Source organism: Lingula anatina, chromosome 6, assembly GCF_051362555.1.
Source record: "Lingula anatina isolate TDL-2025a chromosome 6, LinAna3.0, whole genome shotgun sequence".
NCBI lineage: Eukaryota > Metazoa > Brachiopoda > Lingulata > Lingulida > Lingulidae > Lingula > Lingula anatina.
The window spans coordinates 11,612,576-11,755,693 of record NC_141772.1 but is presented as its reverse complement, the minus strand read 5'-3'; the positions used below and the strand labels follow the sequence as shown (position 1 = coordinate 11,755,693).

General features: G+C 37.5%; 5 protein-coding genes across 12 annotated transcripts; 2 read left to right on the top strand and 3 right to left on the bottom strand.

Annotated features, from left to right (window-relative positions):
* Nucleotides 1-53,789: 53,789 nt before the first annotated feature.
* Nucleotides 53,790-57,535, bottom strand: LOC106172036 (uncharacterized). The gene is made up of 2 exons (XM_013552614.2): nt 57,085-57,535; nt 53,790-55,094 (listed from the first exon to the last, which is right to left on the bottom strand). The coding sequence occupies exons 1-2, from the start codon at nt 57,385-57,387 to the stop codon at nt 54,108-54,110; spliced, it is 1,290 nt and encodes a 429-aa protein (XP_013408068.2). The 5' UTR covers nt 57,388-57,535; the 3' UTR covers nt 53,790-54,107.
* A 1,201-nt stretch (nt 57,536-58,736) lies between these two features.
* LOC106173576 (kelch-like protein 24) lies at nt 58,737-64,165 on the top strand. The gene is made up of 9 exons (XM_013554743.2): nt 58,737-59,094; nt 59,742-59,785; nt 60,042-60,903; nt 61,212-61,444; nt 61,625-61,741; nt 62,117-62,300; nt 62,596-62,799; nt 63,132-63,355; nt 63,656-64,165. Exons 1-9 carry the CDS (start codon nt 58,823-58,825, stop codon nt 63,814-63,816), a joined length of 2,301 nt encoding a protein of 766 aa, XP_013410197.1. The 5' UTR covers nt 58,737-58,822; the 3' UTR covers nt 63,817-64,165.
* Nucleotides 64,166-64,520: 355 nt separating this feature from the next.
* LOC106173609 (protein rolling stone-like) lies at nt 64,521-72,532 on the bottom strand. Of its 4 annotated transcripts, none has more exons than XM_087014685.1 (3): nt 72,458-72,532; nt 71,359-71,437; nt 64,521-66,633 (listed from the first exon to the last, which is right to left on the bottom strand). In XM_087014685.1, the coding sequence occupies exons 2-3, from the start codon at nt 71,434-71,436 to the stop codon at nt 65,761-65,763; spliced, it is 951 nt and encodes a 316-aa protein (XP_086870811.1). In that variant the 5' UTR covers nt 71,437; nt 72,458-72,532; the 3' UTR covers nt 64,521-65,760. The 4 variants fall into 4 exon arrangements, with proteins under 4 accessions (XP_086870811.1, XP_086870814.1, XP_013410235.2 ...); XM_013554781.2 differs by lacking the exon at nt 64,521-66,633 and adding an exon at nt 67,359-70,469; XM_087014688.1 differs by lacking the exon at nt 71,359-71,437 and having other exon boundaries at nt 72,458-72,515.
* Nucleotides 72,533-72,735: 203 nt separating this feature from the next.
* Nucleotides 72,736-98,740, top strand: LOC106173574 (tubulin tyrosine ligase 3). Of its 3 annotated transcripts, XM_087014683.1 has the most exons (20): nt 72,736-73,348; nt 74,467-74,562; nt 74,905-75,106; nt 77,010-77,111; nt 77,526-77,686; nt 78,820-79,021; nt 79,613-79,677; nt 80,008-80,133; nt 80,367-80,481; nt 81,146-81,448; nt 81,854-81,993; nt 82,374-82,435; nt 82,862-83,106; nt 83,506-83,650; nt 89,609-89,725; nt 90,919-91,027; nt 91,337-91,484; nt 91,795-92,328; nt 94,088-94,142; nt 95,999-96,199. In XM_087014683.1, the coding sequence occupies exons 1-20, from the start codon at nt 72,863-72,865 to the stop codon at nt 96,024-96,026; spliced, it is 3,441 nt and encodes a 1,146-aa protein (XP_086870809.1). In that variant the 5' UTR covers nt 72,736-72,862; the 3' UTR covers nt 96,027-96,199. The 3 variants fall into 3 exon arrangements, with proteins under 3 accessions (XP_086870809.1, XP_086870810.1, XP_086870808.1); XM_087014684.1 differs by lacking the exon at nt 95,999-96,199 and having other exon boundaries at nt 94,088-95,789; XM_087014682.1 differs by lacking the exon at nt 94,088-94,142 and having other exon boundaries at nt 72,737-73,348; nt 95,999-98,740.
* Nucleotides 98,741-108,313: 9,573 nt separating this feature from the next.
* LOC106172027 (potassium voltage-gated channel protein Shaker) lies at nt 108,314-135,709 on the bottom strand. Of its 3 annotated transcripts, none has more exons than XM_013552603.2 (2): nt 135,097-135,709; nt 108,314-113,645 (listed from the first exon to the last, which is right to left on the bottom strand). In XM_013552603.2, the coding sequence occupies exon 2, from the start codon at nt 112,740-112,742 to the stop codon at nt 111,438-111,440; it is 1,305 nt and encodes a 434-aa protein (XP_013408057.1). In that variant the 5' UTR covers nt 112,743-113,645; nt 135,097-135,709; the 3' UTR covers nt 108,314-111,437. The 3 variants fall into 3 exon arrangements, with proteins under 3 accessions (XP_013408057.1, XP_086871836.1, XP_086871835.1); XM_087015710.1 differs by lacking the exon at nt 135,097-135,709 and adding an exon at nt 123,932-124,427; XM_087015709.1 differs by lacking the exon at nt 135,097-135,709 and adding an exon at nt 123,325-123,925.
* Nucleotides 135,710-143,118: the final 7,409 nt, after the last annotated feature.

Below are 143,118 nucleotides of genomic sequence, written 5' to 3'. Positions count from 1 at the left end.
AGCGAAGTGATACCCAAGGGAAATTTATAGACTGACCCTCTCAAAGGTCTTTCAGGCCCATAAGTCACAACTTAAGAAGAGCACAAAACAATAATGCACAAAATAGGAGACTACCACTTCTGATGCAATAATACATTATGTTTAACTGCACAGTCAACATCAAATTTTAATTTTGCACAACAGGTAACAACGACGAAAGTAAAAGCATAAGGCTTCAGGCCCATCAGAGTTCAAGTTTATACTTAGAAAGTGCCAGAATGAGAAAAATGAAATTTCACACAAAATTGCATTAAATTCAATAATAAATGATAACCCAATTGACCTGGCTTTCTAATTTGAACTGCATGCCAATCCTAAAAATCATACTCTTAAGTTAAATATAATAATAAATAACACAGTTTTCTTTTCATAATGTTTGCAGTAGCAGTGCAAAAAGATTATTGTCAATTTTGATGTAACATTACATAATAAATTATAGAATAATTATCACCAATTTTTGATTATTGACTATAAATAGCATGAACATGTAGAAAATTTGATTACCATCTGGCTTCATGTCCATGGGAGCTCCGAGTCCCACAATGAATATGCCAAAAAGATAATGAATATTTCACTAAAATGTATAACTTCCAGAAAAAGAAGCCCATTAGACTGCTTTTCCAACTTGGGCTGCATTTTAGTCCTGTGTTTCTTTTTTGAAAGTTTGACAATCATGAGTAACACGGTTTTCCCATCATGGTCATCATGGCAGATGTGGATGATTGAATCTGACAAACTGCAATGATATGAGTTTATTTCCGTTTTGGACACTTGATTACACAATACATGATAACAAGTTTACCATCATTTTTACATAATCAACTAACAATGTTGTAAAGATGCAGGAAATATCAAACAAACACTTTTACGTATCTTATTAGTTCAATAATGAGACTGTTAACATGCCTAAGAATTGAATCTGAGGAAATTTGAAAAAAACAGTACAACTTCTAAAATAATGGCCCGATAACGCTGATTTTCGAACTCAACCTGCATTTTTGTAAGATTGACCACTCCTGTGAGTATAATGACAATTGGCTAAGCTGTTTTTCTTATATTGTGTTATTAATGTTGCATATATGTTGAAAAAAGTGAAAAAACAGCATAAAAAAATTAAAAGAAAATGTAAAATAAAACATAACAAAAAATACCAATAAAGCTGCTATTCAAACTTTTAATCTAGCTGTACAATTACTAACATGATATGAATAACCCTATTGAGTTTGAGAATAATAAGGCACTGTTATTCATCTTTAGCATTAATGTAAGCGTTACACAAATTTTTTTTTGTAAACTTATTTTCCATATTAAATAACATTTACCTGCATAATAATCATCGATTCCTAATTATGTGACACAGTTAAGAAAGCTAAACCGATGGGACTTTACAATGAAATCTCAATGTGTGTTTATGTAATCTCATTTAATACCCACTTGAAAATTAATTAAGCAAATTATTTTATAACCCTGAAATAACTTGAAAATCAATTAAGCAAATTATTTTATAACCCTGAATTAACTGCCTACTATCCATATACATTTATTGCACCAAATAGCACTGTACTGCATTGCTTTCAAAACAGAAAACAATTACGATGGTTTTCCAACACAAGCTGCACTTCAGTCTTTTCAGTAAGGTTGATTATCATAAGTAACATGGTTTTCCCTTAATCGCTATCCTGGCAGCAGTGTCCAAAATAGGGTTTTCTTTAACTTTCATGCAATATAACATAATACTTTACAGCATAATGACCATCAAATTTTTTATAAAAAAATAAAAGTATCATGGATATTCAGAAAATGTGATATGGAAAGGTCTCCAAGGACATGGAAGTTAGGGTCACACTTTCAAAATGCCAAAATGTTAACAAGAGATAACTGTACTGAAATGATTTTCTTTCCATTTTCAACACCTTTTTTACATAAAACCATCATCAATTAACTGTCATTTTTAAATGATCAACTAGGAAAATTGTTGACATAGGAAAAATATCAATAGAACAATTTATAATGTCCAATTAGCTCCATTTGGAGATTCTGAACATAGTAAATGATTGAATCTGACGAACTGCAATGATGAGTTCCTTTCCATTTTTGATACTTTATTACACAATGCAGGATAATAGGTTTACCGTCATTTTTATATAATCAACTAACAATATTGTTAAGAAGCAGAAAATGTTAAAACAACACTTTAACATATCCAATTAGTACTGTTATGAGACTGTTAACATGCTTAAGAATTAAATCTGAAGAAAAACCACTTATATACAAAAAGGCTAATAACTTCATCAAAACTTAACTGATCAAGCTTATTTTCAAACTTGATCTGTATACTGGTCAGATTGATCACTCCTGTGAGTTGCAAGACAAAAGGCTGATTTGTTTTCCTTAAAATGCGTTATCAGTGTTGCATGTATGCTAAATAAAGGGAAAAAAACAGCATTACTTTTGTAAAAATAGTCCAATCATGCCAATTTTCAAACTTGACCTGCGTATTATAAATATTCACCAGTTCTGTAAATTTCAATCCAAGGAAAGGAAAAACATTTTTACACTTATCATGTTATCGGTGTTATAAAAGTGCTGAAAAAATTGGAAAAAAAAAAAAACAGGATAACTTCCATAAAAATTGCCCGATCTTGCTGATTTTCAAACTTGACCTGCGTATTATGAATATTCATTAATTCTGTAAGTTTCAAGCCAAATGAAAAAAAACAGTTTTCCACTTATTGTGTTATCAGTGCTGCATATATGCAGAAAAAAAGTGAAAAAACAGCATAAATTCCCTAAAAATGACCCAATCATGCTGATTTTCGAACTTGACCTGTGTATTATGAATATTAATCAGTTCTGTAAGTTTCAAGCCAAAAGGTAACACGGTTTTTCAATTATCGTGTTTACGGTGTTGCATATATGCTGAAAAAGTGAAAAAAACAGCATAAATTCCCTAAAAATGGCCCAATCATGCTGATTTTCGAACTTAACCGGCGTATTATGAATATTCATCAGTTCTGTAAGTTTCAAGTCAAAAGGTACAATGGTTTTCCTCTTATCGTGTTATCAGTGCTGCATATATGTTGAAAAAAGTGAAAAAACAGCATAAATTCCCTAAGAGTGTCCCGATCATGCTGATTTTCGAACTTGACCTGCGTATTATGAATATTCATCAGTTCTGCAAGTTTCAAATGAAAAGGCAAAATGGTTTTCCACTTATCGTGTTATCGGTAAAAGTGCACGGCGACGGCGACGACGGCGACGACGGCGACGACAGACGCAGATGATGGCTATATGTACAGACACATCTGTGTCTGTACATAAAAAAACTTTAATGTACGGGTGTCTGTCAAGCGACCAGCGCGTAAAAGCTTTAAATTTCTGTATTATTGTGGCTAAACAATTCATAAACAAAAATTCAGAAAATCCATCAGACTATGATTTTGAACTGTTTCTGTATTTTCTTAGCCAGAAGAAGAAAATAGAAAAATACATTGCTTTAAAGACAGGAAAAGAAGATAGGTTTAATACAAAATGGAAACGCATTCCTACCATAACGTGTTAAAATTTTCACCTTTAGTACGCTATAGTTGCCGTTATGTAGTTCACAACAAGCATGTATACGTGTATAATGTATGGATGGAAGAGTGAGTGAAAGTATGTCTATATATTTATGTTCTTATTTATTTATCAGTATTTAATTACCGTAATTATTATCAGTATTATATGCATTTAATCTTTGATTATCTGTCTAAATATTTCATTATATATGTTATAGTTGCCGATATGTAGCTCACAACAAGCATGTATACGCGTAGTATGCGTGGATGGATGAGTGAGTGAGAGTATTTCTATATATTTACGCTCTTTTTATTTATCTATTAGTATTTAATTACCGTAATTATCATCAGCATTGTTTTACATGCATTCAATCTTTGATTATCTGTTTAAATATTTCATTATATATGTATATTTTCTTTTTTTTCTTTGAGTGAATAAACGCATAAAAAAAACGTCGTTATTGAATAGGCCGGAAAATGAGCTTTCTGCGCATGCGTATTATCGCCACGTGGAAATATGTCCGCTTTGCCGTCAAATTCATCTCTAGGATTACTTTCAATAAAAGACAAAAAGAGAACGGCGGCCGACGTTTTGGATTGGTATGCCATTGATATCGATCACCTTTTTACAATTGCACGAAAGGCTGCCAATGGCCAGCGATTGTCGCCAGGAACATTTCAGTGACATTCTGTCCAAAGCAGCACTTTGTAGCGCTTTTTTTTTTTTTTTTTTTGGGAGAGCGTAATAGTCACCTACCAGACGAGGGCTCGAACCCGGGACCTCTCGCTCACAGGGTTAGTGCTCTATCGCCTGAGCTATCCGGCCGTTCTGCCTTGCGCCTGGTACAACATACTGGTATCAGGTTTTTTTGTAGCGAAAAAAAAAAGACGACATGGGCGTCGAGGTATTTGGTGGGCTGATTGAAGGTGAGACGGACCACCCGACAGTTTGGCTGCTTTGTGTGGGTCGAAGTAGACAAAAGGGCATCGCACGAAATGACCTTTAATATATTTGGTAGAATTAAGCATATCTTTGCATCATTTTTAAACATTTCTGTGAAGTGTTCATAGTGCTTCAATATTCTGAGAGTACAAATAAAGACACACTGTTTGTTTGATATGTGTTTTAGTGATTGCTATACCAACAAAATGCACGAAATAACCTTAAATAGATTTGGTAATATGCAGCATATCTATTCATGACTTTTTTTACCTTTCTACGAAGTATTCACAATGCTTTAATATTTTGAGAGCATGGATAAAGACATATTGTTTGTTTGATACTTGTTTCTGTGGTAAATTTGTGTTTCCAGCTGTGTACTGACAGCATTCTTTTACTTAAGCAGTATTCTTTTTTTTTGGACTGTTTTTTTTTTCGCCCTCTCGCACCAATTTCGGGGTTACCAGAGGATGACATCCATAAAAATAAAAAAGTGTGGCCTTATGAATAAAGGAAGGAATTGTTTTAAAACTCGACATTGAGACAGAATACACAAAATTCCAGGCTTGTCTTGGAATGACTGTAGGACAAGGAAGGAAGGGAAGAGAGCTGGTAAAGAAAAACTAAATTCACAGAGAAATATCACAATGTGAATGGTAAAAGTACGTGAGTTGGTCCATGGACATAGGAAGCACATAACGATGACTAAATAAGTGATATAGAAATCACAGAAGGCATTTTTTTCACCAATAAGTCTATTAGAATAGAGGCAAATGTGGGCATGAGTAGTGAGTACTTGTCACTAAAAAGTGAATTAGCATACACACCAGAAGAAATCAATTAACCGTAACTGATACTATAGGGTGAGCAATTTAGAACAATGGCAACAGCTAGTAAGAACAAGAATAAGCCCACAGGAGAAAAGGCTGTAGGCAGTATGACCAGCTTTCTGACTAGCACTCTAACCAGTAAATCTGACATTCAGTCAGCTAAGAGACCACATTCTGAGGTTGCTAACTGTAGTGCAGAGGAAAAAAATAACGATGGACCAAATAGCAGAAATAAGATCAGAAATAAAAAAAAAACAATTAAAAAAACACCTTTACATTTTTATTACAGTACCAGCTCAGATTGTCATGGCCGGCTCTGAGCAGCCAGTTGGCAGCGGAAAAAACGAGTATGGATTTTGTTTAAGTGTAAGTGTTTAAAATTAAAATATAAATAATTAGTGAAGTAAACTTACACGTAGGCCTATGTAAAAATCGATTTTTTTTGTCAAGATCACATGATTTAAGTTATTTAGTATATTTAATTTATTTATCACAATATTTTACTGTATTGTTATTATTATTTTTTCTTCTTCTTTTCTTTTTATAGTTTTCACCAGTTTCTGTTCAGATTCTGTTCAGTTCTGTTCACACTGCGTGAATAAACAGCAGTCTTATCCAACGGTGTTTCTTCATTTACTCGTGGTCCGCTACAGCCATCTGGATTAGGTAATCCAGAGAAGCGGAAAGACATTTTAAATTATTATAATGGGAGAAAATATTCAGCGATATGCCTTCAGGATACGCACTTTACAACAAAACTACAGCCCTACATTGAAACATAATTGGGCTATACTTGTATCTTTAATTCATACTGCTCAAATTGTAGAGGAGTTGCAATTCTTTTTAACAACAATTTTGAGTTAGCTGTGCATAAAAAAACACAAGATGATAAGGGTAACTTACTCGCAGTAGACCTAACTATTAATGGCTGTCGAGTCACACTATTTAACATTTATGGTCCGAATGAGGAATATCCTGAATTCTTTGATAAGGTTAGGGAATCCATACTTGATTTTGCAAATACAAACATTATAGTGTGCGGAGATCTTAATATCACAATGGATCCAATTTTAGATACTTTTATCTACAATAGGAATAATAACCCAAGAGCTAGAAAAAAAAACTAATTGAAACTGTGGATGAATTGGATCTGGTAGATTACTCAAAAGTTATTAATCCTTCCAAAAGAGCATACACATGGCACAAAAAGAACCCAGTTAAACATGGTTGGCTTGATTATATCCTAATATCAGATAACCTATCAAATCTGGTCACGGACATCTCAATAAAAGCGGGTTACAAATCAGATCACTCGTCAGTGGTCTTTGAACTAAAATTTAATGACTTCGTTAGGGGACCCGGTCTATGAAAATTTAATTGTACTCTGCTAACCGACAGAGAGTTTGTTGACAAAGTAAAACTAACCATTAAAATAATAAAAAACAATATGTCAATATCTTGTATAAAGTATCCATAATTGACTGTATTCCAGAAGAAGACCTGCAATTATCCATATCCGATAGTCTATTTTTGGAAGTACTAATAATGGAAATAAGGGGAGTACATGTAACTATATCACATGCAAGTGCTAAGAAAAAGGATAAGAATAAGAAGGAAAAGGAACTTATTGATGATATACAAAAACTTAAAGACGACAATGACGCAGGAAATCTGGTACATAATGGCATCTTGGAAGAAAAAATACAATCACTAGAAACATTAAGGAAAGAGAAACTACGGGGAAGCATGATAAGATCACGCGCACAATGGGTTGACGAGGGGGAGAAACCGACGCAATATTTTTTTGTGGTTTATAGTCCAGAAACGTTCTGAACAAAACTATTCAGGTGCTAGATATAGATGGAAAAGGAACACTTTATGAACAGTCAGAAATCCTTCATGAGGTGAAACTTTTCTATGAAAATTTGTATTCAAGCAAAGAAAATGAAATAGATGTAGACCTCAATAATATACTAGAACCGTTTTCCTTTAATAAATTGGACAATGTTACTGCTCAGGAATTAGATCAACAATTTACATTAACTGAAATCCTAAGTGTTATTAAATCAATGAAGAATAACAGGTCCCCAGGAAGTGGTGACTTTACAGCCGAGTTCTACAATTTTTTTTTGGAATGATCTCAAGTACTTTATTAAAAGTGCTATAAATGATATTTTTATTAAAAACAAGGCAGCAAAGCTGTCAAATGTACAGACAAAAACCAGAAAATAAAAACGCAGGAAATAGGATACTGTCAATTCTGATGAACTAATGTATTATGCTTACTGTAACTGCATAGCCAACATTGGCAATTCTGCATAACATTGGATTAGGATGAAAGTAAAATGTGTATCAAGAATTAGACTGAGTTCCCATACCTAGATCAATCTAACAGGATCAATCCAACTCCAAGGGGTTTCTCACTAAATTGCTTTCAGCTTGAGAGTCTTAGGATTCTGGCATGCCAGTTTCAGTAGGCGTGACAGACAGCTAAGCCACTTATATTGATTGCAATTTAGCGAGAATTCCCATGGAGATAAATCGATCTCCACAGTTAGCGTGATAGGGTCTGGACATAGTCCCTAAGGTGTCAGGCTGATAAGAGTTAAACTTTGGAAATGCCAGAATGAGGTACAGTGAAAATTACACAAAAAAATTGCTTAAACTCATTAAAAAAATCTATCTATCTATCTATCTATCTATCTATATATATATATATATATATAATTTATTATTTTTTTGGGCTGTATGTCAATCCTAAGAATCATTCTTGTAACTTAACAAAGTACAGAAAATGTTTCAAAGTAAGAGTACAGGGTTCCTGGCAGATGGGAGTGATAAGTCACAACTTGAAAATGCCATAGTATAGCACTCTATAAACCTGCATTGCTTCCAAAACAGAAAACAACCACACTGGTTTTCAAACACAAGCTACACTTCTGTCTTATGAAACTTTTCAGTAAGTTTTGGTATATTAAGTAACATGGTTTTCCCTTAATCGCTATCCTGGCAGCAGTGTCCAAAATAGGGTTTTCTTCAACTTTCATGCAATATAACATAATACTTAACAGCATAATGACCATTAAATTTTTTATAAAAAAATAAAAGTATCATGAATATTCAGAAAATGTGATTTGGGAAGGTCTTCAAGGCCATGGAAGTTCAGAGACACACTTTCAAAATGCCAAAATGTAAACGAGATAAATGTACTGAAATGATTTTCTTTCCATTTTCAACACCTTTTTTAAAACAAAATAATCAATAAACTGTCATTTTTAAATGTTCAACTAGGAAAATTGTTGACATAGGAAAAACATTAATAGAACAATTTTCAATGTCCAATTTGCTCCATTTGCAGATGCTTAACATAGTGAATGATTAAATCTGACAAACTGCAATGATATGAGTTTATTTCCATTTTTGACACTTTATAACATAATACACAATAACAAGTTTACCATCATTTTTACATAATCAACTAACAATGTTATAAAGATACAGGAAATGTCAAACAAACACTTTTACGTATCTTATTAGTTCAATAATGAGACTGTTAACATGCCTAACAATGCATTGAATCTGAGGAAATGTAAAAAAACAGCATAACTTCTAAAATAATGGCCCGATTATGCTGATTTTCATCCTACGTTTTAGTAAGCTTGATCAGTCCTGTGAGTATAATGACAATTTACCCATCTGTTGTTCTTATATTGTGTTATCAGTGCTGCATATATGCTGAAAAAAGTGAATAAAACAGCATAACTTCCCTAAAAATGGCCCGATCATGCTGATTTTCGAACTTGACCTGCGTATTATAAATATTCATCAATTCTGTAAGTTTCAAGCCAAAAGGTAAAACGGTATTTCACTTATCGTGTTATCGGTGTTGCATATATGCTGAAAAAGTGAAAAAATAGCGTAACTTCCCTAAAAATGACCCGATCATGCTGATTTTCGAACTTGACCTGCAGATTATGAATATTCATCAGTTTTGTAAGTTTCAAGCCAAAAGGTAAAATGGTTTTCCACTTATCGTGTTATCGGTGCTGCATATATGCTGAAAAAAGTGAAAAAAACAGCATAACTTCTCTAAAAATGACTCGATCATGCTGATTTTCGAACTTGACAGGCGTATTATGAATATTCATCAGTTCTGTAAGTTTCAAGCCAAAAGGTAAAACGTTTTTTCACTTATCGTGTTTACGGTGTTGCATATCTGCTGAAAAAAGGTGAAAAAAAAGCATAACTTCCCTAAAAATGTCCTGATCGTGCTGATTTTCAAACTTGACCGGGGTATTATGAATATTCATCAGTTCTGTAAGTTTCAAGCCAAAAGGTAACACGGTTTTTCAATTATCGTGTTTACGGTGTTGCATATCTGCTGAAAAAAGTGAAAAAAAACATAACTTCCCTAAAAATGACCCGATCATGCTGATTTTCGAACTTAACCGGCGTATTATGAATATTCATCAGTTCTGTAAGTTTCAAGCCAAAAGGTAAAACATTTTTTCACTTATCGTGTTTACGGTTAAAGTGCACGCCAACGGCGACGGCGACGGCGACGACAGACGCAGATGACGGCTATATGTAAAGACACATCTGTGTCTGTACATAAAAATCTCACAAATACTCGGAATCATTGTTTGTCTCCCAAAAGGAGACAAATCAAGTAAAGACATGAAAAAATTGAAGGCCGATTACACTCCTGAATGTATTTTATAAGATTATTTCCGGATGTATCTGTGGAAGAATAAAACACACTTTGAATTCTCTCATACTTCCATCGCAGTCGGGCTTTATACCAGGTAGATACTTGGGTGATAACATACGAGCAATATATAACCTGATGGGCTATACTGAGAATAGACAGATCCCTGGCCTTCTGATGTTGATTGGCTTCGAAAAAGCCTTTGATTCCTAAGCTTGGTCTTTCATCCATAAAGTTCTTTTAAGAACTGTTAAAACATCTTCAGTTTTGGAAGAAATCTAATAACATGGGTAAACATACTAAACACTAGTATTACAGCATTCGTTTTCAATGTGGTTTCCTGTCGAAACAGTTTTCTATCCAAAGGGGTTGTCGCCAAGGTGACCCAGTAGCCCCTTTATTTATTTATTTATTTATATTGGGTGTTGAGATCCTGTCAATACTGATAAAGAACAATAAATTTGCAAAAGGAATAACAATAAATGGAACTGAGAATAAGATTTCACAATATGCAGATGATACTTCACTTACACTAGATGGATCGAAAGAATCTTTATTCAATTCCCTGGAAACCCTTGAATATTTTGCAAAAATATCTGGAGTACGCATCAATGCCTCAAAAACTAAAGTAATATGGATAGGTTCCAAAAAATATAGTAAAGATGTGTACCATCATCCCAGATGGAAACTTTTTTTGGGGGTACAAATATTTGACTTGTTAGGCATAACTTTTTCAGTTGATTTAAGTGACTTGATTGATCTGAATTGTCAAAAGCAAATGACAAAAGTACAAAGTCAGATAAAACAATGGAAAAAGCGCATCCTTAGCCCAATAGGCAAAACCATGATTGTAAAATCGTTATTAATTTCCAAGCTTACCCATCTATTTATCTCCCTACCCAACTCAACGGATTTCATAAATTGCTTGAGACTGAATTTTGTAATTTTGTATGGGGGTCAAAATGTGATAGGATTAAAAGGGGCGTAGCCTCTCAAAATCACAACGCTGGTGGTCTTAAAATGATTGACATAAAATGTTTTATTACATCATTAAAAATCTCTTGGTTGAAAAGACCAATTACTAGGAAAGAGCTTTGGACTAATATATTAGAATCCATATTGGGAAAAAAGTTAATCCAGAACTTGCTCGACTTTGGTGATGACTATGTCAGGAAGTTAGCAGAAAGTATCCAAATCAAATTTTGGCAGGATACTCTGATAGCTTGCTCTAACTTTATGAAAATCCAAATGTTAAAGGTACATACGAACCGAGCATCGGTGGACCGTGGATTCATAGTCACACATATAAACCACTTCTACTAGTTTCTTATACGCCTCAAATAAATTCAACATGCCAAGGGATAAACTGAAAAGATCACTCGATCAGACATAAAAGAGCTTTAGACTGCTCCTTTCTTTAATTTTTTGGTTGGAAATTTAACCTACTTTCGTGACCTACTTTTCTGCCCCATTGACATACAGCATAGAATGCTTGCAGAAAAATCTGTTCAAACATCATTTTCGGGTAAAATTAAACAATGCCTTTTGGTAATTCTCTTAGTTATACTACTTGAAACTATATGCTGGCATTTGGTCGGCTTTTGAGACAAAAAATTGACTTTGTATGCATCTTTAAGGGAATGGGCAAGTGACCCGGGCACACTACCTCTTTGGTGTAAATCTGACATTAAGATTAACAACGCTTCGGTGTTTATTCCTTCCTGGTACAGACAACATACATATAAGCAGTGAACAAGTATGAGTGTTGTGCGCACGTGGGCATGTGTGCGTGTATGAAAGGAACATATATATACATTTTTGTGTTTATTTATTTACTTATTTTTCCCATAATATTACAAAAAAAAAAAGAAGAATGGCTGAAAGGCGACGAAGTTTAAAAAACGTGAATAACCAGACATTTATTATTTGCTGCAGAGCTGCCACTCTCGGCAATGTTTTAAATAGCAGATCATATCAAGCCTCAGAAGGACATAAAAACAAGCCTACTGGGAAGAAATCAAGCGAGGAATGTATGTCGCCTTGGGGATACTATCGTGCCGAAAAAATGTTTTTCTGTCGACCAGGGCCGGCTTTCACGAAACGTTTCGCAGTTTGCGCATTCGCTATGGTTTGCGCAATTGCGCTAATTTTTTTAGCGTAGCTTTCTCGAAACCTTTCGCAATTTTTTTCGCTATTAGCGCACGACGTCGTGCCCGGAAGTAAATATTGTAATCTCAAAACCCAACTCTTTTGGCGGCGGAGGCAAGAAATATGACAACAAATGCTCGTGCTCCGGACCCCTGGATGTATAGAACGCCGCTTGTAGGCCTACAAAAATGATGAAAGTATCATTTTGATAAGATTTTTTTTTTTTTGGGGGGGGGGGGGAGATGCTAACATTATTTTGAGATCGTCACTTTCATCATTTTGACAAGAAAAAAAAAATTTTGCGAGGTGCTAACATCATTTCGAGATTGTCACTTTCAACATTTGAGAGAAAAATATTTTTTACAAAGTCGTTTTATCATTTTGCTTGTCGAGTCGTATCGTTTTGAGATACCGACATACTCTGTATAGAAACCAACATAATGCTCAATATATGAAAAATATTTCAAAAATACATTAAAAGTAAAGGCGTCTTATTAAACATAAAAATTAGTGATGGTTGACGTGGATGCATATGTCGTCTAAATTCACCTGGGGCTGGCAAATGGCCGTCCCGCAACCGCCTGATATGAGAGTCTCCATAGAGGAGAATAATCGGTCCACCTTGCTTTCCAGACATGGTTAGAGTGATGGATACACTTGCACTTGCTTTTATTCGGAAACTTGGGTTGCAAACATTATAATTATCCCATTATCTTTGATCTTATGAACACCTGTGCCCATCTTTTCATTTAAATACTGATATTGTTATTACTAATTTCTTCCTTCATCAAGATAACACTGCCATATATGAGCACTGCTATAAATTCCAACACTACATTTGGATATATAAATAGCATAAGTGATGCTAGAGTTATTAAATAAAACATCTTACAAAATTTCTGGTTATATTTTGGCTAATAAACAACATTTCAACAAGATATTTACTCCCGTCCCAAAGTTTTCACATATTAGAAAATTAACCAGGTTTTGACAGAAAAGTAACGCCGACTAATGCTATTGGTATGCATAGTCGGGCGTGAATTGTCAATAAACAATTGTTTTATTTCACATCTGATTTTTCTGTATGATTATGGTCGCCCTTCATTCGATTATTCTAAAAACGGAGTAGGGTAAAACCATGGACTTTGATAGACAAAAATAACTGATAGTTATATAAACTTTATTTATAGAAATAACCGCATTCAGTGCAGAGTCCGTTTTCCGCACGCTCGGCTGTACCGTTGAACGCTTGTTGAATCTAAAGGCAACCTGGCTATATCGATGTTTACTGTATACTTATGAACGTTTTTTTTCCTTTTTTTCATTTTGGAAGACTAGTATACAATAGTAAACATCGCTTTACGTGGTTTTCAATGCAACAAATGAGACAATCGAGTCTGGTTCACCGTCTTGAAAACGTCTACAGACCCGCGTTCATTACATTTTTTTTTCCAATAAAGCATCATCTTATGTTACATTTCTAACTATTATCTGATTTTACACTTCTTTCATATGGGAGGACGCTTGTGGACGGTATTTATTGCTTGTGGACTGTTGTGCGGACGGTAATATTAGTGCTTGTGGACGGTAGTGGTCGGTTGTGCTCGGTTGTACACGGTAATTAGGTACACCGGGTACATGTAAATTCGCCTATTTTCGTTTCGAACGACAAGAAAAGCAACGCAAACGCCAAAGTACGCTTGCGAAAAGTCTTAGCGACAGGGTCCGACCTGTACCAAATATTTTGCGCAAATAGCGCAATATTTTGCGCAAAATTACATTGCGAAACGTTCGTGAAAGGGTATGTTCGCAAAAAGGGACTTTGCGCAATTGCGCAAACTGCGAAACGTTTCGTGAAAGCCGGCCCAGGGCCGGCTTTCACGAAACGTTTCGCAATTTGGGCATTCGCTATGGTTTGCGCACTTGCGCTAATTTTTTTGCGTAGCTTTCTCGAAACCATTCGCAATTTCTTTCGCTATTAGCACACGACGTCGTGCCCGGAAGTAAATATTGTAATCTCAAAACCCAACTCTTTTGGCCGCGGAGGCAAGAAATATAACAACAAATGCTCGTGCTCCGGACCCCTGGATGTAGCCTATAGAACGCCGTTTGTAGGCCTACAAAAACGATGAAAGTATCATTTTGATAAGATTTTTTTTTTTTTTTTGGGGGGGGGGGGAGGAGGTGCTAACATCATTTTGAGATCGTCACTTTCATCGTTTTGACAAGAAAAAAAATTGCGAGGTGCTAACATCATTTTGAGATCGTCACTTTCATCATTTTGACAAGAAAAAACATTTTTGCGAGGTGCTAACATCATTTCGAGATCGTCACTTTCAACATTTGAGAGAAAATTATTTTTTACAAAGTCGTTTTATCATTTTGCATGTAGAGTCTTATCGCTTTGAGATACCGACATACTCTGTATAGAAACCAACATAATGCTCTGCTGGGTCAATATATAAAAATATTTCAAAAATACATAAAAAGTAAAGGCGTCTTATTAAACATAAAAATTAGCGATGGTTGACGTGGATGCATATGTCGTCTAAATTCACCTGGGGCCCGCAAATGGCCGTCCCGCAACCGCCTTATATGAGAGTTTCCATAGAGGAGAATAATCGGTCCACCTTGCTTTCCAGACATGGCTAGAGTGTTGGATACACTTGCACTTGCTTTTAATATTCGGACACTTGGGTTGCAAACATTATAATTATCCCATTATCTTTGATTTTATGAACACCTGTCCCCATCTTTTCATTTAAATACTTACACTGATGCTCATAAGTTAAGCAACACTTTCTTATTTCTCGAATTTCTCAGCAACCAAAATTTTTATTGAGGCAAAATTTGTACAATAGCTAGATATTTCTCTTGTTTTTACTTTGACTTACTGGACCGTGACATTAGAGTACTATTTACTGTTGGACACGATAGAATATGCAGTGGGGGTGCCACTTGCGAAACACACAGTATGGCCATGCCATGAGGAGCTTCCGGTTTGGCTAGTTTCATGGGCACAATTTGTTATTTTGGACCAACCAATGGTTAGAAGAGGACTCAACGAGGTAATCAGATGACAAATAATGGGAAGCCATCGTGCTGGGGTGCCAAAGAGACAGATTGCAATGCAACAAAAAAGCAGCACCAAGTCAAGTGTACAAGCTGGTAGCAAAATGGCGCCAAACTCAGCATGTATTGAACAAGCCTCTTTCTGGTAGCCCAATATTAACCGAAGCAAGAGATTAAGATACCTGGTTCGATTATGCCACCAGGACCAGTTCATTTCAGCCAAACAATGAAAAATTGCCACCATACGTCATTCAAGGGAGGCGCCCTGATCAACAATACAGAGACGAAATACCATTTGGGTGCATACAATCACACATTCAAGCAAACCCAGAAAGAAAAATCATTTTGGTGCAGGACAATGCGCCCATCCAGAAAGCATGGTCCGTGCCAGACGCGCTGCAAGAGCGCGGTATCCCACATTTGGATTGGCCTGCATATTTACCTATTCTCATTGTAATCGAGCATGCTTAGGATATGATTGACAGGGCAATAAATGAGAGACAACCTTCAGTTAGAAACATTAGAGAGGTCCAACAGGCAGTAAATAAAGAATGGAACCGGCTCTCAAAGCAAGATTGGCAGAATTTGGTGGCAAGTTGCAGGAGACAATGTGAAGCTGTTGTTCAAAACCAGGGAAAGCACACCCGATATTTATTGCATAATAGACGATTAATCATCTATTATCTACAGTTTTCTTTTATTAAAACTAATTCTTAGATGATCGAACTTTATTTTTTCATAATAAGCTGTTTTTATCAGCACGTACTTTTTGCTGTGTGAGCATACTTTTTTGACGCATGGTTTGGCATATTTTAGTACCGTTTGGTTAATAAAGTCATTTTGATTATTACAATAAGCTGTGTGGTGTATTTCTTTGACCGAAATATTCAACTTGAATAAGTTATTTATAAAATATGAAAAAAATATGCATAATCCCACCAACAAATGAAATAATGATCATGATAGAAGAAACTTTTGAAAAAATCGGGGTGTTGCTTAACTTATGAGCATCAGTGTATATTGTTATTACTAATTTCTTCCTTTCATCAAGATCACAATGACATATGAGAGCACTGCTATTTAATCAAATTCCAACACTACATTTGGATCTATAAATAACATAAGTGATGCTAGAGTTATTAAATGAAACATCTTACAAAATTCCTGGTTATATTTTGGCTAATAAACAACATTTCAACATGATGTTTACTCCCGTCCCAAAGTTTTTACATATTAGAAAATTAACCAGGTTTTGACAGAAAAGTAACACCGATTAATGCTATTGGTATGCATAGTCGGGCGTAAATTGTCAATAAACAATTGTTTTACTTTACATCTCAATTTTCTGTATGCTTATGTCCGTCCTTCATTCAATTATTCTAAAAACGGAGTAGGGTAAAACCATGGATTTTGACAGACAAAAATGACTGATAGTTATATATACTTTATTTATTGAAATAACCGTATTCAGTGCAGAGTCCGTTCTCCGCACGCTCGGCTGTACCGTTGAACGCTTGTTGAATCTAAAGGCATCCTAGCTATATCGATAATTATTACTGTATACTTTTGAACGTTTTTTCCTTTTTTTCCTTTTTTTTTTCATTTTGGAAGACTAGTATACAATAGTAAACATCGTTTTACGTGGTTTTCAATGCAACAAATGAGACAATCGTGTCTGGTTCACCGTCTTGAAAACGTCTACAGACCCGCGTTCATTACGTTTTTTTTTTCCAATAAAGCACCATCTTATGTTACATTTCTAACTATCATCTGGTTTTACACTTCTTTAATATGGGAGGACGCTTGTGGACGATGTTTATTGCTTGTGGACTGTTGTTTGGAGGGTAATTAGTGCTTGTGGACGGTAGTGGTCGGTTGTGCTCGGTTGTAGAAGGTAATTAGGTACACCGGGTACATGTAAATTCGCCTATTTTCGTTTCGAACGACAAGAAAAGCTACGCGAACGCCAAAGTACGCTTGCCAAAAGTCTTAGCGACAGGGTCCGACCTGAACCAGATATCTTCGTGAAAGGGTCTGTTCGCAAAAGGGGACTTTGTGCAATTGCACAAATTGCGAAACGTTTCGTGAAAGCCGGCCCAGGACAACTCTGGGCCACGTGTATATGGAAATCTTCCCGTCATGGTGAATCAGCATCTAAAAATATCATAGGCAAGCATTGCCCTTAACTGAGGACCTGGGGCGGCTTTCACGTTTCGCAATTTGCGCAATTGCGCATGCGTAACTTGGCGTTCACCTAGCGCAATGGCTGCAGCTTTTCTTGTCGTGCGAAACGAAAGTAGGAGGATTTACATGCCGCGGCGTGATTAGAAGAGCAGACAGAGAGGGGAGTACTGAGGAGGTACAGGCTGTCGAAGAGGGGCATCAGGTTGCTCACGGAGAAGATTGAAGGTCAGCTGCGGCGTAAAACAGCAAGGTCACAAGCACTCTCCCCCACCACACAAGTTCTTGCCTGCCTTGGCGTGCTTGCGACCGGTAGTTTTCAGGCTGTGATAGGGACAGCCTAGGGATCTCTGCTGCCTCTGTGTCCTGTTCAGTCCACAATGTGGTGGGAGCCATCTTAGAGAGCGGAGACCCTGCCCTCACCATCAGATTCCCCACAACACAAGCCGAGGTCAGAGCCGTGAAGGGTGGCTCTCACCTCATCGACGGCTTCCCAAATGTCATTGGGGCGATAGACGGAACATTAGTTCCCATAGCAGCGCCACATAGAGATGAAAATTTATATGTTTGCCGCAAGGGCTATCATGCTCTGAATGTACAAGCCGTGTGTGATTCTACACTAAGGTAAGTGCGCTACTTTCGTTATATTGTTTACATTTTACACATACGCTACTATCGCAATCACAACTGTCGCAATCACTTTATCTAGTTACAACGTCGATAACTTATTATGCAAAATAAAGGAGAATGTTAGATATTATTCTTGAACATTTAGTAGGTGGGGTAGATTATTTTAAGGGAGGTCCTCGGATGCAAAGCTGACCCCCCCCCCCTCCCCACACACACACACTTAGCGTGCTGTTCGGGGCTCAGTGCAGGTGCCATAAAATGTTTGATATTTCATATGGCAAACGATGCCATTGATTTGCTACAACTATGAATCATCTAGTCAAAATTTTAATTTCAACAGGGGGAAGGGGGGGGACCCCTGACCCCCCTCTAAATCCGCCACTGCAGTACCATCATTGGGTATAAGAACAAAGTGGTATTAATTACTTATTTTGTTTTTATTATAGAAGGCTGAGAAATTGATCAAGAGAAAATGATTTATGGATGTTATAAAAATAATTAATTTTATTTTAATTTAGCATTTCAACATGTCATGCGATTAGCACATACCAAGTACTTTTCAGTGTTGTGATTTTTTTTCCAATTATTTCAGATTTACCAATGTTGTAGCAAGATGGCCTGGGAGTGCCCATGACTCATTTGTTTTCAACAACAGCATGCTGTTTGAAAAGCTGTTAAGTGGTGATATGCCGCAGGGCTATTTGCTGGGGGATAGTGGCTATGCCCTATCTCCCTTTTTGATGACACCAAAGGGCAACCCAGCAAGTAGGGCAGAGGAAAGATACAATGCTTCCCATATGAAGACCAGAAGCTGTATAGAGCAGTGTTTTGGTGTTACAAAATCTCGCTTCAGGTACTTAATATTTAATAGAATTGTTTATTTAAAATATTTAAAAATTGTTTGATTTTAACATTTATTGTTAATGTTTGGAGCATATACTTTAATATATGATGGTTATTAAATGTGCAGAGATTTAAGAATATTTAAATAAAAAATAATAGAATGCAGAATAATTAGAATACTGCTGATGACATAAAAATATTACTTTTAAATTAAGGAATAAGCCCAGCAAATTTGTAGCAAATTGATACACCTTTGTATGCTTTATTATAATTGCTATAATTTCACCTATTGCAAACACCAATTCCTTTAGGTGTCTTCACAGAAGAATATTACCAGTGCTTGTTCTCTTCTTGCCTGTAAAAAAAAAAACTAAAAATTTAATACAATGTAACATTATACATTTTCCGTGACACTAGTATTGGATCTTTCTCAATTATATCTTGTTCTATTCATGACTTAGGGATAATTAACAAATTTAAAGGTTGACTAAAATGTAAAAAGATTGTTGAAAGCTAAATGTAAGTTAGGATACCCCTTTTTTTAAAAAAAAGTAAATATTTACAATATTAACTTACTTTGCACTGTTCTTCTGGATGGTCTGCATGGCGATCTGGATGATGCCTCAACTCTTTCTGCAAACAAAGAAATCAAAATTGAAAATTGTTTTAGATTTTACTGAAAAGTTTCCTTACAATTTTTACACTTTCTAGAAGTTTTTATTTGCAACAAGTAATAAAAGCAGATTTAATTAAGGACACAAATACATTTCATAAAGGAAAAAGAAATAGAATTATATTATATTAGAATACCAAAAATTGGACTTGATGTCTCAAAGCTTGTGCCTTCTTCTGAATTAAAAAAAAAAAAAAAAAACATTAGAAAACAGTAGAAAACATACAAAATAGATATGGCTTATAAATTCATTATTTCTCCTTTATATGACATAATCATTCATATTCAAGACAAAATCATTCCCTTCATATCATTTATATTCAAAACATGCAATTTTAAACAATAAATGGTATTTATCTTATTATTACCTGGGTCACATGGAATTTCTGTGCTCAACTCACACTGATCTTGAATAAAAAAAAACATATCAATTATTAAAACATTTACTCAAATTTTATTAATATCAAACTCTATGATATACACGTACTACTTCATAAAAATGCAAATTAATAGTTACGTGGATATAAATCTAATAAATCATAATCAGTAGTACCAGATTCAATCAAAGAGAATCATTGTGTTCCAACCCCTGCACACCTTCCACTGCAACTTCTCCGATGATCTCTATGACCTAGACAAAATAGAATAAAAAAATTATATAATAATAATAATAATAATAGAAACAGGACACACTTTAAAAAAATAATTTGAAAATAATTTTTTTATAAACTTACTTTTTGTTCTCTAGCTGTAAGCTGGGGAGGTTCTGGCCCTCCCCCAGTCCTCCTCATCTGCTTCCTTCTCTCAACTTCTTTCCTTTTGGTACGACTACAGTAGTCGTACCATTTTTTCCGCACTTCGGAAAATTTCCTCACATGCAAGGAAACACTGTTGATCCTGATTTAAATAACAAAACAATTTGACCTGTATAAATCATAGTAATTAATTTAATTTTATGTAATTTAATTTAATTAAAATTACTTCTTAATACTTTCACCGGTTTTCATGGAAAAAATAACATATTTTCAGAAATAAAAATTTCAACTTTTAAAGCTGTATTATTATTAATATTACTAGTATGGGATTTGCTGTTACGAAATTACACAAGCAACACGGGGTACAACGCAAGACGCCCCCCCCCCCTTTTTTACTAACTAAAAGGGGCAGGGGGTACTATTAAGGGGTTTTGCTTAAGTATGAAAATGAAAGTGTCTACTTACTTTTGAGTTATCCTCTTCCAAATTTCCTCTTTCGATTTTTGAGTAACTGAGTTCGATAGCTGATAAAAAAGTGAAGGATTGGAGGACACCTCCTCCACGATGATGTCTATTTCCTCGTCTGAAAAACGACAGCGCTTTCTCGGAAAACCTACCGGCTCCTCCATTGTGTCAGCTGAGCAGACGTTCACGGAGCACGAGCATTTGTTGTTATATTTCTTGCCTCCGCGGCCCGAAGAGCAGTGTTTCGAGATTACAATATTTACTTCCAGGCACGACGTCGTGCGCTAACAGCGAAAAAAAGTGCGAATGGTTTCGAGAAAGCTACGCAAAAAAAATTAGCGCAATTGCGCAAACCATAGCGAATGCGCAAACTGCGAAACGTTTCGTGAAAGCCGGCCCTGATGTGCAGCCTGGGGTGGGGTGGGGTGGGGGTGGGGGTTAATTCAATATGATAGACTAGGTAGACACTTAATACCAAACCAAACTGGCCGTAAAAAAGTTAAAAGGGACTTGCGCTCGGCATAAACTAGGGTGTTACTTCAAATGTGCCTACCGTTCAGCATTAATTAGTTCAGCTTCGGGCTATATCCACGCAACAATGAAGACAAGAGACCTACAAGGACTTTCAGCTTTTCTAGACATGTGCTTGCTAGAGGTACCAAGTTGTAGAAAGACACTCGGGAATTATTTTAATGCTTGGACAAGAAGGTCTGCAGCGTCATCCAGACAAGTGAACATTCGCCACAACCAAAGTAGTCCGACTTAATAAAGATAAGGAATCACCAAGAGACCAAAAAACGGACGCAACGATTTTAATCTAAAAAAAATGCCACCGCATTCGGACGATCATTTGCGTAGTTTTTTTTTTCAAGAAGTTCTTGCCAAACCTGTCCACGCTGACAACCATTTCCTCCTGTTTCCAACTTCTAATATCATCACCAGCTGTTAATCTGACTGTATTCAGAATTACTTCGAACTAAATTAAGTTACATAGTACGAAAGTTACATTGTGAACGCACCCTAATTAACTACATTATTTCCATCCCGTCTGCAAACATAAAAGGTAGACAGGTTAATATATAATATCATGTCAGGCGCTGGGATGGGAAAGATGACTTGGCTCGATTTGATGTCTACGACGTTTTTATGCGGTGTGTGTATTGAGGGGAGTTGGAAGAGTATTGTCGTGTCATCCCCTAGGTCCCCATTGTTTACTCACGGCCAGCCCAGCATTCTGCACACCACAGCAGCGTCATTGTCATCCCAGTCAACATCGCACACGGTACCCCAGTTGAGTCCGTCTAGTTGCACCTCCACTCGCCCCCTGCACGTTCTCGGCCCATCAACCAATCGCACGGCCAATTGACCTGAATCAATTTGAACACCAAAAACACTTATGCTGCATTCAGAACAGCGGACTGACTAGTCAGTGGATCAAATATGGCGACCCACTTAAGAGCTTCCCGTCTAACTTCGTAAGAGACACTAAATACAATAAGTCCCCGCGGGGACTACGCAACAAACATTAAAGTGGGTCGGCCAATTAGCGGTGAAGATATTAGTATTTAATCCCAGTTATTTACATTTATTACATGTACCCCCTAAAATCTGACGTTTCGATGTCATTTCCACAGAGATAAAGAAATGTCCATTAAATTGAAAAGACACCAACAAATGTCACCAAATTTACACACATTTAGCATTAGGCACCCTGAGCTTCAGAGCTAACTTGACACTAACCTCTTCACTGTAGCCTATCTTCATCGTGTCAAGTAACCTCTGACCAGATTCGATTGCCTCCGCCGCCCGCCAATCAAATTTAAAAGCCCGCACTCAATGACTCATTAAACGATCTAGCCAATGAACGCGAACGAGTCAAAGCGCGCTTTGTTCAAATCCGGACCAATCAAAGATAAGGCTGAATATCAGGGACTTGCCGTAACCTGTGGGCAGCACGCAAATTACATCGTCTCTCAGTAGATAATGATGCAGGGCCTCAAACTGCTAGACCCTATGGTTTCAATTCCGATTTACTCATATTTTGCAAAGAATCAAGAGATAACTTAACACATTCTTTTTCGTAGTCACTCGCCTTGCTTTCTTTGTGTACGGTAATACACTCGGAACTACTCGGATGTCTCCGCACTCGACAATAACTATGTTGTTAGTATGGAGCTTGCGGAATCAGCCGAGGATTGCCGATTGACGGTCAACCAATCAGCGTTTTCACCAAACTTTGGTGAAAAATTTTGAAACATGGATTTGATTGGCTTATATAAACTAGGTCAAACTATTTTCGTCAGAGGTTACTTGACACGATGGAGATAGGCTACAGTGAAAAGGTTAGTGTCAAGTTAGCTCTGAAGCTCAGGGTGGCATTAGGGTGTGCTCGTTAAAGGTCACGTGTCTGTAAGTCTGTAAGTGTGTGTTTACTGCGTACTGTAATTATCTCCTGTAGACGGCGCTGCTGCCTTCAACAAGGGTAACAATTTTGTTTTGTGGGATATTGTCCTTTTTTCAGCAGGAAAAAAATCATGGAGAAATGTCTAATATATATATATATATATATATATATATATATATATATATATATATATATATAATTAGAATATTTTCCCCATAATAATTTATTTGTTATTAGCTGTATTTTGTTTATGGTTTTCAGAAGGTAAGCATATAACGCTTAAATAGCGAATTGCCACCTTTATATACTATATACGTCTGAAGAAATGCGTTTCGTGAATAAATAAATAAGATTGATCAAACTAATCCTAATATTTACCTAGGCAATATCCCTGGTAATCTTGACAGCAATCGCCAAAAAAAAGACATGCCTCATCGCAGTAACAAATGGTGTTGCCATCGACATATATACAGCTTCCGCAGCACTGGTCCTGTTTCTGACCTGGTAGAAGGAAGCACAGACCACCCACAAGTACTGGTAGTGCCAGAGTGAGGAATAATACGGTCAAAACACGTGTCACGCCGAAATGGGGTAGACGGGATGGTAAAAGGTTTGTCATTGTAAAAGTAATGACCTTGGTTTCACTTTGTCCCTAAAATCCCAGTGCAAAATCTGGAAAGTAAAGAAAGTGCCATATAAGTATGCAAGTTGAATATATTTTCAGGTTTCCTCACCTAATGAAGTAATAATACTAACACAACATTGAACAAGATCAGTATGCATCTTACACATTGCCTTAGTTTTCGGCTTCACTTTAACGGTACCCTTATATCTAACAGTCGGGCTGGCGTCACATTGCTTAACCACTTATGCCAGGGAGGATCACCTTTTTACCTGGTCGATTTCCTTTGACGGCCTTTTGTAAGTAACCACAGCACATCTAGTTAAAAGATAAAATTGACCTTAGCTGCCAATCGTTATCTGTGATCTTTTTACTTCACCATAGCTTAACGTTATGAAAAGGGACTATCCCGAGAAGCACAGAATAGATAGAAAGAGAAACTGGAGGTTATTATTTTAGAGATTCGCCCCGTACAAATTTACGTAGATGCGTGGGTGAACGATCGCAAGAACAGAGAAAGGAAAGACTCGGGCTCCGTAAAACCCCCTTTACACTGGACGGCGTCCTTTCTGCGTCCTTTGTGCGACCATGAAACTGGCCAGGACGCCGTCGGACGCTCAAAGAACGCACAGTGATCGCCAAGGTCGCACAAAGAACGTTCAAGCATCGCCGAGGAAGCCATGGACGCCGGGAAGTTTTGAGCATGTTCAAATCAATCGCAGAGAGAACGCGATGGAGGATGGTCGCTCAATGGACGCAAAAAGGACGCACAAGCATCGCCGTGGTCGCAGAGAGGACGCACAAGCATCGCCGCGGTCGTAGAAAGGAGGCAAAAGCATCGCTTTGGTTGCAGAATGAAAACTCAAAGATCGTCCAGTGTTCGGCACGTAGAACATTATTTTATTTCACTCTCAAACGGGGCCGTGCTGAGGTATTTTTCACCAGACAGGAATTCTAAGGGCAACAGTGGTCTCATATCAGCCTCCGATTGTTTTTTCCCCTAAAATTCATGAAACGATCCATTTTTTAGGATATTATAAAACGAATATTTTGCCTTTTTTTCAAGATGCATTAGGCCTAATTGTCAGAACTTTTTGCAGAATGTGTCATTTGATAACGGATTCAAACATTCTATGTTGTGTCATAGTCTAGTGGGATTTTTGAAAAAGGGCTCTGCATAAGAAGCAAGGGGCATTTTGGGGTAAAAGTTGGGAACCAGGCTTATTGGCATATTTTGGCATGCTGAATCCGATTTACCCGGTTCCCAAGCGAAATTTTGCGTTTTTAACGGTCTAATTTGCAAAAAACAAAATGGCCGACAGATTTCCAATTTTCTGCAACATCTCTGTAACTAGACAGGCGAATATGACAAATGAAGTGTCCTTACCTATATTTTCAGGGTCGAGGAACATCATCAAGATATTTCTGTTAGAATTAGGTTTACCCAATTTTCCTAAATATGCAAATTAGGACCGCCATTACTGAAAAACCGTTTTACTTCTGTATCTCTGCAACTAGGCAAGCAAACATGACATATGAATCTGGCGGCCATTTTTGTTTTTTTGCAAATTAGACCGTTAAAAATGCAAAATTTCGCTTGGGAACCGGGTAAATCGGACTCGGCATGCCAAAATTATGCCAATAAGCCTGGTTCCCAACTTTTACCCAAAAATGCCCCTACTATTCACATTTTGTGGAAATCTCACTAGACTATCAGTCATACTTTCTCGTTTTCGGCGCCTGTCCAGGATGACAATGAGCGTCTGGCTGATCATCAGTCCATGTAGAGCGTCTGGCTGATCATCAGACCTCGCATCACTATAGTTTAAAGCTTTTATTCCCATTTATTTGTTTTGTGTGCTGGAAATGTTCTTTAATGGATGACCTGGTTAGAACCGATGAAAAAATATGAGTTAGAATATAGAGAAGGACGCCCAAACAACGCTCATCGGTCAAGCAGGATGCAGAATGATCGTAGGATAGACGCCACTGATCGCCGATGAAGGTACAGAGAACGCAGCGAGAATGCTCAATGGTCGCTCAAACATCGCAATGGACTCCTTGGGTTGCACAGAGGACCTACAGTGGAGGCAGGCAGGTTGCTCGCAGATTTACAGGTAAAATCAAGATTCGGTCTGTCAAAGGACGCACAAGGGACGCAGACGCCTTTACACTGAGACACGATTTAATTGCTTTGGCGACCGTTGAGCGTCCTGACCACATTTTTCAACGCAGAAGGGACGCAGAAAGGACGCCGTCCAGTGTAAAGGGGCCCTAACTCGAAAGCAACTCTGCACACGGAAAAGAATAACTCGAATCCAGGTTGTAACACCAACAGAATATATTTGACTAAACTATATGAAATATTTATGGTACAATAAAGGCCCATTAAGAACTTCAATCCAACCTTCTCCCTTTTCAGTATTGCTGATTTTTATGTATTACTGTATCCGTTAAAATGTCAATCAGAAAAAATCATTGATTGATTGGTATACATGTACAGTGGGATTACTTTAAATTAAAGGATTTGCGCCATACCGTCAGAATGGCCTGAACGGAACATATTCTTCAGAAAACATGCCCAACTAACGATATCTTTATCCAAATACACACATTAAAAGCTCATTTTTTAAATTTTTGGCTTTAAAAAACGTCCTATTTGCTCGGCCTGGGAGTTAATGAGCTACGTGGTCACGTGGTCCGATGACGACAATCGTGCCACCGGTGAACAGTGCGTGCTTAGCTGTCAAACTGAGCTGCATTGTCTGCCTGTAAGATGACTTCTCTGGCTTCTGATAAAAGTTTATACTCATTCATATATGTTACCCGAGGGGTCTAAATCCTCGTGAAGCTGTGTAAAACCATTTCCCGTCTAGTCAATTCTTTAACAAGAATTTAATTATGGTTATCCCAAGTTGTATAAAACACTGCATTTGAATGAGTTAAGGGTACTGTTGATTATTGCATATGAGGTCCATGTTATTTGTGAAATTCAATTTATTTTATTAAACCGCTGACACTCCGTCTTGCATACTTTTATTAAACTGAGGTAAACAATGCCCGTTACCTTTACAAGTCCTATCTTAATCATCCATCTAACTGGAACTTCCTTTACCTCTTAATTAGAGGGTTAAATGGCTGGCGATATTTATCTCAGGTAAAAATCTACCTGTGCGTTGGTTTCAAAGAGCAGCTCCCGCAGACCTGGGGGTACTACAGGTAGTACATTTAATTGATGAGGGTTTCGATCTCGGCGTTGTAGAATAAGAGCACGTGGTATTTATATGCTATTTGAGAAAATGGGGGCCATAGCCTCGGTCACAACCGGACGCACGAATTTCAGGATCGTAAGTTCTCTGCGATTTTGGGGTGTTGCGGAGGCCGTGGAGGTCGTACAGGTAGAGGAAAGTCTGCCTTGCGAGTCGCAAGGGCCACATGAGACGGCCTTTTAAGCAAGGACGCTAACTGCAAGGAGCGATGGCCGTGGAAATTGTACTCATTTCTTGAGTTTGTCTTGCTTCCTGTGTACGTGGCACACACTCACCACATACGAAGGGAATGCAACGCACGGCGAAAGTAGTGCCCTTTTGCGGCAGTTTTGCTTCACACTTGCCTCACACGTTTGTGGTGACGTACTGACGGCGTACGTCAGTTTTGCTTCCTGTTCTCCTCATCTTTCTTCTTCCTCCTCCCATTTTTCTACTATGTAAGCTTCTTTCTCTTGCCTTTTGGAGGCATATAAGAAACCAAATTGAGCAAAAATTTAAAAATGTTGAAAATTGTTGTATACTTTACACAGTCGACGTTCATTGTAAAGACATGAGCGTGCGTCGTAAGCACGCCTTGTATACACCAGGCGTGGGGGTGACGCACGTGCGACGCATTCCCGGTGTGCTCTCAACTTTGTTCGTTAGTTGTGAGGGCGTGCGCCTTAGGCTCTGTTCTCACAACTTTTAGATCGATCTATCACCGCGGGGAGTCTCACTAGATTACTGTCAGATAATCCGCCTTAAGTGTCCGTCCCCGCCTACTACAAGCTATAAGGGGTAATTAACTTTCGTGTCCGCCCGGCTGACAGCTATTTAGCGTGAACCCCCAGGGAGTTAGGTCGATCCAATGTAGGTCGATCTAATCTATGAGAATGGGGTGTATCTCAACAAGCAAAGGGCACTTGCTCCTTCATTGCTTGCGACGTGCGTCTTGCACAACGCGCTTCTCTGTTGCTAACTCCGTGCGAGGGGAGCAAGTTACGCTTGCGGCCTCGCTGTTCGCAGGCTATTTGTAGAATCTTTTGGACATGTCCAACATCCTCCGTACGTGCTTACGGGCTGTCTGCGATCTCGAAATTTCGTAAGAAGGACTTGCGTGGGACGTGAGATTCTGCGCAAAATTTGGACGCAAACAGCCGGTAAAAGCCCGTACGACCGGTTGTGACCGAGGCTTATGGTTTTTCCTTGCGAAGTATTTTGCAGGGTAATTGCTTGTTTGGAGGAAGAAAGGCAGTAGATAGTTGTACGGGCAGGCTGCCCCGTGTTATGTCTTTTGTGCCCGTAACATGCATAAGTAAAGCGGAAAGGTCGGTGAACGGCAGCCATCTTAACTACGGTCTAAGTGGCAAATTGGACAATTACGGGCCTGAAAGCATTTACTAAGGCAAGGTAGGTGCTGCTGCGGGTAAATGCAAGTCGGAAATATCATGCGTTTGCTTCGTTTTGGCCAATGGGACGTTCAATTTTTAGTTATAAAGTGTTAAAGTTCGGCTGGAAAAGAAGGCGAGAAGTACCGGATGGTGCGATTTCGAAATAGGCTATATGTGATTTTAGTAGGCGGTAGAAAGAAAGTTTGGGTTGCGGGATGGTTGCTGAATGAGGGGGTTGTTGTTGGCACGTGGAATTTTAATTTCATTCTCAAAGAGGCCACGGTATGGTTTCAGTGGATTTGTATAAATTTGATTTTCAAAATGGCGGAATGAATGCAATATACTATTAATAGCGCAGTGTATATGAAGAACTTGGGTTTCCACACCCGAAGAGGTGGAAGAGGGCGTAGGTACCGTAATTACTATATACTAATTCCTTTACCGTAGTTACCGAATAATTTCCTGATAATGCAACGGAAACTCTACACTAGTCTATGACACATTGTCAGCCATTTTTCGTGTATTGAAATACCAAAATAATACAAATAGTAATTTGTCACATCAATCAAACGTGATTCAGTATAGTGTACCGTTTAGCTATAAAAAAACACGACTACTGGTACGCGTATGATCGATAACTGATTTAATTCTCGTATGATTACCATCCGCCCCCTTCCTTATGAATAGGTATTACTTTATTAATACAATGCAACCGACGTGTAGCCGCAACTTAGAAGACAATGTGTGATTACGCACAGCAGTATGAGGCCGCTACCCCTTCCCAGCAAGGAGTCAACTAAGCCGCATGTTAGAAGACAATGCGTGATTACTCACAGCAGTAGGAGGCCTCTACCGCTCCCCAGCAAGGAGTCAACACAGCAGCGCGTAACCCGGGCTTAATTAGGGGTTATTAGCTGTCCACTTATGATCGGTATTGTTCGTCTTGATTGCAGCACACTTCCTACTCACTATTGGTTCGCCCGCCTCTTCTTTAAATGCTCTCTCAAACCTTTTCTCAGTCAGCCGAGAATGGAAACACGTTTATCTGCCGATAAACTACGTCGTTGATGTATTATTCGGCATCATTCTACAGTGGGTCATAAGGCTCTATCTATGATTTTTTTCGTCTCGCATTTTACCAGATTAAGCTGAGGCTCGAAAAATAAATTTAATGAATAATTTTTCTAACGTGCGCGTATCCAGCTAATTTTACGACAATAACTACCACGGCACCTCCGCCATTTGCAATTGTAGACGAACCACGTGTTTCCAACTGATAGGCCAATACAACTATACCAGACCCATTGCACGAGAAAAGACCGTTTATATTTAATGAATTGAAAAAAAAACATTTGAGGATCGCGATTTTCTATTGTATCCCTGTATTAAATCATCCACTGCTACCCCCTCTATTGTAGTGTAGCATTACTCGTATCACAAGATGGCCTTAGAAATGAAGTAAGACAGGCCTACACTCTGATAGTTTTTAGTCTGTAATTAACCCTAATGTCGTTTCTTGTCATTCATTCTAGAACTCTCTGAGCCATCGCAAAGTAATTTGCCAGGACATTTAAAGGCTACTTCTTAACGGATTTTTTTTATTTGCACTGAGTCCAAAAATGTTTGAGGACGTCTCTGTCGTTATCGCTGCCTAACTCATAAGAATAATGAACGAAAAAATACGATGAACATTTTTAATAAACCACGAAGCACGTATGTTTGGACCGTTATCGCCTTTTTTACATAAGATGTTTCAACAAGAGGGCAGATGTAGTCCAATTTGTCTTTTGGTGGTGATTCTGCTTCAGGTGGCTGAGTTAAGTTGATCGGTGATGTACCGTTGGTAAGAGTAGCAATCATCACTCCCGCGTCCTAACGGATTACTTTCCAACCCCCAATAATTAACGCAGCCAGGAATAGGCGCTGAAATAGGGGTATTATATCATGAATTAATTTTTGTAATTATGTATCCGTAAAATAGGAATCGTAACATCGTTTCCAGATGGAAAATATCATAATTTATGCACACTGATCGAATTATAAAGAAAATCTCCAGATGTAAACAAAGGTCAGTCAAGTATCACTCATCCCAGGCTGCAGAGCAGATATAGAGAATTGAATGAAGCGCGAGTGATCTGGCAACCCTATAATTTTGTCATAATGATTCATGGGCAAACAATAGAAGCATGAAATTAACACCTTTTACAGTGTGAATGACGACACCTTATGAGGCTTTTGTTTCTTCCCCTGGGTGGTTATTACAAAGTAAGTATGTTGACGTAAGTGTTATCTGCTTCCTGGTGAAGACTTTTGCGTGTTCAAAGGAACAATGTCATTTCAAAACAAAGAGCCACATTTCCCTACTTAGATGACCAAAATATTGCCAATGAAACGCAAAAAAGACAAAATCACCAGCTGTTACTGACTGAGTCTAACTCAAATGCAAAAAGGTACGCACAGCGACAAAGCGCTATTGTAAACAATGACCCGCCGATGAGATCAATTAGATGTATAAAATGACTATTTGTACTATAAAACTGTACCCCTGCCCCTACTTGTATATACCAGTGCCACCCTATACCAGAGTTACAGATTGATTTCTCATTACACAGTCTCTTGCACTGAAGAAAAATACTCAGCCCTAATAGAGGGTCTTCTCTCGCTTTCTCTCAAATCAAAATAAACTTGCAAACATGAAAATTGGCAAACTGTATTAGGATGTAAAGTGTTGCGAACCCTTTAAACACGGTGAATGGCAATATGCACGTTTAGACAAATTTAAATTTCAATTAAATTTAATTTTAATTAAAATTGATATTACCGAAATTAGTAAATGTCGTTTGCGTCATGTATCAATATTTTTGCGCATAATAGTACCTACGTTATAAACATTCAGCAAAGATATTTGGAAGGCCGCTCTTTTGTCGTTTATATCAAAGGAAAACTATCTGATACCCATCGTATCAATCATTATACCATGATAAGAGATTAGCATACTAATTTATGTCCCCAGTAATAATAACTTTAACAATAACAACAAACCTCCCTACTCTGCTTTCCGTTGCAAAACAATCAGCCACAACTGTTTTATAAATTAATAGATATTTATTATAATGACAATTTCAAAAGTAGCTTCAGGGGTACGCACTCCCGTCAGGTAGGTTGCTGTCTATGCAACGACGTTAACCGTTGCTCCACCAATTCTAGTGTTTACTCACATTGATATCGACAGCTCTGTATTGCCGCGCATGCCGAAGCTTTGCGGAAATTGCCGAAGGCTAGGAAAATTCTTCAAAATATACTTTTATTACTTTTAATCAAATCCAGACCTCCCACTGCCCTGAGGTATGGTTAAAGCCTTTCAGTTGTCATCAGACTTTGTAATTTGGGAGAAAAAAGTGAAACAGTAACTTCTGGTGATGAATAGTAGGTAATAGTGCTGCAAGGTGTTGTTTTTTATCCCTGATGTACGAGTAGCTTTTTCTACAGTTTCTATAATTCTCTTAACGTATGAAAATATGCAGGTTTTCTGATATAATAAGACTTTGATAAAATCAAAACCAATAATAATTTTAAAGTCGAGAGTCGGGATAAATATCGGCAAGGTGGAGATATGTCCCGCCGGCGCTTCCGCAACAGCAAGACTGAAGGACGCAAGTTTCAAAGCAAAACATGTTTAGTCAAGTTAAAGACTTTATTACCGGTTTAACTTCGGCGGCAGTGCCTTCCGCTGTGAGCAACTTGCGCTGTCCATCGTAATCCCCCTATCATTAACACTGTCGGGGACGTGCGCACTAGCGCGTCAGATGTAGACAGCGTGTCCTATTAAAGTGACCGGGGACTTATTAGCTATAGTGTAATTTGAACTTAAAATAAGATCGGCTACGTTACCTGGCGAGTCCCCCAAACAGAACTCTTGCTTCGCGGAACACTGCGGCCATGACAGTTTCCCACTTCTCGAATAGGGACCGGGGGGGGGGGGGGGGGGGGGGGGGGGGGGGTGAGGCGATCTACCTGACAAGAGGGTCCTGACTGCTATACAACCTAGCAGTCAGTGAGTATCAACATCTGCTCACGTCAGTCTGATGAAGGGCTACGTCTACTCTCTACCACGGTGCCAGATATTATAGGCAGATTTTCCATATATTTTCTGCACTAAGATTCGATTTATAAAGGTTGATGTAGTTTAAAATGACTTTCATAAGAAGCTGCGGATGACAAAACCTATGGAGTGCACCGGTACTTTTAATATTGCTGTATAAAGTATCAGCACTTTATAGCTAATCACTAAAACGCGAGAATCAGGCATTATTGTATTGACTTATGAGCGAGGCACGAAAACACGTTTCAAATCTGTTATCTCTAAGATGTATACCTAGCAGATATGTGTAAAGGTAACTAAGTACGGCATCGCATATCAAATGTAATCTAGGCTTTACATTTACGTACCTTTTACAGGATTCAAACGGTCAACCCACACAAGATGTGCGTATTAAGGCCTCTAAACGGATGGATTTTCCAGCAATTTGAGGAATATCTGAATGTCATGTACGACTTCTATATGCCGATATTATCTATCATAAACTTCTGAGTCCATTAGTTTCATATTACACGAGCAAAGTGTACGTCAGAAATTGTAGACAAATTGTACCAACCTTTTGTGATCGTTCGTAGAGTCGTTTTCCCTGTTATGTAATGCACTGGTAGGTGTGACCAAAATCATTGTTTTACATCATGCGATCACGCTGAAGGCGAAAGGAAATCAAATCCATAAAAGTGAGTGAGTATGACACCCATTAGCTTGGTACTGTACCAGTAATTTGATCATACTGAGTATATGATAATCATTATGCCATATTAAACAATTAGGTCTTCATCAGACGTAGGCCTTCATCAGACCAAGGAGTTACATTACTCCTTGATCAGACTGATGAGAGTTATTACTCACTGATGGCTAAATATAAGGACCCTCTTAGGCCTATGCAAGGTACATGTAGATCGACTCCCACCCCCACCCCCAGCCCGTCCCTATTCATGACATTAAAGTCATAATAACTCTTCGTTTTGACCAAAAATTGGATTTTCCTGGAGTATAAACGGCAGTTTTCCCGTACTTACCAATGGTCAACGTAGTCCTCCACCTGATACGAATAAAGGCGTTTAGAAAAGCTCTTTCCTTAAAAGAATCATAGGGCCAGACAATTTTCACTGTGCATGAAGATAAACAGTTAAGGAATGCCCACACTAAAATCGACAACCGGAAGATGTGCCAACATATAGATAAGCGCGATAGTATAATGTCGAAATATCAAAATGAATAGCCCTGCCGTTCGACCCTTTAAACCAATCAAAGCAACGGAAAGGGGGTCACGTGACCTTCCCACCAGGTGTTGCAATGTAAACAAAGCAGCATGGCCGACTCTAATGGAGATTCGTAGGAGGGAGACGTGGAATCTTCGCCTATTTCATAACTTTCATGTTATATACACGTAGTGGAAGGTTACTTAGACACACTGTAGATAACATCACACGTATTCGTTGAGAAACTTTTAGAATTGCAGCTAAACAATCGATGAAATTTGTAGGCAGAGAAGTCGCTACTGTCAAGTCGATTTGTGCAAATTTTACTCAATGCAGTCCTATAACAGACTCGTGCCCGACCGCGAGAGAAATTGCAATGGCAGATTTTAACCCCACCTCTCGTGAAAACTCGTTTGACGTCATCTGCTGCGCAGATGTGCAAAATAGGCTCGGATAGTCCCTATTAAATGACTTCCATGTCTGTTGCGCTGCTACATTATGTAATATGCAGTGATTTAATTGGGTAGTGTTCCTTTGGGCTGGTCAAAGCTTGCCTTAGGCAAAGGTTGGTTCTGTCAAAAAAGTATCCATATGTCGGCAACTACTGCATAGAAGAATTTTAAATTTTGCTTGCAAGTGGTCAGTTTTGCAGTGCGTAAAATGAGCTAAGTAGTGCTTTACAAATTTGTTAATATGTAGCAGAATGGCGCGAAAAAGACAGACATTACCAGACACATTATAGCGCCAAACGGAACGATCCGCACAGTTTTATAGAGTAATGCCCAGACTGATGTACCTACACAGAGGTCACACCCAATGTATCGAAATCTTACCTCTAGGGTACAGTACCCACTGTCTTTCGGGATACGCTGCTGCAACTAAACAAAAACCACACAGTCCGTTCAGAAGGAGGGGTAAATTGCCACGAAAATGCGTTTTTCAAGGCCCTTAGTGAACACCAAAGTGGTTTTAGCAGGTTAGAATATCAGACGACCTCCAAGGTACCCACTGTAAACAGCAAAACATCGTCGTCTGTTTCTTTAATGAATTGGGAGCCATGACCGTTTCTCTGTAGAACACGGAAATCGCGTGGCTTTCTTTTTTGAGGTCAGATTTCACCTGTACCGCCCAACTAGTCAAAACAGTGCTTACAGACATCCAGAAGAGGCCTACGAAGAAGCATGTGCCGCATCTAAAGTGACACGGGGTATTGGCAGCGTTAGTATTTGGATTGGATACCACATTGGTGCCTAAACACCAATGGTAGTCATCGACGAAAACCTGAACCAGATCAAATAAAGGAATAATCTGGGAAACACTTGGCTATCATTTGATAGGGGGCACCTTAGGAACAATTTTAGGTTGCACGGTGAGAATGCCGGTTCACACAGAGCACTTTTAATAGCAGATAACTTACAGAACCAAGGGAATGGGCAGCTGTCCTGGTCATCAAAATCGCCACATTTGAACCGCATACATAATATGTGGGTAGGCCATTACTCGCCGAATCAACGGCCTATATGTCCTACAACAAAACTGGGCCAAAATGGACAATTTTTGACCGATGCCTGAAATGTTATTCCAGATTGAACTCTAAAAACATATCACAGGGAATGCCTTGCCGCTTGAGAGCGCTGGTTACAGCCAGAAGAGGCCAGGCGTAATAGCGACCGTTACTATGACTACACACTGACATGAGGGTCCTTTGTGGAGCGTGTAACTCTTTTACAGACGATAATTTGGGAAATATGGAGATCCAAAATATCTCTTTTAATGAATGTCGTATGACACAGAATAGGCAATGTATTTCTGTTTGCTTTACTGTCAAATTCAATTAACGAACTGGTGTCAACATGACATCAAAGAGATAATTTAAAGTTATTAAAACACGATTTTAATCCTTATTTTCATTTATCAGTCAGTAAAATGGGAAAAACTGATGAAAAATGATTTGGAAAAAATATTCCATATTAAATGTCGAGTCTGTACATTGTACCTGTACATGTCTGATGTTACATGTACATGTCACAGGCCCAGACCAAATCTGGTCCTATGCCTAAGAAGCCAAGACCCCATCTAAATTAGGGCCTGACTGGACCCAGTCTTAATGGTGTTTTTTCATTGTTAACAGCATAATGGGCAAGTTAATTTACTAAGTTTATTGGCCAAGCTGCAGTTTTGTTTGTAAGGCATGTGTAATTATATTGGGAATGTCTTAGACCAAGTTAACTGGCCAGTTTGATTGTATGGCATGTGTAAATCATGTCTTAGACCAAGGCACATATGATACTAACAGGTGTCGCAAATGAGATATAGTTATATTTCATTACCCGTGATTCGTAAAATACATCCGAGGGTGATACTTTTAAAGATGTTTAATGTTGAAAGAAAAGGCGTGTAGATTGATTTAGTAACATTTACTAAAGAAATGTTAAATTAAAGGTGTGCTTCCATTTGTTAGTGTGTTATTTTAATTATCTGGATTTTATCACTCTTAAAGGTGGTTTTGACCAACCTGATCACAGTCAATCCAACTTGTTGTCTACCTAAGTTTTTCACAACTGATTGATTAAAATCTACTTGATTAATGAAGATCACAATGTTTCCATGAAAAACCCACCTGAAATGTATGATCAATCTTATCACGGTCACTGTACCGGATAATAAAAAGTTGTCTGAAAACTACTGTGAAAGGACCAACATCAATTGTGTAGGTTTGAACCACTGTATTTGGTATTATTTTAAACATGAAAAAATTCTTAAATAATATCTCATTATTGGTTAATTGATATTAGCATTAAATTTACACAAAATAAATTAAGGCTGAACACTATAGGGTATACAAACAAATGTTATTATGAGATTTTAAGTGGCCATAGCTCAAACGTTACAGTAGAATATTTTTTATTATTTATAGAGTGCATGGGTCTTTCCCAACTATACATTGCTGCACATGTGCACCCATCAGTGAATGTTCATTTTCAAAGGAGTTGTTATAAATGATTTGGGCCTGATAAGATGGGCATCATGAAAAGGATTTACATGGCTTGTAATCAGCATAGTTAGCTACCCCATTCCCTTAGAAGATCTCTTATATAAAGATGTATAAGCTAAGCCCAACTTTATTGAGAATGCACTTCAGGGAATATTTCTTGATCCAGAATAAGTTGGCTAGCTTTTTACAAAAAAAGCTGCGATGTGATGAACATAATTAGGACTGTTAGGAATTATTCCTGTAACTTCCCTTCCCAGCTTAAAAAATGTCTGTCACGCCTACTGAATCAGCTAGGATAAAGATAATTACCCCCTAGTAGCTTTACTAGGTGTGGCAGACATTTAAGTCAGTTAAATTGATAGCAATTTAGTGAGACTCCCCAGGGAAATAGATCAATCCAAATATCTGTAGGAATGGTCCCTTAAACAGTGGGTCTTATTTGCTTACAATTTTTTATAGCTGATTTCCTCATAAGAAGGACATACTGAGACACCTATTATATGCCCTTTCCTAAAATCATGAGGATATATTAATAAGCTGTTCACATCAGTTGGTATCAATTATGTGATAAAATCACTTGCTATATGTTAAGTGGACCAGCCTGTATACGTATTTGCTAAATCATTGGTTTAACCAGGTAAATCTATGATCGAGTGTTTACGTTGAAATAAGTATTCTCTGCTGTCTTTTTATTTGTACAAGGTAAATGTTTTTATGACTGAATTTTGAGCACATTACAATTTTTATATATCATTGTAATAGACACTTGGATGAAGTTGTTTCTATAGTAGTCAGTATCTGTCATATTAATGTACTTGTTGTATAGGAGGTAAAAAAGTAAAATTCTTTTACAGAACCATCAGTGTTCAAGCTTAGTGCCTTGGACATGTTTCTCAGGTATCACATGAACACTGTCGATCTGGAATATCACGTGCTTTCCATTTTCTAACGACATTTGAGCACAAATAGGTCCAGCATTTACCGAATTCACCTGAGTATCATCAGTTACACACATGAACTTTCTTCACAGTAGGGCAGCAGATAGCAAAGTGGTTCGACACTTTACATTTGGAACACTGCTTACCCAGGCTAGGCATAGCTCTTTTCTTCTAGGGTGACTCTTACCCCAAAATTTGCACTGGATTATGGAGGGGGTGGAAACTTCCTGGCAGGCTGTTTGTTTTTCTTCTTATCCGCCTTCCGGACAACATGTAATGAATTCTCAGAGATAGCAGAGTCATTTAGGACAGACATATGCCTTGACGTGCTTTCGTAGCTCCTGCAAATATCGATGCATCTTTCAAGTGTTAGGTTTCTGTCTTGGAACATTGCTGTCGTTAACGCCAATGATTATCCTGTCTCTGAGTAGACTGTCCCGCATGCAATTGCAGAAATTACACATTTTTGCTAGTTCTTTTAAAACACTAACATAATCCTCTATCGTCTCACCTTTAGCCTGGCATCTAGTGTTGAATTGATAACGCTTAAAAGTTTCGAAAGTTTCTTAACAGATTACGATTACAGTGGAATAGGATCGATTAACAGATTATCATGCCTCCTCCTGACGTTGAGTTGAATACAGTTATACTGGTTATTAAACGAGTACGTTGGAAACAAGAGGAGGCGTTCTAATATGATTGCATTCAGCAAGAATCCCCGCGGAGTTGAATCGATCTACGTAGAACGATAGTCTCATTGGAAGTACCAATGTAGCTCTCATCTCCCACTTATATTCTGTTCTGTATTGGCGTCTTTCTTTACCAGGCAGGTAAATATTGGTGCTTGGAATGTTGGTGGTTTATTTAAAAGAATTGCTAATGAAAGAATTGTTAAGTTTGAGCTACCCGAATTCCAACAGGCCCTGTCCTCCCTTGATATTTTTTGCCTGGTTGAAACTCACTGTGAAAACTCTGACATTCTCACAGTGGATGGGTTCCACATAGAATTAATGGTGCGTTCCAGATCCCCTAAATCACCTAAAGCATCAGGGGGATTGCCATTGGTGTAAAGTAAGAATTACTAAAAGGTGTTAAATTCCTTAAAGAAACCAACAGTGAATTCAGGTGGCTCAAACTGTGTAAAAAGTTTGGGCTTAGTAGAGATCTCTTCATATGCTGCGTATACATTAGCCCAGTAGGAAGTAGTTTCGGTCAACAGCGCGATTATATCTTCCAGTTACTAGAACAAGATTTAGGTAAATTTCAAGAAATTGCGTCCTCAGTCCCTTACTGTTCAACATCTTCATTAGAGACATTCCCGACCTGTTCCTCAACAACGTTGTTCGCCTTAGGGATAAACCTCTTAGTTGTCTTATGTATGCGGATGACCTCTTTATACTATCAGAGAGCCCGGCTGGACTTCAGACTGCACTCAATAGTTTGGATAAATACTGTGAAACCTGGAAGCTGATAGTAAATGTCCAAAAAACAAAAGTAATGATTTTTAATAAACCTGGCCGATTATTGAATAATCTAACCTTTTCTCTAGGAACTGAACAGATAGAAATATGCTCAGAATATTGCTACTTGGGTTTGGTATTCACACCTTACCTTCAGGAAAATTCAATAAAGCAATGGATTACTGAAAATCAAAGCACAAAAAGCATTTTTTAAAATCCGTCACCAGCTGCTTTCTAGCCCAGTTGCAATTGCTCGTAAACTTTTTTTCCACTCTAATACTCCCTTTACTTAGCTACGGCTGTGAAATATGGGCCCCTTTAGTCCCCAAGCCTAGCATGATGAGTAATCTTCTGCAAATCTGTGGCATACCACCTGCTGAAGATGTCCACATAAAAGCCCTTAAAACAATCCTGGGGGTCCACAGAAATGCATCTAATCTAGCGGCTAGAGGGGAACTGGGGAGTTACCCAGTGTTGATTCATATGCTTGCCCTGGTAACATTGAGATTTTACATTGGAGTTAGGGCATTTTACACAGCACTCCTCAAAACAAGGAAATTCCACAGCATTGCTATACCTCCAGCCAATTACTCCTGACGCAACTGAAGGAATAGTACATTCTGTAACGACAAGGCAGTTGGTTGCCTCCTATGCTCTACCATACCTGTCAAGAACTTCCTTCTTTGAAGAAACCCCCCTGCCCCGCTACACTGTAGGCTTTCCAACACAAAATGTGGTCTTCTTCTCAAAATATGAAGTTATTGAAAGCAGCGATACCAAGCCTAGTGAAAATTCGAATTGACTGTGCACCTTTCCCAATTTTCCACAACAGCTGGCAGTCTCTGATAACTCCAGATGAAGACAAAGCTGTGTGCATGTCACTGGCTGAAATAACATCATGTCCTTTATCAACATAAGGTCTTATGAGAGATGAGAGTCTCTTATGAGACTTTTAAATTAAGGGGTGGATGTACCCAAATACGGCTAAAAACCATTATTTTGGGTTTTTTATGTCTAATTATTGGTTAAATGTGTATCTAACTTTTAATGGAATAACATTTTTACATTTTGAACATAAAATGTTTTTTTCTGAGGATTTTGATGCTGCACTCATCGGCACCGGTGGCTTGGTCTGTGCATGCCCCGACTTCGTTGCCAAGGGCCGTTGGCATGGGTAAACTCGGGGGAGGACCTAAGCAGCATCATCACGACTCGCCAAACAATAAAACAGGAACGTGTCATACTCCTTTTGTCATAAACAGCGATCGGCAAAGCATTGCCTATTGTTCCGCTTAAGCTGTTTTGATAGTCGCTCTTGATTGTGATCAGCGCTAAGGAGAATCTTTTCCGACACACTGGATTTGCTCGAAATACGCGTTTTCCCTTGAATTGCTTGTTGCTATACTTGTACTTTCGATTTTCTTCTTAACATTTTGAGATAAGAAAAAAAGAGAAATATTCCGCTGCTAGCTACCTGTGACAGCAACCGTCAAACTATCGATCAATCTTCGACAACAGCTCTATACAGTCGTCAGATTTTATAGATCTATGCAAATTGGGCCATCTGGTCCAGCATCGAGGCGCATGTTTACCAAATCTTTAACTTGACAACTAATTTTACTTGGCTCTGCAGTGGTGACGATGATGATAATAAAAACAGCAAATAGATGCTGCACTCATCGGCACCGGTGGCTTGGTCTTAGAGCTAAAGATATCGCTAGACTCCGTTTTTCGCGCGAACAATAGTAAGCTGAGATCACGTGAGAGCTGTAGTATTTATAACATTTTGATTTTTCAGAATTATTCATTTCGGCTATGAGATATGAGCTGGGGAATAAGCTTTAGCATTTTCAGCCTAAATGCTGGTATACCACGAGGTACAGTTCTGGGTGCATGTATGCACTTTCAAGGCAATTTCTGACAAACACAACTTTACACATTTCCTCTAACAAGTCCTGCCTGGTTGCATCTATTTCTTGTTGTTGGTGGTCCGATCGGCGTCCTGTAATTTAAATGGCATTGTCCTAGAAAATCGTGGTGGTTGGATCTTAGTTACAATAATAGCTGTGGTATCATCATCATCAAAGGTTCTCTTCTCTTCAGAGACTGTGGCGAGCGTGGAGGATGCCTGTCACTTCTTCTTGTTTTCGAACCATTTTTCGCTCGGCGAATATGGACAAGACTGCCTGCGATGATGCTATTGTGTGCACATCCTAGAGCGCATCCCTGAATTGACGTGGCCACTGACTGGTTAAGTAGTTAGAGCTTACTTAATTGCCTGTCAATCATTCTGGAAGTGCTAGCGGTAACCCCTTGAAGTTACTAACAGGAGGTGAGATTGATACAAAAATAAGATTTTCCGACATCCAAATGCATGCAAACAAGCTAATTTCAACCGGCAATAGAGTATCCATCTTCGCGATCGCCAGAACGTTAACAGGTAAAGCTGTCAACAATTTAAGGTGCTACTTTGAACAATTAACTACCCTGGAAGTGTTTTTGCTCCTTTTCGTCGCTTTCAAGACATCCCCAGAAATGCACTGCATGACGTCACGCTTAGCCCACTGCGCATGCGTGCACTTTTAATGAGTTGCTAGATTGCCATAGGAAAATGAATGGGTTCGCGATTCGTGGGTAATTCGTGATAATTGACAAACTAACGGCCTGATGCCGATAGATAGCAACGCTGTACTATACTGAAAGCAACTCCTGACCAAATATCGCTAGGGTTTTTAAAAAAATTCTGTTGTACACACGTTTTGTTGTACACACGTGCCTAGCCTACCCTCAGCAAAACGCACTTGAACAAAGTACTACAAAACGGAGTCAGGTATTTTTATTTATAGAGTTATTGTTGATTTTAACTATAAAAACGTGAAATTACATCAAAATATTAAGGAATTTTCACTTTCAAAGTCAACAAATTGGAAAGTGAGGATCAATCAATTTTTTTAAAAAAGCACTTTTCTTAATAAGCATGGTAAATTTGTTCTCCCTCAGGTGTACAGGTACACAGTTATAGCTCGCTCCGTTAACGCTGCCTCGTCAACATGGCCAGAAATGCGCAGCATTCACGCTACAGTAGGCTTCACGTGATTCAACTAGCCAATTACAGCACAACAATGGCATCGCACGCAGACTCTGTGATAAGTGCTCAGCCCATTGTCAAGTAGTGTTAGTTCATGGTAACAAGCGTCTGACATGTGCAGAGAAGTTTATTGTAATATATATTGTTCTTATTGTTACATTATTAAATCTAACTCTGTATCCAAGTAGTAACTATACTGTACCAAGTCAGGTACTGATGATGTGCAGAGGTCATATATTCCAGAATAAACCATTACCACTAATTTATAACTTTAATTTTGTTTAATATGTTATTCATGAAAGAGTTCATGAAAGATTATTTTAATTTGTCAAATCGTGATCTTATTCTTTTTATATTCAAAAAATTTAATAATGTGGGTAAAATTTGTTTTCTACTTCTTATTTGCATTTTTCCTTTACTACAAGATTATTTTGGAACAGTTGCAGCATTAAAATTTAAAATAAATAGCAATCTGAAAGAAGAATTTTGCATTATTATTAAATGATGATAGGAATTTTGGATTAAGAGATTAGTTAAATACTGAGTAGTGATATTGTCAGTCAATTTATGTAGAATCTGATAATATGATTGAAAGTACGATTGAATTCTTGGCCTTGCACTGGGCAGTTTCACATTTGTGCCAAGTGCTTTTTTTGGACTCCATTGTACAGTGGTAAAAGTTCTTCAATTGCCACGAAAGTTCTTAATCAAACTCTGTATGGTGCTGCTATCTGCTGGTGCTATCGGCAACGAATTAGTTTGCCTTTGTTTCTGAGTGAATCTACCGTCTAAAATCACTATTTCTGAAAATACGTGCGTTTTGCTGAGGGTAGGCTAGGCACGTGTGTACAACAGAACGTGTGTACAACAGAATTTTTTTAAAAACCCTAGCGATATTTGGTCAGGAGTTGCTTTCAGTATAGTACAGCGTTGCTGTCTATCGGCATCAGGCCGTTAGTTTGTCAATTATCACGAATTACCCACGAATCGCGAACCCATTCATTTTCCTATGGCAATCTAGCAACTCATTAAAAGTGCACGCATGCGCAGTGGGCTAAGCGTGACGTCATGCAGTGCATTTCTGGGGATGTCTTGAAAACGACGAAAAGGAGCAAAAACCCTTCCAGGGTAGTTAATTGTTAAAAGTAGCACCTTAAATTGTTGACAGCTTTACCTGTTAACGTTCTCTCGATCGCGAAGATGGGTACTCTATTGCCGGTTGAAATTAGCTTGTTTGCATGCATTTGGATGTCGGAAAATCTTATTTTTGTATCAATCTCACCTCCTGTTAGTAACTTCAAGGGGTTACCGCTAGCACTGCCAGAATGATTGACAGGCAATTAAGTAAGCTCTAACTACTTAACCAGTCAGTGGCCACGTCAATTCAGGGATGCGCTCTAGGATGTGCACACAATAGCATCATCGCAGGCAGTCTTGTCCATATTCGCCGAGCGAAAAATGGTTCGAAAACAAGAAGAAGTGACAGGCATCCTCCACGCTCGCCACAGTCTCTGAAGAGAAGAGAACCTTTGATGATGATGATACCACAGCTATTATTGTAACTAAGATCCAACCACCACGATTTTCTAGGACAATGCCATTTAAATTACAGGACGCCGATCGGACCACCAACAACAAGAAAATATGAAGTTATTGAAAGCAGCGATACCAAGCCTAGTGAAGGACTTGTTAGAGGAAATGTGTAAAGTTGTGTTTGTCAGAAATTGCCTTGAAAGTGCATACATGCACCCAGAACTGTACCTCGTGGTATACCAGCATTTAGGCTGAAAATGCTAAAGCTTATTCCCCAGCTCATATCTCATAGCCGAAATGAATAATTCTGAAAAATCAAAATGTTATAAATGCTACAGCTCTCACGTGATCTCAGCTTACTATTGTTCGCGCGAAAAACGGAGTCTAGCGATATCTTTAGCTCTACGACCAAGCCACCGGTGCCGATGAGTGCAGCATCTATTTGCTGTTTTTATTATCATCATCGTCACCACTGTAGAGCCAAGTAAAATTAGTTGTCAAGTTAAAGATTTGGTAAACATGCGCCTCGATGCTGGACCAGATGGCCCAATTTGCATAGATCTATAAAATCTGACGACTGTATAGAGCTGTTGTCGAAGATTGATCGATAGTTTGACGGTTGCTGTCACAGGTAGCTAGCAGCGGAATATTTCTCTTTTTTTCTTATCTCAAAATGTTAAGAAGAAAATCGAAAGTACAAGTATAGCAACAAGCAATTCAAGGGAAAACGCGTATTTCGAGCAAATCCAGTGTGTCGGAAAAGATTCTCCTTAGCGCTGATCACAATCAAGAGCGACTATCAAAACAGCTTAAGCGGAACAATAGGCAATGCTTTGCCGATCGCTGTTTATGACAAAAGGAGTATGACACGTTCCTGTTTTATTGTTTGGCGAGTCGTGATGATGCTGCTTAGGTCCTCCCCCGAGTTTACCCATGCCAACGGCCCTTGGCAACGAAGTCGGGGCATGCACAGACCAAGCCACCGGTGCCGATGAGTGCAGCATCAAAATCCTCAGAAAAAAACATTTTATGTTCAAAATGTAAAAATGTTATTCCATTAAAAGTTAGATACACATTTAACCAATAATTAGACATAAAAAACCCAAAATAATGGTTTTTAGCCGTATTTGGGTACATCCACCCCTTAATTTAAAAGTCTCATAAGAGACTCTCATCTCTCATAAGACCTTATGTTGATAAAGGACATGATGTTATTTCAGCCAGTGACATGCACACAGCTTTGTCTTCATCTGGAGTTATCAGAGACTGCCAGCTGTTGTGGAAAATTGGGAAAGGTGCACAGTCAATTCGAATTTTCACTAGGCTTGGTATCGCTGCTTTCAATAACTTCATATTTTGAGAAGAAGACCACATTTTGTGTTGGAAAGCCTACAGTGTAGCGGGGGAGGGGGGTTTCTTCAAAGAAGGAAGTTCTTGACAGGTATGGTAGAGCATAGGAGGCAACCAACTGCCTTGTCGTTACAGAATGTACTATTCCTTCAGTTGCGTCAGGAGTAATTGGCTGGAGGTATAGCAATGCTGTGGAATTTCCTTGTTTTGAGGAGTGCTGTGTAAAATGCCCTAACTCCAATGTAAAATCTCAATGTTACCAGGGCAAGCATATGAATCAACACTGGGTAACTCCCCAGTTCCCCTCTAGCCGCTAGATTAGATGCATTTCTGTGGACCCCCAGGATTGTTTTAAGGGCTTTTATGTGGACATCTTCAGCAGGTGGTATGCCACAGATTTGCAGAAGATTACTCATCATGCTAGGCTTGGGGACTAAAGGGGCCCATATTTCACAGCCGTAGCTAAGTAAAGGGAGTATTAGAGTGGAAAAAAAGTTTACGAGCAATTGCAACTGGGCTAGAAAGCAGCTGGTGACGGATTTTAAAAAATGCTTTTTGTGCTTTGATTTTCAGTAATCCATTGCTTTATTGAATTTTCCTGAAGGTAAGGTGTGAATACCAAACCCAAGTAGCAATATTCTGAGCATATTTCTATCTGTTCAGTTCCTAGAGAAAAGGTTAGATTATTCAATAATCGGCCAGGTTTATTAAAAATCATTACTTTTGTTTTTTGGACATTTACTATCAGCTTCCAGGTTTCACAGTATTTATCCAAACTATTGAGTGCAGTCTGAAGTCCAGCCGGGCTCTCTGATAGTATAAAGAGGTCATCCGCATACATAAGACAACTAAGAGGTTTATCCCTAAGGCGAACAACGTTGTTGAGGAACAGGTCGGGAATGTCTCTAATGAAGATGTTGAACAGTAAGGGACTGAGGACGCAATTTCTTGAAATTTACCTAAATCTTGTTCTAGTAACTGGAAGATATAATCGCGCTGTTGACCGAAACTACTTCCTACTGGGCTAATGTATACGCAGCATATGAAGAGATCTCTACTAAGCCCAAACTTTTTACACAGTTTGAGCCACCTGAATTCACTGTTGGTTTCTTTAAGGAATTTAACACCTTTTAGTAATTCTTACTTTACACCAATGGCAATCCCCCTGATGCTTTAGGTGATTTAGGGGATCTGGAACGCACCATTAATTCTATGTGGAACCCATCCACTGTGAGAATGTCAGAGTTTTCACAGTGAGTTTCAACCAGGCAAAAAATATCAAGGGAGGACAGGGCCTGTTGGAATTCGGGTAGCTCAAACTTAACAATTCTTTCATTAGCAATTCTTTTAAATAAACCACCAACATTCCAAGCACCAATATTTACCTGCCTGGTAAAGAAAGACGCCAATACAGAACAGAATATAAGTGGGAGATGAGAGCTACATTGGTACTTCCAATGAGACTATCGTTCTACGTAGATCGATTCAACTCCGCGGGGATTCTTGCTGAATGCAATCATATTAGAACGCCTCCTCTTGTTTCCAACGTACTCGTTTAATAACCAGTATAACTGTATTCAACTCAACGTCAGGAGGAGGCATGATAATCTGTTAATCGATCCTATTCCACTGTAATCGTAATCTGTTAATTGCATTCACGAGAATGCCAGCGGAATTGGATCGATCTACGTAGAACGACAGTTTCTTTGGAATGAGCTTGTTATATACCAACTCACCTGCACACATCCGGCGTTTTACTGGTAACTTGAGTCCAACTTCCACTATTTGCAATACTTTATCATACCAACCGGGAGGTCTCGGGGTAAGAGTGTCCGTCTCGTGTGTTTGACCCCACCGGGAGATAAAGCACCTCTTCAGAAGCGGCGCATTGTGTCCCTTTTCTTGAAACATGAAAGCAGTAGAGGCCACGTGGCCTGGCACTAAAAGAGTGCATTCAGAACAGATGATCTTTGGACTAGCAGATCTGCTGATCAAATATGGTCGATCCAGTTTAAAGCAATACCGACTTTTTTCCTGCTGATGGTCTTCCCTCCTCCACACACGCTGTTGCTGGAGGGGCCTGGTAATAATACTGGCAGCGCGAGCCAGTTACTTAAAGTAACTTATAGTAACTGGCTCGCGCTGCCAGTAATTACGCCGCGGGATATTCAGGGCACAGACCGTGATCATAAGACATACCGCGAATAGAAAATAGAATTTAGAAAATAGACATTGCATGTGAATGAAGCCTTAATCCGTTTAATGGCGCGTGTGGAGGGGGGAGACCATCAGGGAATTAATGGGCTTCCTTTTAATCGGGATCGGTTATATTGAGTCGGCACATCTGTTATGTAATAAATTCTTCCAACGAAGTCATAACATACCGCAGTTCTTCTTTGGAAAAATATTTTGATGGGGATCATAGATGTAATCTGACCTCGAGCTTTTGCGTTTAGATGACAATTTCACTTATAAATACGTTCGAAAGCAGTAGCTCTTTTTAACACTAATAAGTAATTTCATTTTAGTACATTTAAATAGTTTAATTCAACAATGGCACTATTACAGGGCAAAATATTCCAGATTTTATACATTTATATTTATTGGTTAAGTAAATTATTATCTTATCTAATCTTATCTTAGCACATACACAGTCAAGGAGCACACCAGGTGACAACCTCCTGCACAAGCCCTCTGACGCCCTCATAATAACTTTTAATTTCTTTAATTTCAACGTTGGCCCAACGTTTGCATGCTATCTGGGTAACCTTGTGTCGCAAGGATACTACATGTACTTATAGTTATTTATTCCCTTCATGCTCCCTCTTCCTCCCCCCCCCCCCCCCCCCTCCCCGGGCACTTGTAATTGATACTCCGTATCTTGATTAATGTGGAAGAATTGAAAGATGAAAAGAGCGCCCAGACGTGCTTTTGACAGGTCAGGTCACGAAGTAACGGATACGGCATCTCAGGCTACAAAATATGGCTTCACAGGACAGTGAACAAACTCGAGAAATTTCCCTCTCCGACAAAATTCCGAGCATATACGTTTGCATGCTATCTGGGTAACCTTGTGTCGCAAGGATACTACTTATAGTTATTTATTCCCTTCATGCTCCCTCTTCCTCCCCCCCCCCCCCCTCCCCGGGCACTTGTAATTGATACTCCGTATCTTGATTAATGTGGAAGAATTGAAAGATGAAAAGAGCGCCCAGACGTGCTTTTGACAGGTCAGGTCACGAAGTAACGGATACGGCATCTCAGGCTACAAAATATGGCTTCACAGGACAGTGAACAAACTCGAGAAATTTCCCTCTCCGACAAAATTCCGAGCATATATGGTAACCCTGCTTCCTATATGTCTTTACAACAATTCAGTATCATTATACTGAATTCTATTACTGTTCTATTACTTATGTTGTATTCAACCATTTAATAAAATTTAATATTTGAAGAAAATTTTATTGCAGGATTTTACAATATCACTACTTTGCACCATTGCTATTATATGGCGCAGAGTACAGGTTCCAAACAGGTATACCTGCAAACAGTAAAATTGTTTGATATTAATAAAATATAAACAATAACGTTGATCATAATAAGTAAACCACTCAGCAGTCTAACTGGCTACGGGTTATTGCCAAGATGTGTTTAGTTTATAACACTCTCCCCTAGTTCGGGACATTTACAGAATGTCTTGACCTCTCTCTCCCTCGTCATTTAAAATTAGTATTTCAATTCAGGATATTTACAGAAATGTGTGAACATTATATTAATTTGAGCAAGGGTATTTTACAGTGTTCGTAAATGTTACAAAGGAAATTATCAAAAATATATAGATTTCCATATTGAGAAGACATGTTCCTCTACTCCCCCTCTCCAGATTCCCTGGCCCGAGGAGCAATATGTTTGTCCTAAGCTCTGAAGCTCTGAACGAGCTTGATAGAAACCAGATGTGGAGATAGTAAGATTTTATTGCCCGAGCCAGACTACCGACTTTCCAATCTTACAGGTTGAAATAAGTGTGGGCAGGGGGGGGGGGGGGTATATATCTTCTTAACCGAACCATGATAAAGTATATCAGTAGAAAGGTTCAACTTGACTTTTTTTTTATTTTAAATCGTTATTTCTTAACATAATTTAGTTGCTATGCCCTTATGCCCCCCTCCCACCCTGAACTCTTGTAATAAATATTCAATTTTTTTCCATTAAAAAATGAGAGCGTAAATTAACTTATCCCAACCGCTCACGTTTTGCATAACGTTTTTATGAATGTTTCACATTACTTTAAATTACTGCTGACGGCTTTCCCTATTAGAGGGTACAATAACATAAGCCAGTGAAAATTAATGGAACGTGTCATATTTTTATTCCGATATTTATCTTAATATATATGTGGCTCACATTATCACTTTTTGTTGAAAGTTTTCTCACATCGAACTTAATTGGGTTGGAGTGTCTACATCTGTAGCGGTGCTTTAAAAGGTCATAAAGTGACCAATTTTTTCGATAGCGTTATGCGGGACTTAGGTAACTTTTATATAAACTGAAAATAATATACTGTAGATTGATTCACAACTCTGCCGCCGGTCAAATGCAAGCCAATAAGTTTATTTCACTGTAACATATGCATCCACTTGTGTGGATGAAAATGACAATATGAATACAATTTTTGTGAATATGTTATTAAACAATCACAATGAGTAAGAATATTTACTTATTTACTATTAAAAAAAAAACAAACTACTATTACTACTATTACTCAATTGCTGATGGGTGCAGCACTGTCTTGTAGATCCCTCCTAGCAAAAGCGGAGGAGAGAAACTGAGCTAGTGCAATAATGGTTTCTTTTTCTTGACATTTCATAATTATAGTAAATTTTTAATCAGTTGTTTTTAGGCCAAAATGTGTATCGTGTTTTGTAAATACCTTATATAATATTGTGCGCAGGTCGTTGTATAGGGGGCATGTTGTGAGAAAGTGTTTTTCGTCTTCAATTTTGTCTTTAGAACAGTAATGGCATATTCTGTCGGTACGAGGAGTGTTATTATATCTGCCCGTTTCAATGTGAAGTTTATGCCCACTGGTGCGAAAACGGCTTAGGTTTTTTCTTTTATCAGTATCGTGAAGGTAGTCTAGATATTTTTCTTTTTTGAATGTATTTTTGAATTGGCAATATACTCTGGATTTGGAATTGTGCTCAAGCTCACTGTGCCAGTTGTGTACGTACCCACTAATGATTCGTTCTCTGAACATACTTAGGAAATTTATGTCGGGATTCTGCTTTAGCCATACATCTCCAAATCCGTTTTCAAACAAGAGTTTCAGTTTTGGACCAACCAAAATTAAATGCCCGTGTCTGGTGCGAGTCCTCACACATAATTATAAAACATAGCAAATTACAGTATTTTATTCCATAAGTCTTGGTTATAAAATTATCAAAGGCATTCCAATTATAATCGATACATAAATTGTATTCATATTGTCATTTTCATCCACACAAGTGGATGCATATGTTACAGTGAAATAAACTAAACTAAACTAAACATAAACCATAACCCCAACCAAAAATTAATCCCTGACAAAGCTTAGATGTAACGGATTAACACAATCTTCCAACAATCTGCTTAAAAGCTCTAATTAGTATTGGCGCTGTTCTGAATCTTTCCCTTGAAGTGGTAAATTGAAACGGGGATGTTAGCCTTTAATTTTGCCCAAGGGAGAACGGCGTTGTGTAACAGTAAATTGCATTGGTATGCATACTTATACTACGTAGTTATACTGGATCTTTCCTCTACCATTAGTCCCTCAAATTTACTTTGGTCAGATCACTGGGATTTCATGATATTCCCTTCACTGTACGCTCCTAAAGCAATACAATTGGGATGCTACATGTAAGTTGTCATCCAGTAGCAAAACATCACTTGAACATTATCCGAATGATATGGGATATATAGCTTGTGAAAGCCTAGGTATAAATACCAACAAGGTATGCAGCTCATCTCTAAACCAGCCCCGTCAATCAAACACACATTATCTTCACTTGCGTCTTAGTTTAAATGCAGTCAAACAGGCTATAAATACGAATATATTGCGCGTTTAATTTAGATCCGCTGATTCGAAAATAATATAATCCATTTCTACTACTTGCACAAAACGCCTACATTTTGGTATTTTTATAGTGCCCATACCTATACCCTATATCCTGAAAATTGAAAAAAAAAATTCTGAAACAAAATGCGTAAATGAATAAAGTAGCTATAGACTATCCTTCATAGGGAGCTCTTTACATAAATTGCCGTATTAATAGATTTATAAAACGTATGCAGTAAAAATCCATTATACTGTGCCTATATAAGCTCTGAATCACTATAGTTCTTGACAGTCCAGTGGACATTTAGGAAATTCACGGGAATAAACGCGTCCATATGAAAATAAGAGCTTATACTAACTTGAAACGGAATAAAGAACGAGTGAGTGAGTACACCCCCACTCCACACACACACACATGCACACAATCACCCACGAATGTAACTGTCTTGAAAGCAAGAAGCAGAGAACGCCATAAACATTTTAGTAGTAGGCCTATTAGGCATCCTAAAGGTAGTCACGCAGCAAAACTTTTGTGTTCTTTAAAAAAAATCTGAGAATATATTATAGCAAATATAATACAATTTAAATAATTGAAATGCATTTCTTTCCAACATTCAGTTTACGTACGTTTTTTGGTAGCCTCTCAAAGTTTTAAACCTCAAATATTGGAGACCATAATAGAGTCAGCCAAGGACACGTTTGGGGAACACGTTAGAACACGTCATGATGGACATTAACAGGTGTAGGACCAGAACAGAGCCTCTGGTAAACAGTTTAGAACCAAGGGACCGAACTTGATTTGAGGACCAGAAGAGAGGCTTTACAAACGTTGCTGGTTATAGAACACAATTATTCAATAGATTCACTTTTCTATTCATTTATTCATTCGGTTAGGTGGTTATGTTGTTGTACACTTAAAAGTGATTGTGCTAATTGACTTGTGTTAAAAATTATTTTAATAAGCTTTGATACATATATTGTACACTATAAATTATATGTGCCCCTCCCTTTCCTCTAAAATAGGTACAGATTTGGAGAATGTACATACTGAAGGTGCTGTTCACCTGGAAACAGCAAATAACCATATGTTACTAAGGGTCATATTTTCCCTTAAGTCCTATTTCTTTTTTTTTTTTCTTTTATTTTTCTTTTTCAATAAGGAAAATAAATCCAGACAGTCAGCCATTATAGGCATGAAGATTTTAAAAAATCTTGGAAGAAGAGAGTAAATCAAATCAACTTATTTATTTATCTATCTATTTATTTATTTATTTATTTATTTATTTATTTATTTATTATAAAATTGGTTCCCATGTTTAATCGTTCTTTTCTTCATTGGCATGGAAAATGACTGAAGATTTTACTCATTTTGCTGTCTATGAATTTTTAAAAATTCTTGAGCCCCAACCTGAGGTGAAGATACGCTCTACCAGGGCCGCAGCTTTTATTATGTGGACATATTCTCTGACGCTCGCAGTGCAGATTATAACCGTATATTTAACCAGAGACATACCTGTGAATATCAAGTGAAAAACCAATCTGTGGCCCTGGTAGAGGGTAAGGTGAAGACCACACATTTCCCGTACAAAGTGATACATTTATGACATCTGCTCAACATGTTTACTCTATTGCAATCGATACAGCACGGGGTTTGTTTACATAGAGTTATCTCAACAGGAAAAGAAGGAATCTTTACCACACAAACAGGCTAACATCAACACGTTTGTTTGCTCGCGCCTTCTTGACAATTGGCGGATAATAAAAGGCCGAACGCAAAAGAGTCTAATGGCGTTTTTCAGACAGCGCAAATATTTAGATGACTTTTTTCTCGACAGTTAAATTATTTGTTTGGTTTTTTCTTTGGATATGACCTCCTGTTGCTATGCGCGAGCTAAGGGGAGCTAAGATGAAAACACACTGACCTATTTTATACCTCAAAATATTTTTCGAACGCTTACCTGTGTATAAAAAATAAGCAGGCCAAAAGTTCAAAACAAGCAAAGTCCAAGTTTACTTGGGTCCTCTCCTGTACTGTGGTACAAACAGAGCGATTAATTTCACAAGAAAAATGTGTAAGTGTGAGTATGAGAGAGAGAGAGAGAGAGAGAGAGAGGGAGGCAATTACATTATACACGCAACTACGAGTAACAAATGCAAATCAATATTGTTTTATTGGCAAGAGGTTTCCACGTGGGCCCGTGCATAAGATTATCCTAATATTACCATAGCAACAAGGATGTCAAAACACTGTATTTACCCGCTTGATTTCAGCCACTAGGTTCATTTGACCGCATACTTGTTCGTGGCAAATCCTCTCAATTTTTCAAGGTTTCTTTATAAATAAAACTTACTTTAAGCTTTCACATATAGCTTTATGCCATAAACCAAAGTAACTTTAAAGACTTTTTCCAGCAGCTGTAAATGCCCAGCTAACTCCATTACGTGTAAGTTTCTCAAAAAAGTATTCCAATAATTAAAGGACAACGCGCCATGATCAAATTACGATATAAGTTTAAAAAAAAGAAATAACGACTGTATGAATAGCTTTTGTGCTTTAACAATTAATTGACGTGCTTAGAGTGCATAGTGTCATATGGCAACTAGTCTGTGTATATATAAGTTACACTATATATATTCTATTGCACTACAGTGAATTAATGTTGGATTTCTTGGCGAAGGCCAAAAGCATTTTCAAAATCACATAGCAGGTCTTCTTCTTGACCGACATTAACTATCACGCAAAAGGTTTGACACTAATTCTAGGAATGAACTATTACAACCATTTAATCCTTGCTGACGTAGAAATACATGTATAGCTCAGGAATGAGCCGTGGCAAGCAAATCACAGCAGTTTAAACCCCTCCATATGTGCAGCCTTACTGGATCCTAACTGAAACATCACGGCACCGTGTCGCTTACTTTCTATGGGCGGGAGCGGTTTCGGTTTCGTTTTCTTCATCAAGTATTGGTTGTTCGGGACAGTCAGTTTCACCGGGTTTGAATTTTGACCATAACCCGCTAAACCCGATCCCAAAGCGGGATCCAGCGTCGCTACTCTGCCGGTGATGGTTTTGCGTAGACTGTTAACGTTCCGTTCTGTTTTCCCGCCACGATAGCTTTGACTAGGTATTTGACTGGCGTATATATGACGTTGGGCCGCGTGCTCGATTTCTCGTTCAACGTCTTCTTTACTTTTGAAATTGGGGTGGATGTAAGGATCCGTTCGTGGTGGGTGGAATCCGAAATCCGTTAAGACAAAGTTGCTTACTTTAAAAGCTGGCACAACGCGTTTCATTTGTAGCTCCCTGGTGTTAACTTCACTGTCATCAGCAGACTGTGATGTGTTTTTACATGAGTCGTCTTTCCCCTGGGCTCCTTTCTCTTCGGGGATGGACGGAAGGGATTTCGAAACTAAAGTCAGGTCTGGCGATGTTTGTTTTTTCCGAGACTTCTTTGTAGTCTTAACAGGATGGGAGGCACTACCGCCTTGTAAAGCACCGTTCCCAGTAAACATTTGATTGTTTCCATTTTTCACAGCGGGCAAGAATGGTTTAATTTCTTTATCCGAACTTACTTGCGCTTCTCGTACCTTGTCCTTTTTTGTCTTAGTATATACAAGCTCGTATTCGAGGGGAACCGGTTCTTTTTCGGGGGAATCTTTCGTGCCGAGATTCCGAACGTAGACAAGTTTGTCCCGAGTAAGACCCCGAGGGAGACCAAGTCGTCGCATCGTCCCGGACTTGTCCCGGAACATGAACGCCACTCGCTTCTCCATCTGAGGGTACTTAGTGAGGAAGTCTTCCAAAAGATCCTTCTGTTCACTCTCAATCTGAAATGATATAAAAAAGAGTCAAAAATTGGATGTTTTTTCTTTGGATGTCGTCTTTTGTTTTTAAATGGGTATAAAGCGCTTATTCAAAACGATAAGATTTGCCTTATTCTTTTGCTTTTGTTTAAGATGAAATTCTAATGCTGGAAATTCTTCATTTTTAAGTAGTTATTTTGCTGCAGCGTTGCAAAATTTATTTCTATTCGAACAGGGCACACAATCGCGTAAAAACATTGGGTTTTCTTCCTTTTTTTGAAAGTTGAACATTTGAACATATATGTTATGTAACCCGAGCAGATTTTGCAGAGTTGGACGCTACAAAAATAACAAAAACAACATGCAACATTCCGATAAATTCCTTGCGGTTAACCGTGCATAATTTGGGCAGTGTTGCCGCATAAATGACGGAGTCTGGTTACAAAAACACAAACCCAATATGTATCAGCACTGAACCCTTCTTTGGGATCGTATTTCAACACATACACACCACACAAAAATATAAACGCCCTACGCATTACTTCAAAAAAAAATTATCAGCTTTATGGGTTATTTATACCTTAAATCGTAAACAGTGAATTTTACTATTCGGTGTGCTACAAGCTACTATCCGTACTGTCCGTAACTACATGTACAGTTTACTGTACGTAGTCCCGTACATGTTCCATAGATCGTTCACCATATTTTTTTTTTTTTTTTTTGCTCGGTGTATGTATGTATGTTTGTTGTACAGATTTACTACCTTCAACCAGGGCCGCAGATTTTATTATGTGCACTTTTTCACTGAAGAAAAGATCCATCATTTAACCAGAGACATACCTGTGAATATATAGTGAAAAATCAATCTGTGGTCCTGGTAGAGGGTACAGCTTTAGTACAGATAATAAATTTTGTAGCAGGATTGTTGAAGATAGTGAAGAGGTTATACCCGAATTTATGGATTCTTCAGCTGAGTTATATGGCTCTCATATTTTATTGCTTCTCCTTCTTGATAATATGTGGCGACAGCAGTCTGAGCAAACAATCTAACATCCTTATTGTGTAAATTCGCAAAAATGCTCTTAGTTGCATTTTAATGTTAAAACATCTAAGCTTTCTTAACACTCACTTCAGATATGCCCCTATAAATTCGTCGAAATCTTAAACGAGACGTTGTGAAAATAGGTAAATAAATGTCGGAGGCAAATTATGTAGACCTATGAGATATATTTACAATGAAAGAAATATTTTAAAGCAAATGATATACTTAATCAATATTATGTAGTAATAATACTGATATCATATAACGTAAATCAGAACTTGATCCAGTGACACGTTTCAACAGTTTTTTTTTCTAATAAATAACGTTTTCCTACGCAATGATTTACTATAACACAGCTATTAGCGTTGAAACATATTCCAAACTAATTCTTTGGTCCATAAAACTTTCATCGCCCTTTTACAAACCCTATGTATTCAAATTTGTGTAATTTCCATTTGCTGAACCCCCTAAAACAATGCTATATGACCTTTTCTTTGAAGGCCTTTGAAGGTCTTTGAGAATCGAACAAATACATGACTGTGATTTAAATGGCCATGAACTCTGAGTAACTCAGTTAAAAGGTAACGGGCTTTTTTCTCTCCTTTGTCCACTTTAAACTACATTAATTTGTTATTACGCACGCGCTTCTGGGCTTCAGGTACCCGGTATATCTTTAGACACATACTGATCCTATGACAACAATTTCGCAACAAATTTATTTATACGAATAGCATGATCTTTACTCGCCCAATAATGCAACATTTCTTAACAAATGTCGTTTGGGAAAACGACATTTTGAACGACAATAAGTGCAAAAATTCAACAGCGGGATTTATGAAACTCGGGATTGAAAATACGCCACCAGTATAATGTCATGTGACGGCTGTAACAGATCGCTGTCATGACATCGCACTGCTTCTCCAGTTAACTCAAGTAGACAAAATACCCAGCAACTATGTCTTCATTTCTCACCTTATTTGTTTTGTACTCCAGTGCCTTCATCATGCCCTTCACGCGGGTCATCATGCGACGCTGGACGCCACGGTTGACGCAGCGAGCGTTCCGGAGGGCCAGGCTAGCCCCGTTCTCCACGGGGACCAAATCTGCGCTGAGCTTGTCCGCAACTCGATCTGCCTTCTTGTTGGAGAAATCTATTGTGATTTCTGCCTCATTGTAGCGGTATGTTTGTGTTTCGTCACCGGCCCGTTTAATAATTGTTTGCCTAGGTCCCGGCGTTTTTGTTGATACACGTTCTCGGAGCGCTCCTGTGTACATGTTTTCTATGGACGGTTCAGTTACGTTCAACAAAGACGGTCTTTTGCCAATGTGTGTCGACAGCTTAAGCGCCTTTGTGTGTGTTAATTCATTGACGCACTACAGGTAATCATGTTTCAATGCGACCAGGAGGGGGTTGGTGAAACATTCCTGTCTCCACTGTATGCGTTACCACGTCTCTGGCAAAGGCAACGCACGGTTAATTTGAGACCGAGTTAAGTGGGCAATATAATCTTTCAAACGCCCGAACAACAGGTATAATTTCCGCGTTATGTAAATTTGATCTTTGACCGCAGTGAAGAGTTTATAACCGCGAGTTTAAATATCCGTACAGTTTTCGCAGAGATGGAAAATGCTCCATCAGAATATGTACTAAAATGGATTGTAAAAGGGAACGCACAAAGCGATATATACATGAGTAGCGATAGACGCACAGGTGAAGTTGCAACAATGAATATTTTAGCAGCTTAATCAATCTGCCCACCAATGATGGTCTTGTAACCAAGGAGTTTAGAATAAAAGCGTTGCTTATTTCAGGTTAATCTCTTCCCAATTATGACTTAACGAACCTAATTAATCTACAGACTGTTTATTGGGTTACGATGTTTTTATTGATAATCAATAGAAACCCCGTGTTTATCTTGTTCTGATTTACTGTATGTTCGGAACCTAACATTGAATTGTAGAGACGAAATAAAGCGGATTGTTACAATTGATTATATGCATTATATACAACAATTGCTTCCGTATCATGTCCTATACAACTATAGTTATGATGGTGACATATTTCGTATCCAGTAATATAAATGCAATATTTTGCTTTTGATTTGTTTTGATTTGTTTTTATTTATTTTACTTTTCCTTTTTTTCTTTTCTTCATAACTCTTAATATTTATTCAACGTTTTGCTGACCCCAGTGATTTGGAGCAAAGGCAAAACGACAGACCGTAAAAACAACTCGAAAAGATAAAAAAGAAAGAAACTTATTTTCTGTTTTAAGTTGTGCAGTAAACCGAAAATGACAACAGAATTATCATTACTACATTAACGTTTCTCATCGACGGCTCGATTCGGGATTGAAAAGTCTCAACTAATACAATAATGAAATGCGCTCCATTGCCACTTACTCTCCTTGTTGAAATGCGTTGCGCAGCGCAACAATCACAATCGCCACGATTTTACTCAAATGACGTTGTAAACGTAAACTGTTGATATGACCTACACGTGACGTGAAGTAACAGCTCGTGACGCTTTCAGTAGACGTCATTGACGTTGGTTGTTATGATGTCAGAAAATAACAAAAAATAAACAAATATATTGTCAGGGATACCATTTTTTGTTTTTTGTTCAAAACAGAAAGATGTCTGAGAGCATCATGGCTCTCACCGTAAAGCGTTCTCTTTGAGTTTTGCCTTCTGCTACAATAACTAAGACCATGCAGCACGGAGCAAACAATGAGAAGAGTCCGGGCGAATACAACCACAAGATGTCGCAAACTACTAGCCCAAGTGTATTAAGGAATCGGAGATCGGATACAGTAAATTTTAGGACAGGAGAAGAAAGAAACGCCGTGGTTCGAACTGTGTCTGGAGAAACAGTTGCTCGCACGCCTATCTACCGCCGACCACTTTCTGAACGAACTTCAGCGTCTATCCTTCGGCAAAATGCTGAAATGCCCAGCCATGTCAGCGATGCGAGATCTGTGAGGTAAATATTGGCAATATATCTTCTTGATTTATGTCGTATTTTATTATTGATTATTATTATTGTTGTTGTATCTAATCCTTTATCATTACTTTATGCCCTTTATTTTTTAGTGAGTTTAGGGTTACTTTCTGTCTGCCCGTCTTTGTAACGGTATGATTTGTATTTGACATAAGTAAACGCGTCTTTCAAAGGTTCATAACAGGAGCCCTGAGTGTGGTGCAGAAAGCGGCTAGATGGCATGTATAGGGGAGTTCAATATCTCTGTATGAGAATGAACACCACTTTAGTCGTTGTATAAGAATTATCTGTCTGATTTTCTTTTTTAACATGAAATGAAAAGTGGAAATTTACTATAAAATCAAATCGCTGAAATAACATCAAGCGGCCTGCAGATTATGATATTTTCTGATTTTTTATACAATATGAGAATGCAGTGCTTAAGAAAATTTTGCTGTTGTTTCGTGCAAACATGCGAAAAAATATACAAATTTATTTACTCCAATTCCAGCCAATATTTGATAAAAATTTCAAGCCAATCATTTGGAATTCAATATTTTTTTTTATTAGGTGTGAGTAGAAGGTTATGTTTAGAATATTTCTATAATCAGTTGTTCCTGTTATGTTTTGCAATTCTATTTCATTATCAGATTGCCAAGCTCTGCAAACTACGAACATCAGGCAACAAACCAAGGTGAGCTCATCCGTAAACGAAACTGAATCAAACTAAACATGATGCAGAAAACAAATCATTTTAAAAAATCTGAATGGTTAAATCGCGTCGTGTGCCTTACTTTGCTTCGTGCAATATTTAAAATGTGATATTGATAATAATCTGAAAATCTGCAATAGGCCTACGCATTGATCTGAACATTAAATGACGGTCTTTAAGAATCAGTCATTTTAAGGGTATCTTTTAAATTTTTGTTTGCTTTTCAATATTTTTCCAGGTGAAATCAGATTACGCCCAACTATGCCGGGCGAAATTACTGACAAACCGATCAAGGTCAAGCGGAATTTCTCCTTAGAGGGTGCCATGGACAAAGTCAGAGCCACGGAAAACCCCACCGCCACTGAGCGGATGGTGCATTTCGCACTGATGGGCCAGTACCTCAAAACGCTCTACACGCACGATCAGCTCTGTGACGTCATCATCACAGTCGGAAACTACACTTTCAGCGCCCACTGCATCGCGCTTGCCTGCCACAGCGATTACTTCGCCGAAGTTTTGCTGAAAAACCGCAGGCACACCATCCCGCTGAAAATCAGACTAGAAGACATCACCGCGTCCGCCTTTCAGAAGATACTGGAGTTCATATACACGGCCGAGATTCGAATCAATTACGATAATGTCGGTGAGATGTACGTCGCTACTCGAAAACTGCAGATTTTGCCCCTTCTCAGCGTCTGCCAGGATCTTTTCAGCTCCTTCCCGCCCGATAAAGCCATAGCCGTCATGGAGACCGCAGACCGAAACAAGCTGAAAGTTTTCTATGAAAAAGCCTACAAGGTGGTGTTGTCCCACTTCCCGGAAATTTACCCATCATCCGGTTTTCCAACTCTGGACGTGGAGAAGCTTCACCGCATGCTGCAGGACGACGATTTAAGGGTGCTGACTGAGCTGGACGTCTTCCGGGCCGCCATGCGCTGGTTGACCTACGACAAAGAAAACCGCATGCGCTACGCCGCACAACTCATGAGCTGCGTCAGGTTCATGTTGATGACATCAAAAGACCTTGTCACGTGCGTGGAAGAGGGTGGCCAAATCATGACCAGCGATGGATGTCAGAGTTTAATTCTGGCGGCAAACTGGTGAGTTGATGTTAAAACGAAGGTGTGAATTCCTATTTAGGTATTGTGGCTGGGTGCATTTTTCATGTAAAAATGTAATATATTTTATGATTAAAAATAGTGCGTATTATTTTAAGCACAGTACGGACACGAATACAATATCAGTCAATACAGGAATTTATGAGATTGTAAAAAAAGAAATGAAATTCTCAAAAATTCAATATGACTGTCGGTCGAAACTATTGTCAACGCTAATGCATTTTTCACACGCGTAAAATACTAAAATAGCCGTTATTTTCTTGGAAAAAAATTTTCTTGGTATTTTCAAGGTATCGCACCTGCGTCAACCTTGGCAGAGAGTCCACCTTCCCACTGCCCACTCACACTCCAAGGACCTGCATGGTGGACCTTCCACCACAAGTCCCTGAGTCCACTGACCCTCGTTTCCTGCCGTCCAGAGCAATCTCGTCAGAGACAGCCTGTCAGTCGACCTTCACTATATTAGCCATAGGAGGCTTTTCAACTGCTAGCATGCCTGGAGACGAGGATGGGATCGCGCCAAGTAAGCGTCATAATATGCACATCTTATGATGATAAACAGGTCTCTTTTAGATAAAATTATTCTAGACACCAACCAAATATCTTAAACAACAATACGAATGTCTGTTTAAATTTGATGAGGACACAGATAATTCTCATTACAGTACACATAATACTAAAGGTTTTACGCGATTTTTTCAAGGTACGAGTATTCTGCGTTACAACCCCTTACTGAACACCTGGAAGCTGTGGGCCGCCCTCCCAGAGCCACGAACAAACCACGCCGTCGCCATTGTGAACGGAGTCATCTACATCGTAGGTAAGCAGACATATTTTATTTGAAATGCCTCTATGTCTATGTCGGGGGGGGGGGGGGGGGGGGGGGGGGGGGTAATTTTATTTTGCGTGTAGAAATCCAGATAAATCATTTTTAAATAAAAACAAATTAGATAAATACATGTAAATATAAAAATTTGAGGTAGCAGCGAGATGGGATTTGCACTGTTCATCTGGAATAGTTTGGTTTTCAGAGTAAAAAATTAAAAACGTGCAGTATCCTTTGGCAAAACAAAAAAAAATCATCTATCTCCATGTTGCATACATGCAATCATGCAAAACATAACGGTATGATGTATTATGATGCTTTTTTTTCCACAAGGTATTCCTCTTTTTAAAAGTTTCTGTCTCATCCTAGGTGGTTGCAATCCTCGAGATGGTCGCCACGGCATTTATGTCCCCAAATCCACTGTGTTCAAAGTGAACGCCAGGACTCGCAAATGGAGCCAGGTGACGTCCATGAATGAAAACCGAATGCACCACAAGGTGGCAGTAGTGTCCGGCCTCGTTTACGCCGTGGGCGGCGAGGGTTTAAACAACATGTGAGTGCATGTAGCCTTACTGAACTTCTCAATATCATTGGTAACTTTGAAGTAATCTGTGTTAATTAAGACTGGTGGTGTTGTAATTGACAAGTGCAACAAGCGTCTTTTATGTTATCATTATTTTTGATTCGTGGAAGATGTCAGGTACAGTTCCCGGGTAAATTTTGGTATAAGCCATAAAGACGTTCTGAGGCATGGCCCGCAGGGAACACTTATACCGGTCGTAACGTAACTGCTTGTCTGTGGTGGTAACTTTTATACTTTCAACAGCTTCATTTATTTCGTGTTTCAGAGTCCTTGCCTCAGTTGAAGTATATAACCACGTGACCAACCAGTGGTCGTACATCGCCCCACTGAGCACCGGAAGGATCGGCATTGCTGCGTGCGCACACTCTGGGCTTCTTTACATCGTTGGTGGCTATGCCGACAGTGGGACCAGCACATCCGGGGAACCCATCTTGAACCTGGTGGAGTGCTATGATCCGCACACGAACAGGTGACGTAAAGATATTCTCTGACCGCAATGGGGGTGGGGGTGGGAGTGAGGGTGGAGGGCTAGCAGCTTCTTCCTATATTTATGTCATTTTCTTTTCAATTTCAAGGGTTCTCCTCTTTGGATTAAGTTTAGTTCACAATCAAGACCATTTAAAGTGAATATCTCTCATGCCTAAATGTTTCCACAATTTGACACAACTTCCCATATCTCGGAAGTGCATGCACATTATCCAAATAATTTTTAAGCTATTCAGAATTTATCATACACTTGTTACTTTTAACTATAACATAGAGACAGTTCCACTGTTATTGTTAATACGCTTTTGACTTCAGATGGTCCAGCCGAAACCCAATACCCGAGCCACGTTGCCATGCCAACCTGTCAGAATGTGGCGGGAAACTTTACCTGAGCGGCGGCGCTGTGTCGTCGTACGCTAATGGCGACTGCACATACAGCAGCGTGGGGTCCATACTGGAGTACCACGAGAAGAGGGACCAATGGACAGCCAGGACGGAGATGACTTCACCAAGGCACAATGCTGGCAGCGCAGCTCTGGGTGAGTGTCCTTCAGGCCCCATTCCCATAACTAGACCAATCTAAGAGGATCGACCCATTTACGAGGGGTTTCTCGCTTAATTACATTTAGCTTAAGCGGTTCTGATGTATGGCACGCCTTATTTTGTCACAAGATTTATTAACTAATTTATCATTCCAATGCATTCTTTTTATGTCATAAAATTGCAACGGCAAACAAAGGTGGCAATGTCAGTACGTCAGTGGGTAGGGCATAAGTGTCGATATTTTCATAAAAAGTCCCCGTTTTCATTACTATTTTTAATTTCCCCCTATTTTACAGGTTCCTGCCTATACGTGATGGGTGGCATCAGTACCTTGGAAGGCTCGGCCTTGTCTTCCGTGGAGTGTTTTGACACCATGACAGGGATCTGGTCACGTGGAGAGGACATGCCGTCCCCGGTAGTAGGATGCGCATGCGTCGTGCTGCCGCCAGTCAAGTAACATTTCTCTACCGCACGTAAAATAATAATAAAAACATTTTCGGACTGGACAAACCGCGAATATTAAATCTACTTTTTACACTTCACAAGGCATAAGACTTTAATAATTACTCAGTGCTACGGACAAATAGAGCTGAATAAAAAAACAAGCATTTAATACATGAAAAACGTGGACATACACTTCTAAAGGCATACACAGCAATTTACCATAATTCACAAGGACAGAAAAACATGAACTTGACATCTTTCTGTTTTGGACTTCCAATATTTTTCTACAAGTAAATTATTTTGCAGCCAAGTTTATTTCGATGACATTATATCTGCAAGAATATATAAAAGAATTATATCTATTTTATTTTTTAGCATTTTTGCATTTATATGGCCGGGATGTTGCAATGATAAAAAATACGCAGTTTATACGTGTTCTTTATATAAGCAGAAATAAAACTTTTATCGACACTATTAATTAAAATATTATATTTATTAAAACTATTTCCTTTTGACCTGATTGAAGTAATGAACGCGTCTTTCGTGAACGTTGCCAGGTAGTTAACAAGTTATTCCTTCCCTTGAACAGTAAAAAGGATAAAAACTAATAAGCTAAAAATTGACAAGGTCCTTTATGACTATTTTTTTTTTTTTACATCTATACAAGCAGGAAAGGAGGAGAAATCAGGAAAATAATAATGGTAACAACAACAATAATAATGATAATAAATTTATTCATACATTTTCGTTTTAACTGCCATACTGCAGCATTTTTCGAGATGTTTTACAGGAATGTATGCGCATCTTCAATTCGTTGTATTCTTGAGTAAGTTGGTCTCGATTAAAAGAAACCATCAGACTGCTCCCCAAATCACCTCTTTTATTTCACCCAATAACATCCAAAAATAACTTATAAAAAGTATGTCTATTGGACGTGTAAGTTTTTAAAAGTCTAGCATTATCAACAATAGGATCACGTGGTCACTTTCACATTTAATATTGATTGTTCGTCTTCGCATAACTTAGTAAATAGAGTAGAAGTTTAAAACCCGTCCTCCTTTGCGTGTAATCAATAAATATATCGAAATATACACTCAAAAAAGAGACGTATATGTTTAAATTGAAATAGAATATCAAAGTCGATCCATTTTAAATGTAATCAAAGTATCAAAACATAACAATTTAATATTTTATAAAAACGTATTGCTACATGATCATGATCAATGCTTCCAAGAGAAAGCTGCTAATGTACACTCTATATGCTTTCCTAACAAAGTTATGAATTTTTTAAAAAATCTGCAGCAAATAGGTAAACGTCCATTCACAATGGACAAACGGCTTTTGAACTATCAGCATACATAAAGGTGCAATTTTCCGGATTGCAGCACTAACATCATTGTCAACTCATTATGTACCAGTGGTTGAATCAATATAATAGTCTGGGAGGGTAATCTTAATAATGTTTTAACAATAACAGTTCTTGCTGATATAATTTCAATACTTTCTGTCACATTACTAAGGAAAAAAAGATTTGTTACGAGTTAAACTAGTTCATTCGATGAAAACTGTTGCAGAGACGGTTTCATATTACATGGAAGGATTTAACGAGTATTGCTCTCAAACATTATGCATAGTTACAAACATGACGCTCTTTCGACGCAACAGGTACGCTACCTTGCAAAATTTCTCTTTTTCTGGTGCGTGCGCTCGTGTATGGATGTGCCCATGTACTAAAACATAGCCTTACCCGCTGTAAGACGTATGTAAGTTGAAGGAATAGTATCATATAACACGTTTTCACATAATGTCGAGTATCGCCATTCAGATACTAGGATAACATATAGAAATGTGACAATCATTTGTTTGTTCACAGGTACCTGCATTGGATATTGCTCATCGTATTCAATAAAATCTTTGTCCCCGCGGGAAAAAAACTGTTTCCATTTCATGGGAAGGCTTAGAATATCGCTTCGGGGTCACTGGGCGGCATTGCAGCTTGCTGGCAAATTTTCAGCTTTAACCTGTGGATGCCGTAGAAGATCGTGTGCAACAACGGTACAACAACCAATCCTAATACCAATATCATAATCATAGTGGACCCTGGTTTATTCCAGTCCAATACCCCAGGGTATAGCACCCGGCTGTGGTCAAAGGCCCAATAGATTGCGCTGAATATCACATAGAGAAGTCCGTAGATTTCAGCATAGACGAAATGCACCAGTCGCACAGGGTAGGCAGCAATAATCAAGTCGAGAATTATTACAATGGAATTGACCCCGTGAAGCTGAAAATCCTCCATCTGAGGAAACGATAAATTGTTCTCTTTTGCCAACTGTGGATACAGAAAGCTAAAGTACACCACACTTACGATGATGGCGAAATTGCTTATAGCTGTGAAAATCAACCAATGCAGCTTCATGTACCATGGAATAGAAATGGCCCGTATCCCAGTTACGGAGCTATATCCCGACGATTCAGACTCTCGTCTTGGTTCGCGCCAACCAAGTCGTCCCTTGCTACCGCCCTCGTCCCCAGAAGCCACGGATTCCTCACCTGAAAGCAGCGCCTCTTCTTCTTGCCGTGTCACCGGGACTCGCCGCTGCCTCGAGCAGCACTGCCGGTAGTTTTCAATGTTGTGAATCACGCAAATCAAAGCCGCCAGGAGCACGTGGCAGGAAAGCAGGAAGTAGGACCAGTTCGTCAGCCATGTTGGGAATGGGTAAGGGAGGTGAACCAAGGGTTGGTGGGCCGCCGTGTACATTTGCCAGTAGATCACGTAAACCGCCACCGCCATGCGATAAAGGACGTACAATAAAGGTGGCCATCTCCACTGAAACGAAGAAAAAAAATGAAGCGTGTTGTATAATCTTGTTTGGAATGCCCGGTTGTTTGCAACCTAGTGAAATCCAGAATAGGAAATCGCTTGTAGAAGAAAAATTGCAATAAAAAAATGAACCTGAATATGTAGATGAAAAACCATTGCGATTTGGTGAGCTGGCTTCAACGATTGACTGAAATGTGAACACGAACAGCTATGCCAGACTTATCCACGTACGATATCTTGTAGCCAGATTGAAAAATTGCTTTCGCTCATTTTTGATTGGTTGTTGTAATTAGCAGGTAAAATTACTCGACTTTCTCCTTTTCTTAAAGGGATAATAACTCTTCATATGAAATCTGTATTTCACAATAAAAACATTGTGAGTGACTCATAAAAATATAATATATACTGTTTTCCCACAAAAACGGCTGTTATAGCTATTATTCTGATATCTGAGCTTGTCTTTAGACCACGTGACCTCCATTGATGGCTATACTCTGTTAAAATCTCTTAAGAGATTTTAACAAAAAACCAAACTTTTTAGAAAAAAACCAGGGACTAACTTTGAATGTAAAAATGGATTCATTAACCATTGGTAAGTATGGAAAAATTGTTGTTTACTCCAGGAAAATTCATTTTTTGGCCGAAACGAAGAGTTATTATCACTTTAACTGTACCCCCACCCCCCGATTTTGTTTCATGTGGTACAGTACGTACAACATACACAGCATATTCAATTAGAACATTTTTATTTAACAAACTCATTTTCTTGCGTTTGAGGGATTAAGCATTAAAAAGCATTGAAAACTGACAAGTTCTATAACAAGAACAGAATACTTTCAGACAAATTAATATGAATAATACTAATTGAAAATATACAAAAATTAATTTTTCAAAAATCCTGTATAACAACTAATGATTAACTGATCCATCTTTAAAATACAAATGTCTATATCAAAATACTCCCTTCACTATTGTAGATTTATAATACTTTATGCAACTTAGTGCAACATAAAATTAAAGTAAGATTTCACAATTATTACTTTCCTGGTCTATAAAGGTTTGTCACACTGTGGCAAAGACGTGGATACATAACTGATACTCTTGTCTTTGTTCAGTATAAAGCATACAGCTTTGTGTGGAAGACCCTGTCTTAATATTGCTGTGATATTTCAATATACCAATTTTGAAACAAATAATTCAGATTCATACCATAGAACATGCAAAGTCATGCTGTATTACCTAAATAGTATTGGTCATTTATACATTCCACTCTTATATAAATCAAAAAATTTTCATTTATGTGGCATTTGTTCAACCTTTACAGCAATTTCAAAACACAACATTTCTTAAACTATATAAATATTATAAGGCATTTACAAGTATGTGTTATGTGTTCATTTATCACGGCAGTGTAGTAAACAATATTTGACAGTTTCTAAGCTATACATACAAAACTTCTAGAACATTAATATGGCACTTGATTGATGAATTTTCACAAGTTTAACAAATAAATATAAAAAGGTATTAGTCAAATAATCTTTTATGGTAGTATAAAAACTACTAGTATATGATATTTTAACTATAAATATATACTATAATATATAAAGTGATAAGGCCCTTGTGGAATTTGTTAATTAAATTTTTACAACAGTATAAAAATATCACATTTTGTATAAGAACTTTTGAAGCAAAAAAACAAGAAAGGAAAAACAAATGTTAACCATATTTTTGTATTTGTTCGCTACACTTTCACAGAAGAGTAAAAAAGTATACTACTCAGTGTGAAATACACATGCATGTAAAAATGGCATAGCTGTGGCAATAAAATTAAAAAGAAAGGTAAAATATATCTTTGATCTTTATAAATCACACATGAAATGTTAACATTTGGCACTACAAGTGTTATTTGATCACTAAATGTACATAAGAATGTACAACGATATTTTGCACAAGAAAAATATTAAAATATTCAGAATAACTTCAATTAACTTGTATATAAACCAGAAAAAAATAAAAAAGAAAGAAAAAGAAGTTGGGCATGGTTAATTAATAAATGTTTCTTGGATTACACATATTGCATATAAGTTGCATCAAATTGAGGTGAGACCAAGTGGAGCTCCCTCTGTTACATCTTTCTTTACCCCCTCTACTATAATTACAAGCATTTCAATCCTACGACACACTGCATGGCACTTTTATTTTGATTTTTTCTGCAATAACATCAATTGTATTTTTATATAATAATATTTCATGAGAGCTTCAGTTGTAAAGATCTCTACTTTGGTAGAGAAAATGTGAAAAGTAAATTTTTAGAAAAAATTGATCCCATGTATCTGCTGGGGAAAATTTGAAAAGTAAATTCAGAGATAAATTTGTTCATCTGTTTTTCGTTTTGATGACAATACCACGTTTTCTACACCTGCTCATGATCACCAATTGAAGCACTTTCACATAGAACAAAAAAAAAAAGTTCAAAATTATTTCCAAAAATGGTCCAAAGACAAATTACATTTAACAATAGCTATAATGTTAAATTACTCTTAACATGTGGATTTAAGTAAAAACAGTAATAAAAAAAACTTTCAAATTTTGATCCTTTTTGCATCAAATAAATATTTAAACAATTCTTTGTTCTGTTCTCAAAATCTAAATAACATAATATAATAAAAAACTAATAAATTAGAATTAAATACTTCATGAATAGAAACTTACCCTAGTATTCAATGTTTACTACCTATATTTGTTCCCATGAATTATTAATACTTAACTTTTCAAACTCAAAAAAAAAAAAAAAATTAAATTGTCTTGTGACGACCCTGATATACTGCATATAGAGATATGTCCAAAATATAAATATTGGTATTATATATATACCACGATCTTACTCAGTGTGATAACTTCCAGTATGGCTGAGATGTCAACTCCAGTTTCTATTTTTAAATTTGGACACATCAAAATTCTTCTTCTTAAAGTGGAAGTTCACCACTTGGAACAGGTGATCTTTTCAAACAATACAATTTCAATCTGAAAATGCCGTAATATATCAACTGCAACAAAGGCATAACAATAAGAAACACAACCCCTAGAGATATGAAGGTATATCCTGGACCATTCCAATCCAATAACACAGGATACATCACATTAGTGTGATCAACAGCCCAGTATATCACACTGAACACCACGTACACGCACCCATACACGTGCACGTAGACAACATGCAGTATGCGCACTGGATATCCTGCAACAATGGTATCGATCAGAACGAGTATGGTGTTGGCCACATGAACTTGGAAGTCCACCGGTGTCGGAATGCCCTTCAGGACTGGGTAGGCGAACACCATGATCACCAAGCTGACGATAATGGCGCAAACACTCGCAACAGTCCACAGCAACCAATCCAGTTTCATGTACCAGCGAATCGACGCTGACGTCTCTTTGGCCCCATTTTCCGTGTCCACCAGGTTGGTACCGCTGGAGGCGCCATGACCAAGGGAGGCACTTGTGGTGGTATCTGTCGTGGTATCTATGGCGGCATCTGCGCTAACAGCAGGATTGGTGTAGTAAGTATGGTCCTGCTGGGCCGTGTCCTTTGAATTACCCCCACCTGCTTCAATCCCAATGTTATTCCTGCTGCAACGTTTAGGTGTATGCCACAGGGAGATGGCCGCAGCAAGCACCATGTGGCATGTTAATACAATATACGACCAGTTAGTCAACCAGGCCCACCACGGCTCTTTTAGGTTAGCTGTAGGAGAAATGGATGCAGCATATATGACCCAGACCATGCAATAAAGAGCCATCACCACTCTATAGATTATGAAGACCATGGGAGGCCAGTTCCACTGGAAAAGAACAGAACGCATCGTCCAGCCCAAGTTCAAAAGCAAGCAATTGTTTTAATTCATGGTTTAAGACATTTGTTTTCAATTTTGAATGTGACTACAATGCCCTACTGATAGAATTTGAATAAACTACCAGTAGAGGGCCAGAGAGATGCAACTCCCTCCTGGGTTTGAACCACCGGCTGGGTGATGCACAACAAAGGGATGATAACACATATATAACTGGTTAAAAAGTTACAAAGTTTTCTTTTTTCACATTTACATGAAAATTCACCCATTCACCATAAACCCAGGTAGCAGATGGGATTAACAAATATAAAGATATTTGCAGTTTAAAAAACACAGCATGCAACCCCTCAACCATCAATCACAAAATAATAAATAATAATAATAAATAAACATGAAAAGCAGACTTTTGAAACACTAAAGATCCTGCCAACATATAATATTTTTTCTCAACTCAAAATGGACAATGTGGTTTTATGCTATTCATTTAAAACGAATGCAAACTAGCAACTATGTATCTCTGCCAATTCGCCCCTTAAACGGTATTGGTTCCTTTTAATATTTCTTTTAACAATTTCTAATCTATGCCTGTATAAGCTAATATGAAACTTCTAGACCCTCTCCTTCTAGGTTAAAGTTCTTTTTTACAAAACTATGCACAATTTCAACCAAATCAAACTGTTGAACCAAATCAAGGGTTAATATTGCAAAAGTTAAAATAAAAAAAAAATAAATAAATAAATAATAAATAATAATAATAATAATAATTTCTTCTTAAGTAAAATCAGTACATGGTTCAACATTTGACTGAATTTTAATGTCTGAGTTAGCCTAACCATCTGTAGGTATTTTTTCAGATCTAGACAGTATCAGTTTTCCTTACCTGTGGTAAGTAGAACACATCCTCCCTGAAATAATTTAAGCCAAAATTGGCACACCTCAGCTCTTGGCGGATGGACATCCTGAAAAACACATTTATAAAGTTAAACAAGAAAGAAATGGTTCAAACCCTTTCCAGGCTAATTTTATGTACCGGTACATGTAGTTTACATGTACAGTGTACTTAATTCATATTCTGAAAGTTCGAAACTAGTACTAGTAAGTTCCAAGAGTTCATAATATAATTTCAGCATTATTGTAATCAACATTAATTTACACTAAGATTGGTCAAAAAATAAATAATGAAAATTCTTCCTCCCTAGACTTCAGTCATTTTGCCAATTAAAATTAAAATATTAACTATTAAAATTTTAAAAAAAAATCTATTCATTGACTACTGTATAAATTCCAATCACTGTATGGCACGGCTCAATCACCACCCCATTCAATCCACATGGTTCAATCATTGTGCAAACAAGATAAGAAATAGTTCAATCACAAGGTGTGTGTAACATCAATGATAATGTTATGTACACATTTAATAGCATACAGGAGATTTTGTAACTTTGCCAAAATTAATCCACTTTACTCGGTCAAAAATTAAGGACAATGAATGATGGCATGTAAAAAAAAAAATTGATGCATTTCAATAACATATATTTATCCGACTTTTCACTAGAAATGAGTGGGTATATAGCCCAATAGGCTATTTTTAAACAGAGTAATTCATTTCATAACATAACATGGCGCTTGATTAATTTTGATAAATTGGAACAAGATTACATGTAACATTGCCCATGTCATATCATCAGAATGCCCATGAGCGACTGGTAACTAAAAACAGTGGGGAAAAAACTGATAACAGAAGTCGGTATCCAATATTCTATGGAACTCGGGTAAATATTGGTTACTGCGCCCTTGGTGACTGTGCAATTATTTTTCAGCTTGTCATTAACGCGTTTTTAGTTTAGTATAAACCATAACATGTCATTTTAAAGATATTTGCGCAAGCCTTACACTATCAAAAGAGCAAAATATGTGGAAATATATTTTATAAAATCTTTAAAAACCGTAGTGTTACATGATTTTAAAGAGTAACTAACCTGTCAAGAGCCGCACAACTAACAAGGAAGAGGACCCCCCACTAAATAGGTCAATTTCGTGAACTCTCGGAAAATATCGTTTACTCTCGAACTCGAGGAATATAATTTTAGATATTTTCAAATATTTCTTTTAATGCCTAGAATATAAAAAATTTAGGTGAAATGTGCATTTATTCTCAGAAAAATACAAAAAAGTTCGGGTATTTATTAAAATACCAGATACTTAATATAAATTGAGTATTTTAAAAGGCATTTAGTGTTGATAAGGTTTGAGATTAAAGCTATTGGTTCCAAACAATATGGCGCCTCCATGGAGACGACAAAGCGTGCCTAGGGTAGAGAAAGATCGTGATTGCATGGTCCTGGGTTGAAAATGGAAGGTATGTCCACCACCGCCATGCACCGATGGGACGGAAGAAGGCATACGACGACCCAGAGTTAACATTCTGTCCTAAAATAAGCGAAACAAGTAGAAAATTAGCTCTAAATAGGCGCGACGGTTACTACAATCAGTACCAAGAAAATAGTTTAGCTGCCACGCCGCAATTTTTACTCACCGTACACCGTAGAATCGAAGAAAGACTCTCTACCTCGGATGCAAAGAAGACTATGACAGCAGTAGTTAAAGTACCAATCACGCACAACACGGGTTCTGAATTGACTTTTCAACCAAAATTAAACGAGACGAGTTTAAAGATCACTAAGGAAAGAGGCCAACAGCTTCGTGTTGATTTGATGAAAAAAGCGGCAGCAGTAGCAGCAAGATTACAAGAAGAAGCTACATTTACATTTCAACCTAAAGTGAGCAGCACCAGCGTGAAGATCGTAGAAAATCTTGGTACGGATTTTATGTCAAGACAGCAACAACATCTTGATAAACAAAAAAGACTTGTAAGTATAATCTTTTGAGATTTGTATAAAAATTAATCCTTTACATGTGGTTTTGCTGTAGGCATAATGTTTTAAAATTGGTCAGAGCTGTATGATTTAAAACATGAAATAAATACATACTGTTTATCATTGTGTGATGAAAAAAGAATCAGATTATCTTGACACAAACTGGAATGAAATAAAAAGTTAGATGAGATGAATAAAAACACTGGAGTATAATTGTGTTCATTAAACAATTCATAACCAAATGTGTATTAAAAAAAAGTAAAAAAAATCAGTGACCTTATTTTTTAAAATGGTATGTATAAATTTATTGTTGGGTGGGGATAGATGTAGGTCTGTAACAAGTACAGTGTAGTGTAGTGTACTGAATTGGCTACCTGTGAAGTGGGTCCATTGTTTGCATTGTGCTCTAAACTATTGTGAGCTTAACTGATTCAATATGGCTTTACAAAATTGGCTCTCTTTTAATGCCAACAGGACTGGAGGTTTAAGGTTAGTCAATGTGATAAGGCTTTGTATGGTCTGTTTGGTTGCACAGTGAATGGTGTTTGTATACTGACTCCAAGTTTTATGTTTCATTCACAATGAAATGCTCCTTGACATTTGATATATGGTTTTCATAGGTTTGGCCCAAGGTCCTGGATCACATAATATAAAAAAGAGAGAGAGAGAGTTAAAAGAATACTGTACATGCAACATTATATTTTATGACATATGTAATGGCACATCTGACCAAATGGATAGTGTTATCTGTTGATGATTTTATGATTCATTTGTTAAAAATTAGATTACTTTAATGTTAAAAAATTACTTCAATTTTTATGCATCAATTACAGTTTTTTTTTTTTCTTAAACTGTCAGTGGTAAATTTTAATTCAGTGTGCATTCCCTATTTACTAGTAAATGTAGGTCTACTTAGGGTCATGGTGATTTTAAATATATTGTTTTGAATTAGTTCAGTTTGCACGAATTTTGGTTGTAATTTAAGTTTCTTTTCTTTTTTTTTTTTTTTTGTATTTATCTTTAATTTTTAAATTTTCAAAGTATATATGTTTGATGAGCTATTACCCTTCATAAATTGAATTTATAACATGCTAGTGATCCTTTTTTTATAGCTTGAACAAGCAGCTTCACATGTTCGTGAAAACATCCCACTTGGGAGAACTAGCCCTGTGCCAAAAAATAAGAAACTTAAAGAAAAAGATAGAGGGGTAAGTTACTAATAGACACAATAGGTGCTTTTTCTGCTACTTGTGCCAAAAAGTTGTTGTTTTTAGTAAGGTGCAAAGAAGTTTCTATTAATTAATTTTTTCTTAATGAAAAGGGTTATAAACTATTTCTATTTTCAAGAACCTGTTTAATTTCTTTTTTTTTTCACTCTCTTTGCCTCAGCGAATATACTTTGTCGTATTAAGAACCTGTTTATTTCAGCAAACAAAATAGACTTTGTACAGTATACTGGCGATTGTGTTTCCTTCCCTTTCATCAGTTTTCATCGTGTCAAAGTATTTTGTTAATTTTTCTTAATTTTATTTTAATTAATTTTATATCAGGAGACCAGTGACTCTTCCACATGCGTGACACCTTCTCCAGTCTCAGCCTCTCCCACAGAACAAATTAATAACAAAGACATGAGGGAATTCACCATGCCAGTACTGTCCAGTGGTGGGCCCACAATGTCCACTACAGGGCTGACCAGGTCTAATAAAATAACCACCTCATCTTCCGGTACAGGTCTTAACAGACTGATGAATGGTGAGTAGTTTTAAAAGGGGGGGAGGGGGGAGTGTATACAAATAGGGCTAAAAAAATCACATTTTTATAGATAAAATCAACAGTAAGTCTTTAAGAAAATTTGCTGAACCCCTTTTGTAGTACTTTGTTCAAGTGTTATAATACCATTAAAAGCATGTTTAAAGCTGCCCAGGTGCCTGAGAAAATCAGGAAACTGAAAATGATGTTTTTGCCCCAAAAAAACCCAATATTATGTCACACAATGAACTTGGAGCTGTGCTTTGAGCACAATGAGATGTTTTGAAGATGCATTATATGAATGCAACAGGAATATTAAAAAAAGGCTAAGACCCTTTATTTAAGATAAAATCTCCAACCTGCAGTCCTTCCCTTTAAGAGAACCCTTTTTTTATCATTTTGAATTCTTGATATGTCATAGCTGAAGGTTGATATAAAAAGCAAATTCCCTTTCGTTTTGTTTATTTTATTTTGGCCTGTCCTTAACCTTAAAACAAACAGATGGTCTCTTAGCAACAGTGATTTAAAAATATGTTTGGAAGTTATTTTTAACTTTGTTGCTATTGGAGCTAGTCTGGCTTTATTTGTGACATCTGACAGGGATCAACCTAGGTCACCCATTTACAGGAATTTGATCCTTCAGCAACAGTGATAGGCAAACATATCATAGAAAATTTTGCGTGACTTTAAAAAACTCGGTAAGATGTATTTTATGGATTTTAACTGTGGAAGAGATCCAGGTGTACTTTTTCACAGAGGTTTAATTGTTACTGAAGAGTTGCTGTGTTTGTCCTCTCCAATATTTATCAGCTTACTTTTCCCTTAAGTGCAGAATTAATGATAATATGCAGTCAGACACCTGTTTGCAGAGCACACAATGGTGCGTATACAATTACATCTGGAATAAAACGGAGAAGTTGGCCTTTTAACAACTTGGCCCACAAATCCATCTTGTTAGCTTTTAGAATATATAAAATTATTTCCAGAAGATGTGATTTCACCCCTTCCGAAATGCATCAGTGCTCAAAATCTTCCAGTCACACAGTATATCTAGACATGAAATATTCAGCGTGTATGGGTCAATAACAGCCAATTAATTTATTTTCAAGGCTTGATTACCCTCTTGAAGTGTGGAAAAAATTGATTTATAATCAGTGGCTTTGAATACCCCCTTGGTTCTGCTTCTCCAGCATCCCTGCTCCACTGATCAAAGAACACTGGGATAATTAATTGATCAGTTTGTTGAAGCTTGACACATGATATGAGGAATACCTTTGACACTGTCATTGATGAAGGATACGAAAAATATGTAATCTAATTGAAACTGCTTTCGACTGTGGAATGAAATAAGAATAAAATGTTGTGTGTGCGTGAGTGAGACAGAGTGTTTAATTTCTATTATTCAGTTGTTACTGTCAACTATGTAATAGGCAGATTTAGAGCTCTAGGTGATAACAGCTTCTGAGTAGGTACTCAGTAGTTAATGGATTCCAGGTCAGCCAGGTGTGACAAACCCTGTTAATTACAGTATTCTTCATAAGTTCTGTGGGGTCCCTGATTATTGATTCATTTTCTAGTAGACATGGCACTTTACTTAATCCTGAGTTACTGTGCATGAACAGATGGCTTGAATTTTTTTTTTTTTTTTTTTTTTTTTGGTCACTTCAACAGTATATGAGATTTTATTTTTAACCTTGGTATGAAACTAGTGCATGGTGAAGAGCTGTGCATTTTGGTACAAAAATCATTTCATTCTTTTTTATTATTTTTCTCTTTTGCCCTTAGTTTTGTTTTAAAAAATCTTTTTATGAGTGGATATTACATAAATGTTCAAGTTTTCTTTTTAAAGAAGGTAATCAATACTCGAAAGACTTAATATTTAATAAATTTTTTATTCACCTCCTAGGACCTCTTGCCAATAGTAATTCCAATGTGATCATCAGAAGCCAGAGGAACAGGTTACGCCATAGCATGCCAGAGCCTGGACTGTCTGATACAGACGATAAAGGTATGAATAATTAACTTACCTGGTCTGAAGCACCCTGAGTCTCATAGTTTTGGTGGCAGCTGTCTGTGCTAAGTGTGTATTGCAGCTAATGAGAGGAGTAGAGTGTTACTTGGGGAAACAGGGTATAGGGTGGGATGTTGTGGATTTTTGTTAAGAAATATTCAGTGTACCTGTAGATGTCTTTGTTTTACTGATTAACTTTTACTGAAATTAAATATGAAAATGACTCACATGTATATGCATGCTTGCATGTGCATGCAGAGACATACGTATGAAACGTACACACACATGTAGGACTTGCCATAGTATCCAACACATTTGGCACTGACATATTAGTTTAGGAAAAACTGCCATAGGTGATAGATGTTAGACCATGTTGTTTTATACATTATATATATAATTTGTGTGTTCCAGATGATGAGCCTGAACACATAGGCCACAGCAGAAGTAAAACCATGCCACCCTCAGATCTGGGCACTGGACTGAACCGACCCAAGATGAACAGCAGAAAACTGGCCATGGTCAACTTAGACAGGGTGAAGAACGCCAAGATGATTGCAGAAAAAGCTGCCAAGGTAAAGAATAGAGATAGGCAAATAAATATAGAAATAGATTTTATTTGTAAGTTCAGTTGACACTTTTTTTTAAAGGATGCTATACCCTTCACTTTTCTCATGCTACATGTGCAGATAGTTGAGTTCCAGTTTTTCATTTTTTAGCAGTGCTGTTCTGCACTTGACATAAGTGATTTGCAACCACAGACTGTATCAGTAATCGTATCAGTCATACTTGATGTGTTACTATGTATTCAAATGTCATTTCTCTTTGGTTATTGCATTGACATAATTATCATCTTTAATCCTCAAAATTTAATTCGCAAAAAAGGGTGGATTATTAGAAGGCCTTTCACTTTATGTTGCTTCTGAGAGATATTTGATGCTGGCTTTCAGAATGGGATGGTCTTTGCCATGCAAACCCACTGCCACCACATTCAGGCCTCCTTACTGAAGAGAGGTTGGATTCAGAAACCGTGGGAAGAGTGTGATGTCCTCGACAACAGAAATGTGATTTTTCTGTCCTAAATAAAAAAATTCCTTTTGTTGTTTTGTTTCTAGATCAGATTGCAAACCCAAACCCAAATGTAGAAAGTATTTTATGTATACACACTGATATTTTCTTTTTTGTTTTGGTTTATTTTCAGGTTTAGATGTCTCATTATTATTTTTATTATTATTATTATTATGATTGAATTATTCACTGTCCTGTTCAAGTTAACCTGATTCAGCATTGAAATTCACTTGTAGATTTGCCCTTTTATCTTTTCTATCAGGAACTTTGTTTGCACCAGACGTGGTTGACTTTTTGTGTCAGCAATAACATTGTGCTTTGTTTCAATAGATGTTGAATCCTCACTGACCGATATTTTCTGCTTTGATCCTAATGAAAAATAGAAATATAGCAATATCTTTTAACTCTTGTTCAGTTCTTTGTCAAGACTCATTCGTTGAAAATTTTTTTATTGGAATTTTTACTAATCACATACGTCAGGACTCAAAAAAATTGATGCATTATTGCATTCAAACCTGTGTTTTATTTGTCTCATTTTTTACAGATAAAACCAAATGAATGACAGATATTGCTTATAAGTGAAATAATAAACCATATGCCATTGTTTTTAATCTGACAATTGTTTTTGATTTGTTTTCAGCAACGTCGAGTGTTCACCATTGTTGGGCCCTACCCCACCATGAGAACGACTATGAGAAAGAGAGGATGGGTTGAGAAGTTTTATCGCACAGAGAGTAACCCAAAGAAATCCCCAAGAAAGAAGAAACCATCCAATGGCGGAGATGATGATGATGACGATGATGACGACGACGATGATGATGGAGATTACGATGATGATGATGGTAAGTGGAGATGGAATATTTACATCGTCTCTTAAAATTTACCAATCCACAGCACTACATTTGTCAAGTATCAGTTTTGAGTGGATAGGGTCTAAACCCTCAAGACCAGCTTGCTGAAAATACACAAACAGTGATAATGGTTTAACATCTACCAGCAGGTATAATGTAGTATGGATTGGAAAATGATGGGCAAATATCTATTTGGTGTGTGTTGTTTTTTATCTTGGGTTTTAACCTAATTAAAATTAAAAAAAAGAAGGTAAATAATTTTGGAGGGCTACATAGCATTAGGAGCAGTTTAAGTCACTGTTTCTTGTGTTTGTTGCTATGGCAGCAAATAAATATTTATAAGTGCTATTGTGGATCATACCATTAATTCACATGTCATGGGATGTTGATTTATATTTCAAGGTGCAAATTAGTCGTCCTATTTGTTTTTCTAAATTATGAGCTACCTTCCATGAAGATGTGTACTTGTATGTTATTGATATTTTATTTGTCTATTCTGTTTATCTGGTCTATGTATTCTTTGAATGTTTTGCTGCTGTATCTGAGCATTGGTTATGATATGTTCTGATGGTCTTTTTACAGATATGGGTAAGGATGAAAATGCTGTTCCTCCTTGGGAAGAAGAAGATGGGATATATGGAATTATGGTAAGTTTTGTAGTTTCCAGTATGATAAATGTATGATATATAGAATGAAATATTAACAAAATGTATATGATAATATTAGTAAAATTACGTTATTTAGTGTTTTTTATCTATTGATATAATTGTTTTAGTCTCTCACAAGGTTCACATTTAAAGACTAACAATTTGAGCTTTAATATCAGCCAAAATGTTGACTCTAGAATGTTGATACTTTCTGTCATCTAGCTTCTGCCAGCTTCAACAGCAACAACAACAAAAGAAGATTTCAAGGGTTGTATACATGCCAACATCACCATAAAGTGATTTGGTAATAAATTTGTTTTTCTTCTTCAGTCCCGTGTGATCAGAAATGTGACCCCCACCTTCATCTGGAGTGTCAGACGTGATGCCATTGACTGCAAGTTCCTGAGGAAAGAGCAAATGTTCAACCATTATGGAAAGGCCACTTTTACAACAAAGGTAATAGACAGTGTATAGATAAGATACAACATTTTAACTTTTAAACAATATTAGAATATTTTATTAGTTCTGGTTTAGAAAAAACATGAAAGTGCTGACATTTGAAAAGTTTTGTTATATTGATACGTAATTTTTCCATGAATATCGTGCTTTGGGTGATTTACATAATGCTTTATGATTTTCTAATATGAAGAAACAAACAATAAGATAATATAAAATTTTTGCTGTCTTAGGTTGGTCTTCTTGGTGGTATGAGGAACACTTTATGGTTTGAAGATGCTGACCCAGATGCATTTTTTCCACGTTGTTACAAACTGAGTAATGATGAAGAGAAAGAGGCCTTTACTGGTAAGAATAAACAAAATGAGTTATACAGATCAAAATATTTTTGTTGTAAAATACTTTTATTATTAGAAGCATAAGGCATTTGTAGTATCTAAATTATCCTTGTCCATTCGAGTCATGTTATTGGTATTCATGTTGATAGGAGAAATCTGATCAGAAACATTTTGGATAATTCTTTACTTAATTTAGGTAGGAGAAGATCAATATATAATTTTTTTGTAATGCATGAAATTATATTTTGTAAGGCACGGAAAAAATAGAAAGATTTCCCAAGTATTGGAAAGGTATGGATAAAATGGATCATAAACCTTTTTTTTTTTTTGTTCATTGTTGAGGACTTTAGGCTTCGTTCACATGGAAAGTCTATTTTCTAAAAATCTATTTTCTATTCGCGGTATCTTATGATCACGGTCTGTGCCCTGAATATCCCGCGGCGTAATTACTGGCAGCGCGAGCCAGTTACTTGTAGTAACTTATAGTAACTGGCTCGCGCTGCCAGTAATTACGCCGCGGGACATTCAGGGCACAGACCGTGATCACAAGATATACCGCGAATAGAAAATAGATTTTTAGAAAATAGACTTTCCATGTGAACGAAGCTTTAGATTTTGATCCATATATTCATCATGAAAATATATAAACAAGAACAAAATTATGTTCATTTCAGATGACTACAGGTTCACCACCTGCATGAACATCCTAAAATGGGTGGTTGAAAAATCAGAGTATGTAGATATAGCAGACGACACAGCTGATGTGCCAGAGAGCCCCAGAGCAGAGGCACAACCAGAGCAATCCCAACTACCACAATCACAACTACCACAATCACAACAGGTGCAATGCACAAACCCTGATTGTACCAAGTCAAAGCCTGGAAGTACAGAGGGCAACACCTGTATCCATCAAAGTCAGAGTTCTAGTTTACTGTCTCCCAGAGTAGCTTCAACTAGTCCCAGTAAAAGTCCTACAGGTTGGTTGATTTTTTTAATCATTTTTTTTTTTTTTTTGTGTATGTGTGTTTGGTTATATCTAACAATATATTACAAAATATTTAGAAGTTCAATAGTCTTCTTTTAATCAGTTGCCCAAGTTTGTTTCATTTCTATTCTTTTTTCTTACATTCAAGTTTAGTATAACAGTAAAAAAAATAATGGAAAAAACACATGTAAATATCTGTTGTTATGTTGTTATATTGATATCCATGTCATACATTCATGTAGGACCTTCTTTGTCTAAAGTGAATTTATTTATTTATTATTATTATTATTATTATTATTATTATTATTATTATTATTATTATTAATTAATTTATTTATTTATTTATTTATTTATTTATTTATTTATTTATTTATTTATTTATTTTTATTTGCATTAGTCGGCAGCATCACACCCAGATCTAAGAAGGGTAAGAAAAAGGGCGGTCTTGTCCCTATGAGGGCTGTAGACCTGTCCATACAGCAGTGTGAGAAGTTCCTACAGGAGAGAGAACACCTGGATGTGGACCTGGACTCTGATGTGAGTACATGTCGGATACAGAGTGGAGCTGTTCTGTGAAAACATTGTTTGGGCAGGGAGAGAGAAATGTTTTAGTATACCTCAGATAAACCCACCCCCCTTTTATGCGACCTTTTGTAAATTATATTGAAGGACAAATAATCTAGATCTGTCTTTGAAACAAAGTCTCATTTCTGGTCACATTTTTCAAAAATTTTTGCTTCAAATGAAATGTAATTAATTTCTGCTATGAAGTTTTTGTTGGCATTTCATATGGCTTTTTGATGATACGAAGCTTGGCCTTAAACATGTTTTGAATGTTTGAATTGTCCTTGTTAACTAAGTGTATCAAATATTTTAGATAAACAACTATATTTACTGATTTTTCCTTACTATTCCAGCCACATGAACTGTCACCTCCTCAGTGGGATCAGATAATCCAGTGGTTTTACCAGTTAGTTCAGTAAGTACATTTACTTACAGCAACTTTTGATAGATTATTTGAACTTAAAAATCTAGTTATTCTCTTAAGAAAATTGACAAAGAGTTCTTAAAAGACTTCACAACTAGTGGGCAGTACATTTAACTAGAACAGGTCATAGCACGTAATTACACTACCGAGAGTTTAACTGTCTCTCACAAGTTCTCCACAAGTTCACTTTCTGTTGTTTGGTCAAGGTTGTTTATTTACCATGTTCAGGGTGGATGCTCCATGTAGGTGACTGTTTTAATAATAGCCAGGCTATTACTAGTATGTTTTCCAACTGTCAAAATGGACCACTTGTTGCACCACTCAATGTGAGAATGGTCTTCTAGTAAGTCGTAAATCAGAGTAATTGTTATAGTATTTATAATACATGACTTAATCAAGGACACCTATATTATCCAGTGATGGTGCTACAATCCAGAATGCCAGGGCACGTATACAGGAATGCCAGATTATGCTGGACAGGCTCAGGGAACACTGGCCTCAGCTGGACCTGGACGGAACGAGGAATGTCTGGATCGTCAAGCCCGGCGCCAAGTCTCGTGGGCGCGGAATCACATGCTATGACAGGCTAGAGGACATGCTGGGACTGGTCAGCAGCTCTGTGGTGAAGAAGGACAGCAAATATGTGGTGCAGAAATATATGGGTAAGTGTGGATATCTGGATAATGTGGGTATCTGGATAACATGGATATCTGGATATAATGGATATCTGGATTACATGAATAATTGGCTGATTAAATCAACTTGTGGAAGAATCATATAATATTTGCTTTTTGTATCAATAAAACTTTAAAACATTGTAAAATGCCTTAGAAAAAGTTAATATGTTTTATAGTCTGAGAGAATTACTGATAGATCTTGTAACAGGTTTTTTAAAATTGTGTCAGTTGTCATGGCAACTTGCCTATAATCCCTGACCATGAAATTTTGTATGGAAACATACTTGTACTGGTCAAAAATTTATTTGTAAAGAAATTTGTTTCTTTATATAATTCTAAGTTATTGATTTATTGATTGATTGATATTTGACATTGTGTTTCCAGAGAGGCCGGTACTTGTCCACAACACCAAGTTTGATATCCGCCAGTGGTTCCTGGTGACTGACTGGAACCCTCTGACCATGTGGTTCTACCAGGACTGCTACCTCAGGTTCTGCTCACAGGAGTACACACTAGAGGACTTCAATGAGTAAGTCACACACACACACACACACACACACACACACACACACACACACACACACACACACACACACACACACACACACACACACACACACACACACACACACACACACACACACACACACACACACACACACACACACACACACACACACACACACACACACACACACACACACACACACACACACATACTTGTCTATGTGTACCAACCGAGGACATCAGCACAACACCATACAACCGAGGACATCTTATTCCTTGGTTAAATCAAAATAAAAACATTCAATTTAGGGTAAAATCTATTCGAGTATGAATGTTATAAATTAATTTTTTATAAAAACTAATTTTTTGCTGACAAGAATTTTACATTCTAACCGAGGACACACACGGACACACACACGGACAGACACTACACATTACAACCGAGGACATGCATGCATCTACATGTAATAATGATTGTACTTTTAATGCAAAGCAAATTTTATATAGCGTTACTTTGCAGCAATTCACATTTTTATGAAATTCTTTCATATTTAAGGTAAATTCCAAAATAACACCAGAGGTGATGATTAAATGAACAGTTATACAATATTTAATGCTGGGCTTTGCCACTTTTTTAGATTTGAAGATTATGAGATAAAACATCAATTAATTTAGGAAAAGAAAGGATACTGATGAAATAAAATAAAAGACCAAAGAAATTCGTTTTCAAACATTTTAATTTCATAATGCTTATTTTCTATTTAGCACTCTTTTATTATCATGAATTTTATATTTTGATAACACAAAGTGTCGTCCATTGGATACAGACTTGCACAGTACACAATTTTACAATTGAGGACATCATGCCAGCAGCACCCAAAATTGTGCTTTCTTCCAATTTGATGCAATATTATATAATGCTTAACAGCATAATGATCATCAATTTTTTATAATAAAATATTAGTATCATGAATATTCAGAAAATGTGACTAGCAAAGGTTTTCAGGTTCATGGAACTCCAAAGACATACTAAATGTATACAAGAGAGCACTGTACTGAAATGGGTTTCTTTCCATTTTTAACTTTTTTACATAAAATAATACAGTTTACTGCCATTTCACATGATCAACTAAGAAAATTGTTGAGATGGCAAAAATATCAATATAACAAGTTTAAATGTCCAATTTCCTCCATTCCGAACATTGTGAATGATTGAATCTGACAAACTACAATGATACGAGTTCATTTCCATTTTGGCACTTTTTTTACACAATACAAGATAACAGGTTTACCACCATTTTTATATAATCAACTAGCAATATTGTCAAGACGCAGAAATTGTCAAACAACCCATTTTACATATCTAGTAAATTCAATAATGAGACTGTTTACATGCCTGACAATCAAATCTGAGGAAAACCACTTATATACAAATAAAAGCTGAAGTCCCTCAAAACTCAACCAATCAATCTTATTTTTAAATTTGATTTGTATATAGATAACATTGATCACTCTTGTGAGTTTAATGACAACAGGCCTATTGGTTCTCCCTGAAATGTGCTTACAGTGTTTCTTATATGCTGAAAAAAAAAACAGCATAAAATTTGAAAGAAAAGGGCCTGGTCATGCTGATTTTCAATCTTGACCATTCTTTTACTCATAATAATCAGTTCTGTGAGTTTCATGAAAACAGGCTTTAAGTTATTGGTTCTTCCTGAAATGTGCTTACAGTGTTACTTATATGCTTAAAAAAAACAGCATAACATTTGAAAGAAAAGGGCCTGTTCATGCTGATTTTCAATCTTGACCATTCTTTTACTAATAATCATCAGTTCTGTGAGTTTCATGAAAACAGGCTTATTGGTTCTCCTTGAAATGTGCTTACAGTGTTACATATATGCTGAAAAAAAAACAGCATAACATTTGAAAGAAAAGGGCCTGGTCATGCTGATTTTCAATCTTGATCATTCTTTTTAATTTACTAATAATCATCAGTTCTCTGAGTTTCATGAAAACATGCCTATTGGTTCTCCTTGAAGTGTGTTTACAGTGTTGCATGAACACTGAAAAAAGGAGAAAAAAAATGCAAAACTTTTGAAAATAATCACCCCATTTCCTCCATTTTGAGACACTGTATTACACAGTACATGATAACATGTTTACCGTCATATTTATATAATCAACTAGCAATGTTGTAAAGATGCAGAAAATTTCAGACAAACACTAACATATTTACATATAGTTAGTTCAATAACGAAACTGTCAACATGCCTGACAATCAAATCTGAGGAAAACCATTTATATACAAATAAAAGCTGAAGTCCCTCAAAACTCAACCAATCAATCTTATTTTTAAACTTGATTTGTATATAGATAACATTGATTACTCCTGTGAGTTTCTTGAAAACAGGCTTATTGGTTCTCCCTGAAATGTGCTTACAGTGTTACTTATATGCTGAAAAAAAAAAACAGCATAACATTTGAAAGAAAAGGGCCTGGTCATGCTGATTTTCAATCTTGACCATTCTTTTACTTATAATCATCAGTTCTGTGAGTTTTATGAAAAGAGGCCTATTGGTTCTCCTTGAAATGTGTTTACAGTGTTGCATGTACAATGAAAAAAGGAGAAAAAATGCAAAACTTTTGAAAATAATCACCCCATTGCCTCCATTTTGAGACACTGTATTACACAGTACATGATAACATGTTTACTGTCATATTTATATAATCAACTAGCAATGTTGTAAAGATGCAGAAAATTTCAGACAAACACTAACATATTTACATATCTAGTTAGTTCAATAACGAAACTGTCAACATGCCTGACAATCAAATCTGAGGAAAACCACTTATATATATCAAAACAAGGCACAACTTCCACAAAACTCAACCAATCAATCCTATTTTCAAACTTGATTTGTATATTGGTAACATTGATCACTCCTGTGAGTTTAATGACAACAGGCCTATCGGTTCTCCCTGAAATGTGCTTACAGTGTTACTTATATGCTGAAAATGGCAGAAAAAAAAACAGCATAACTTTTGACAAAAAATGGCCCGGATATGCCGATTTTTGATCTTGACAACCCTTTTACTAATAATCATCAGTTCTGTGAGTTTCATGACAATAGACCTATTGCTTCTCCTTGGACTGTGTTTACAGTGTTGCATGTATGCTGAAAAAAGCAAAAACAACATCAAATTTTCTGAAAAAAAAAAAGCAGCCCATTATGAAGATTTTCAAACTTTCATAATGTCATAGCCTTCTTCAAACTGTCAGGGGTAGATTAATTCATAGTTAGCTAAGGGGCCCTTTACACTGGACGGCGTCCTTTCTGCGTCCTGTAGTACGGATCCATTTGAGAGTACAAAATTATAATACTTAACTTTCTGACAACTGGCCAATCACCAAATATTCATTTTTTTCAACCAAAGCAATGCTTGTACCTCCTTTCTACGACCACAGTGATGCCAGTTTCTTGCTCGCACAAAGGACGCTGCCCCACTGGCAGGGCTAGACACTAACTTTTATGAGCACCTGTCCTTCGGACAGGTGGTCACAAATTTGACCTGTCCGATTTTCAAACCAACCTGTCCAACAAAACCAATATTTTTTTTTCTATTCATACCCAAAACTTTGTAAATTAATATGTGTAGTCATACATTTAATGTATTTATTACCAAAATACTCAATCAAATGAGCTGGGAAAATGCACCTTAAAGTGAATTTATTTTCAGATAAAAAGTTGTTTTTTCATACTTGTGAACTCCTGAAGATTAAATCTTGCATATAAGGCTGTATTCCCAGAGCTTTTAGATCGATCTATCCCCGCGGGGAGTCTCACTAGATTACTGTCAGATAATCCGGCTTAAATGTCCGTCCCACCTACTACAAGCTGTAAGGGGGTAATTAACTTTCGTGTCCGCTCGGCTGACAGCTATTCTGCGTGAACCCCCAGGGAGTTAGGTTGATCTAAAGTAGATCGATCTAATCTCTGGAAATGGGGTCTAAGTCTGATTTAACATAGTTCCAATCAGGGCTTCTCCTAGGATTTGGGGTACAGGGTCTACTAATTGTAAATATGCAATTTGATAACAGATTACATGAAGTTTAACCACAGCTTAAAAAAAAAAAGAAAAAAAAAATACCCTGAGCGGGAAGTGGGGAGGGGGTACTGTTAAATTAATTTTATTAAAATATTCAAAATTAATAATATTTGAATATAGTTCAATGAAATGTTCAATAATATTCATTTTATAATACTTATATCTATGTTAACAATTTAACTTCTTTTTTTGGGTTATCATGTGTTTGATTTTTTTTAATATATGAATTAAATAAAATCAGTATAAAATGTTCCCCTTCTTTTTATTAAAATTCTCATATTTTTTATTACTAATTTCTTCCTTACATCAATATCATACTGGTATATGACAGCAATGTTAATTTATCATATTCCAGCTGAGCACTATTTTTTAACTGTAAATAACAAAGGTGATACTAGAATCATTAAAGAAAACACCATACAAAATTTCAGGTTATATTTTGGCAAATAAACAACATTTCAACAAGATCTTCAGTCCAAAAGATTTCACTTTCTATAGTGAGTAGATAGCATACAACGTATTTGATTGACAGGCAGTATGTTGCCTTGACAACGAACTAGATATAGCCAGTTCATCCAGTTCAATCTGGCTTTGTACCCAGGCAGCACAGTAGTTGTGTAGTTTCTGTTTTTGGAACGGTCTTTACTACTAGAGCACGTAGATTTTGAACTAAATAAATATAAAGTAAAAAACCTGATATGTGAATAAATTTTGTCTGATGAAGTTCTGGAGGGTGTTCTCTTTCATAATTTGGCGGTAAGTTTACTCAGACTTCGTTTTGCGACTGCATGTGTTTTGTGCCAAAAGTAGGTCACTCTTTTCAATGCCGTCTAGGAAGGGAATAAAAGACGTTAGTATGCAACAAAATATATTTTTTTAAAAAGATTTTTGCTCCAAATTTCTCACAAAACATGACCTGTCCGTCGGACAGCCAACCCTGCAACTTCACCTGTCCGAACTGATTTTTACCTGTCCCGGACAGGCGCTAATGTCGAGCCCAGTGTAAAGGGGGTTTACGGACGATCCATTTACCCTTTTCATTTAATTCTTGCACCCTCAAAAGATTGTCGGTCCTAAGATCTACCGAGTGAGCCACAAATTCAGACAGTTCTTCTTTATTTAAACCACTCCAAGTCAGTTGTACTAATAAAGAAGCGTGCCGTAATATGTACAGTGCGATGATAGTTATGTAGTTACGTAACGGCCTAGGAGAGCTTAATTTGATAAAAAAGACCTTTAGTTTAAAAATATGAACTTACTGAATATATATATGAGATATAACATTAGTTTCAGTTTAGTCTGCCCTTCACAGCACAACCGAGGACGCGGAATTTGGTCCGCCCTTTACAGCACAACCGAGGACGCGTGTGTATAGCCCGATTTCAGACAAAAAGTTGGACAGTATTTCTGATACACTCGTGGCGGGAATTTGGCCCGCGCTATACAGCATAACCGAGGACTGGCTCAGAATAGCGTCAAATTTCACCACCTAACTTGAAATGGGCCCCTTTATGCATTCCACTGCTTATGTCAACCGAGGACGTCCTCGGTTGGAGGTGTGTCCTCGGTTAGTGGGTTTCGGGCGGGTGTGTGTCCTCGGTTAGAATGCGTGCACAAGAGCACACACACACACACACACACACACACACACACACACACACACACACACACACACACTACATCATCACATTTACATTCCTTTTTTGTTCAGTTATGAAGTAAAAAGAAGAATCCAAATTCTGGATAACCCATTATATGTACTGTTGTATTAAATGTTTTATGATTGTTCATTTCTATATATGAGAGTCTTAATGTTTTGGACAGTTATTTGAATTAAATCTTGCTGCACTGATGTCCATCATCTCATTTTCAGGTCCATCCATCTTTCCAACAATGCCATACAGAAGCACTATGAAAACAATGCTAGTCGTTCCTCAGAGCTTCCAGATGACAACATGTGGAGCAGTGAAGAATTCCAGCAATATTTGGAGTAAGTTGTAGTTTGTAGATTCTTTATGTTTACTCTATTTTTTTTAACGCCCCAATAATGATTATGGGACAAGTGACTGGGCATTATGGGTTGTTCTTGATATAGAGTAAGCTGTAGTACAGTTTTTTATGTCTACTCTTTTTTAACATGAGGAACACTCCAATGAGGGAGAAGGAGAGATGGTTATGTGATTACCACATGAGCATTATGGGATGTATATTATGGGATGTAATTGGTAATCTAGTGTCACAGGCACATTTGTAAAAGTTTTAACATTGGATAAGAAAAGTTCAGATTAGCTTTGAAATAGAATAAATAATTTTCAACAGTTTGCCATTGAATTCCCCCACATATTAGATTTGCAAAACATAGATTATAGCTTCAGGCAAAATAATTACTAGTTTAATATCAGAGCCCTGTATTTTGCCTGGCAGCAGTTAAAATTGTACTTACTGCAAACAAACACAGTTGTTATGGATTATTGTTCTCTCACTGCTATACCAGCTGTCAAGTTAGCCGAGTGTGAATGGGAGATTACTTTGAAATCCAATAGTTCACCCGCTTTTTGCAGACACTGCTCATATTTGCATATTGTTTTATTTAAAGGACGTCCTTGGTTTGAGTTGATCTGTGTAGGTGTCAGGTGTATTGATGGAAAGTTAAACAGGGATAAACAAATTATTTTTATTCGGGCACTACGTCGATACCAGTTGTTTGTTTCAAGTGTGTCCATATTGCTTGTTCAACTGAGTGGGTAGGAAATTGATTTAGGATAAAGCAGATGGACGTATTACTTTTGTTCTCATATTTGTATTTATTTGAATACGATATTATACTCTTAGGCATATGTGGTAATTAAGTGAAGCCTGGACCATATTTCAAGATCCATTATATATTCATAGAGTTGTTTTAAAGACTTTCTTTTAAATATTTCTAGATGTTTCTAGATTTAACGGATTATGTGGTTTACTGTTACAAACGAGGAAAAACGCCCTTACAGCATTTATTTCAAACTTAACCCTCAGACATTAAAAAGTATGTGTAAGAAAAAAAATGTTACTAGTGATTTTCTTCATATTTTGGCAATCTTGATGTCCTTAAATGGATTTGATTTTTCAGCAATATGCCCTTGTAATTTTAAATCCTCTCAATCAATAATGACATTTTTAAGCGTTTGCAATTTGCTTTTTCAGTAAACGTGGAATTGGTAGAAAAGTGTGGCAGGAAGTGGTGTATCCAGGGATGAAGAAGGCTATACTCTGTGCTTTACTCACGGCACAGGATGTGGTGGAGGGCAGAAAGGTGAGCAGCGATACTTTTTATTATTTATTTTTTTTATGTAATATTACATGAGAGTCAATTTTGTAATTTTTGTGAACAGACTTGAAGTCCAATTAACTTTTTATATCATTTATTGATTAAAGAACAGCAATTTCCACATATTGCTTCCAAGCTCATACCCTATTTCAAAATGTAACTTGTAATTTTCAAGTCAATATTTATTGTTTAAACTCTGAGTCATGCTCTTCTTTTAAATCTTCATTAAAAAACTAAAAGTGCTGTTAAGAACATAAACAATTTGAAATTTAAATTTTCTCAATTTTGTTTCAGAATTCCTTTGAGTTGTATGGTGCTGACTTCATGTTGACAGAGGACTTCAGGCCGTGGTTGATTGAAATTAACTCCAGCCCCAGCATGTGCACCAGCACCAAAGTGACCGCCGAGATGTGTCCAGCTGTCCTGGACGATGTGGTCAAAGGTGAGGGTCATTTGGTAGATGGTCGTATCAGTAATACAATGGTCAACTCTGGCAAGTGAATTGTGTTCTGGAAAACAGTGATAGCTTTACGGAGGGTTTAATTCTCATCTTAGTTCAGCCTGTCATATATTTTAGATATTATGTTTTCAGGATATGTTAATCTTAAATAAATTTTTGAAATACTTCAAAGATGAAAACTGATTCTCATGTCTTTTAATTGCAAAAAATATTCCAGTTGGCTTTTTACCCATTACCAGAAAGCCTGCCAAAATTTAAATGATTAATATTTACTTATTTTATTCCTTTCCAGTTGTTGTGGACAGAAAATATGACAAAAACTGTGATATCGGACGCTTTGAGCTCGGGTACAAGCAGCCCACTGTCAATGTTCCACCTTACATTGGCCTGGACATGTCTGTGGAAGGCTGTGGGATTAGAAAACCAGGCTTCGTCCGTAAACAGCAATACATGGATACCTCTTCTAGTCGGGACAACAACTCAACCTTAGTCTCGGGAGATACCTCACCTCGAAATTCCACCGACAAGGCAGCTACATCAAAAGTCAATTCTGTGACACCTAAAACCTCACAAGACTCGTCATCCAGTAATACTCAAGCTAAGGAGCCTGCAAAAGTGGTTGTGAAACCCAAGTTAAGACTTTCGAATAGCGAACCCAAGTCAACCAGTACAACCCGTCCAACGATTGTTGGAGCACAGAATAATTTTAACAGCAAGATGATCACAGTGAGACAGCAGGCCAAACCTCCAGTGTTAGCATCAACGGAGGATGTTTCTCCCCCACCTCCAATGGCCTCCGTGTCACCCATTATTTCTTCACCAAGAGGTAATTATAACGTGGTCATTAAACATAAAACCAGGAAATTGTTAAAGAAATACGAAAAGTACACCAATGTTAGCAAGAGGGAGGATTTGGAACAAAAGTATGGGCTTACCCTGCCCAAGGTCCCCTATGCTAATATCCCTGCGTTGAATGCCAGGGAGAAGAGTTTCCAGTTGACCAAAAAGCCCAAACTTCGGTTAATCCGAGCCCTCTCCCCTGATAGCCTCAGCACTGACCGTACACGCCCTGGTCAGTTTAATCATTTGTTCAGGGTACTGGACAATGCAGTGTGACCACTGATATATATGTACTTGTAGCTGTTATGTATAATGGCGATAAGGCTTGGTTTTCAGTATTCATTTTGTGCAGTTGAAGTGGAAGCTTTTGCTGGAGTTATTGTTGAAACTTCTACTACACTTGCAGTGCTGTTATATGAGAAAATGTTATTGAACATTATCGTATATATGCTTGGCTAAATTAAAAAATACTCTGTAGCTTAATAGTATTATTATTATTATTATTATTATTGTGTAAGTCATTTAGATATTTATTGATTTAATCTCAGTAGTCATCTCAGTCATTATCGATATAGATCACTTATGTCATGATAAGTAAGCTAAAATTATACATTACATGTAAATTGTTAACTAGGCTTCAGATACAAAGTGAAGTGTTACAGGGTATGTTCTAGCATCAGTCAACAGTTACACTGTACTGTTCTCTGGTCTACATACTTTAATTAATATTTGATTAATTTCCAAAACCGTTCAACCCGCAGTATTCAAAGGTCGCCTACTCTCCCCACTCTATGTCAGTGGGCCTCTCACAAGGGACACGGAAGGTTCTCGGCCATCTTGCTTTCCTGGGCTGCTGCTGAATCGTTTACCGAGAATATCTCCCAGAAAATTACCACTCGAAATCCCTGTCATCCGTCCTCATCTTCGGAGCCACGTCTTGGTTGTCAAAACTACTAACAAGTAAATTAATCGTTTGCACTGTTCCCGATGCTGCAGTAATGTAGGGCTATTACGATATACGTGATTGTGATTATGGCCCGTGATTCCTTGCATGGTTTACTACAAACAGCTTGTTCTGAAACAACGCTTTAAAATTCCACATGATCACAGCATTTGTCCTACAGTTACTGCAGCTGAAACGTATCCTGGCACCCTGACGTAATACTACACCTTGTGACGTTGATGTGCACTACGATATTAGGACACGCTGTGACGTAACAGCATATTCTGTGAGGCACACACGAATACGTCATAATAAGTAACGTAGAGATAATTACTAACAATCGATATATATATCACTTACCTGTAGTACCACTAGCGCAAATTGCACAAAGGATGCACGCATGTTATCTCTTTAACTGATAGGTTTATACTTTAGATAAGCACTGAGTAGTAAGTTAATGTTGCTGCTATCTATTTTTGGTTAAATCACAGTGTAGATTAGATTGAATTTCCTGGTGCGTTTCACGCTAGAAAGTGGAAATTCATCAATCATCAAATATAAAATTAGGGAGGTAGAGACAATTTTCTTGCGTGTGACGCTTCTCTGATTATTCTAGTTTATAACACCGTGTGCATTGAAGCAAAATGGGTAGTTTCTAAACTTCATTTTATACGTTTAGTACGATATGTTCTTACTTAGACTTTCTAAGTTAACGTAGAAGTAGATTTTCATGTAGCAGTTAAAGTCACGGTTCAAGTTCCCAATAGACAGCGCTTTAAAACATTTCCATTTTCCCTTTTAGCATTTGCAGTAACCCCCACCGAATTTAGACTTCCTCGAATCCGCATTTATTCACGGTAACAGACTATATGTTTGAGTACTGACTTGTCTTTACTGTGAATCACAGTGGTCTTTGTTCACTCTCCTTTCTTTATCTAAACGTACTGGATACGTTATGGCGACATACTGCAAATCGTTTTCAAAGAGACGAAAAGTGGTTTCTACCTATGATGCATGACGTTTTGACACGTGACGAGTCGGTCACGTGATCAAGGGTCGAAATGCCTTGCCTCATAATTAGAACAAAACAGTCTCTTCAGATATGATTGGCTTTTCGTCATATTTGATAATTTATTCCTTCAGTTTACCTTTTTATATGTGCGCCGTTTGTCTTACGTCTTGCGCATGCGGACTGGCCTCTATGTTGTGAACCTCTCCTTTTGCCTTCCCACTTAATTTTCACATTCACCGAATGATTGAAATGGTCTGGTTTCATTTTCTACATTTTCTTTTACTAATGGGAGGACATTTTATCAGGGTAAATCCCCAAATTGAGCTCAGAAATTCAGAATGGTGGTGGCTAATTTTTTTGTTCTGGCCAAAAGGCACGCTCCTTTGGGTCTTTCACAATTAGGTGAAATGAATTGGTAAATCCGACCCTCCTTATCACACTTTTACATGTCTCTCTTTTTTTTAAATTCCTTTTGAGTTGAATTCCGTCTGTTGGTATGGCAGTGCTAAAGTTATCCTAAGCTTTTTATTGATATTATTTTGCCCTTTTTTTCTATGAAATAGTAATTATTTTTCTTTATTATTATGAAATGATTACGTTCTTATTTATTTATTTATTTATTTATTTATTTATTTATTTATTTATTTATTTATTTATTTATTGTCTTAAAAGGGGAAGGGGGAGCAGCATAAAAAATTAAGCAAAAAAACTTTTTCTAAAATAATTAGTTAAACAAAAAAGAAATGGACCCTTGTGAGAATTCAATTTCGTTCTTCCTGAGCAGTTTTAAAAATAAGAAGTTGCCAAAACAAACATGCTCCCATTGGAGCAGTGTTCTGCTTTTAAAGATAATTAAGTTTAATGAGTGAGAGAGATCATATCCGCAATGCACCAAGTGGAATTCTGGCCGTCTTAGTGAGTGGCTGAGCCTTGAAAAGCCCCAGCTTCCAGACATCGATCTTTCGATCTGCCAGCTTAAATTGCCACGTTTATGGACGTAATGATAGCGCATCCCTCCTTTGGCTAACTGGCGAAAACATCTGCTTTGGTCCCAGCAGGGACGCGGGTCATCCCCCATCTTTTACCCCGCACCTGGTCCTGGCTTAATACTTGTCCACTGCGTAGGCGCCCTACCACGGTGGTAGACAAATGCGCTCCCTAAGGGTCGACTCTACTGTATAATCCGTATTGCTGTTTTGCTGTTTATGATACATTATTGTTGGCACACTTTCCCTCTTGGTCCAAGATAATTCTTCCCCTTAGACCTTCGTGTTAAGTTTCATTTTGTTACTTTCTAGACATATATTTGTCTTGGGATATTATTTTGTGTTATCATTTTGTAGTTTTGCGTCTTGAAAGTGAATTGTGTGTTTGGTTATATTTATGCCTAACTAGGTTCTATACCAATTTCTTTAAAATGTGGTTTGGTGTTTTTGAATTGCCGTGGATTATTGCATTCGTTTAGATACTTGAAATGAATATCGGAGATATATCCCCCTCGTATTTGCTTATTTTCTTTACCTAATAAGGAAGTGTGTGGAATTATATTTTATAGGACATTAATAGAAAAGTAGATGCATCAAAATTTTAAGAGGAACAGCTAGAATTCTGTTAAATTTTATGCTTGTATATTTGTTGTAGTCAATGCATTATTAACCAAATACTAACCCCACATTTGCTTTTTTTCTTGCACCCTACTAGGCAGCACTCAAGTCCCCAATATCGATGAGTGGGCCAGAACGTGCTCCAGGTGTGGCAACGGAAACAACCTTCACCTTGAGAACGAGCTCTTCTCGTGCGCTTGCAAGAGCGACGGCATCCAATTGGACGTTTCTGGGCAACAACGAGTGCGCAGCGCTGGAGGGCGGAGGACCAGGGTTTCTTTCACGTCGGACCCACGGCCTACTCTTCAGAGCCAAACTGTATTGACCCTAACGGCCCCTTTCCCACCGAAATGCCCCAAATCGCCAAAACCTTCCAAATCGATGAAAATATCCTCCAGAAACAAAGTTTTGGCCGAAGTCTATAGGCGGGAGTTGAACGAGATTGAAACTGCCAATAAAAGAGTGTTGTTAAGATACACTGATGCTGGTATTCAAAGGCCAGAGAATCCTCCCACTGTGTTTAAGTCCTATCCTACCCTCCCAAAGAAAAAATACACTAGGAAATTACCGGACGAGGATGGGTACCAAATTGTTCGTATGAATTCCAGTGTAACGGGAACGCTCAGTCGCATGGTCCCCGTTGCGACCCAAAGCTTCCAGAGATGATGCACTCGAAATGTTGCTGATATTGTATATTTTTATTGTTACAGCTGCTGTTGATGTTTGGATGATGTAAGTGCGAGATTGAAAAAAAAATGCAAAACTTATTTTTTTAAGACAGAACAATGAGTTTGTTAACTGTTTTGCTGTAATCATGTTTGTAACATGTGATATTTTATTTTCATACAGGAAGAGGCTTTTTTATGATAGTGCTTAAAAATTCATAATTGCTCAATGATGTTTAGAATGTGATGTAAGAGAATGCCAATTTGATGTAATGACGGGACTTAATTCAGAGCCCGAGATTACGATGCAACAACCGTTCATTTGAAGAAGTATTTTCATATTTTTTCACGCGTCTTAAACATATGACACGTGGCACGTACACCTTGTGAAGGCAGACTTATTTGTATGATATGCCTGGCTCAAATTTATAGTCGTAGCTGTAATATGTGACAATGTCTGACTCAAATTTATAGTTGTAACTGTAGTATGTGACAGAGGATTAGTTTCTGGCACATAGAGCACAAGATGTAGCAAAACTGCGCAAAGAATTGACAACCATTATGTGCAGTTCCATAGTTTTGCAAGATACTCGAGAATTATGAGAAGAAAAATGAAACATTTTACGATATCCTTAAAGAATGCGCTGAGGCTGATAAAATGTGCAGCTCTTGATTAAGCGGACATGTTGAGTTTAAACATGACAAAAACGGGTGACAGAACCAGAAACTTTTGTATGATATTTAGATAATTTGCAAAATTTCGGACAGTTACAAAAATGTGTTGGAGATATTGTAGCACTTTTCTGAAAGCAAGATGACTGAAAGTGGCGTTACAAACGCATAGATTATGTATAATATTAAAGATATAAAAATATATATTTAGTTACGCAAATAAGATACTGTAGGTAATATAATATATTATTGTGGATATTACCGCAGTATAAAATATGTATGTAAATACCGGCTGAATGCTTGCCAAGTATATCATTTCCGTCACGTAGGTAACGTAATCTGCATCATAGACAAATGCCAGGTGCTACCAGTCAATGCATTAAGGTTTAAGAACGGCCCATTGATTGCAACTCTTGCATCATTAAGTCAATGTTCTGAAATATATTGATGTCTCATTTGGTTTTGCATAAAGTGCGTCATTCACTCGCTCCATTAGGCACAAGGAGAAAACGGGAGATGTTGCGCTTGTGTGTTCAAATAGAGTAATGTTCAGGTGTACGACACAGGATGGCATTAGATCAGAAAAGATAAAGTTAAAAACGGAGGCCTTACAACATGTACGCGCTTGGCCCATTTCAGATAATTTCATTATGCTCGGATGTGAGAGATATCGTTTAAGTAAAGAAGTTTATGCATGGCGCAAAGTTTCGCGTCACAAAATGTAGATCCATTTACGTAGAAGTGCTTGCATTAAAACCCGTTGATAAGTTTGATAAGATTGCTGGTTTGCATAAAAAGGTTTTGTAATGACGCATAACTGCCATTGTAAGTGGTGTGGGCCGTACGTTTGTAAACGTGGAAAAAGTATACTTGAACTTTGCAAGTGCTCGTATTACGATATTCGTGAAGATAATTTTGCGAGACAATTCTTGGTTAACGCTCTTGGAATTGGCATGGTCACTGACCATTTTATTGCATGGCGCTGTTATCTAACGGAACATCTCTGGTATAAGACTCTGGTTTTGTCTCGCACATGTGGCCCGCCATGCCCTAGGTGAAGTTTGCTCCCCACATGAATCGATCGTTCAATAGAAATTAGCTTAGCAGCTTCGTCTAGTCTGATGTCATCAATTTCAGTTGTGGAGCTAAAACTGTTAAAAAAACTGCTATTGTGTACGTTTTCAAAACCAATTATTGGATTGAACGAAAGCCATTTTTGAAAGGTACTTTGTTTGCATGTATTTGTGAATGATATTGTTATTTACAGTGCGTTATCAGTGCATTTTGTATATCAGGTATCCTGATTTATCATAACAGCTATTGACATTAAGTATCCTGTAGTTGAGTCATATAATGCGGGTTATTTGGTGTAAATTACTAACATATTTCTTATGTACATACTGGAATGCGTTGTATGTTAACGTGTATATTAAATAATGGTATATTCGTGGACGATGTACCTTATGAATTCGAATAAAGTCGTAATATTTTGCGTAAATGAATTGTCTGGTTTCTGTTATAATGTTCCATTGACAAACAAAGCATTCTTTTGTTCATATGCTATCTAATACTTAGTTTTTGATAATTTTATTTTAAAATCGTTCAACTGTTTTTTAAAACATTTGATTGATCAAAAAAAATATCGTGTTGAAATATATCTAAACGGCTACTAGCGACATAATATTAAAGAGGCAGCCGGTACCAATTACAAGTTTAGTTTTTGCCCATCGTTATTTCGGGTTTTCATTATTTTTTTAGTGAAAGAGACCTTCCTTTGCAGTCTTGCTCTTAAGGAAATGTTAGTGATTTCAACAAATGTATTACAACTGATAAAAAAACGAATGAACAAAGTAAAAATTGATAGAATAAAGAAAAGACAACACGGCTGTAAGTTTTCCGTGAGATGCAACTTCCTGACACACTTTGGAATCTTCTCTCTGTCCCCAAGGACTGCCTGATAAACTCCTCTATTTTATTTCCCTTTATTTCCTCTCCTAACACGTTCCACATCCAGAGGGACCTCCAAGAACTCCAGTTTTGGTACAGAACCATTGGCAGGCGAATCAGCAATAAAAAGATTACTCTAACATTGAAACGTTAAGTAGTGCGCACGCAAAACACCATTTCACGAAATGAACTTAGTTTTGGGTCATTTCCCTTGCCGGGTGACGAGGTCATTGTCCTTGGCAAGCCAACGAAGAAAACTGACTTGGTAAAGGTCCCTTAACAAAGTTTATAAAAGTTCGATTATCTACTTTTTAAGTCTAAGAATTAAATCTTAAAGCCAAAAATCGAATTATCGTGCCATTGTTTTCTATCATATTGGGTGCCCGAGGACGTTTTTTTTAAAGTTTAAAAAGTATTCTTTGTATAAATCGGTCAGCCGTGACACTGTTATAGCTCAGTCGACATAAGGCAGCTCTCTGAGTTAAAGTAACTTAATCAAAGCCGACTTTAGTTACACTCTCAGAGAAACAAGGTGTTCATGATGTAATTATCTTTAAAACATTTAAACACTTTTACCTCTTTTTTGTGGACTTACAATGTTTTTCAAAGGATAATTACATGATGACGTAGTGTCTTTCTCACTAGGACTTGTACGGGTCCTCCTCGCGAGGAATTAGGCTGGTCCGTCACGAGGACTTGAACTGGCACTCCCCAGGAGAATATAGGCTGGTCCTCTTGAAGACTTTGGATGGTTCACTTGATGATTCACTTAGCCATAAACGCCAAAGTATTTGTAATCATGTATAGAGACATTACACATTTGGCTATAGATTCAAAATTTTATATACAATTGGGTGTCAAGTAATCTTCCAAGTTAAATTATTCCACAAGAAGGTTGATAATTTCCACCGCTGGTCAGTACGAATAATGTGGCAGACAACAATGAGAAAAATTTTCAGTACGATATTTGTCTCAAAAAAAAAAATAAATAAATAAATAAAACGTGCCTCTATTGATTGCTTTCCTGAGACGGTTCTAGGATTTTTTGGTTTCCTACACATCATTTTCCCTATTAAATAGCTGATATTTATGCCCTTGAAAAGACCCGTTACATTTTTTGAAATAATAAAATTACCATTTACCAAGTGCAATTTACAACACACACGGCTACTAATAGGACATAGGTTTGACGTTGTTTAAAGTCTCAAAATTGGAAAATTGTTTAAGTAATCAGAAAACTATGTTAGTAATAATTATTGACTTAGTTGCAAGTAAATGCCCCTTTGAAAGAACGCCACCCACAATACTAGTAAAGCTTCCCCCTATCTGAAGGTGCAACTCTACAACCAAAGTCCATCATATACCAATGCAATTTCAATTACTGTGAGTGAAGAAACCAGTAATGTAGATTTTATTGATAAATGTTCCGGTTATGTACTTTCTCTGGGTGTTAATTTGATTAAAAGATACCATGTTTTACAACATGAAAGGTTAAAGAAACTAATAAAGTCGAACATCAGAAAGGCAGATGAAAAGCCAGACAGTAATCGCCATACCAAAACTGAAACACATTGACCATTGAGACTAGCGGAGATTTTCTTTTAGTGCAGTGAAGTGGGAGATGATGGGAATTTAGATACATTCCGATTCCCCCTGGTATTTGCTAGTAAAGTTTTTTAGAGACATTTTACACGTAAAATGTGTCTACTGACTTACACCACGCATCAAAGTTGTGCTTATTATGGCCATTATTTGTCTATAATCAACCCAAAGAAACCTGCACAAGTTAAACGTCTTGTTCTTTTAAGTAAAAAAGACATTCTCAAAAGTAAAAGCAAATTGAGAAAAAACGCAGATGAATTGTCAAATTCAAGGCTTTTGCTCACAAACGATATAAAACATAGACTACATGTACAGTGTATGTGTGACCAATGTTTTTGATCTGCCTTTCAACACATGCGGTTGCCGGAAAAAGCAATTAGCAAACTTGCCACATTCTTTTTTGCACATTTTGAAAATAAATTGCCTTACGAAATTCAAAGAGAAAAAGTAAGAATGTCAAGGCGAACAAATAAGTGAATTCATTGTTTTTGCAAGAAAATAACAGCTTAGACTCACATGTTTTACCATGAACTGTTAAACTTGATCAAGGAACTCTTTCTGTGACAATAGCTCAAGCGTCCAAGTCTCGGCGTGCGCGCATTTTTTCGCCCCTCCCCCCCCCCCCCCCCATGCTCCATTTGTCAGTAGGAGGGACCTTAAGGATAATATCACCGATTAGGAATACCTATGCAAATGCCACAACAGAAGTTCTGTGATCAAGTCTGACGAAGGCGAAATATTAAACAACAAAGAAAAAATTCTTACGGCTATTGATAAATGTAAAGATCAAAGCCGTGTATTATGTGTACTTGGATGCACTGGGGCAAATTGCTTGGGATCTATGCATTCTTCAGCCTGTAGGAGATCAGCTGGCTTCAAAGAAATGGGATTCGGAAGATGTTGGACAATGTACCGCAGCTCTAGCAATCCTTTAGGGCTTTTTTGCCTTGCGTCCGTTCGCATAAGAAGGGTTATGAATATCCCGAGCCAGTCTCGTGGTCCTCAGAGGGTATAAATTAGATTTTCCAGTCAATTGTTAGGCATTTGGCTTGATTAACCGCATTGAAGACTAGTTTGCTTGCCAAAATCAATGATCTGCTGGTAGCTGCTCTTTTCCTCTCTCTCTCTCTCTCTCTCTCTCTCTCTCTCTCTCTCTCTCCAAATTGCCTTTTATGTTAAAGCTGTGGCATCAGCAGCGGCAGTGGCTAATTCTGTGGCTCACACTCGGCGGTTAAGGTTCTCCAATGTGGAAAGGGGATGATAAATTAACACTCTATTATCGCCTACAATTGCACATTATTGTCGCACTCTTCTCTTGGGAACACATTATCGGAAGATCATTCAGTGCATTTGATTGTTACACGCGTTTCCAGATGGAATTTTCTCAATTGCGGACATCCGGTTACCTGCATTTTCAAATGTTCACTCGCTATTGACAACAATGTCACTGCTATTCATTATAATATTGGACAGTATGACAATGCTTGTTGGTAAGCATTTTACAAAGGACGGGTATAAGAAGAGAGGCTCAATTTTTTCGCGCAGTTTTCTGTTTCCTGCCTGTTGCTTCAGTGTTGATTCTAAACAACTATCTATTTAATGTAAAGATGCGTTTCCCGTACTCTCTCTTTTCTGTGCCAAATAAATGCTGTGTTTTTTATTTTTCTTTCTGTCCTTCTTTTCTTTCTTTTTCTTTCTTTTTTTTTTTTTCGTAATGAACACTTAGTTTTCATCGCCCTTATTCATCACGAAGCTTTGGGCAGATACCCCCTGAGACGTCTGAGCTTGAGTTTGATCTTTTGGTCAGATCGATTTTGGAAACGCTTAAGGGGCATTATTGAAAACTGTCTTTGAAACAAAAATAGTGCTGTTGAAAGGAATATCTCCCTAAAGTCATTTCTGGACTTTTGGATCTCATTTGGAATTTTGTCATTGATTCTGGTTTGAGCCATTACTTTGATAAATGGCGTGAACCCAAGGACAAAGCCCCCTTCTCTTAAGTGTAGATGTACTCAGATCAAAAACCACATTGTGCTACATACAATATATTATATATAGCACAAAGTATCTATTATTTATGGCCGCTATTGCTGAATAAGGGATTTTAATGTTTAAATCAAAACGTTTGGTTTCGGTTTTTTCGTGCAATATAACTAAATTAATGTTGCTCTCTTCGTGATATGAACCAGGCAGTGAACAGTAAGTTTCGCATGAAGAATGCGGTACACGCACGGTTTTTCATCTTCTGTTCGAGCCCTGCCCCCGCCCTTAATAGCAGGGGGTAAGTATCCGTTTGGGAGCCTTGGAGAAAAACATTATTATTGTTATTATTATTCATGGACCTGAGCTCCAAGGTATTGATGGTTATGAACCCCTGCTCATTTTGACTGTCCTTTTTAACGTAGGGAAGGGGACCTAAGCACGCTCATACTAGATGTGGATTCTACACGTAGAAGGTTATGGAACTTGAGATGCAATGTGACACATACGTTTGAAAACGATTTTTACATTTTCCAATATGAAAGTTGTGGAGTTTTACCAGCTTCTGATTCCTGAGGCGTAATGTTAAACATTTGTGCACACAATTCTTCATTCTTCAGTTCTGTTGGAGACTATATTTGCAGAGTCTGACATAAAAGTATATATTTTTGTACGTATAGCTTTTAAACTAACTCCATTGCTATGCATGTATAGTACATGTACTCAGTTAGTTGAACTTACAGTTACCATTTAACATGATCCAGTTGTTTATGCGTTCTAGAAAAGCCGCTGCAAATTTAAGTCTCTGCTACAAGTAAACCGAAAGGGTCCACAGCATGTCACCCAAGCAATCAATCATAATTGTAATAACCGGATCAGATACCTGCATGATACGCGAGATTTCCCCGGCTTCATCTTAACAGCCCAGTTCAGCGTTCTGATCAAACCAATCAGAACCGACCTTAATCAACCTCGTGTGAACGCGGTCTTATAGCCATAACTCTATTGATTTTGATTACACAGAATGTCATACCAATTTCAGTGGTCCATCGTTTAAGTTGTAACTGCGTTCCCTGTGGCATATTCAGTGGTCAACCTAGATATTGTTTTGCTGTCAGCGGCACGAGGAATGATATGGGCACCAAACCGCTCTGACGTTTCAATCATTTCTAGCATATTCAGAATAAATAGATCTTTTGACTTGATATAGCCGAAGCTACTCTTGAATAAATACGGGCATGTGGGATATAGCTATTTAAGAGAGTGGTGTAATGTCTTTTTTTTAATGATTCACACCGAACCTTTGAATGTTCAATGTGTAACCATGGGGTCCTATTGCCCCTCCCCCCCCCCCCCAGCACTTCCTCCAATATTTCTCCCCTGAAATATCGACTGGGCACTCAAACAACTTCTATCAACATGCCTCTGACGTTTCCATGAAGTGGTCAGTTAATTTCCAGTGACCTCTGTAGCTCGGGGTTGGCGCCCGATTGATTTACTGAAGTATTACCAGGCATAGGATACGTGTTAGAACGCTGTACTCAATATCATGATAAGCATCATCTTTCGATAACCTGTTAACAATAAACATGGAAAACGAATGATATATATACAGTATTAAAGAAAATACAATTGCATAATTTAGAGCATACTGGCAATGTATGGCACTGTAGTGGTAGCTGCTTTGGAAAATATAACTCAAATTGAACAGTGCGCTTGAAATCGAATTTGCCGGTACATGAAATCGATTTTGTCTGCTTAAAAAAGAAGTCGCTGTGATTCAATTTAAATTGACTTGAAATGGAAATGCCACGCGGGGCATCATCAAATGTTTCATAAATACTGCAACGCCCTGCAAAATGGATACCAACTTGTGTGGCAATACACACACCATGTATGGTGAATTTGGATTAGTTTATATTTAGATAATCGTTCGTATAATACAAGATTTTTCTTTATTAATAAAAAGGAAAAAATCCGTAGGCCTATAAAGACAAGGTTTGAAAAACCAACTATGTAAAATAATAATTGTATTGGTATACACTTAGGCTTTTGATTGGATATTTATTTCATAAGTCGACATAGGCTTACTTTTTTGAAAACTACATTGACTGAATTCTGGGCTATATTTTACAAAAATGTGCATAGGCACGTTAAAATGTAATTTTAATAGCAATATATTGACTAACCATAATAACTGCAAACTGTACGTATTTTTTAATATTAAAATACACTTTTATATCTGTTACTCTAAGCGTTTTGATTTGGAAAATTATGCCAAATTGAAATTGAAATTTAGATGTCACGGCAAGGAGCAAGTTTTACTTAAATGTGATAAAGAATGTATCTTCGTTTCATTAAATTCTATATAAAACGGATAATTCATTTTACGTTAAGGTTGCTTTCCCAAAACAAAGTACATACTGATGCATAAGCCTTTTATTTCAAAACATATTTAGCCTACATTTGTAAACGCAGTGAGAAAGTTATTATATGCAGCAAGACCTATATTGATAGCCAGAAGAATTTACAAGGCTTAAACATGATGAAAAAATCAAATGCTTATCCAAGAGGAACTAAAGCCTATACCCAGGACCACAGAGGTGACTCATGGACCGGAAGTTTGAATGTGGGCAGACAATAAGATGGATGCTTCTCGATTGTAACTTTATAATGCACCCATTGCCTTTGGATTATAGAGATACAGGTTATTGATCCAATAAGAAAATCCGCTGGAAATAAATTCGGACACTATCAAAACTTGACATATTTTAAAGATAATTTTGGCCACGCACAAGCGGCCAGATGGGTTTTATCTATTGCAATGCATGTTTGTTCTCTTTTCCAAGGTACTTTTTTATTTTTATTTTTATTTTTATAATGCAGGTAAGTATTTTTCTAGCAGACGAAAATGGACACCGTATCAACAAACCAGTCAGCCAATCAATCGATGAGTTCATCGAAAATTATATACATTTTGGACGGCCAGTTGCTCTTTTAAATTGGGATATCCATTTGTTCGTTTGCATTTAGAATCACATGAAGCTTCACCGAAAGGACATTTACAGTTTGAAAAGAATAGAAATAAATGCCACCCAAGACGCTGTTATTCTCTGTAATTCATATGTGTATTTCGATTATCTTTATATATCTAGGGGTCTATCAGGCCGGCATACCCCTGATTGCATTATTTAAAAACTAAAACTCCGGAAAATTGGCCAAGATTAACTACAGTATTGGACCTAATGCATCGAGGATCTTTAGATTTCACCCAGTTCTATTTCAATTTAACGAAGTTCATTAGAGTCAATAAATTTTCATTGATTTTGCTCCTGCTAAACCCCATTATTTGCTAGTAAAACCATGCATTATATTCAGGCGGCTCGGAAACTGCTCGAGTCATTTGAGGGTATGGAATACGAGATTATCCCTGTTAATAATATTTCTAAATCACAATTAATATAATCCATAAGCGCCACGTAGAGACTTAGAATAGATTTGCTTAAAATTGCTGACATCGTTCACCCTTTTAATATCGGCACAACGTGGTACTGCACCTGTTTCGTAGATATATGGAGTGTTGCGAAAAACGTACATATATACGGTGAAATCACCAGACGTCGGCATGCAATTGTCGCGCGCACACACACACACACACACACACACACACACACATACACACACACACACACGTGTAAAGTACGCTTTACCTCCCAAGTTTTTAAAGACATATATTTATATCAATACAAAAATTAATTTGGCCGTCGAATGATGTATCCACATTTAAGTCTATGGGAATCTATGTTTATACTGGCATCAAAGTTTCAGTGCGCAGTGATTGATGACAAATATGCAATAATAATCAAACAAAATAAGATATTGTATGACTAATGCTCTACATTAGAGTGCCTCGTGTTTATTTTATTATTATTGCAATAAAGCCAGTTAATATATTGTTACACAGAGCTTATGGAGTATGTAAGCGGTCTGTGCATGCGCACTCTTAGAATAGATATTGCATGATGGCGTAAAGCGTTTAAATGAAATAATCTCAAGTGATACGACGGTGGACCTATACTGTGTCAGAAATACGTTTTAAATGTATTTTATTTTTATATTTATTAAGGATGAAAATAGAAAAAGTATTTAATATTCATTTTTAATAAACAGGTATTACGATCCTAGTTTGGGTTGATCAAGAAACAGTCCCAAAGCAGACCCAATATTGCAAAGCACAATAGGTACATGTAAATAAAGATGTCCAAAAGCTGGTTCTGTGAAAAGGTAATTTGTAATGGCTCAACGGCCAGAGCTCAACAACTACAGTGCGCTGCCGTATCACGCCACAAGAGGGGATTGCAATCAAGACGCCGGACGCCCCACGCAGTTGTTTAAGCCATGTTTACATCCGCAGAAATTTCCCAAGTGGGACTTCGATAGGAAACAACCTGCATAGGAAACAACCTGTGAGGCCAATGAGATGCAGGGGATGTTGTATTTCTAGTCACGTCGGGGCCGCTTATTTTAGTACGCTGTGCAGCATGGTTTTAATTTGTAACCGCACGGAAAGTGGGTGGGAAGGGAGATTAACTTTGAAACTGGAAGTGAGTCCTGACAATTGTTTTTTTTTTCTTGTATATAAGGACAAGAAGTACACTGGAAAGTCAAATAAATGTATAGGGCCTACAAATACCGGGGCATCCATTCAATAATTCAGCACCCTGGCAAATTTCATGGATATATTTAGGATGAAGAAAATATATATGTATGGATATATATTAATCACATGAAGGAGTCACCGGAATATGTATATCCAGTTTCTTATTTCAAATTAAATTCAGGATAAAATGATTATAACGACAGTTTCAATATAAAAATCCATAATTTCTTTCTTAAACCAGAGAACCAAGCATATAAATAACAGGATGTCAAAGCTGGTCGTACGCACTGTATGTTTTATCTGTAAGTTTCAAGTTGTGTATTGCAGCTGTCAAAGCAGCGAGGTCAAAAAGTTGCCGTCGATCGATTTTAAGACTGGAATTTCTTAATTAATGACTGAATGTTTCCTAGAACCTTAAATAGTTTAGAGCATCTAGTAACTTGTCAGCTAGCAAGCAGGCGATGCTGGCTTAGGGAAGCGAGCAGATATATGACTCATGTCAACAATATTTCTGGAGGCTTAATCAAATGTGCTCGTTTCTATCGATCACTAAGAACGTATTAATCAATTTTATAATGTGAAATTGAATCGAATGTTTCAGTGTATTAAAGGATATGGTTTGATGTAGGAGTCGAGAAAGATACATGTATATTAACCAAAAAGATGGCTTTAACAAAGTGCAGATACAGTGTATGCCACTTAGCATATAAATGCCCGTTATTAAAAGTTATAGGCTGTGATAACAGGTTCGACAGGCACATTAATTAATGGAATAACCGTTATCCGACGGCACGATATCACAGATTTAGTAGTTCCGTGTTTCTCTATCGTATTTCTCAATGAAATATGACATACAATAAGAGGAATGAAGAACAAGAAACATCAATATGATTTATCTATATATCAGATGGATAACTAAAACATCCCGAACTCGAGATTGTGACAGATCAAAAATCATCTGTTGTACGTTATTCCAAGACATTTCAAATGTACTAATTCATGGTATGCCAGTAGACATTTTCAAGGTTTAGACTCCATAAGTTTCGTAAAATCTGTAAGTCACTCAGTACAAAAACCAAAGTCAAACATGGCAGGATACAATTTTGGATAAAATATGAAAATTTTTGCAACCAAGGTCAATCCGTCCACTAAACCCAGCTAACCTGGTCAAAATGCTTAATGAATTTAGAGTTTGTTCATAATATTAGTTTCTGGCCTAAAGGGCATGGCATGTTGCTGAATCCTGTAGGAAGACGTAATTATCAATGACATGGAAAGAGACCAAATAACGCTTAATCCCTGGTATTTTATACTGGGGGCCACATGGATGTCATAAAAACTATCGAGTCACAACCTTTACTATCTGTTCGTAAAGAAATAATATGGACTAGTATACTATGTAATAGTATTTCATTTTTATGGATGACTTTTTGAGTTATCAAAATCTCAAGTTCTGGCGTATTTATATCCACCCAATATGTGCATAGTATTTATTAGAATTACTGAGGTTATTCATCACAATTCAAAGGAAGTATGTAAACGTATGGCATTGGTAACTAAGCAACCATACCTTATTAACAACATTTTTAGCCTAGCAACGGTTCTTAAACTCCTAGCTCTCCTAGAATTCCTGGAAATTTCACAAGCCCTCGGCGATTTCTTGGAGCTCTTCCTGAAAATTCCTGTCATAGAACAATAGCGTCACACGGTCAAGGCTTTGATACGTAGTGTAATGAAATTTATGAGTCATATAATGTCAAATGAAATAAAACAGCAAAACGGTCCCCGTTACATGTCATAAACACAACCTCCGTTTTATGATGCCGCGATAGTATGTACATTTCAATATTAAAGTATTCTATACATTATCACATCTGTGACGTGGTGTGTGTATCATCGTGCTTTACTCCACTGTCACAGAACAGTTGTTCCCAAAGGGGCACATTTCAAAATACCATATGCAGTTAAAGAAGAACATAATTATAAAGTACAATCTGAATGCATGACACTGGCTTAGAATGTAAACGGTTATATTAATTCACAGAAATCTAAATTGAGTTAAAAGCTGGAATTGAATAAGAAGTCGCATAATTTGTTTTTGTGCTGAATCAATTATAAATGTTCTAACTGTCATAAGCTTAAAACTTAAACACTCTCTTTTCTCCCCCTTGTCCAATTGCAGTACAGCTGTACTTTCCTACGTATTACAGAGTATGTTTTTAAAAGACTTTGCGTTTCAAAACCAAGATTAACAAAACTTTCACTATTTGTGTCGCACGTTTACATTACATTAGACCAATTGCACTCAATTTTACCGCCCTGTGTCTATTTTTTCGCAATATTCGTCGTCTTTTCACACAACCAATGTATCCATCTTAAAATGCCATGGGTATTCAGTAATAAACTCACTATATGGCACAGTACATAGTGCCATGCCGTGTGCGCCAAAGCAAATCAAATCGGAATTTATATCTGAAACTGGAAACGTACATGTAATAACTTATAAGTATATGAGCTTATAGCCTTTACGTCAATTGTGTGAAACCCTACGTTATATTTCCTAAGGTGTAATATATTTGAATAACACAGGAAGGGTCAATACTGGAATGCGATTAAATGTACATGGATCTCGCGTAGTGACAAAATTGGTTTGCATGTTTCAGTTTAGACGTACGTAACTACGATCTTTGTTTATTAGGTATCTGTCTCACAGATTATCGAACGTTTCAACTGTCAATTATCCGACTGCAGTTTGTCGATCTTCAATTTGGATCTACGGAGTTGTATTGTTTTATACGTGTAGCACACACTGCTATTGGTAAAATGTAATACAAAGAGCATAAGAATGGCCACCATGCTGCGTTCCTTATTAAAACACCTTCCTCAGCAAATTAACTGATATCCACAATTGAATTCCCAGGTCTTCGAAGATTTTTTTACAGAATCACTCTTTGCCTGTCTTTCTTTCTTTCTCTTGAGATTGCTCATTAATCTTATTCGTTCCTTAGGTACCCCTTTTCCTAGATGACTGTTTCAACGTTTGTGCGCTCTCTTATTTGACTGTTCTTGTTCCTTGCATAGTTTTGACAAGGACACGCTGTCAAGCCAGAATTGTGAGGAAACATACAGAGATGCCTTATTATTGAAGGACGCCTGCAAGATTACCATTCTAACTCCTGGACATATAGATTCACAAATATGGACCCCTGTACCTTGTCTATATCAACTACTAAGTTGTTAAAGATTAAAGCTTATAAATCGAAGTAAGACCTGTGGAAATGTAATTCTACGCCATAAAAAAAGTATAAATCTGCAATTGCTTACGAGCTTTCAATACTACAGAATGTCAAGAGGACAATCATAAAATATTTAGCATTATGTATCAGTAATTTGTATTTGTTTAAGTAGTGCTTAAATAACACCTTTGCCGCGATTTTTATGAAAGCGCATACTTATATGAACGCTGAATGCATTTAGATGGTGTTTTTACACTTAAAGGAAGATGTTTGAGGAGCATTAGATTAAGTTGTTACGACAGTAGACTGTGTTTAACATTCCTTCCCTCTGTTGCGAATAGGTGGTGTGAATATTAATCTTCTACAAAAAAGGACAAAAAGAAACAAAAAACTACAAATGAGTCAACGTAATAGGTAGTACATTATTTTGGATATAGATTGAAAAAAGTTTGTGCAAAGTGAAATTAAGCTACACGATGTGTGTGTCTATTAACAAGACAGCAAAATGTACGAGACGGATACAGTTATGATGAGTTAATTATAGCTCAAAAAGAAAAGTTAAATATCATAGTAGGTGTAATGATATCATATACTCATGTGTTATCCAAGCTGTGGTCAACAATAACTGGGAAGAATCCCTAAAGGAAAGCAGTATATACATATACGTACATGTATATTATACCTTACATATAGGTCATGGGAAAGAGCTCTTCATACTGAGACGTATTGCGGAAGACAAACCCTGTAATGTAATCCTAACCATGTAAGTCTTTATCATTTCGACCTTGTCTTGTGGGTGTAAAATTTATTGAAGTTCTCCGTGATTATTGGAATTGGAATCGCTAGTGTGAGGACGCCTGCTAGAGCGCAGAGTGACCCCACGATTTTACCCCAGTATCCGTGGGGTGTGACGTCACCGTACCCCACCGTACACATGGTGATAACGGCCCACCAGAAACCGTCCGGTATGCTCTCTATCTGAGAGCCGGGCTGGCCAAGTTCTAAGTAGTAAATTGTGCTGGAGAATAAGACTATACAGACAGAGAGGGCAACAAGAAACAGACCCAGCCCTCCCATGCTGGCTTGGAATGTCAACAATAAAACTTGCAATCCTGATGAATGTTTAGTCAACTTGAAGATTCGCACCAGTCGAATGACTCTGAGAAAAGCTAGAGAAGCACCCGCCTTTCCATTGTCGCAGTTCATCGTGGCTAGAATATTGAAAAGTCCCACGTAATAGGGAACGACAGCGGCTATGTCGACCCAGTTTTTAAAATCCTTAAAAAATGAAAGCTTGTTCGGACATGCGATGAAACGAGCGACGACCTCGACTGTAAACCATGAATTGCATAATGATTCTATAATGAAAATTGTATCACTGAAATCTGGCAAATATCCTGGCACACACAGGGTGGACTCAAAGCCAGGGATTGTTTCTACGCAGAAAACTACAATAGAAACGAAGGTGGCTAATACTGATAGTATAGCAACGAAGAATGCTAAGCGAGAGGTCTCCGGATATTCGAAAACCAACCACACTTTTTTCAAACAAGGGTGATCTGGGAGTATGATTTCTTCTTCGATATAACCCTCCTCGCTTTTGTATTCATCGAGAATCTCTTTTTCAATCTGATAAAATTCAATTTCGTCCAGAAAAATGTCATCAGGTACTGTAGGCGGCCGTCGTAATTTCCCGCCATATTGGTAGTAATTGAAAATGGCCTCAAATGTCGGCCGATGTCTATCAAAGAAGTACTCTCCCCGCGTGTTGTCGTAATATTTTCTCCGTTTCTGCGGGTTGCCGAGCAGGGTATCTGGGTGTCTGTTAAGGACAGCCATTCTTGTCTCAAAGTACTGTCCACTAACGTTGATGACCACTCTCTCGCACCCGGCCAGACGACAGTCGTGGTCAGAGGTGCTCTGATTCGAACTGCCCGGAACGACATGACTGGTGCAAGAATCCGAGCAGTGAAGTGGGATGAGCTCCGTAGATTCGTTTGCAAAACTTTTAATCCTGTTTGTTTCTCTTTTGGAGGAGGCCCGTCGTGTTGAACCAACAACTGCTGACCAATTTGCCATATCGGTGGCTCATAATTCCCTTTCTACAAATGGCCTCTCAATTCAGTGAATTTCAACATTGTCACCACTCGTTAACTCTGAAAACTTCGGTAAATTTCAAAGTTGAAGAACGAACGAAGGAAGATCCTACGACAGAAAGAGCTTGAGCAGCAGTGAAACAGAGCTCAGTGGACTACTGCCTATTGATCGCTACGAGAAGTGATCTTGCCTCAGTACTCCAGAATATGCATTGCTGCTCCTGCAGTTAGAGGTCGATATCGACTCAAAGAACCAGTTGAAAATTGCAGCAACTGTGGAAGATAAGACCAACATGTGTTCGCTGATTCAATTACTATCTAGAATCGTAAGACCTGCTTATTTGAGCAAATGAGGTGGTATTGGATATGTTTCACTCTGTATGTATCCTTTGGTTCCGGTCAATAATGCCAATGAGGTATTCTATTATCCAATTCGTGGTATTTCATTTTAGATTTAATATATTCCAACGACAATGACGTTTGAACCCGAAAATCCACTTCGGTCCTTATCCCGTGGGAGAATGTTTTGCTTTTCCACGTTCTAATTTTAGCCTGAAGACAGCATTACTACCTTAAGGCTTTTCCAATCGTTCTGTCGTTCCTATCCCCATTACAAATGTGCTGAAACGGCCCTCATACAAATAGCGCTAAATGCGTTGTTGGTTCAGTGGTGCTCCGTGATCAATTTTCTACATCCTTCTGGCGATGTCTTAGATGAAAGATATGAATGACTTGTTTTCACAATTTATCAGCGTTTCCTGTGACAGCCTGTGATGATGCGTTTAGATGTACCATTTAATCTTCGAACGTCTCAGTTACAAGGCTGGTAGTTTATGAAAAGTATTACATCCGTGTTTATGCAGCTTCTTTGTTCCTTGTGTTAAGTCTGCAAATAGAAAAAATCAATATTGAAAAGAAATTGATCTGGTGTTACTGCATTTTTCCAAGAGGAAACTTTAATTAAAATGATTTTAGGACATTGTGTACAAACGTGATCGAGATGTCTCTGAATACAAAGTGTTTTATAACAAATAACGCACAACAAAAACGAGTCACATTATCAAAACCGTTACAAACGTGCACTTACTTACCGGTACATCCCCGGCGGCGGTAATCACGTCTTATTCATCATTTTAATACATTAGGTTTCTGAGAGTGTTCAAAAGGCAGTAATCAGTCATTAAATGACTCCGCTCATTATAAGCTATTCACACTGCTAAACGCCCACTTTTATTATATGGCATGATGCCTTCTTGACTTAGCAATAAAGGGAATATCAGATTTGTTTTGAAATGTTCAATTATTCAGGTATAAAACGGTGAAGACAATAGCAAAGCGTTATACCATTCAGATATTTACAGAAACGTATTTTGTGTCTCGTATATAGCTAGTCGGTGACAAAACCACTGTTGACATATTAAAGCTTGAGAATGATTAATACAGTTTCGATCGAGAACAGTTGAAACGTGTGGAAATAAAATTTAAGAAGCCTTTATTCCATCAATACGTAAATAACGTTGAAATCATGCATTCAAGGCACGTCTGTTTAATCTTGAGGACCGCTTACAAGCGTGCACATTCTTGAGCGCCTGGATTCATGCACTACTATCGCCATAGATGTTAACATTAATTAAATCTTCCAGGGTACCATTTCAGCTATTTTACAGTTAATTCAACACTACAACTAGTAGGCTAGTTGACTTTAGATTCATATGCACAAAATGAAAACGTTGGAAGGCCCTCTTTGCGTTTTTAGAATAAAAACCTTAACAAAGAAAGACAAAAAATTGACAAAACCGGCAGTCTGCGAAAGCAATTATTACAGTGTCCAAAACTGAGGAGAAGAGGAGAAAAAAACGTTTGGTTTCCTGGATCCAAGATAAGTGCAATTGGGCTTCGTTTTTATTCCTGAGCAATCAGCACCCAGGCAGTCGGGGCAATATTTAAGTGGAGATATTTTACCTTTCTATCTATCTATTTATCAAGTTGAAACGAGATTCCTATTGATAATCAGTATGTTACTTACATAAACCTCGTTTTTGATATTTGAGTTTCGTAAAATGTTTAAAAAATAACAAAATTCCGGATCAGGCACGGACATCTCTTATGTTCCAAAATTGTGATGAATTTCGACAAAGTTTAAAGAACGTGTTTGGATAAAGAATAAAGATTAAGTTAATTAATTTACTGTGACAATAGGGAACCAGCGCAATCAAAAACGACACAGAGATCCATTTTATGAAATATTGTACGCTAGCAATTTGCAATCTATGTCTTCAGTGTTTTCACTCCAACGTTTAGGATAAAAAAGAAGCACTTAATGTTTTCTTAATGGATTTCCTCTTTTTGTGTATTTTTTAATCAAAAAGCTTTTCTGTAAAAGGAATGAGTCACATCCTCAACTTAATCAAGGAAGCGACACGTACCTCTTCTTCCTTTTCGTCGTCAATTTGTTATTTTATAATTCAAAATCAATAAATCATATTGCCAGATTTTTTCGTTGAAGATCGTAATCGTAATTACTTTAAGAACTACATGTAATAACACAATCAAAAGAAAGGAATCTTTGTTTTCCGTCGAGAGTAATTAGGCGTGCCTAGATTTTTTTCCTGTAAACTGGTGTTTTTGTAATTTAAAACCATCATTTTGGCAAGCCTTTTCACTCGTTAATTGACAGTGTCTAATGAAAATTCCCCTGGGCCGAACAGTGGGATATTTGCTTTATTGTGGAACCATGTCAGTGTTGTGCACCCCCCCCCCCCCCCAATGCCATTACTACACTGTACAACATGTCTGTACCTGTAATGTAAAAGTATTAGTGATTGGTAAATAAAATGACAGCTAGTCAAGCAAATCTGCAAAACCAATGCATGAAACGATTTTTACTGTAGATTCACAAACAGCTTTGTCTTTCAAATTTTCAATAAATAATATTTAAGTTTATGATAAACACTTTCTTAGAGTTGTAAAGTTTTCGTTTATTTTGAATTTTCTACTACTGTATAAAGAGTGGTTCATTGTCTGTATGAATTCGCGGAAAAGCATCAAGTTCTTAATTAATAGCATTCACGCAGACAGCACACGGCAAGTCTTCCACAATTTGTACAATGCACGTCAATTAAATTGCAAGCCATTTCTCATTATTCCCCACATCTAGTGAAGTGCAGCGAGCAAATTTTACATTAATCGAATTATGCAATATCGTGCCTATCTAGCGTTTGGTTTAATCGGCGTAACGTTACACGAATACTTGGTTTACCTCCAGTGTTGCGCAATGAGATATTTACGTGACTTTCTTTTGCGGACATTAAACTCCCAAGAGACAAACGGTTTGACAACGCAAACAATAAGAACAAAATCCAGGTCGACTGAGACCGGCAATAATTGAACTAATGTTAAACATAAAGTGACTACCAAACTCCTTTATCTACCTTATCTAGATAAGACCAAGATAAAAGGGAAACCGCTCCAAAGGTAATGCAATTTCAGCTCTAACGATCGCCCTCTAATTCAATTGTTGTTGCGTCATTAACTTACTTGTTTCGTGTATTCCTGGAAGGAAAGATATCAACACTCCATTGGCATTCGCTGGTAGTTGGTTTCTTCCATTTGCTAATTGCATTGTAATTATGACAGTTGTCAAGTTACCTTGTTTTTTATTCCAGTACACATGTAGTCCGCTATTTCATGTACACGTGCAGACGCATGCACATCTCACTAGATATGACCCGTGGAGGCGAACCTTACCCTTAGCCGGATTATGCCAGTCTTTGGAAAATTGCATGCACAAAAACCCTTTCTTTTTCAAAGATTGGACCAAAGTTACAATTGTGTTAAATAAACTCCTTCCTTTTTCCCACTATATGAGTGATAGGAAATGGAGGATTCGGCCCAATGATACTTGCGCCATTTCTTCATTTACATGAAGGTCTACACTGGGTGTTACCCAAAACGCACGCTACTTGGTTACCACATTATTACCACATGATGACGCGGTCACCACGTTGCTATGACGACATAATTTGGTATAAACGCGGTGACCACTTATCCCTAACAATGCAGCGCTTTTGCTGGATATGAACCATCTAAACTACATGTACTTCTGTGTATTTGTATGAATTCGTTAAGTCCTTAAGCAAGAGTTTAGAATAAAACGCACAAGGACAAACCATCATTCTATCAAAAGATGTGGAATGTGGCAAATTCATTCAAGGTATTGTATTTAGCATCCTTCTTTCTGTTAAAATTATGCGAAGCCGACAGATAGCCCGAGGCTCCTTGGCAAGCCGAGTTTAGAGCAATAATTCCGATAAACGCCTTATTAGTCTGTTCAGGTGCATATTTTATAACTTTTTTCCCCATAGATGCCCTTGTAATGCCAGGGGGTTATGAAAATAAAACTGTTACAAGGCAATCCTCAAAACTTCTTCCGTTTTGACTTTGTTTGTATGCTGAAAGGTAAAAGTAATTAGTGACAGTGCTTAGAATTGGCAGTTGGTTTCTCCACACGCAATCTCCGGGTAGTTTAAATCGTATTCGATCGATTTTGTTTTCGGGCCTTGTTTACAAGAAGCTGTTATAATGCCACTCTCAATCGGTTGTAGAGACCTGGAAAAATATCTCGAAATGCAAAAACGGGTCCCGCGTGGTGCTCGTCTGCCAAAGGTCCTTAAAGTGACAAGCAACGCACTTCATGCCACGCTATAACAGAGGCACAGCCTTTATTAGACTCGGAAGTTTTCTTGAGAGCTAGTCAGCTGTGTATATCTGAATGCGATCACGTTTAATTTGACGAACCCTAGCCGAAGCCGTGTAAAAGGGAAAGCAATAATGTTACCAGCGCCTAACACAATTCTTAGTCCTTTGTTTAGAAATAGCTGTACATAAAAACGCCATTTACTAATTTGGTCACTGCCTCTGAAACGGAATAGCTTGAAATGGACATTTAATTTCAATTACAAGTGATATTCCACCTTGTGCAAGGTTTTTTGTAAAACGCCGGGATCGAGAGTCATTAGCAGTGTGATACAAATAAACAGCGAGAGAGAGTTACTTCACTCACGACTAATAAAAAACTAACTTTCTCTCTGAGTTTGTTTTGCATGTGGTAAAATTACTGTTGAACTATCCACTTATGCTGTGACTTTTAACTCAGACTTATCTAATAATTTGATTCTAAATTTCCACAACAGCATTGAGTATAGTGAGACCTGGAGAAAACTGCGACTTTATGCATGATTCTATCCTTGGAAATATCACATTTAATGCGCTTCAGAAACGGAATTCACGTCCATAAAATCATCCTAAAATGCAAGAAATAAGCTCTCCATTTAACATCTCTTTGAGATAGTATATTTTCAATGTTTCATGTATATAGACTCAAAATACAAGTACTGGTTCTCGAAGTGCACCGCCAAAGAGCTATGTCCAGGCAGTCGTTCGTTTGTACGTTTCTCCGTATACTGTTTGTTTTGCCAAACATGAGTCTATACATCCTTATTGAGACTAACCAATTAATCCATGGGGGTTATCTAAAAGCAGAGTTTCGCCAAAGGCAGTCAACATTTATTCTTTTTTTAATGTGATGCGCCAAGGGCTCTCCATGACACACGTTATCTGCCGTTGGCCATAGCCAAGGCGGTCTGATTGCTTGGCACATTTTATGACTTCTAAGGTACCATGGGAGTGTCTATGGGGACCCCTGCCTGCTTCGTCTGTCTGGTTACGTCAGATGAGCTATTTCCGTCTCAACTTTAACAACTGGGCTATTTTTCAAGTTTTTTTTCTTTTAGGCTAAGCTGGGGCCGAAGAGATTTACATAGCCAGTAATGTCTAATGGGTATATTAAAACATTGCTTTCATTAACATCATTTTATTGTCATTATAAATGGGCTCAATATTTTAATTTAAAATTGGACTACTTCTGATATGTCTTGGGTCAATTTAGAGGAAATGCCTTCTTTTAAAGTTTAGACCTATCATCTGACCAAAGTCATTTTGGGACAGGTGCTAGCGCGCTTTATGAAAGATTGGCCTTTAATAAATGTTGTTGGCGTGCTTGAACAAGATATTGTTACCATTAAAAACTTATGTCATTGGTAGACAAGGCGATTGCTATTAAGTTCTGCGGGTTTAGTTAAAAGATATAAAGCAAGTTGGCAGCGTCAGTGTAGATTAATTATCAAACCAAAGTAAGATGGCTAAAATTATTCACAGGGAATGTTAAAACTTAAGCCATTTAACGAAAAAGTTCCGAACCTTTTGAAGCGAACTCGTGACTATCTATCTATCTATCAATCTTCAGTGTTTCTGGCCACAGCTGGCTGCTCCCGAGATGACTTATCGATGAGACGAATTCACAGCTGTATGATCAACATAAACGAGAAGTGAATTCATTGAGTTATCACCCCTTCACTTAATGAACAGTTTGCATGATGACGACGCGTCGCCTCAAATTTGTGTCTAGCACTTATTTCTAGTGCCCACTTCAGGCACTCTTAGGAATCAGGGGTGATTGATGGTGAAGTGACGTTTCTGTTTTCACGTCCTTCCGTCAATGCCATCGTTCAATAGTGTGGGTCAGAAACCGTTTTATCTCATTAAAAAGTGATTCAAGGGCTATTGCTGGGTGATGGTGTTTTATTAATGGGTGATACCCTGGTATTCTTTTACTGTAAGAATGAAGTGGAATACCACTGTGGGGTGACAAGTGGGACGAACATTGCCCAAAGCATGGCATAAATCCAGTCTCTCTCCTTCGTCACAAAAATTTTAAGAATGACAACACTTTCTTTAACTTGTAAACGGTTGCCGCAATGTTAAAACTTTCAACTTTCATCACTGTGCTCCTAATAAATATAATTGTAATACACAGTTACAATGGCTGAGTCACCATTCACGTCGTTCAAACTACATGTACACACCTGCCGTTCTCACTTCACCTGCTGAGTAAACAGAAACAATGTACCTGTATATATCACAAATTTCGAGGCAATCTGATCATGTGTAGCCAAGTGAATTCTGCTCTAAATTGAGATATGAAGAAGCTTAATTTAACCACTTTTTTATTCGTGCCCATCATGTTAACTATATGAATAACTTGTTATTGACTTATGCCTGTACAGTCTATATTGCATGCTTGGTGGTAGTGACAGATGCCACGCTAATGAAGTCAGTTGAGCCAACTATTTATAAGTACAAGCTTAAACCTTCTTTAACAGGCATAGATGGAAAAGTCACGCAAAGCTGCTCGTAGTGTAGTATTTGCGAGAATGGTCTTCACCTACAGCCACGCAGGCTGCGTCACTGACATCGTTTGACTTACGTAGCTAGGATAATATCCATAGCACTTAGATTAATAGCTCAAATCGAATACAGTTTCATAAGCTCGCCTAACGAGAAATAAAACTTCAATCGTAAATCATTAATACCAATTTTAGGCTAATTTCGACCCGTAGCTCAGTACCCTATCTCGCCATCTTCATAAATATCTCACAAAAATCGATACACAAGCGAAAGGTTAATCAAAACGATGCCTAAATAGGGAGTTAATAATGGAAAGGATGATTGAGGGGACTCCTATGGTATCTCATATGTAATTGAAAAGTTGACTACGCTGACAACTATGGGGATGACAAAAAAAGTGGGAAAAAAAGAGATTATGACCCTCCTTTCCATGATAATAAAAAAACTTCTTGTTTTATGTTGTGGAAATAAATCTCAAACAATTGCCAGCTAAGGGATGTGGTAATTTATTTATTTATTTATTTATTTATTTATTTATTTATTTATTTTCAAAAAGTCCCACAGTACAGAAAAGAGCAGAGGCATAACCAGAAAAATATCTGTGAACAACTAATGGAGAATTCTCTCTCTCTGTGACCAAGATAGCGGCTATGGCCTAACCATTGCCTAGGCTATTCATACCCTATTGTACCCAGTATCTAGCTTAGAGGTATTGGCTACACATAGGAGAAGGCGGGGAAGGAGGAAGAAAAGGAGAAGATGGAGGAGGAGGCCAAACTAGCAGTTAGGCCTGTTTAACGCTAGCCACATGCCTACGCTCAGCCATACATGCCTACCAGGATCACAGAAAGAATTGCTTCGTTAATTCATAGATTTCTCTGTGGCCTTTCCCTGTGCATTTGTGTACTCACTAGCAAGAATTATTAAACAAGAATTAAAAAAACACGTCAGTACCGAGCTGGCCTCTGGTGGAGGGTCATACACACCGGTGGTGGAGGAAAAGTCGAGTGCATTGGCACTAGTACTGAGTAGAGAGGTAATTATGAGGGGGGTATCCCATGACAACCAAGCTCACCACAAACGCTAACCGCAAATAATATGGTATACCACATACCTCTATCAAACTGATATGTCATATCAATCATAATAGCGATCAGTGAACCGCGTTTTATAGAGGAGGCAACTAGTGAATTCATTACCTCATAGGCTCTCTATCCTTGAGGAAGAAAAAGGAACAGCCGAGTTTACAATACACGCCTGCTCTTTATTGATCTCTTCAATCCAGAAACGATCTCTTCTCCCTGAGAAGCATACAACCCCAGATGCTGTATATGGGATGCTTGGGATAAGCGCTAATCCTTACCGACAGGCTTTACATCTACGATAGTTTGACGATATCGAGAAAACAGCTTGCGTATTTTGTAAATGGCGACAATAGTCAGGTGATGGGGTTGCAAACGAACGCCCTCCCGCACCAGAGGCGAAAAGAAACCCGCCAGTAGAGCGTTCCCCTCCTCGTCTCACCATTATTAAGCTACAAATCAAATTATATCTACTACAACTAAGGGAATAATCCTCGTGCCCTCAATATGCCCAAAACAATAAAGATGAAGGTATCTCAACTGACAACTGCGCTGAAGATAAGATGCAATGTAAATCAATAGCTAAATGTTACGATTGCACTGCACTTTGTACTTTTTATTATTAATAAGGTATCTATATATCTGTCTATCTATTTTGGGTGTCCTTTTTATTGTCTTCAATGTGTATATGGCAATAAACCTGAGGGAACAAGAGAGTTCCATAACTAATAACAATACCGTCGTGTACTTACTTGGGTTATTGTAACAACGCAGTAAAACCTGACCATGGTACTGCAATTATGAAGAACAGTCGCTTTTTCAGACAAAGCTTTTAGCGAAAAAAAAACCTGGGCGGAATAAGACTGGCATACAATCTTGCCCTTTGTATGCAGCGGGTGTTGCTATGAAAGCCAGAATTGCTTACGCTAAAGATCAATTGTCTTGTATTTTACAGCAACTTGGATTTACCAAACATGTCTGAAAATTGGCCAATGAAGCATATGTCTTTTTGATGATTCATTATTCGCCTTAAAGTGTTATAAGAATCATGTAGTGTGGTGCAATGTGTAAATAAAAACGTCGTTTCAAAGATACGTTAAGTGTTTCAGCTTTTATGTGTTGGTAAAACAAGTACGTATACATAGTTCCACTTTGTAATAGGGGTATAGTTGTATCTAAATAGGGTTGATTTTTACGATTCTCGCATTAACATAAAAACAGCGTAATAAACGTAACATTAACGCAGATATGCAGATGTCGAGCAAATAAATTGCGTCTTAACTTCTAAATGCTAAGGAAAATTTGTACTAAAATGATACGGGACTCCACATTTAGCAAATATATATCGTAATTCATTTAACAATATAAGGATAAATGAGATGAACACTCAGTGATAGATGTCTTGGGAAATTGATCTAGGGTCCGGATAAAAACTCGATGGTTTTTTCTTTGTGACAAATGAGTCTAGATACAAAATTATAGTAACATAACCTATCCAAGAACAGCAGTTGTGTACCTTTTCGTGACTCTCGGGTGGGTTGACGGAAATGGACGGAAATAGACGGAAATATACGGCGTTGATTTCGTTAATCTGACCTCTAGTGAATTAACAAACAGGATTTACGAAGCATAGTATGCCTGGTTATCATCCAAGTCCCTGTCTAGAAATTTAATATATGATGGTCTTGTTTGACATTAAACGTGTCTAAAAGCAGAGCTCTGCTGAAGCCGATTCTTACGTCAATAGGTACTGAATGCCAGTTAATTGTTTCCATTTAAGTACACACAATGGACAATAGAAGTGTCATCCCTACTGAACCAGTACTTTGGGGGACATAAATGACTGTGGAATGATATGCTCCTGGTATCATTTTATTAACATCAAATTTCACAAAAAAAAATGTAGACCAGGCATTATAACTACTCAAGATCTGCCTACTTTTATTATTGATTACTTGATTATTATTTGATTACTCTGATTCAGAGGGTGACACTTCTTTTGTCCATTGTGTGTACATGTACCTACAGTGTAGGTCCATAATTTATGAACTATCCAGTCGGCATCTTTTCAAAATCACAGCAGGGCAAATGAATAAAATACAACATGGTAAAAGACAATGTCAACAGAAGCAGCATAAGCAGTGACTCGTCAGGTAGATGTTCATATTCTGTCCGTATAATTGTATTTACAGCATCTTACCGAGCTTTGAAACCTTCGTTTGTATTTGTTGAACATACCTGTCTCCTTTCGCAATTGCACAGATATCATCGCACCATATTCTCCGCCATTAGTACCTCAGATACCTCTTGAAACCGCACGTACGTAAATATCAGAAAATGTGCAAATGATAAAATATAAACACACGAAACAATCTGTCACGACCTTCAAACTAAATATTTTAAAAAGGACGCCTACCACCTGTATGTTTCTTTCTGAATGCTGGTTCACACATTGTTAAGCTTTGGTTTAACTGTGTGAGTCACTTACCTTTAACTTGCCACGACAAATCTCAAGCATAATTGCACTTTTATGTGTTGCATTATGTATACATACTACGTGAGGTCAAATGGCTACAAAAGTTTACAGAACCAGATAGATCTATCGATAAAGATGAAAACATACAAAAGAAAATTGTAAATGAAAGGTGAAGGTAGAATTAAACAAAGAGAACCTTCATGTTCCGTTTAACATTGTGCGTTAATTTACAAATCCCAGTGTAGATTGTGTCCATTAATAATTTCGAGACAACCAACAGGTGTCCTTGGACACTATGAATTGGCTAGATGATAAAATTTCTATTTTCATATAAATACGACAGCATGACGTATGAAAATTAAGACCAACCTTTAGAAATACCTTGAAGGAATCGGGACCCAATAAACTGCGTCGCCCTCAAAAGCAAAAAAACATGCAAACTAGTGTTGTACAAAGCAGTATAGTTGTAGAGAATTCAAATCGCCGCTGGCTTGAGCTCGTTGGAATTCTTATCTGCTGGTCTGCCTGAAGAACGAATTTGCCTGTTCTAGTTCTTGATTGTTTCCCTTCCCTAAGGCATCACTGAACAGAAGCGTTAAGCGCTGATCCAGCGTTTTTATTTCCCTGGGGCACCGACAGAAATGCCGATGCACGTTTCCACTGCTTGTTAAGGAATTGCGTCCGTCAAGACCAAACACGAAGACTTATCTACAAATAATGTTAAAGATATAATCACTCCATCTTTTCCCAGTCCAGCCTCAACATTGTCAATGTGAGAATAAAGGAACTGTCATCCCCACCGAGAATTAAGCGACCCAAATGAAATCCTTAGACTGCATGCTTCAGTAATGGCATTCTTGGCTAAAAAGAACCCTTAAAGATGCTATCCTTAGACTAATTACATTTATTGAAATTGCCTAGACGCGTTCAGGACACGGCAGTTTGTCCTCATGTCAACCGAGGACAACTGCTTCCCTTATCAGCACAGAGGTTTAAGGGCTCAACACATAACCTAACAGTTATCTGACATAACGATGACAGCAAAATCTAGGCTATCAAAATATATATCTATCGATTGCTTTATTGCCTACAAGTAATAAAAACTGGGAGAATTAACGTATGTGTGTGAGCATGACGTAACAGGCATGTGGCCAGGGAATTCAAATTGGAGCTCTTTTTCAGAAAAAAGTGGACCTTTTTATCCTCTTAGGAGAAATGACAAAGAATCTTTATTAAATTTTACTGGTAATAAGTAACAGGGTCCCTTTTCAGCTGAATACGACACTTACAAAGTTAAACCTCTTAATTTTTTTGTATATAAATATTCCTTTACCTCATACCCAAGCCTTATAACATACTGAAGGGATCCAACAAACCGCATATATCTACCATTAAACTATACATCTACCTTAAAATTACCTAACCAACTAAACATGACAAAAAAAAAAATTAGACAAGAAACGGAAATTCACGTGCGACAGGTGTGGTATGTTCTGCAGCATTGTGTGGTCTAACCACAATCAAAGCAAAGTTTATGCATCAGTATTCTATATCATTTGTACTTTCCCTTAAACCTCAAATGTTACATGTATCTTATCCATGTAATGCTGCAACCAGAAATTTCAAAGCTTGTTCTTTTCACAAAATGTCAAACTTTTATCCCTTTTTTCACCCAACTAGGGAAATGGCATAGAAGTAACTAGTACCTACATGTATATCTATATGTATATGTATATGTACTATAGTACCCGGTATATTGTACAGCTGTACATCTAAGATTCAAAGTGGACCTGAGGAAACCCCGAATCTCTTGTCCACGAGCTCGTAAATTTATACAAAACATACCTCCTCATTGTGTGTTGGCAGTCATGTATACAGATGTAAAAAGAGCAAACCAGAGTCAACGAAAGATGCAACCGATGCACAAACGGCAAAAACAACTGAAGAAAGTGGACAAACGCACCCAAAGCCACTTAACTCTGCTTTATAATACACTGCCTATCTTAAACGTATTAACATCCGGTCATTCTGTGAGCACAGAGGAAGCTGGTGACTCTTTTCGTCGGTTGATTCGTTCAAACAAGATCATTAAAAACCCGAAAGACGTTATTTTCATTTTAATACGTTTGTCTGTTGACGCAAGTTGGGCTGATTTTCGGTCTTTAAATGGTCGTAATGTGAACGCGGTCATTAACCCCAGTTCCAGATTGTTGATATTGTAATGACACTCGCAGGATGGCAAGTTTAATGAAAAGATGATAATAGATAATAATTAAGTAGGCTTATGTTGATGCACGCCAGAAATACGAACACAACCACAATATCACGAAAACATTGTCTATAGCAGTACCCCATACCAATATGGTTCTAAACAGACGTAGCCAACCAGTTACGACTTACGCGCCTTTGGTTATAACTCGATTTAATGAAGAAAAATTAATACTCTGGTCTGAAACACCCAAATATAGCGTCGTGTTATAATAATGCCAAATTAATGACATAATTTAGCCCAGTCTTAGAGCGATAAATTCTTGATGCACAGAATCACCAGCGGGGTTTAGGCCTAAGAACACGCTAAGGTAATTAACACCAGAACGAAGCCCCATGGATATCAGGGGGGTTCATGGTTTATGCTCCGAAGGCCACAACAACCCCTGTGCCGCCTTTCTCGAGGTACTGTGTCTAAGAATAGAAACATATTGATTTTACTTAGCCAGCTAATCCAATTTTGAAAAAGGCAATTTAATAAAGTTTGTGTAGCTCTGATGCCGAGGTAGTTCTATTGACTTTTTTCAAGGGTGGCTCGGTAGCACAGCTGTGCAAATCGTGGTGTAGTGGGTGTTGAGAAAAGTCGTCACGCTCTATTGCACGTACTTTTTTGACACCCTGTATCATCGTACAGATCACTGAAAAATCCAAGTTTTCACTCTTGGAAATCCCCCCTCCTCCACACCAATCGAGTTACACGCTGTAGCTAGACCCGACGGCCGTTAGAACATACACAACCCACCTTTCCTTCACTAAAAGCGTCCTTCTTTATATCTACCCCCTCCTGTCAACAGAACACACCATAACAGGACGAAGGACACATCAAACCATCTCTGTTCAGCCCAGTCCTCGGTGTGATATTTTATTGTTTATTAAAAAGAATGCCGCGGGTGGTATTTTTCAGTGACAGCATAAATAAATTATTGATTAATATAAGGTTGAAGACAATTCTATTTTTCTGCGCCGGAGGTCACTTTATTTTGTATGTTATTGAATATGGGAATTTGAGGGCTGTTTTTCTAAATCAAATTGAAACAAATGGGGCATCAATCAACCAAGGTCAGTATGATCCAAATGAAGTTTCGGCCTTTTACACAATGACAACTGCGGCAAGTTGCATATACAGTTATTTGAATCCAACCACATCCTAGGAGAATACAATTTTATTACATTAAAATGGCGCTGCATGATGCAAAAATTCAGTTTGGTGGTAAGGACCAATTGCAAGAACTGCTAATAAGGATAGCAGGGAGTTGAATGTTCGTAGTAAACATACAACGTTATCTCGCGATATCCACGTGGTCTGCACGTGTTTCCGGCAGGGACAGCAGCATCAAAATTTTATTTCATGTGTCCGGAACCTGTTTTCACCATAGGATATTATTATTATTATTATTATTATTATTATTATTATTATTATTATTATTATTACCTCATTTGCAACCCGAGGGATGGATAATTACAATCATTGCATCATGGTTGAATAAAACCACTAGTGAATAAGAATAAAGGAATATTAAAAGACATATGTATAAGCAAATTCAAAACAAAATAACTAAAATGCAAGGTTAAAATGAAACAAAGATATATCACAGGTGATAAATTCTGAGCCGTCCTGCTAAAACGAAATGAAGTAACAGTCATTATGAGCAGACCCAGAAAGTCCCATAAAACTAGTTCCTCTTCTTTTTTTTTTTTTTTTTTTGCATCATTCATTAGGGACATTTGTCAAATGACAGCCATCATACAATCCCAATAATTCTTCATTTACAGTCCACACACAGCAAACGAAATGTCGAACTCACATTTGATTTCCTGAAGAGCAAATATCACGATATGCCCACAGCTAACGTTTAGTATTGAGCGGCTGCAGCAACAGAAAGAAAGCTTGATCGGCTTGTTTACCAGTTAACTATGTATATATTTAGCCATAAATGACAGGTGGAATAATGGGTACTCTCTCTAACATTGGTGTCAGGGTATGTGTTCTTCAGGGGTATGCATTTTTTTTTTTTTTGAAAAATACTACCGCCTTGTTGAAGCTATAAAGGAAAAAGCACGTTAATGTAAACTTTGTTTACATCACTAGTTGGCAACGGGAACTTAAATGGGATAAATAATGAACTAAAATTAGGGAAAGATTCCTCATCAGTCCATCAAATATCAAAACTGCATTTTGACTAACCTTTAATAAATAAAAAAAAAAACGCAACTGGACACATGGTTCTAAAGAAAAGGAAGCAATTCAACAAATCACCTTGAACCTGTTTAAATAAAGTCAAGCATCCAGTACCGAATACTTTATTTTCCATTTTTTAACACCAGTACCTGTGAATGTGCCAATCGCTATCAAAAACACTCATCCCCACGTCTGCATGAACGCACATCCAACAAGAAGATCATTAACAGTGGCACTGATGCATGGCTGTATTTCTCCGTAGAGCTCTATTGGCAAACATGTTTGAAGTGAGAGACTATGACACCTGCCAACGTGCATAACCACTCCACTGGCGCGATTTACCGGAAAATACGCCAAGATCACGCTCAATTACCTGGAATCTAAGGGTTTTGTTTTTTATACAAAGCTTAATACGTCAATACTTGTTGAATATACATTGGTACGGTTTTTTGTTTGGTCGACTTAAGGACCATTGCAACTTATATCAAGATAGCCACATTGCAGAGCGACAGAATCAAAACGGAATCGGGTTATGGCATTTTGCTTTTTAAAAAATTGCTTCAAAAGGTCCCCTTACAATAGGGGTTGCATTAATCCTTTAATTTTTTTAATGTGTGTTTCTATATATCCAGTGGATATTTAAAAGACTCGCTGTCTTAAACCTATTGCCGTTGGCGATTCCCAAGTACCACTGGGGTTTGGTTGCGGATTCTAATATGAAAAAGAATCTGATCGCCCTTTCGTGCAGTTAATGTCAATCACTAATTAGAAATCACGGTAAACTGATTGACCTCCCTCCCCTGATCAATACCTAACCGCTTCAATAAAATCATTTGGGTAATGTTATTTTAGTAGACCCTGTATATCTGAAGGTATTGAGGACTTTTGTTTGGGCTATTTTTGACTGTAATGGGATATTTATGATGTCTCACTCTGGACATTGACAAAAAAGTAAATCTTCTTTTGGGAAAACAGATGTTCACTGGTACATGCATTACCCGACACAGATTATTGTAATCTCAGTAAGCAGGCTTTCTATTAAAACATAGTCTTAGCCAGAATATTAGTTTTTATCATCAACAAATATTAAAGAATTGTATGGCTAAACACTGCAAACAAATGACCTTTCTTCGCTGTTTTTGTAATGATGTAATTACGATAATGCCAGTCAATTATTATTTATTATATTATTATTTATTATTTCCACTTTTTTAATTATTGGGATTTGTCGAGCATTTCACAAGTTTGTGTGTGCTCTCTGTAGACTTTAGCAGAATCAAGTCCCATATAAGCCTCACTTTCTAAAGACCTGTCTAAAAATACGACAGGAATCGAACACTGGATTAAAAAAAATAATTGTATAGAGTGTAGCCGACTAAGTTGCCTTTCACAGCGCCTTTAAAAGGCTATAAAACAAGATTTTTGCCCTTTTAACTGAGCCCTAAAAGCACGTTTTGATTTTATCGACTACGATTTTGCTCGCAGTGGTTACAATACCCATTTTGGGTATGTCTTCTGTCTATACTGTGTTCAATCGTTTGTAAAACACAATTAGGCAAACATCGCCAAATCGACTTAAAGTGACTGCGCATCGAGTTTCATTCAAATTTGTGACACCATAATTCGGCAATTTCTTGTGATATTCCAACAGTCCCCAATTCTTAGTGCGTGCAGAAAAACCCAAGCTGCGCAGAATCGGCAACCTCAGTGAACGATTTTTAACCAAATGACCTTTGCAATTGAAAACTGGCACCTTTAACTCCACATATCAAATGGACGGCTCTGATAATGATTTTTTGTAGATCTATATTAATGTCATTAGCCCACACACAGGCACCCCCTGGCCTTTGGCTTCATCATTAACTGACAAATAGCCCGTGGTATGTTAACGCACTAAAGATCGATACACGTGATTTTTATGTAAAATCTATACAAGAACACTGATATAGAGAAGTTGACCCACAGGCTTCGTCGTTCCTTGTTATTTTATGCCAAAAAAAATAATAATAGCAAGAAGAAGAAGAAAGAAAGAAGGAAAAAAACGTTTAGGTAAAACCGATGTTAAGAAACTTGATTCCGTGTAACAGAGCCCCCCCCCCCCCCCCCCCCCCCCCCCCAATTAGGTTCATATGTGTTAGGGTTAGCGTGACGAAACCGTGTCTTGTATCACAGGGGACTCTCACGTGCATGACACTTTTTTTTCAAAATGCATGCACACATGGACACCTATGTGGACTCTGTCTAACTAATATCTTAAGTGGTCAATTAACCAGACAAATGGCAATATATATTGTTAGACTTTTAAGTGTTATTAAGCAAAACAGTTTTGAAAACTCAAATCAGGAAAATCGTGATAATTGTGGAAAGAAACGCACAAATGACTAAATGCACGCCACGATTTAAAGGTCTGGTTACAAAAAAGAAACACGATATTTTAGATTTATATGTAGTAATGACAGTCACTCCGTGATCTGGTTGCGACTCAAGAAGAACACATTCTATAAATTAACATAGCGAGTCCTCATGATAACCACAAACAACGACTTCCCGCAGCAGTGTCAACAAAAAGCCCTGTTTGACAGCAAATATTTGCCAAGAATGGGCAAATATGGCTGTCCTCATCAAGTCTCTTCCTTGACGCAGCAAGGTCAATATAAAGGTTCTTACAGGTGCTGGTAATCATCAGTGACATCAGCTTACAGACCCCGTTCCAGAAAAGGGCAAAAGATTTACTGTTTTGGCTAAACAGCGGTGCGTCACCATTTTAGACGAATTTCCCAAAACTTAAACTGGCGTTATAAAACCATGTACAGCCTGGGGTGGTCCAGATTTCTGTCAGTTGTCTCAGACGTTTCATTGATCAGTCGTTTCCCAATGATCAAATAATGTATTACGTTATTTCAGAACGTGACACCAGATAAGTTGAAGGAACACCCATGCCACCTGGTTTATGGGAGCTTCTGGCCCAGAAGCAGGTGGCAAAACCATAAACCAATTGCATGGCAGTAAAATTAATCAGACTTGTCTCTTAATGAAATATTTTCTTATGACGCAATATGTCTGCGTCCTTGAATGCACGTCTGCACCAGTTTCTATCTCGTTACAGAATACGGTGTAGTAAGCAATAACTTCGATCCTTGTGTGAGACAGAAACGTGAAATGAGAGGAAATGTTTGTCTCTTATGATTTATGGCTTGTATGGCGGATGCAAAAGCGTTGTACCTTTTGTTTTTGCTTGTTATTTGTTGCTTTGGCAATGTTGGGAACATTCAACTTTCATGAAATATTCCATGCGACAGTATGCCGTTGTTTATTCATGCAGCTTTTGTTACCTTTCAAGAGCAATGCATCAAACAGTTACACTGCAAAACAAAAAGCACTCCAAGCAATTTTGTTTATTTGTTTGTTTGTTTGTTTTGTTCGTTGTCCTATTCTTTGTAAAAACATCTAGGAGACTTGACCGAACGAACCTATGAATACACAATTTCGCCATATTATTTCTGGGGCAGCCCCTTCAAACATGCTGGAGAAGCTAAACCAGCGCTGTTCCAGACAGATTATATTTTCATATTTTGTTTATCATAACCAAATTCCGGCCCCCATTTAATCTCTTTTCAGCTTTACAGTCCTGCACGTCCATAAATGTCAACTGCAAATCGAATCGGAAATAGAGATCCGATTGAGGAAGGCGATCCATTTTAATTTTGGTACCAAGACGAACATTTAGCCTGCCAATTGTCAGTCTAATATGGAGCTTCCGTCAAATTCAAGCAATAATATTCTGCCATAATCATAATTTCAATAATAACATTCATTGAGAAATGAACGGATTGATTTATGTTTCGTAATATAAAATTGCACAAACAATCAATTGTGCAATTACAGTACAATACACGTGGAACCGTTGTTCAGGTGGAAAGAGAAGGTATTGGCAATTAACTTTTATCTGAGGCACGCACGCTACAGCGATGACTAATTGTACCCTATAAGGATATGCAAATATTGATTAGTAAAAAGTTCATATTTACGTACAATATTTTCTGGTTTACATTGCTTAAAAGCATCAAATTCACATCTAAGGATAACATAGTTATGTAAGTTAGAAGTTCTATATTGTATGGTTTGATCGAGTAGCTCTTGACAAAAAGGGGGAGTAATTACACTGTATAGTAATCGAGAAATAAAAAAGCATTAGTTCACTGAGAAGACCTGTTATTATACACGGTTATATGCAGGGAGTTCCTGATACCAGTGAAACAATGCCTGCTTACTGACATGGAAAGACAAATGACAGGAGCATAAAATATCGGTAAAGACTTATGACAGATTATACTTCTAATATAAGTGTATTTTATTTCAATAACAACCCAACCGATCAGACCGCCCCCCCCCCCCAAAAAAAAATATCCTTTTTTTACGGGGGGGGGGGGGATAATGTTGGGTGATGTGGGAACCAATCTACTATGATACACATAAAAAAACATTCCAAAGAACGTCATCCTTCCCCTTTCTAGCGTGACGTCACATTATTCTCTCGTCACCCGGATGTGTTTCTATCGTCCACACAGCCGGACAACTCGACAGCCTCCCCAAGGACATGTTAGATATCGATTAATGCCATCAATCCCACGTCTAATCATTCCTTTGGACCAAGTCCAGGCACTTGCCACTTAAACTGTTCACGGTGACCTTTAGTCTAAGTCTTTTGCATGCTTATTCAGATGTAAATTTTGTTGCGTCGTCATGGATCGTTTAGTTTCAGAAATCTATGCATATCAGTGCGCAATAGCACTGACACTCACGGTTAAAATAGGCGTAGTTCATCGTGCTTGCCAGAGGGCATCCTTAAAGTCATAATAACTCTTCGTTTTGGCCAAAAATTGGATTTTCCTGGAAAAAACGGCAATTTTCCCGTACTTACCAATGGCCAACGACCCCATTCCTGCATTCAAAGTTAATCCAGGTTTTTTTTCCTAAACGTACGGTTTTTTGTTAAAATCTCTTAAGAGATTTTAACTGACGGAGCTCTCTCTGACATTGCAAAGTCACTGGTGACCTACTTAAAACCGCGGGAAAAGCAGACAACAACAACACTATATAAGATTCATGAGATATATTCGTCTTTTTGTTAAAAATGCATTTATATCCACAATGTGTGCCATTCTGGGCTTTTCGTTATCCGACGCACTGTACAAAAACTCGCAACTTACGTCTGCGTCTGCACTAATGCGTTTGGCGCCATGTTATTTTGGTCTCGAATGAACGCGAGAATCCGCGTGACACCATTACGTCATTAGCAACGAATGCACTTGTCGACCGGAAAAAAGGCATCGTAAGCCCTATTGACAAGCACAGATTTTAGTTTTCCTACAATAACGGCCGTTTTAGTGGTAAAATACAATAGAATATATTTCCATGCGTTTTTTACAATGTATTTCATGCGGATTTTTGAATCTCAAAGGAAGAGTTATTATTGCTTTAAGTTCGGCTTGTGTGCATATCTTTATAAATTTAAATTGAGCAATCAATTTCGTAGTGATAAATTGATGTCATGTCTTCTCATATTACCGATATGTCTTGTTGACATTTCAGTGGAGACACAATTCATTTGTAACCGAGAGAAGCTTGGAGACCATAGAGTAAATATTGTGCTATCAAGACGCACAAACCAAGATGGTATTATGCGTATTATTCAATACAGTAAAAGTACACGAAAGTACAGTGATTTTGACTTACAGAAAACTGATCCATTTTATAACCCAAAAATGAATATGATAACGTCGGAATAACATTCAGCACAAAATGTCTAAAATGACACAGAATCAACCCAAACAACACGGAGTACGTCAAAATTCTTAATTTCTTAAATAGAAAGGTATATTAAACCCGTCACGTGCGCAAGATTAATTTGAACAAGAAGAAAAACAAACTTGTATGTACACCAAGGCGTCATTTGTATGGTGCAAATCTGTGCAAAGCAGACATTGCCTCACACTGCATTATTGTGAGTTCTGTACACTCAGGCGTATTTGCAGTGTATGCGGGAGTAAAGATGATGTTTCTATTAGATTGAGGATTACACAGGCTCATACGTGTTAATTGCATTAAGAAATGTTCTGTGTTAAAACGCGCTATTGCGATGCGATTGCCAATTAGATGCGGGTACTATTGTGGCGATGTCAGTTCGGGTGTACATCATAACATCATACCACAAGATAGTACGTCGACACCTATTTGGCTGAATTTGTGAAATTGTATGTTTATGCAGAGAGAGAGAGAGAGAGAGAGAGAGAGAGAGAGAGAGAGAGAGAGAGAGAGACCCTCTAGGTCCCTGTTTCCTTTCAATAGTTAATGGCGTTACACAGGTTCTATTTATTAATACGCTAGGCGTGCTGACAGGTGAGGCAGCTTGTAAGAAAACTGTAGAATTATCAGACATTTTGACCTCCTCTCACGTCGATTCTTATTCTTGCCCTTTGAGAATATCATCGGAAATTTGACTTGTTTCACTCCCAAGTGTCCATTTGCCCTGGGCTAAAAGCGTTACTGACTTCAAAAGAAAGTCGTGTATACAACTGCGATCGCTACACGTAACGCACTATCTTTCCATAAACTAAGTCCAACCGTCGTCCTGTGAGACAAGACGCCTGTAAACATCACTAATTTCACCCCCAGTTAGGTCTGTTTCCTAGCAAATACGTAAAAATGGACATAGGTAAGTGGTTTGTCGCATGTGGTGATTTAGAAACAAAGGGGTTTTTATTCCTGTCGCTATTGCTCTGCAGATAAATCCGATAAAACTGACAGGCTACAAACAATCAGTGTAGATCGCCTTGCACATCAGTAATGGATCCTCGGTACTTTGGGAACATAACGCCGTCAAAATGTCCTGACTTGTACACCTCGCTCTTACTAATCACTTTCAAATCATATTTATCAAGCTTAAATAAGCGACTCGCACTTACCATGTTAAATTAAGATTTCTTCCTACCTAGGCTACTCCGGAACGCCAGAGTCAATCGCATCCCACTAGTCGTGAGATTTCATTAATAAGAATAGAGACAGCGTTCGCAGCTACAGAACTTACCTCGTATCACCGCTGCTGCGATCTTGCCGTTAATGTGTGTCGCGGAGGCCCTAGATATCTCTGCAAGAGTTGCCGCGGCAGTACCTTTGTTTTCATTGGCAAGCGCTCTTTCTTGATCAACCACCGTGTTCAGAAACAAACAGGCTTATGCACGGCGCACTCTGCGTGCTCAAGCAGCTGGATCAATCCGCCGTGTTAATATAGCTGCAACAGCTCCTGTCATACGAAAGCCCCCAGTTTAAATCGATACTGTATAGAAATATTAGTTCCGTTGAATATTTCATTAATGTGTAAGGGGTCTAACTGCGTTACCGTCTTGGCCTACCACCAATCACAGTCGGGATTGTTTTGTCCCAAGACAACAATAAGTACGTCACACGCTGTCGTCTTCGCAGAGCCAACGTCGTCCATTTTAACGCCACTATATAGTACTCTAACCGCTGTTGCGTCAACGGGATGAATTAATAATCTTAGGAAGTTGCCCTCACGTGTGACATTAAGAACGCTCGGTGAACCTGCTATATGAGGTTTAAGACAGGGATTTTCTTAATAGACCAATGTGTGTATTACCTGGAGACGCGGAAATACACAAGCACTGATTTACGCCTCAATATTAATGGTAAATTGCACCGACTTCAGCTCTGAGAACAAAACAGAAACACCAGGGGATAAAACAACGTAGCAATTTACTGTTGTATTGGATTATTTTGGCTAGTGGAAAAGCAATACGGGATGTGTGCAGCGCATTCTGTGAAATGTTCAAGAAGCATTATGCGCGCATGCTGCTACGCTGTAATTGTACACATTCTATTTGAAAAAAGGCCTTGTGTACGCTTTTGACTGTACCTGCGTTATAGTAGACTATTTAACCCGGATATCATCAATTCCTTGATGCGTCAAAATACGATAATAATGCAGAAAAACTCCATTCTCTTCCGTCTGAAACCCTTTGTAAATGCAAGAAATCGCACGGCGGCTCGAAATGGCGATGGTCTTAAGATGGTTTTTTAACAAAGTAGGCTACCGTTAACAACATTAAAACCTTTAGGTCACGAAATGTGGAAATCTACCTTATAAACTTTTAATGTAATCTACCTGTATATAAAGTCAGCAGACTAATACCGAAAAATAAACACGAGACAATATATGAGCTGTGCACAATATATACCACTCTTCTGATCCACATGTCACTAATTGTGACCCATATTTGAATAAGTCATGAACCATGGTATCCCAAATGTCGCCACGTCAATTAGCAGCCATTGCTTGCAGTCAAACCTGCTGTTGTTGAATAAATGAATATTTACATTGTTATTCTTGCTCCTCATAAGCAACTCATTTTGATTAGACTCAACATATCAAATGTCACCATACAGCCCAAGAGACGAGAAACAGTTCCGTTGGTTATTGAATTAATGTGAATCTATGCCGGTGTCGATTCCGATTCCGCCCACGCTGTTGGAACATGCTTGCTCCCAATATATGAGTTCGTGTACTTTAGCCTATTGTCCACAAACGTCGTTTCAAAGACCAGAGTTGGCATGTTGTCTTTCTACATTTGGAGCAGTATTCACATTTCTTTAATTCCCCTTAGGAGGCACGTCCCAGGTTAATTCATTTAACTGGTATCTTACACGCCATGCTGGGCTGACTGATCGCTCTCTAAGACAGTATACTTACAGAGACAGACTTTGGAAAAATAGAAATTTATTTGAATAATGTATATCTTTAAATATAAGTTCAACCTTCATATTTTGTTGAAATCATCAGAAGAAATGTTTTTTTTTAGAACGCTCAAAATAATAATAATAATAATGACCGTGTGCAACACACAAGCATACATTTTCATCGAACGAACTTTTTGTTGAGCTTTACTCGGAAACTACATGTATTATGTAAACTGATGGCATATCAGAAAAGCTATGAATATATAGATATATATATAGAAATGATATACAGGTGCCCTAATTGAACAATAATTCGCTTTTCATAGCCTAGTATAAAGTCGACTGTATTTCTTTAATCATTCACTTTGCAGATAATATATGACTGACACAAGCTCAACGAAATTTCTATACGGGTATCAGGAGCGCATGCGCACAAAACAAAAAAATATTGGCACCCGAAATGATGTAATCGTGTATAAATCTGACATCCTGTCACGTGATCATATTGCAAAGATCATCCCGGTGTCAACGTTAAATGATTTATTTCGTTGTCAAGTTTTGATAGATAATGATTAATAGCTGTTCCTATAGGGAGCTATTATTCAGTTATTTCACAGCGAGTAGCGTACAGTGTTCGCAACGAAGAATTAAAAGTGTTCTGACTAAAGTGTTCTGACGTATTCTGACTAAAAGAGGGGAGCAACAGTTACAAAATAATTAGCCTATATAATTTTCAGAAATATGAAATTGCAACATATTCTACTTCAGAGATCATTCTACCAAAACGTCGGTTCGAATTCGTGGCTGTAATCCACTGTTTAGTAACAATTTCGTATGCCGTTCAATATGGCAGAAAATTCGAAATACTCCACACTCCACTGATTTCACTTCACAAAGAATCATTCTCACTCAGCAGCTTAAAGTACAGTCGACGGCTTGCTGTATAATCAGCCATCGCATACAAAAACGTATCAAATGTCACCTTCGGCTGCGTGAGACACCTGATTACGAATTGAATAATTAAACGAGCCAAAGCACCAATGAAGTGTCGCTAATCGATGGTTTATTCACGCAGAATAGGTGGTAATTGCCCTACATAATGTCCATTTTCAGGTGATTAATAGGATTTCAGGTGATTTGGGGACACGGTGGTAGTCGATATTGAGAGCAATTTATAATTAAGTTAGAAACGATAGATATGACTTGGATGCAAAATGGCCATCATGCATTCAACGAATTCAAAGAAGGAGGTGTAACATCTTACCCTATCCATATATTTGAATATTTTAAAACCGTTTTGTTTTACAGATTATCAGGTTCCAACCAACTTCCAAATCTAGAACAGACTTGCGTCAGAGTGACGTCACAAATGGCAGAATATACGTTGTGCTTCGTGAAGCACTTGTGATTATGTAATACCAGTGAGACGGGGACGTGTGCGTTGTTAATGAAAAAAATCGACTTTACATGCCTAAAAAGCAAAACGCTTAAAGGCTTATTTGTTTTTTATGGAGGGAAATCATTCTTAGTTTGAATGTAAAACTTACCTCTTTTGTTCTATAAACTACTTACGCACAGAAAGTACGCACACACTAATTAAATTACCACTTAATGTTGTATCTTTGTTGTCAATAATATAACAATTGGTAATTGAGAAAAATTGTTCACTAAATATGGCTACATCTTTCCTATTTGTCCAATAACATCAATGAAAGTCCATTCTTTCACTGCTATCCACGCCGCTTGAAAATTCTAGCACAAAATATCAAAGCATTTTAAAGAAAAAATAAACTCCTTTAATACACCATTTTGTTAGATAGATATAGCTATAGTTGTATAAAAACACACAGACACCTTTCCAACCTCACTTTCAGGTGCTTCTAACCTTACATGAAATCCAGGCAAATTTCCCGGGTAACAAGACGTGAATAAACCATGAGTTGTCCGACAGTGATATATTCTAACTCTTCGCCATCCCAAGGAATAACCCAGGTTTGCTATTACAGCAACTGTGTCAAATGCACGAGTTCCATGAAATATTCAAGTAGTCAGCGATGCGTCTTGCTAGTCATAACGTCAGTATCAATAATGCTGACGTAATTTAAGAAAATACCACGTCTCACACCGTGTGTTTATTTCATAGACATCAACCTTTCTCTTTTGGATCTAATTATACCTTTTTTGGCATTTAGAACAATAACGTGCAGAATACGGATCGTATTGCTTCTTCGGGATTTCATGAACCTATTGATTAAAAATTTACTCGGTTTTCAAAAATTATTTAATGATGAATACAGTATTTCATGCTACTTACGCACGCGCACGTGCACAAATACACAAGCGCGCAAGCATTCAGAACGTCTTTTTGCTTTATATATATATATATATATTATTTTGACGAATGTTCGTCCAAGCTTAATAATATGCCATGGCAGGTTTAAAGCTCTACAAATAGTTCTCCACTCGAAACTACAATTTATGGTTTTGCAATATGATCATGCACGCAACACTCTTAACATGCAAGTAGCGTATATTTGCCCCAACATTTTTTCATCGTCAGTAGAATTAACATATCCATAAATTACACAGCCCATTGTGTTATCAAACCTGACTACACTGGGAGAAATTATGTCGCGAAATGATGCAGCTGTGAAAAAAATTTGATTATCACGATCTCTAGGGAGCGTTGAAAGAGGTTTAAGAGATAAAAGAGAGAATGATAGAATTAAGCCCCATGTCAATTACATACTACTGGAGTAATGGTTTGGGTGGTTTTTGCGAGGCATTGATTTTTTATCAAAAATTAATTAATATGTTTTTAAAATATCTTCTCATGGAAAATTTACTTTGAGTATGTCATCTAATGGATGTCTTCTGTCGAAATTTGTTTGGTTAAAACCCCACGAAGGTTAAAAACAAATTTTAATTTACTCTGACCAACTTCTTACTCTGACCAAGGTCAAGTATATTGGAAACTTACTTTCCTTTTCAAATATAATACCAAATGACTAACGCATTATATATTCAGTGTAGTGCAGATATTATTCCGAACCCATTGCAGTCTAGAATTTTGGACCTAAAACATTTTCGCAACTCTCTGAAACGAGATCTTGGTCACGAAACTGAGCTTTTGAGATAACGAACATACCGAAAGTGCGCACACAGAAACCATGACCCAGAAGGATTGTCTTAAACATATCTCCATGCCCATGTCTGTCAGTGAAAGGTTGAAAGATCAGCTTACCTTTGTAACTTCTAAAAACTTGAAAAATAAACGCCATCCACTTACATTTGTAACGTAGGCCTACTGCGTAGTTTGATAGATCGTTTTGCGATTATCCGAAACAAAATTATATAAGATTTTGTTTTCTGAATGATTATTTGTTTAAGGTCTTAATGCTTGCAGGTTCTCTCTCTCTCTCTCTCTCTCTCTCTCTCTCTCTCTCTCTCTCTCTCTCTCTCTCTGAGTGTGTGTGTGTGTGAGTGTGTGTTCTGTAGGCCTAAAATATCCAACAATTTCAATATTCAATGAGCGGACATGACAACTATGTTTATCAGGACTCAGCAACGTTATTCAGTGCAAAAACCATTCATTAACACTCACTGAGAATTTGCTTTATGTATTTGCTTTATGCCTTCTGTAAGTCATCTAACAAGTTGACAATGCAACGCGTGCATTTACATGCATGTATATGTATACCAGAACTTCTAGACCAGATCCAGACCCGATCTCATTGATACTTGCACATGCACATTTGGAGGGGGCCTGTCTGCAATGGCAACAAAAATAATGGCCACATTGTCTTATACTACATTGATCTGTATCCCCTCAATCCATTTGATTTATTCCTGACACTAGAGTGCTATAAAAGTCATGTTCACATGGGATGTACCAGTATTTGTAAAGTTTCAGGGACGGATCAGTGGTACAAGTTGCGGAGGCTTCGCCATATTTTGGTATAGTCTGCAGCTCGTGGTTCACAAAATACCGTATGATAATATTCGTGAAGATGTCTGTTTAGACTCTGTTTACCAACTTTTTCAAATTAGATCAAGTCACAACTTAAAACCAGCGTATTGCAATCATGTATGGATGTGAATGACCTTGACTCATGAAAACCCAGCAGGAATGGCAGTCGGCTAGGTACCGTGGTTCCGTTCCCAGTCCCATACTCTACCCACAGTGCTTTCGGCTAACCCTACAGACTCTAGCCTGTCCCAATCCGAACTTCCATTCCTAGAACTACAGTGCATTCAAAGTAATGGGAAACGAACTACATATATACGATTCCTTGCGGACTTCTATTCCTGTCACACCGGTTCACACCCAATGTCAATACATATACCATGAGCAACCCGCCTACTAATATTGATCCCAAAGCGTGTCTATAATCGGCCCATATTAGCTCAGGGCACGTGTTATATTGTTATAACACGTGTTGCGTTCACAGGAGGAGCAACTGATTAACTCTGGACACGAGGACCCTTGAGCGCTGATCAAAGTGCACCGAGTGGTAATAAAGCGATAAACAAAATACATTAAGACTAACCGTTGTTATTGAACACGTCATAATGTACGGCAGTTACGCCAAAGTAAACTCAAAGAATTCTTCCTGATTCAAGCGCTACGAACTGGCATATGATTTTATGCACGTAATCGACTACCAGTATAAAGGTGATGCCTATCTGACTTATTTGATGTTACGTTTAAGTTTTGCTTTGCCATGAGTAATGAAACGAAAAGAGACAAAAAAACATGGAAATCAAGCACTATGCATTGAAACACATTTAAAAGAGGGGGCGAAAATAAGAAATAAACATGAACGTGACGCGAAACACTTCGTTTCCAATATTCCAGTGAGTTGATTAAATTTTGGTAACCGAAGGTAAAACGCTGCTTGTGATGGATTACACTTTTATGTCCCGTTGCTTTCACGGCTTCATCAACTCACTAGCATTTTTAACCAAATAACATTTCATTTCATAACTTCTGAAAAACTCAGATTTTTAAAAATATTTTAGCAAGCTGTATATGAGACTAAAAATTTAAAGATGAACGAGTTAAAGAAAAAAAGGAATCTACTCATTTATCAACACAACCCACGCACCTTGTTCCGTGATCCGTTTGTTTACATCTAGAACTCCGTGCCAGGTGTAGAGAGTTGCCGAGACTCAGATCGTGAAGAACTACAAACTCTTCTTGAAAATAAGACCGCAAATCTTCATGTTTCTATGACGTCAGTGATGGCAGACATAATTCTTGTGTTATCGGAGACATCGTTTGATACTAGTCATACCACGTATACCTGTCAAAGACAACTTTTATAATGATGATCCTAAGTGTTTGAATAGTTTTTGAATGCGAACGAAATGGCACCCCATTTTAACAAAGCTTAAATCAAAAAAGCCAAACAGCATGTCTACGGACTTTTTGCAAGCAATAAAAATGTGCATGCCATATCAAATGCACATTAATTGTCTGCACTTTTATCTCGACAAAAAACATGTTGCACAATGTAAAGTAAAACTAATGCATTTACACGTCTGATGTAATCAAGTTTCCAGAAAATTCCATTTTTATGGGGTTGGACTTTCACAACTTGCCCTGGAAGTTTTAAATAAATTTACTTTTTTCTCCGCTGTAATGATTGTAATAGCTACGATTGAAAACGCAAATGGGCGTTAACAGCAAGAAATTGAAAACGATCTCCATCTTCATGGTGCGTTCTATACCATATATTCATCAATATGTACTCAAACATAGGCATAGTGAGATGCGATAGAGACTCCTGATAACTTGAAATCGCAACTGGTCACAATTCCAATTCCAATCTAATCTACTGCAATTTAGTTGAGCCTGCGCCCTCTCTCTCTCTCTCTCTCTCTCTCTCTCTCTGTGTGTGTGTGTGTGTGTGTGTGTGTGTTTTCCCATCCGTATCATGCACATTTGATACCGTTACAATTCATTACAATTTTCCTCCTTGTCCTCGGTTATCGTTAATTTATAATGCCATTAATTTATTTTGCTGCCGAACACTTATAACAATCTTCAGATACCTGTATAAATCATATTTCCTTGATTATGTTCTTGCGTTGCTTTACACAAATTCGGATCCTTCGTATCTGTGTCCTTCTTTTGTCTCGCTCCTTTACTACGCACCCTTTTTAACATAACATCGCTAATATCAAAATTTAATCATTTTGCCCAATTCTCATGTTGTTACAGTGTATGTTCGTTTGATTTTAAGGAACCTTTAATCGTTCCCTCCTTGTACATTCCTTTGTCCAAATATAAGCTTTTAAAAAACCATGACGGTTGATAAACACCGGGGAAGAATCTTTATTGACAATCACA

Excerpts from the sequence above, each read along its gene's own strand:
- LOC106172036 (XM_013552614.2), bottom strand. The coding sequence starts at position 57,387 with ATGTACACAGGAGCGCTCCGAGAACGTGTATCAACAAAAACGCCGGGA. Across the intron at positions 55,095-57,084 it reads TGGAGTACAAAACAAATAAG|ATTGAGAGTGAACAGAAGGA; the intron begins GTGAGAAATGAA and ends ATATCATTTCAG.
- LOC106173576 (XM_013554743.2), top strand. The coding sequence starts at position 58,823 with ATGCAGCACGGAGCAAACAATGAGAAGAGTCCGGGCGAATACAACCAC. Across the intron at positions 61,742-62,116 it reads CGGAGTCATCTACATCGTAG|GTGGTTGCAATCCTCGAGAT; the intron begins GTAAGCAGACAT and ends GTCTCATCCTAG. Across the intron at positions 62,800-63,131 it reads TATGATCCGCACACGAACAG|ATGGTCCAGCCGAAACCCAA; the intron begins GTGACGTAAAGA and ends TTTTGACTTCAG.
- LOC106173609 (XM_013554781.2), bottom strand. The coding sequence starts at position 71,436 with ATGTCCATCCGCCAAGAGCTGAGGTGTGCCAATTTTGGCTTAAATTAT. Across the intron at positions 70,470-71,358 it reads ATGTGTTCTACTTACCACAG|TGGAACTGGCCTCCCATGGT; the intron begins GTAAGGAAAACT and ends GTTCTTTTCCAG.
- LOC106173574 (XM_087014682.1), top strand. The coding sequence starts at position 72,863 with ATGGGACGGAAGAAGGCATACGACGACCCAGAGTTAACATTCTGTCCT. Across the intron at positions 80,482-81,145 it reads AGAGAAAGAGGCCTTTACTG|ATGACTACAGGTTCACCACC; the intron begins GTAAGAATAAAC and ends TGTTCATTTCAG. Across the intron at positions 91,028-91,336 it reads ATGTGGTGGAGGGCAGAAAG|AATTCCTTTGAGTTGTATGG; the intron begins GTGAGCAGCGAT and ends ATTTTGTTTCAG.
- LOC106172027 (XM_013552603.2), bottom strand. The coding sequence starts at position 112,742 with ATGGCAAATTGGTCAGCAGTTGTTGGTTCAACACGACGGGCCTCCTCC.